The sequence below is a fragment of the Macaca nemestrina genome, chromosome 2 (assembly GCF_043159975.1).
Source record: "Macaca nemestrina isolate mMacNem1 chromosome 2, mMacNem.hap1, whole genome shotgun sequence".
Classification (NCBI taxonomy): Eukaryota; Metazoa; Chordata; class Mammalia; order Primates; family Cercopithecidae; genus Macaca; species Macaca nemestrina.
In genome coordinates this window covers 14,851,166-14,956,197 of record NC_092126.1, presented here as the reverse complement: position 1 = coordinate 14,956,197, position 105,032 = coordinate 14,851,166, and the positions used below count along the sequence as shown (strand labels likewise).

Below are 105,032 nucleotides of genomic sequence, written 5' to 3'. Positions count from 1 at the left end.
GATTCACAAGGTGTGCACATCTTCAACCTGACTAGCTATACAGTTTACAAAGTGCCACTGACGTCCTTATTAATTTTATTTTTGCACTGTCTTTTTCTCTCACTAAAATTTAAGGTTGGGCAGTGCTATTAAAAGTGCAGCCCGTGAGCCCGCAGCATTAGCCTCACCAGGGTGCTGGTTAAACATACAAATCCTCAGACCTCCACCCCACACTTTCTGAATCAGAAACTCTGGGGGCACAGCCCGGGAATCTTCGTTTTCACAAACCTTCAAGCGACTATAAAGATTGTAGATTATATAGATCGTAGGGCCGCGTCGGCCTTGCAGGCGAGTCTCCAAGTGCATGAGCGGCGGAGCCCCATCACACACATCAGCCTTCGTGAACCAGTGCGCAGCGCGCCTTACACGCGCACCCTCTCGGCGCTGGCAGCTGGCGCCCAGATCCCCCGCCTGGGTGGGGAGGGGCGGCCGGACGGGGCGGGCCGGCAGCTGGCGTCCCCGCCCCGAAAGCATTCGGCCCGCCGCGTCGAGCCGTCCTCTTTCCTTTCCTTCTCCCTCCCCTTTTCCCTTCCTTCGTCCCTTCCTTCCTTCCTTTCGCCGGGCGCGATGGAGCCGGGGCGTCGGGGGGTCGCGGCGCTGCTGGCGCTGCTGTGCGTGGCCTGTGCGCTGCGCGCCGGGCGCGCCCAGTACGAACGCTACAGCTTCCGCAGCTTCCCACGGGACGAGCTGATGCCGCTCGAGTCGGCCTACCGGCACGCGCTGGACAAGTATAGTGGCGAGCACTGGGCTGAGAGCGTGGGCTACCTGGAGATCAGCCTGCGGCTGCACCGCCTGCTGCGCGACAGCGAGGCCTTCTGCCACCGCAACTGCAGCGCCGCGCCGCAGCCCGAGCCCGCCTCCGGCCTCGCCAGCTATCCAGAGCTGCGCCTCTTCGGGGGCCTGCTGCGCCGCGCGCACTGCCTTAAGCGCTGCAAGCAAGGCCTGCCAGCCTTCCGCCAGTCCCAGCCCAGCCGCGAGGTGCTGGCTGACTTCCAGCGCCGCGAGCCCTACAAGTTCCTGCAGTTCGCCTACTTCAAGGCAAGTCCGCCTCGCCCCGTCCCAGGCCCCGGCCCCGCCCCTGACCCAGCCCCCAGGCCCTGGCCCCGCCCCTGCGCCCGGGACCGCGTTGCATCGCCAGTTCTAGACCTGGCTCCCTCCCACCCAGCCCTGCCAAAAGTCTCCCTCCAGATCCTGCCTCCTTCTTCATCTCAAGTAAAGATGAAAATGCCTTTCTTGAACGGTAGCTCTAAGGCAGAGCATATGTACACAGAACGCAGCACAGCGCCAGGCACCCAACAAAGTGCCTGATAAATGTTCTCTGTTATTTGAGGGCAGACGCCTCTTTTCTGTATATACCATTAAAGCCAGTCGCCTTTTTTCTGAGCGGTGACTTGCGATAATAAAGCAGAAGACCTGAGGAGCCGACGAGTACCTTTTATTTTTATGTTTAGTTGAGACGGGGTCTCACTGTCGCCCAGGCTGGAGTGCAGAGGCACGATCATGGATGGCGCACTGCAGCCTTCACCTCCTCAGGCTCAGGTCATCCTCAACCTCAGCCTCCTGAGTAGTTGGGATTATAGGCGCATGCAACCCCACCTGGCTAATTTTTTTGGTATTTTTTTGTAGAGACAGAGTTTCGCCACGTTGCCCAGGCTGATCTCGAACTCCCGGACTCGAGTGATCCTCCCACCTCGCCTCCCAGAGTTCTGGGATTACAGGCGTGAGCCATTGCGCCTAGCTGACTAGTTATTTTTAAAGAGAATGAAATTGAGGCCAGGGAAGAGCAGGGACTCCTTGCAAGGACACATCCCTGCTTGAAGGCGAACTCTTGCACCGTGAGTCATCAGGATTGGCCCTCTCCGCTGTTTCTTTCATCTAGAATTTAACACAGTTCACTGCCTCCTTTTAATGGCTGCTTAAGTTCTCTCTGTGATTGCTGACTAAAAATAGCCACAAATTGCAGTTCTCTATCCTATGGGTTCTTACGCTGAGGACCCACAAGTTTTAAGAATGGGTCGAATTCCCTGTCACTAGATAAAGAGGCTCTAGCTTGGTGGGTCTTCACAGAGTTTGGCTAAAAAAGCCCTCTCAAAGCCCAGGTTCTACTTCCTCTGAGAAAGATTTTAAAAGGAATATATTGTGTTTATTTTAATAACTACAAAAATAGATTCATGGCATATCCTAGACTCTTGAGGTAGAAGATTTTTCTTGTTTTTAAACTTTGTTTTCAGTCTCTGGACTGCAAGATCTGTTTTTCATATTTCCACCGAGACAGAGCCACGTGTATTTTGTGTTTATATGAGCAATAAAATAACACAAAACCCCAAAGAGGAGAAAAGCTGGGTTACTTCTATACTTCTATGCTTAGTTACAGTTTTATATAAAATATCAATTTTGTGAATGTTTGTTCTGGCAATTAAAAAATAAGCAGTTTTAAAATAGAAGCAGGGAGTGGGATTAATAATAAAATTCCAGACTGTTGAAAATGAGGGCTGGTTCAAACGAAGCATCATTTTTTAAGCTAAAAATGACTTATCTAATTCTTTTTTTGTATAGCTTTTGGCAAATACGGTCTGAACCAAATTTAGGTCACATAATCAAGAGGAAAACATTTTATTTTTAAACCTAGAGAATACTAGAAGCTCTGATTTCTTTAATATACAGATGAATTTGAACCGGTGATACAGGGAGGAGGGGAAGAACATTTTACTCAATGTGACCATAAGGCATGGGTTTTCTCCTTCATGATGGTGGCCCCAAAAAGTTAGGATGGTCATAGCTTCTCTTCAAAACCCTTTACAGGTCTTGTAACAATCACTTAGTTGAAGGTCTGTAAAATATCTATCCCCCCTTTTTTTTTTTTTTTTTTTGAGACGGAATCTCGCTGTGTCGCCCAGGGTGGAGTGCAGTGGCCGGATCTCAGCTCACTGCAAGCTCTGCCTCCCGGGTTTTTACGCCATTCTCCTGCCTCAGCCTCCCGAGTAGCCGGGACTACAGGCGCCCACCACCTCGCCCGGCTAGTTTTTTGTATTTTTTTTTTAGTAGAGACGGGGTTTCACCGTGTTAGCCAGGATGGTCTCGAACTCCTGACCTCGTGATCCGCCCGTCTCGGCCTCCCAAAGTGCTGGGATTACAGGCTTGAGCCACCGCGCCCGGCCTCTATCCCCTTTTTTTGAGACACAGTTTCACTTTGTCACCCAGACTAGAGTGCAGTGACATGATCTTGGCTTACTGCAACCTCTGCCTCCAGGGTGCAAGTGATTCTTGTATCTCAGCCTCCTGAGTAGCTGGGATTACAGGCATGTGCCACCACGCCCAGCTAATTTTTGTATTTTTAGTAGAGATGGGGTTTCACCATGTTGGCCAGGCTGGTCTCGAACTCTTAACCTCAAGTGATCCACCGGCCACCCAAAATGTTGAGATAAGAGACTGGGATTTGAGCCACTGTGCCTGGCCACCATCTTAACATTTTGAGATCTCTTAGAGGGCAGGAAAAAGCTAAGAATTTTGTTGATAAACATGAATGTTACTTAATTATTTCAGTGGAAGATATAACTGAAAAAGTAATTTTTGGTGGAGATATTGTATGATTTATTTTTTCTCAATGATGTTTATGGCCTGGCATGATGGCTCATGCCTGTAATCCCAGCACTTTGGGAGGCCAAGGTGGGAGGATCTCTTGAGCCCAAGAGTTCAAGACCAGCCTGGGCAATATAAAGAGATCTCATTTCTACAGAAACATTAAAAAATTAGCCGGGTATGGTGGCGTGCCCCTCTAGTTTCAGCTACTCAAGAGGCTGAGGCTGGAGGATCGCTTGAGCCCAGAAGGTCAAGGCTGCAGTGAGCTGAGATCTTACCACTGCACTCCAGCCTGGGTGACAGAACAAGACTCTTGTATTTAAAAAAAAAAAAAAAAAAGTGATGTTTACGTGTTTAAACTCTGTTTATGGATAGAGAGGAAAAGATGGGTGGCAGGCACTTACGTTCCACCTGGCACCTGAAGGCTGGAGATCAATATAGAGGTAGCTAGTGCACTGTGGTAGGACATGGGTAAATGCTACTCTGCTGTTGGAGTTGCAGTTCTCTGTTTCGGTGATTAAGGAGAAATGCCTCAGTTGATAACCGCAATAGCAGTGGTGGGTTCCGACTGCCAGAGGGAGGCGAGGAGGCTTGCATGTGTGCTTTTGTAGAAAAGGGCCGGGCTACTGGTGTGCAGCCTCAAGGGCATCATAGGTTTCTCATCACCAGCCTACTCTAGGTCCATGTCGTTAGCTTTCTTTGGGTTCTCTTCATGACTATCATCTTCCATGAAAAACTAATTTTTTCCATAGGCCAAGTAAAAAGTAGGCCCAAGCACTTCATCAAATCCTTAATGACTGTTGAGCTCTGACCTGGACAGAGAACACTGACTCACAGGCCCTCTTACCCCAGGCCTTGCCTGGCAGTGGCCTCTAATCTCCCCGGAACCACAGGGCCTGCCTCTGTGTCATGGCTGATTTAGGGTGGCTCATGCTGGTGACTGTCTCAGGAATCTAAGGCAGGGTGGTTCCCCACATCTCTACCGCCTTCTCCAAAATCTGCCTGGGGTCTGTCAGAGGTTTAGCAGCCAAGATGTGTCTCCATGTTCCAGCTGCAGAACCTGAGTTGAAGTAAATAAAATCACACTTTTCTCTTCAGGAAGAGTTTCTGTTTTGTAAAACTCACATCCTAAGTTAGAGGCCTTAAAATCCTACTCTGTGCCCGTCTTTCTTTTCTTTCTTTCTTTTTTTTTTTGTGATAAAGTCTTGCTCTGTCGCCCAGGCTGAAGTGCAGTGGCGCGATCTCAGCTCACTGCAGCCTCTGCCCCCCCGGGTTCAAGCGATTCTCCTGCCTCAGCCTCCCGAGTAGCTGGGATTACAAGCACCTGCCATTGCGCCCAGCTAATTTTTGTCTTTTTAGTAGAGACGGGGTTTCACCATCTTGGCCAGGCTGATCTTGAACTCCTGACCTCGCGATCCACCCACCTCGACCTCCTAAAGTGCTGGGATTACAGGCGTGAGCCACTGCTCCCGGCCTCTGTGCCCCCTTTCTAAATGCTCTTCTGAGAATTAGCAACTCTGATTTCATTGGCAAATGCTTTAAAAGGCAGCATTCATACCCTCTCCCTTCCTTCTAGCTGAAATCCAGCCTTTTTCCAGCCAGGAGTATGAAGCTTTCTGTAGGGCTGTTTTAAAGGCAGCCCTGCCACAGACCACTAATTGGCATTCCCAAAACATCAGCATTGACATCTGGGAGTCTGCCCTCATCACCACCCACCACTTCTCTGATGTGGCCACTGCTATTGTCTCAAAATGACGTGGTTCCAATTCTGGGGCAATTCAGTACAGATATATGCCATCCTATGACTCTTAGAAATCTAGGGTATACCAAATATTCCTTTATTTTCTCTGTCTAAACCGAATTCCCTAATTCCTGCCTTGGAGCATCCCTCTGGATTGGCTGAGTCTCTGTGCACATGCACAGGTGCCTGCCCTTCTCCCTACCAGGTTGTGCCAAGAGTCCATCAGTGTGGGGGGCCCTGTGGTTGGTGGTCATGCGTCCCCACAGGGAGACCTCTGCATCCCTATTTGCCTGCCCTCCTGAGGCCCCCCCATAACATACCTGTTCTCCCTGAGGACTTCTGCTCTCTTGGACACTGCCGATAAGTGCCAGCCCTGAAGCTCTGGGGCCCACAGGCCTGCTGCTCCCACAGATCCCAAGGGAAACTTTTTCCCTAGCCTGGGAGATTCCCTTTCTCCCTCTTCTTCCTCCAGGCTAGTCAGCTTCTTCCTGCAGCTCCTCCCTAATTTCTCTCCTCAAACCTGCCAGGTTCTTTCGTGAGGACAGGCTTTTTTCAAATGAATAATTTGCTGGTTCTGACCAGACACCTACCTTCCCTGAGGCAGTGAAACTCAGAATCATTGGCCCCCATTCAATGGAGAGAAGACTGAGGGGAAAAGAGAGGAAAATATAAATTAATTTTATTATATTTTATTGTTGTAATGTCATTATGTTCAAATCACAGACACTCATCGTGTCCTGCCTTGTCCTGAGGACAGTGTGAGGCCCTGGGAATCCAGACAATGAATGACACACAGCTGGGTAGGATCATAGTCTGATGGGGGAGATAGACATACCAGCTGAGATTGCAGGGTGGCGTAAAACGTGGGAAGACAGAACCCAGAACTAATACAATAGAGAGGCTCTTAATTGAGGCCACTAGGAGACAGGGAGAACTTAACAGAATATATGGTCCATGCAGGTGGGGATTTTTCTTTTTCCTGTTTTGCTTATTGTTATAGACCCACATCCTAGAAATGGTGCTCTTGTAATATGACATTTATTTGCTGCATGAATGGATGAATAAGTGAGGAGGTTAGCAGAAGGTCTGTGGGGGATTTGGGAAAACAATGTATTTGTCAAGTTTCCAGTGGGAAAGATTTGGTGCAGTCACACTGGGTAATTGGAGGAAAGTTTAAGAAGGTGGTTATTTACAAAGGCGTGTGCGGTACATGGGGAATCCACAGGGATAGTGTTGTGCCCCAGGGCTGGTAGCAGTGGGATATGACCACCCCTAGGCCAAAAGGGGCAGGGGAGAGAGCAATGATTGAAACCAGGAAGGAGGGAGACTCTATGGAGAGGGTCACCTTGAGAAGAGCTGTGACCTTCAATTAGGGGACTTAGCAGCCCAAGTTGACTGTGCAGCGAGGGAACCAGGAAATGAAATAATATGACCTTACTCTCTTCCCTTCCTCAGTGTCCTGTTGGGGCTCCTCATGGCTGAATCTCTTTGGAAGCCAGAGGGCGAGGGAGTCTGTTGTTAGAGTCCACACAGGCCAGCCTCCTGGGGCATGGACAGGCATAGCCAGCGCAGAGTAGATTGGGAAAGGCAGACCGAGGCCATCTAGACAGTCGCTTTTAGGAAATCAACACTCATCTCGCAATGCCTGGACTTGGTCTTGAGGGTCCCTGGAAGTCACGGAACCTTTAGCTGGAAAAGTTATAGCAACACAAAGTTTCTGAAGGCCTGAGCACATATTCTTGTTTTACAAAAATTACCACTCAGCATCCATGGAGTAGCTTTTATGTTCTTTGTCCTTTTAGGCAAATAATCTCCCCAAAGCCATCGCAGCTGCTCACACCTTTCTACTGAAGCATCCTGATGACGAAATGATGAAGAGGAACATGGCGTATTATAAGAGCCTGCCTGGTGCCGAGGACTACATTAAAGACCTGGAAACCAAGTCGTATGAGGTATATTTGGATTTTTACGTGGCAATTAGTGGCAACCTGGACTGTTAAAGAAATGTCTCTCCATAAGCAGCTACTGATAGCTAAGGACCTCTAGTGATTTTTGGTGACATTTGCTGAATATTATGACAATAGAAATGATTGACTTTTAGCACAAAGTGATCCATTTAACAATGACATTTTGTATTCCGTGATGATTTTAAAAGCCATGTTCCCTTTAAATGCTACATTTTAGAAATATGGTCATTTAATCATTTAGTTTTAAGAGAGTAAAGACATCTTGGAAATCATCTAAAAATGACCAGGAACACAAGAAATAGAAACATAAATCTCCAGTTTTGATGAAGATTGAAATGAGAAGGCATATGTTTTTATATACACATGCACACAAACATGCCCCAAATATATTAAAGTGGAAAATAAAGACGAGTTAGGAAGGCTGATGTGACAAGAGTAGAGGATACTTAAATCTGCGCATCTACGAAGAAGAGTTTTGATGATAATTAGTCATAAGAACAACAATAAGAAAGAAGGATCTTGTCCTTTTGAGCACTCACTATTGTCAAGGTCTTCTGGAACTCAAGCACTGGGGGCCTGGGTAGCAAGCAAGGGCAGGGCATGGTTGAAAATGGGAATTTGGCTGGGCACAGTGGCTCACACCTGTAATCCCAGCACTTTGGGAGTCTAAAGTGGGTGGATCACGAGGTCAGGAATTCAAGACCAGCTTGGGCAAGGTGGTGAAACCCTGTCTCTACTAAAAATACAAAAAAATTAGCCGGGCATGGTGGCAGGCACCTGTAATCCCAGCTACTCGGGAGGCTGAGGCAAAGAGAATTGCTTGAACCCAGGAGGCGGAGGTTGCAGTGAGCTGAGATTGCGCCACTGCACTCCAGCCTGGGCAACACAGTGAGACTCTCTCTCAAAAAAAAAAAAAAAAGAAGAAGAAAAAAATCCACCCTCTTTATCTGAGGCCTTAAGCTTGGTGAAAATTCTAGGTCCAAGGGGGGCCCTCAGATACCCCCATTCAGGAAGAGCTGAGAAGGAACTCCAAATGGAGGGTCTCATGCTTATTCAGGGCCTTTCCTGGCCTCTGCAAGTTAGCAGGTTTTGTGTATATCCAGGATCTCTACTTATTTCTTGGAGACTAAGTTGCTTCCTTGGTCCTATTTATTTCTCTCTCTTTTTTTTTTGAAACGAAGTCTCGCCCTGTTGCCCAGGCTGGAGTGCAATGGCACGATCTCAGCTTACTGCAGCCTCCACCTCTCATGTTCAAATGATTCTCCTGCCTCAGCCTCCCTTTATTTCTCTTCTAATTGAGTCTAATCAACAATTAGCAGAAAGTCCTTGAAGTTTCCACTATCTGGCACATGGTTGCCCTTCCTAGTAACTAGTGCTGAGGTATGGTGGCATTTCTGTTTAGCTACTAATTAATTGTTGGAGGAAGTGGGGTGACAGACAACTGCAGATGTGGTTTGTATCTGTGTCTCCACCTAAATCTCATGTTGAATTGTAATCCCCAGGGTTAGAGATGGGACCTGGTGGGAGGTGATTGGATCATGGGAGTGGATCGTTTATGAATGGTTTAGCACCATCGCCTCTGGGCTGTTCTCATGATGGTGAGTGAGTGAGTTATCATGAGACCTGGTTGTTTAAAAGTGTGTAATACCTCCCCCTCTCTTTCTTCCTTCTTCTCTGGCCATGTGAAGTGCTGGCTGCCCGTTTGCCTTCTGCCATGATTGTAAGTTTCCCGAGGCCTCCCCAGAAGCAGAAGCTGCTATGCTTCCTGTATAGCCTGCAGAACCATGAACCAATTCAACCTCTTTTATTTATAAATTACCCAGTCTCGAGGTCTTTTGTTTTTTTTTTTTGACAGAGTCTCGCCCTGTCACCCAGGCTGGAGTATAGTGGCACGATCTTAGCTTACTGCCACCTCTTCCTCCTGGGTTCAAGTGATTCTTGTGCCTCAGCCTCCGCAGTAGCTGGGACTACAGGTGTGTGACCACACCTGGTAATTTCTGTATTTTTAGTAGAGATGGGGTTTTGCTATATTGGCCAGGCTGGAGGTATTTCTTTATAGCAGTGTGAGAACAGACTAATATACCTGCTCTCAAACTTATATTTTTATTTTCGTTCCATTTTAAAAACCAGTTTTATCGAGGTACAATTTATTTACAATATATTTATCAGTTTTTAAGTGTATAATGCAGTAAGTGTTGACAAATACATCCAGTCCTGTAACTGCCACCATAATCATGACATAGAATATTTTCATCACCCCTGAACAATTTCCTCTTGTCCTTTTGTAGTCAAATTTTTGCTGTAACCCCTGACTCCTGGCAGCCGCTGATCTGATCTCTGTCATAGTTTTCCCATTTTCCTTGATTCAGATTATTATCAAGGGCCTGCTACTTTTTGAATTGAACTAAATAAGAAGTGTATCATAAGCAGAGTAGAAAAATCTAGATATAAAGTAACTCACTGGTTGACTTCTTTAAGGGTCAGTGTGGCTTCAGAGCTAATGAGAGCAAACTTGGTGGTGGTCTTGGTTCCCTTTGAGAGCTCATGACTGTCTCCCTTCACACCAGGAGCGAGCTTCACTAGCTTCTCCGTGCTTTTCAGAGCCTGTTCATCCGAGCAGTACGAGCGTACAACGGTGAGAACTGGAGAACATCCATCACAGACATGGAGCTGGCCCTTCCCGACTTCTTCAAAGCCTTTTACGAGTGTCTCGCGGCCTGTGAGGGTTCCAGGGAGATCAAGGACTTCAAGGATTTCTACCTTTCCATAGCAGGTTGGTGGTAGGTCAATAGGCTCGCTACTCCTATGGAATAGTCTTCCTTAGATGTCTGCTCTTTGCCTGCATGCCTTCTAGATGCCTGGAGTGGCCTCTGAGGAACTTTTGAGCATATTTATTAATGGGTAACTGAGGGTAGTCACCACCTGCATAGATAAACCTTTGACTTGGCAAGGGCTTCTAGTGAAATCACTGAGAGAAGGTTCAAGCACAGGCCTGCCAAGGTAGAATTCTGTGTCTGCCCTACTTACAGATTTCCTACAGGCATTTTGAAAAATAAAAATGGCCCAGGAGCACCTCAGTGACTTACATTACTGAGATAACTTTGACGATGGCAATTTTCCAACACATACAAAGGTAGAATGAACCTTTAAGTGGCCATCACTAAGGTAGCTTTTTGAAATTTTCTTCTCTGGTTATAAAACAATGTGTGCTCACTATAGGAAGTTTGGAAAACACAGAAAGGAAAAATGAAGAAAGGAAGAAAACATAAAACTCTACGCATAGGTAACCCAGATTTCTGTATAGTGCCTAGACATTTCCCAAGTGCCTTTACTGGGCAGCATCACTCCAGAAACTGGGAAATGGCTAAGGGAGCTCTTTCCCAAAGTGGTTTGAGAACACTGATCCTAGAACTGTGCCTCCCTGAAACAACTAGATAAGTAAAATCTGGACTGTACCTTGGATAAAGGCATCATATCTATGCACTTGTTAAATAAGTCTGGGAATGGGCTGAGCACTGTGTCTCCTTCTTGAAGAGTCATTGTGCACTTTAATGGTTAAAGGCCCTTAGAAATCCTGCAGTAGAGAAGCTCGTTTAAAGTTATTGAATCCAGGGTTTTCGGTTTTGTTTTTTTTTCAGTCACTTTTTATTCATTAATCTCTTTCTACAAAGTAGGGTTTTTTTTGTTTTGTTTTGTTTTGTCTTAAGAAAACTTTTTATTATGGCAAATTTCAAACATATACAAAAATCAGAGAGAAGAGTAAATAAACCACTATGTACCCATGACCCAGCTTCATGATTGTCAACTCATGGCCACTTGGGCTTCATCTAATTCCCACCTATTTTTCCTCTCATTTTTTTTTTTTTTTTTTTTGAGACAGTCTTGCTCTGTCGCCAAGGCTCGAGTGCAGTGGCGCCATCTCGGCTCACTGCAAGCTCCGCCTCCCGGGTTCCCGCCATTCTCCTGCCTCAGCCTCCTGAGTAGCTGGGACTACAGGCGCCCACCACCACGCCCGGCTAATTTTTTGTGTTTTTAGTACAGACGGGATTTCACCGTGTTTGCCAGAATGGTCTCGATCTCCTGACCTTGTGATCTGCCCGCCTCGGCCTCCCAAAGTGCTGGGATTACAGGCGTGAGCCACCGCGCCCGGCCTCCTCTCATGTTATTTTGAAGCTAATTCCAGATGCCATATTATTTCATTTGTAATATTTCAGTATATACTTTTAGAAGGTAAGGACTCTCTGTTTTTTAAACATAACACCAAGCTATTACCCCTGTAAGAATTTTAATAATCATTATTTGATCTCATCATTAAATACCTAAACAGTATCCCAGTCGTTTCAGAAATGTCATAAATACATGTGTGTGCCTTTAATTTACCATTTGTTTGAGTCAGGATCCAATTAAGGTCCATCCATTGCAATGGGTTATCTTTTGAAAATTTTTATAGTGGTAAAATATACATAATATGAACTTTATTATTTTAGCCATCATTCAATGTACACTCCATGGCATTGACTACATTCACATGATTGTGCAACCATCAGCACCATCCATCTCTAGAACTTTCTATGTTTCTCCAAATTGAAACTCTGTATGCAATAACTCCCCATTTCCCCTTGCCCCCTGCCACTGGCAACGGCCTTTCTACTTTCTGTCTTCAAGAATTTGACTGTTCTACATACATTACATAAGTGGAGTCATACAGTCTTTGCCTTTTTGTGACTGGCTCATTTCACTTGGCATACTGTCCTCAAGTTTCATCCATATTGTAGCAAGCTGGTTACGTTTTACATCTCGTTTAATCCGTAGGGCCATATCTTTTCCGCCTTGCTGTTGAGGAACCTGCATTTTTGTCCTGTAGAGATTCCCATGGTCTGGGTTTTGCTGACTGTATCCCCATGTTCCTCTGCCTTCTGGATTTCTTGTAAATTGGTGATTGGATGTAGAGGCTTGAACAGGCTCAGTTTGATTTTGTTTTGGGGGTTTTTTTGATGGGAGTCAACTGCTTCATAGCTGATGCTGATGTTTCATCAGGAGGCACATAATGGCTGCGGTCTCTCTCCATCTATCTTTGATATAGCTAAGATATATGTGTATTGTAAATCAAAGACTATCTGAGACAAGTCTCAATCAATTTAGAAAGTTTATTTTTGCCAAGTTAGGAATGTACTTGTGACATAGCCTCAGGAGGTCCTGACAACATATGCCTAAGGTACTCAGGGCACAGTTTGGTTTTAAACATTTTAGGGAGACATGAGACATCAGTCAATATATGTAAGATGTATATTGGTTCAGTCCAGAAAGGCAGAACAACCTGAAGTGGGAGGGGGTTTCCAGGTCATAGGTAGGTAAGAGACAAATGGTTGCATTCTTTTGAATTTCTGATTAGCCTTTCACTGAATATGCAATTTAGAAGAATAGCCATTTATGCTTTAGTCTGGCTTAGTGAAACGACACAGAAAAGGAAACAATTATATGTACATTTGTTCCACATGAGCAGAGGGATGACTGAGTTCTACCTTCCTTTGTCCACAAAACTTCCTTGTGGGCAAATTATAAGAGAGGTTTGTGGCTTTTTTTTTTTTTTTAATCTTTGTAGCTATCTTATTTAGGAATAGGATGGGAAACAGGTTTGTCCTACATGGTTCCCAGCTTGACTTTTCCATTTGGCTTAGTGATTTTGGGGTCCTGAGATTTATTTTCCTCTCACAGTGTAGATATATAGATATTTAGAGTTTCTTTAGTTTTTATTTTTTTGTTTGTTTGTTTTGTTTTTTGAGACGGAGTCTCGCTCTCCCCCAGGCTGGAGTGTAGTGGCTCGATCTCGGCTCCCTGCAAGCTCTGCCTCCTGGGTTCACACCACTCTCCTGCCTCAGCCTCCTGAGTAGCTGGGAGCACAGGCGCCTGCCACCACACCCGGCTAATTTTTTGTATTTTTAGTAGTGATGGGGTTTCACCGTGTTAGCCAGGATGGTCTCGATCTCCTGACCTCGTGATCCGCCCGCCTCAGCCTCCCAAAGTGCTGGGATTATAGGCGTGAGCCATCGCGTCTGGCCTTTAGTTTTTATTTTTAAATAATTTCAAACTTGTAGAGAAGACGGAAGAATCATACAAAGAACTCTCATGTACACCTTACCTAGATTCACCAATTTGTAACATTGATTGTCCCACATTTACTTTATTGCTCTCTCCGTATGTGCTGTGGGTATAATTATTATTGTTATTATTTTATTTATTTATTTATTATTATTTTTTGACATGGGGTTTCCCTCTTGTTGCTAAGACTGGAATGCAGTGGCATGATCTCGGTTCACTGCAACCTCTGCCCCCCAGGTTCAAGCAATTCTCCTGCCTTAGCCTCCTGAGTAGCTGGGATTATAGGCATGCACCAACACGTCTGGCTAATTTTTATGGTTTTAGTAGAGACGGGGTTTCGCCACGTTGGCCAGGCTAGTCTCGAACTCCTGACCTCAGGTGATCCACCCACCTCAGCCTCCCAAAGTGCTAGGATCACAGGCGTGAGCCACCACGTCCGGCCTATTTTATTTTGTTTTCGAGACAGAGTCTCGCTCTATCACCCAGGCTGTGGTGCAGTGGCGCGGTCTTGGCTCACTGCAACCTCCGCCTGCTGGGTTGAAGCAATTCTCTTGCTTCAGCCTCCTGAGTAGCTGGGACTACTGGCAAGTGCCACCACGCCTGGCTAATTTTTTGTATTTTTAGTAGAGATGGAGTTTTGCTGTGTTGGCCAGGCTGGGTTTGAACTCCTGACCTCAAGTGATCCGCCCGCCTTGCCCTCCCAAAGTGCTGGGATTATAGGCTTGTGCCACCGTGCCCGGCTGTGTATAATTATTTTTATTTCAGAACTATTTGGAAGTATGTTGCACATGCATTATTACTCTTTACCCCCCATAATGCTTCAGTTTACTTCCTAAGAACAACAATACTATCTAAATATCCATAGTAATTAATTTCGGGAAACTTAATATACTAGATACAATGCTTGTATTAATCTGTAGTTCATATTCCCCTTTTGTTAATTGTCACAATAATGTTCTTTCTAGCACCATTTTTTTTCCTGGTATAGTTTCCAGTTCAGAATCATGTTTCCTATTTATTTTATTTATTTATTTATTTATTTATTTATTTATTTTGAGACGGAGTCTCGCTCTGTTGCCCAGGCTGGAGTGCAGTGGCCGGATCTCAGCTCACTGCAAGCTCCGCCTCCCAGGTTTACACCATTCTCCTGCCTCAGCCTCCCGAGTAGCCAGGACTACAGGCGCCCGCCACAGCGCTCGGCTAATTTTTTGTATTTTTTAGTAGAGACGGTGTTTCACCATGTTAGCCAGGATGGTCTTGATCTCCTGACCTCGTGATCCGCCCGTCTCGGCCTCCCAAAGTGCAGGGATTACAGGCTTGAGCCACCGCGCCCGGCCAGTTTCCTATTTATTTGTCATCTTCCTTTTGAATTCTTTAATCTGGAACAGTCCTTTGGCCTTTCTTTGTCTTTTTATGCCAATGATATTTTTTAAGAATATAAGCTAATTACTTTGTAAACATTCCTCAATTTGGGTTTCTATGATGTGTCTTCATAGTTACATTCAGGTTATGTCATTTTGGCTGGACCGGTATATAAATGTCCTCCTCAGGATATCACGTCAAGATATGTATGATGTTTGTTTGTACCCTTATTGTTGATGTTAATTTTTTGTTGGTGGTGGTAGTAAGTATGGAGGTGTGTTTTCAAAGTCAACCAAAGTGGAATTAATAGTTCAAAGAGTAAATGTTTCTGTAAATTAATTTTAGTGTTTTAAGGTATCATTTCGTACTTCCTACCAGCAGTGTTTGAAAGTACCTGTTCCTCCACAGTCTTACTTACAAAATGTGTGCAACCCTCCTGGAGTCTTTTGCTTCTAGCTGCATGAAGGGAGAAAAGGGAGGGAGCCAGGGATCATGTGGGAGGTCTTAGGGGTTAAGCCTGGAAGTAGCATTCCTTAATTGTTACTCTCAACATGTCATTGGCCATGACTAGTCATATGGCCCCAACCTAGCTGCATGGGAAATGTAGTCTTTGACTATATTTAGGTTCACCTTACTCTCTTTCAAAGGCTATATAGATTCTATTATTTTTATATACTGTAATTTATTAATCATCCTATTGACTGGCATTTAGGTACTTTCTTTTTTTTTTTTTTTTTTTTAGACGGAGTCTTGCTCTGTCGCCCAGCCCAGGCTGGAGTGCAGTGGCGCGATCTCGGCTCACTGCAAGCTCCGCCTCCCGGGTTCACGCCATTCTCCTGCCTCAGCCTCCCGAGTAGCTGGGACTACAGGCGCCCACAACCGCGCCCGGCTAATTTTTTGTATTTTTAGTAGAGACGGGGTTTCACCGTGGTCTCGATCTCCTGACCTTGTGATCCGCCCGCCTCGGCCTCCCAAAGTTTGTTTGTTTGTTTGTTGTTTTAAACAGTGTTTATGTATGCCTATGTCTAAAGAAAATTTCCTAGAAGTAGACAGCTGGGTTGGAAAATATGTGTATTTTAACCTTTGATAAATTTTACCAAATTGTTCTCCAAAAAGTTTGTTCCTGTTTTGCTTCCATCAACAGAATATGAGAGTGTAAATTTCACTGTTCTCTTCTTAATACTACATTATGAATTTTTAAAAATTTTGCAATTTAGTAGTTTAAATTATTTTGGGGGTAATTGTATTTCTTAATTACAAAAGAGGTGTAGCATCTCTCACAATGTTTTTTAGACATTTTAATAATTTCTGTTAATACCGTTTGGCCATTTATATAGTGGACGTTCATCTTATTGATTTGAAACAACTTTGTATATTAAAGATTTTCAGCTCCTTGTGGGTGTTGCAAATATTCTTCTTTTACCTTTTTCATTTGGGCAGGAGGCAGAAGTAGCATATTAAGAAAATAATGGATGCACTGCTCTGAAAATTTTACGTTTTGTTTCAGATCATTATATAGAAGTTCTGGAATGCAAAATACAGTGTGAAGAGAACCTCACCCCAGTTATAGGAGGCTATCCAGTTGAGAAATTTGTGGCTACCATGTATCATTACTTGCAGTTTGCCTATTATAAGTGTAAGTAATCTTCTGTGTCATCTTGGGTGAGTCCTTCTAAGACTGTAAAATAGAAGTAATAACTCTTAGCTATGGCTGTTGAGAGTTCATCGAGGTCACACTGACAACTCTGGTGCCATGCTTTGTGCAAAAAGGCAGCATGGCTTAGTGATTCAGGGCAGAGCCTGTAACCACACTGCCTGGGTTCGATTTCAGCCTTATCACTTACTAGCTTCTCTGTGCTTTAGTTTCCTCATTGTGAATACAGATTGTAGTACTAACCTTATAGGATTGTCATGAGGACTAAATGAATTCATAGATGTGAAATGTCTGGGGTATTCCCCCCACACTGGCACATAGCAAACTGTGTGTTTGTTTTTGTTACCATTATTTGCCTTCCTCCTCATCACTGGCTTTACTCTTCAGACTGTTTGAGTTTCTTTTCTTTTCTTTTTTTTTTTTCTTTTGAGACTTGCTCTGTTACCCAGCCTGGAGTGCAGTGGTGTGATCTTGACTTACTGCAACCTCCACCTCCAAGGTTCAAGTGATTACCCTTCCTCAGCCTCCCGAGTAGCTGGGATTACAGGTGTGCACCACCACACCCAACTAATTTTTTGTATTTTTAGTAGAGATGTGGTTTCACTGTGTTGGCCAGGCTGGTCTTGAACTCCTGACCTCAAGTAATCCACCCACTTCAGCCTCCCAAAGTGCTGGGATTACAGGTGTGAGCCACTGCACCCATCGCCCTCCCTTGATCTGAAATGGGAGTTTCTCAATCAGAACGTTCTAGTGGACAATGGGAGGCAAACATGGGCGAGAAGGAAGTACAGAGTTAGACTTCAGAGGCTGTGTGTTTCGGCTTTTCCTCCTCTCCCTGTACCTGACTTTGCCAAGTGCCACTTGTTCAAGCAGTGTGTCCCTTGGCAGTTCAGTTCCAAGCATAGAAGAATTATTAGGGACAGTGGCAGCAGGAATGCTTCTGCCCTAATGAAGTGCCAGGGTCTAGTGGTGGCAGCTTTCTGGCTAGAATAGATCCCCCGGGTTGCCCCTTCACTCCCTTTGGGAGTGGCTGGTCTCAGGGTGCCGTGGGAAAAGTGAGAGAGGTGATCTTGGCTTTAGCCCTCCTTTCCCACTGTGATAATTTTGTTTTTTGTTGGGATTCCTCATTATCTCACCTCCCATCCTCTTCAGAACACAGGGTAAGCCTTGCACCCTGAAGGTCAGAAAAAGAAAAAGAATATGTATTATATAAATATAAAAAGCCATAAGGTCTTCTAGCTCACTGAGCAGGGCTTGGTTCTAAATGTATAAAGCTAGAACACTAGGAATTTAGAAGTATTCTGGACACATCTGGGCTCTGGCAGCTCCCTGGCCCTCTGAAATCCTCACATGCCCTGAAAATCGCCCTGCATAACGGAAACTGGCAAACACTTATCAACACTGGTAGACTGAGGCCTCTAGCCATGCTTGCTGCTTCCCAGGAAATCTGCTTTCGGGGATCAACAGTATGAATGAAATGTACTTCCTGAAATGAGATTCCTGAAAATCTGCCCTGTTTTGAATTTTTCCTAGACCGTCTACCACACTACATTGCTTGAGGGCAGGTGCTGGTGTTTATATTTGAAGAGTAAATGCCCCTAAAGGCTGGCTTTAAAGTAGTCATTACAGGAAACAGTCACTGGGTGGCACAATTTATTCATACCCAAGCTTTGGCTACTCTGGCCAACCACAGCTTTAGCAGAGGTACTGTTGTGTAAATTAGAGTGGAATGTGCCGGAATAAATACGAGGGGCTTTGTGTCTCATCACCTCTTCCTCCTTATCCTGTACTCCTAAGACAAATCCCAAGCCCTGCAAAATCCCTCTGCTGAAGGTACTGTCTTAGGTGGGCAACACCAAACAGAGAGGTTGGAGGTGGGAGTTCTATCCTCAAGAGGTGTCAAAACCAGGCGGTTTTCCAAATCCCCTCCAGCCCAGAGGCTCCACCATCCTTTGGGTTTTCCAGGTCTGGTTTAGCCGTAGGGGAGCTAACCTAGATCTGGAGACTGTGGCCCCATCCAAATGGGATCCAGATACTCTAGGCCCCAAATGAGAAACCTGTTTACTGAGCACATCCTCCCTATCTCCCTCAGCCCCAGGACAATCCAGCTTTTTCCAGCTCCTTCCAGGCACCTGAGACCAGCTCGGGTCACCAGAGCTGGAGGTGGAACATAGGCATTTCTCCGTAGGTATGTGCCTAACTAGAACTAAGTTTCAAGCCTGGCTTCTAGGCTACTGTGGAGACCCCATCTGTGGCGTGCCCACCCAGGGCTGCCAGTCGGCCCCAGGCTCTCTGAAGGAAGGACAGTGGAGAAGGGGCTTGTTCATATGACCTTTTGTTTAGAAGCAGAACCAGTGAGAGGAATTATAGGGCGTGGTTTGCTGATGTCTTCATTTGTCTTTTCTTCCCAACCCCAGTGAATGACCTGAAGAATGCAGCACCCTGTGCAGTCAGCTACCTGCTCTTTGATCAGAATGACAAGGTCATGCAGCAGAACCTGGTGTATTACCAGTACCACAGGGACACTTGGGGCCTCTCGGATGAGCACTTCCAGCCCAGACCTGTAAGTCTGGTGCACCACACCTTCCCTTTTCTCTTCATTCTCGCCTTCTGGAGACTACCTTGTACCTTAAGAGAAAGGGTTATTTTGAAAATAAAGGGGCTGGGCACGGCGGGTCACGCCTGTAATCCTGGCACTTTGGGAGGCCGAAGCAGGCAGATCATGATGTCAGGAGTTCAAGACCAGCCTGGCCAACACAGTGAAACCCCGTCTCTACTAATACAAAAATTAGCCAGGCGTGGTGGCACGCGGCTGTAGTCCCAGCTACTTGGGAGGGTGAGGCAGAAGAATCACTTGAACCCGGGAGGCAGAGGTTGCAATGAGCCAAGATTGGGCCCCTGCCCTCTAGCCTGGAGATAGAGCGAGACTCTGTCTGGAAAAAAAAAAAAAAAGGAAATAAAGGAAAAGTCATTTTTTTCTGTAGTTTTGTGCATATGTGTGTTGTAACATTTTACTGCTTCATTCTGATTTCTGAATCTGTAAAAACTCTACAAATTTCGATCATTGCAGAAATATTTTACTTGGAAAGCAAAATTCTCTCATAATCCTACACCTTCTCTCTCTCTCTCTTTTTTTTTTGAGACAGATTCTTGCTCTGTCGCCTAGGCTGGAGTGCAGTGGCGTGATATCGGCTCACTGCGTCCTCCGCCTCCTGAGTTCAAGCGATTCTCCTTCCTTAGCCTCCCGAGTAGCTGGGATTACAGGCGTACACCAACACATCAGGCAAATGTTTCTAGTTTTAGTAGAGACGAGGTTTCGCCATGTTGGCCAGGCTGGTCTCGAACTCCTGACCTCAGGTGATCTACCCACCTCAGCCTTTCAAAGTGCTAGCCACTGCGCCCAACCTGTGCCATCTCTTTATCCCCTGCTTTAAAGGTATATATTTACTCATATATATAGTAAATATTTGTGTATTTTTATAAAAACAAGATCATATTTACATAGTCTTACAACTTTTTGCAACTTTCTTTGTCTTTCTAACAATTAGTCGTGAATATTTCTCCATGTCACATCCATGTAACTTCTTAATTATTATCCTTTAACAGCTCCCTGGTAGTCTCTTTTGTGGATGGACCATCATTTAATTCCCTTGATAGGCAAACTCACCACTTAGCATGTGTTGTTAGCAAACCCCATTCATCATATATTACTTTCAAAAGATTTTTCCTAATTGATCTTTGCTCTTTACTTGTATTTTCATTGGGATTTCTATATGCCATCTTGATTTTCATAAATTTGTCTTCCACTGAGGGCTGGCCACTCTTTTTTTTTAAAAAATCGAGATATAATTTATATAGGATAGAATTCACCATTTTAAAGCATACAGTTCAGTGGTTGTTAGTATATTCAGAGTTGTACAGCCATTACCACTATCTAATTTTAAACATTTTCATCACCTTAGAAAAACCCCATATCCTGTTCCTCCCTCCTCCCAGTTCTAAGATGAAAACGTTGGTCCTATAAACTGTTCTCTGTTGTGTCTGAACAGGAAGCGGTTCAGTTCTTTAACGTGACCACACTCCAGAAGGAGCTGTATGACTTTGCTAAGGAAAATATAATGGATGATGATGAGGTGAGTTTTCATGCTTAGCACATGTCTGGTGGCTAAAAGAAAATATTGCTCACATCTTTGCTAAAAATCACTGGAAGGCCGAGTCCTCCCTGAAGTAAGAAACAGAGGGGACCTTGAGAAGAACAGTTACTGTGGGTGTTTCAATGACAGCCAGAACGCTGGCATGGGAAAGAGCAGCTTTCTAGGAAACCCAGGCAGGAGTGCCACATTTCCTGATAGTGAAACGGGTGTGGGGCGACGCTCCAGGAATTCACAGTGGTCACTCTTCATCTTTGCACTTTATATAAAAACGGTGAATTTTTAATTGCTCAGCACTCTGAAGATACATGGATACTCCCACCCCAATTTTTCTATTAGACTATTGCTATAATTATTTTTTCTAAATTGCATCTTTACTGTAAGCATTTTCTCATTCTCTAGAATTGCTTGAAATTCCTGATTTCACCTTACTCAGCTGACCCGTTTTCTGACCCCGATTCATCTGGTTATGGAGTGGTCATTTTGTGGTGGGGCAGCCTGGTCACAGAAAAGCCATCATTAGCGGTAGTATTTAGAGAGATGTGTTTGGAACAAACAGGAAAATGCTTACTGAGAAAGCTGGGGACGTGTCAGCTATTGGAGCTCTGAGAGAGCTGTGAGCTTGCTCTGGTCTGATCCTTCGTTTTGTAGATGAGGAGCATGGGGCCAGCAAGTTTCCTGAGCCTCCAGGTCTGCTCTTCCTATACCCTGGTTTTAGGTGAAGCACCTCTGAATAAGACATCTTCATGGAATTTGTTTTCTGTCTACAAATATGTGTGGGATGAACTCATCACTGGTATTAAACAACTGAGCCTCAGTTCTTTATCCATAAAATGGGAATAATAATACTGCCCTCCCAGGGTTGGAGAATAAAATACTGTGTTGCATGTGGAAATGCTTTCTAAACTGGAAAGTGATGCACATGCCTGTGTCTTGGGTTGTGTATCCTTGAAGCAGAGCCTGAGACAGGATCCCAAGATGCCACCGGGGCCATTCCCCCACTCCCTAAAGGGAGGAACACCAGCCAGATACCAACAAGATTGGCCACTGTGGTTTGGAAAGTATAGCAGAGGTTGGGTGTACTGGCTCACGCCTGTGATCCCAGCATTTGGGAGGCCAAAGCAGGTGATTGCTTGAGTCCAGGAGTTCAAGACGAGCCTGGGCAACATGGCGAAAACTTGTCTCTACAAAAAATACAAAAAAATTAACTGGGTGTGGTGGAGTGCACCTGTAGTCCCAGCTACTTGGGAGGCTGAAGGAGTCTGGGGAGGTTGAGGCTGATATTGCGCCATTGCACTCCAGACTCGGCAATTGGAGTAAGACCCTGCCTCAAAAAAAAAAAAATAAAAGGAAAGTATAGAAAAATATATTTAGAGGCAGGGCACGGTGGCTCAAGCCTGTAATCCCAGCACTTTGGGAGGCCGAGACGGGCGGATCATGAGGTCAGGAGATCAAGACCATCCTGGCCAACATGGTGAAACCCCATCTCTACCATCTCTACTAAAAAAATACAAAAAAACTAGCCGGGTGAGGTGGCGGGCGCCTGTAGTGCCAGCTACTCGGGAGGCTGAGGCAGGAGAATGGCGTAAACCCGGGAGGCGGAGCTTGCAGTGAGCTGAGATCCGGCCACTGCACTCTGGCCTGGGCGACAGAGTGAGACTCCGTCTCAAAAAAAAAAAAAAAAAAAAAAAAAAAAAAATATATATATATATATATATATATATACACATATTTAGAAAAGGTAGGAGGAGTTGAGTTCCCAGTTATCTAGAGGCAGGCTACTATGAATGTTTTGGTATATATCTTTCCATTGTTTTTTATTATTAAAGAAAAAAATTTTATAGTTTTAAATTTATGTTTTTCTATATATTTATTATAAACTCAGCTATAATTATGTCTCATGACTTTTTCACTTGATATTATAATATGAGCAGTTTCTCTTGTTATATTTTTCTAAACCAGCTTTATTTAGATGTTATTCACATACAGTAAAGTGCTCCTTTTTAAAGTATATAATTCAGTGGTACTTACTGTATCCACAAAATTTTGCATCCATCACTGTTATTTAACTTTAGAACATTTTTATCGCCCCCAAAAGAAACTCCATCGCTAAGTCACTTCCCGTTTCTCCTCCGGGCCAACGTTCCCACTCCTGCCTCCACCTCTAGCCCCTGGAATATCCTAATCTACTTTCAGTTTCTGTTGATTCGCCTGTTGTGGCCATTCCATATAAATGGAATCATAGGGTATGTGGTCTTTTGTGAGTGGCTTCTTTCACTGAGCATATATTTTCAAAGTTCAGCCATGTTGAACATGTTACCTGTAAAATTTCCTTTGTACTACCAAGTAATATTCTTCTGTATGGATATATCACATTCTGTTTATACTTTCTTCAGTTGATGGATGTTTGGGTTGGTTCCACTTTTTGGCTATTTTGAATAATGATGCTATGACCATTTGTGTACAAATTTTTGTTTGAACATAAGCTTTCCAGTTTTTTTTTTATACCTAGGAGTATATACATAGGTATCATGTTAGGCCATTTTTGCATCACTGTAAAGAAATACCTGGCTGGGTGCAGTGGCTCATGCCTGTAATCCCAGCATTTTGGGAGGCCAAGGCAGGAGGATTGCTTGAGCCCAGGACTAGCCTGAGTAACATAGTGAGACTCTGTCTCTACAGAAAATTTAAAAATTAGCTGGGCATGGTGGCACAGGAAGTGTGGCAACGGCATCTGCTCGGCCTCTGGTGATGTCTCAGGAAGCTTATGGTCATGGCAAAGGGGGAGCTGGCATACGTCACATGGCAAGAGCAGTGCCACACTCTTTTAAACAACTAGATCTCGTGTGAACTCAGAGTGAGGACTCACTTATTATCATGAGGAGAGCACCAAGACATTTTTGAGGCATCTGCCCCCTGACCCGAATACCTTCCACCAGGCCCCACTTCCAACACTGGAGATTACATTTCAACTTGAGATTTGGAGGGGACAAATATCCAAACCAAATCAGGTACATACCTAGGAATGGAATTGCTGGGCCATATGGTAACGGTTTAACCTGTTGAGAAACTGCCAAACTGTTTTTCAAAGTGGCTGTACCATTTACATTCCCATCAGCAGTGTATGAGAGTTCCAACTTTGCAATGTCTTCAACAAAACTTAATATTGTCTTTTTTATTAATAGCCATGCCAGTGGATGTAAGTAGTATTTCATTGCGGTTCCAACTTGCACTTTGTTTGTTTGTTTGTTTTGAGACAGAGTTTCACTCTTATTGCCCAGGCTGGAGTGCAATGGTGCGATCTTGGCTCACTGCAACCTCTGCCTCCCAGGTTCAAGCAATTCTCTTGCCTCAGCCACTGTAGCTGGGATTACAGGTGCGCACCACCATGCCCAGCAAATTTTTTGTATTGTTAGTAGAAATGGGGTTTCACTATGTTGGCCAGGCTGGTCTCGAATTCCTGACCTCAGGCGATCCACCCGCCTCAGCCTCCCAAAATGCTGGGATTACAGGTGTGAGCCACTGCGCCCAGCTTGATTTGCACCTTCTTAGTGACTAATTATGTTGAGCATCCTTTCATGATTGGCCATTTGTATATCTTTGAAGAAACGTCTATTCAAATCTTTTGTCCACTTTAAAATTGTTATTTATCTTTTTATTATTGTGTTGTAGAAGTTCTTTAGATATTCTAGTTATAAGTTCCTTATCAGATATATGAATTGTAGATATTTTCTCACAATCTGTGGGTTTTTTCACTTTCTAAATGGTGTCTTGAAGCACAAGTTTTCAAATTTGATGAAATTCAATTTATCTGTTCTTTCTTTTGTTGCTTTTGTTTTGTGTGTTATATCTAAGAAACCATTGCCTAATCCAAGGTCACAAAGATTTACTCCTGATTTTTACTGCTATGATTTTTATAGTTTTATCTTCTGCATTTAAATTTACAACCCATTTGAGTTAATTTTATGTATGATATTAGGAAGAGGTCTAGTTTCATTCTCTTGAACGTGAATAGCCAGTTGTTACAGCACTATTTGTTGAAAAGACTTTTTCACCATTGAATTGTCTTGGTACCCTTGAAATAAATCATTATTTTGTCAAATGCTTTTTCTGCATCTATTGAGATGGTCACATGATTTTTGTTTCCCTTATTAGTTAATATTCATTATAAACATGACTTTTCAGTGACTACTATTATATGATATAGAATTTTTAGAAATATAGCCTTTTTGTAGGCATTTAGTTTGCTTCTAACTTTTTTGCTTTTACAAATAGCATAGCAGGGACTAAATTGTTTACTTCTTCTCTAATCATTTCCTTAGAAAAAATTCCCAGTGGTGAAATTCCTGGTCTAAGGCTGTGAACACTTTGAAGACTTCTGATGTATAAGAACAACATATATAGAAAGCAAATAGTAGATATTAGAACACGAAGAGATTTTTCAAAGGATTCAGTAAAGCTCTCTCATGTCACAGATAAGGAAACAAACTCGGAAAGATAGAGTGCCTTGCTCATAGTCACACAGAGGGTTAGTAATCATCTAATGAACACACCAAGCTTATTGCAGGCTTTAAAATTCCTAGGATTCTTGGATTTGGCACTTTCAAGATAAAAGGACTTTGTTGAAGGTTCTGGAGTAGTTTGCTTATTAATTGAGGCTTTAGAATTGTGAAAGAACTAATCCATCTCTAAAGAATGAACCATTTTCTTACTATATACCAAATTATGGCAAGTAATACTCTGAAATGAAAATATAACCAAAATCATAAAATTCTTAGTTTAATCCTTCCGTTTTCCAAAGGACATACTACTACTTTACCTGCTGATATGTGTGGCATTCTTCCTTATTATCTTTCTGGCATTGAAATGTGTATAAGCACTCCTGAAAGTCTACACACTGGTTCAAAATTTTGCAGAGGTTTATTACAGTTTCAGAAACTTTTTAAAACAGGCTGAAATAGATGCTTCAGGTTTCAAGTTCTGATGGTTGTTTGCTTCAGGAAAGTCCAAAGAAACAGAATATAATTTGTTGGAAGGATTTATTGAGGGAGTGCTCTCAGGTAAGAACAGAATGAGGGTCAGAGGAAGGAGCTCAACAAAGATGTGGTCTCAGCTGGAGTCAAGCTTCGCCTGCTCCCACGGGGGACTCTGGAGCATGAATTGCACCGCAGAGTTGTTCCTGCCTTTTGTAGTCCCCCTTATCAGTCTGTCATTCATTCTTTGTTGTCAGGAGGGGCTGGTGTGTAGCCTCTCTGGCAAGACTGCTGTTGTTTTTTTGTTGTTGTTTTTTGGCCAAAAGCAATTGCCCAGAGATGGGGCAGCTGCCAGCCATTAGCAAACAGCCCTCGCCGGAGTTGGGGATGGGTGCGCTGGGAAGGAGATCTGAGTGAGGCCCCAGCAGTATTCACTACAACAGCCATGCAGGGGATGCAGTTCTTTCCTCTGTGCTGCCTCGGGCACTCGTTACTAGTGAGCTAAAAGCAAATAATACCATCATCCCACAAGTCACAACAGACACACAGCAGGATATAGTAACTCCCTAAGCAGAAGTTGTGGCTATACACATAATCCCTCTACTATGCTGTGTTTTCCTTTTGGGGTCTAGAAAGCAACTGAAAAACACTTTTTCCAAGCCATAGTGTTCTACTGTTACAATTTGAGTTTCTAATCTCAGGCATGACATAGTAGAAGTATTTGATGATAATACTAAGACTCCCATTTGTGTCTCATGTACTTGTTAGGTTTTCCAGTTATTCCCAAATGCTGCAAGATTTGTATAAATTTCTCTGTGTTAAAACATCAAAAGGAGCCAACTCTGGCCTGGGATGGTGAGCTCAGTGAAGGGGTCGAGCTTTAGCAGGGGTGGTGGGGCCGGTCTGTGCTGACTCTTACGGAAGGTGCCTCAGCCTTGGTCATTCACTCATTCTCTGCAGAAAAGAGAAAGGGTGTCATCAGCTGGTGGCCCAGGAGGGTTATAGGAGAGAAGTCAATGCGGAGAAAGAAATTGGGAAGGGTGCTGGGCTGCTTCAAGTTGAAGTGTAAGGCTGATTGCAGGAGGGAGCAGGTGAGCTCCTGCTACCGACACTGGGCAAGTGGATCCCACTGTCCCTGTGTGTCTCTCCTGTAAGAGGGGTGATTGCTTCAGTCATACCAGCAATATGTATGCATGCACTCAGTCATTCATTCTTCAACGTATTTATTGAGCACCTTCTGTGTGCTGGGCTCTGGAGAAGAAGAATCAACCCAGGCCCTGGTCCTTGAGAAGTTTGTGTTCTGGTGGTCAAGGCAGAAAGGGAACAGATAGAAAGTGTTCCTGTGGGAGACCTGCACGTGAGAGGGGAGGAAGAGGAGTAGGCAGAGATGCACACAGGAGGGGCACTTGGTAGAGCTGTTCACAGGCTGGGCCGTCTGCCTCACACAGCATGTTGGCGGATCTCGCAGAGCACTTGATAGCAAGTTCAAATGGAGTGAAAGCCGAGGTCCCCTCCACAGGGAGAAATCAGGTCCTCTGGGCCCCAGACCAGCAGAGGAAACCTGTTTCAGCCAAAGCAGACAGTGGCAATGGCCTCTCGGGATACTCTTTCTGCTCATCAGCACTTTTAAAAGTCCAATGAGCCCATTTAACAAAGTTGTCCTGTTGTCTCTCACAGGGAGAAGTTGTGGAATACGTGGATGACCTCTTAGAACTGGAGGAGATCAGCTAGCCCACAGCAACCAGACTTCCTGTTGACGTTCAGGAAACACAGATTCTTCGTCCTTTTCCCAACAGCCCAGGCTGTTGATACCTCAGAGCCTTCCCTTTACTCTCCGAAGTGAACGGGAAGCCCCCATCTCTCTCACTACATGTCACCAGGGGTGAGCCTGCCTTTCCCGTCTTCACACCTGCCACCTCGTGTTCACACCTATCTTTCTTACCTTCTTTTTGAGATGGAGTCTCGCTGTGTCGCCCAGACTGGAGTCCTTTGGCACGTTCTCGGCTCACTGCAACCTCTGCCTCCTGGGTTCAAGCGATTCTCCTGCCTCAGCCTCCCAAGTACCTGGGATTACGGGCATGTACCACCATGCCTGGCTAATTTTGTATTTTCAGTAGAGACGGGGTTTCGCCATGTTGGCCAGGCTGGTCTTGAACTCTTGACTTCAGGTGATCCGCCTGCCTTGGCCTCCCACAGTGCTGGGATTACAGGTGTGAGCCACCGTGCCCGGCCTCTTTCTCACCTTTACACCTGTCTTCTTATCCTCACATCTGTTTTCACACCTTCACCCCTGTGTTTCTCATGTTCACACTTGTCTTCCCTGTGTTCATGCCTGACTTTCTCACCATTTTGGTTTGAAGGACAGTCTTCTCTGGCTTGTTTTTTTGTTTTGTTTCTTTTTTTTTCCCCCAGAAAATCAGTATTATTTTTTAAATAAGAAAAACCTTCCTAAAAGATGATAATTGTGAAAACCTCCTTTGGCTTGTTTGCTCTTCCAGATTTTAGTCTCCTTTCTCCCCATCCAGGAAAGATGGTGGAAGACGAAGGCTAAATTTCTCCAGCCTCACAGTGGTCTTCACTTGGTCTGACTTGTACCAGTTCTAGCACCCACTGAAAAACAAGTTGAGTAGAGAGTGTAGAGTACAGAAATGTGGCTTTTGCCCCACTTCGCAGCTCCAAAATTACAACGGTTGGCCAATCCCATTTGAGGACAACGCTTAGTTATAAGTCTCCGAGATGGAAAAAGAAGAAAGTCAGAGCTGTCTAGTTTCATTTATTCTTTCAGTAAATGTTTATTGAGTACCTACTGTGTGCTAGGCATTGACCAGGGAACTACAGATACTTCACCGAATAACGGGCAAGTTCCCTGTGCTCATGGAGCTTACATTCTACAGGGAGAAAGAGATAGCCAATACATAGGAATAAATATATACAAGGTATCATATAGTGATAATTGCTATGGAGAAAAATAAAGCAGGGGAGGGAGTAAGAAATCCTAGAGATGAGGCTGCAGTTTTAAATGGGGCCTCACTGGGAAAGTGACATTAGAGCAGAGACGGGAAGTGGATCCTGGCCAAGGCATTCAAGGCAGAGGAGCAGGATGTGCAGTGCCCCTGCTCTGCATGGTCAGGGAAGAGCAGGGAGACCCAGCAGAGTCATGGGCAGGGGAGAATGGAAGGAGAGACGGCTGGGGAGGAGGTCAGGTGGTGGAGGGCCTTGACTTGGCTTCTGCTGAGTGAGATGGGAGCCACTGGAGGGTTTGAACAGAGGAGTGCCTTGATTGATTTATATTTTGCAAGGGTCATTCTAGCTGCCATATTGTGAAAAACTTTAGTGGACAAGGGCAGAAGGAAGAGGGAAGACCTGTTAGGAAGCTGCTGCAAGATTCCAGTCTTGGGCCTGGGCCACAGCAACAGAAGTGGCCAAATCTCTAGATTTATTTTGAAAGCAGAGCCAATAGGATTTGCTGAGAGGTTGAATGTGCAGTGTAAGAGAAGGAAGAGTTAATGATGACATTAAGGTTTTCGGCCTGAATAGCAGGAAAGATGGAGTTACCAGTTACTGAAACGGAAGGATGGGCTGGGTAAGTAAGGAATTTGGTGCAAAGCAGGCTGTCTGTGGTTGGAATGGGAGGTTCTGGCTGCAAATCAAAGTGGAGAGTTTTCTCAGGTCAGGTCTGCAGCAGAGCTCGAGACAGGGATCTTAATGCACTTGGTTTATTGTGGGGGGTGCTCTCGGAACCTGTGAAAGCCTCTATCAGTCATTTATTGGCTGTGAGAAGTTCTCTGGGAGTGCTGGTACATTTGAAGGCAAGTGGCTTCAGTTGAGGGCAAGTCTCTGGAAAAGAGGCTGTAGGCATCTGGCGGCTACCATGCATGGTAGTGTGTTGGTGGGTGTGGGGTCCTGGGAACTGGCTCTGTGAAGGGATCTGGAGGGCACCACAGCGCCCCCTACCGAACCATCAGCATGTCAGTGGCCTTTAAAGCCATGCGGCCGGAGGGGCCACTGAGATTGTCTCTGAGTATCACGGAGAAGCAACAGAAAAGAGCCATGGATGGAGCCCTTGGGCTCTCTGGGAAATCGGAAATCAGCCAAAGAGACTGAGAAGGAGTTACCTTAAGGTCAGAGAAAACCAAGAGAGTGTGGTGTTCTGGAAGCTGAGCTTTCTTTATTCAGGCTCATTCCCTTCCCCAAAGAAGCCACTTGCGTAGTTGGGCCCCTCCAGGGTTGAAGGCAAGAGGAGAAAGGCACAGCATTTGGGAAACAAGACTTTTCCTGCAATAGCCTGGGAAGGAATAAAAGGATAGAGTGTTTGGGTTTTTGTGTAATGGTGGTTAATTGGGGTGGAACACTCACACACTGTGCTTTTTCTGGGCTTTCCTTATCCCTCAGAACACTACCAACCTCGGGGAACTTGGGCGCATCCTTCTGTTTCTCCTTCAGTTCTATCCTGCTTCCCTCATCCCTCTGACACCATGTCCTCACTCACCTGCACAAGAATCCCTGCATCAGGTTCTCTTTTGAGGGTGCCCAACCCAGGACAGTCCCCTACCACTTCTGTCTTGGGCTGAAGTTGCCCATGTCCACAGAGTCTGTACTCCCAGCGGGGCTGTTTGACCCGAAGAGTCAGTGTTATTACTGGTGGATGCACCATGTCCACAGCAGCCCCCCAATCCCAGCGATGCGTCAGATCTTATGTGGCTTCCTGCTGGGGGAGATGGCCTTTGCCCACGGGATGCCGGGTTCTCCTTTATTTCCTCACCCCACCCTCTACTCTACCAGAGAAACTTCCTTTTGAACTCAGTGGGGAAGAGGGTGATGAGACAGGACTAGAAAGTAGTGGAGGACCCAGCGAGTGGACGCCCTGCTCCGGGATTCCTGAGTCTGTAGATAGTGTGCCCAGCAGCTGTGAACTCCCCTTATAGCCCTGGGCTGCAATGTCCTTCCCAGCTGTGTGAGACAATGAAAGCCGATGTCCACAGGGACCCAGGCTGGGTTGGGTGTTGTGACTTACTCCACCTCTGTGCCCTGCAGAGGTCCCGTTGGGTCCTTGTCTTGTGAGCTTGGGGTGAGCTTTCTGTACATGATGTTGTTCCACATATGGGTTGAGTTGGCATGGTAGGGGGTCCTCATTTACTCTCTGAAGTTGGCCTCCTTTCACTGGGGATTGAAAAGCACCTCCACCCCTACCCTAGCGATGTCCCCTGAGGACCCTGGTGATAGTACAGTCAATATTGTCAGTACTTTGCTTTGATTGAAGGCTGTGGAGCTGAGTTACCAAAATTTCTATTTCAAAGGAAACCAAACCTTAAAAAAAAAAAAAAAAAAGTGGGCTGGTTCTTCCAAACCTACCGTGAAACCCTGATGTGCAGGCTGCACTCAATGACCTCAACCCAACACCTCCCTGTGTTTCTTGGAAGAGCCTAGAAGATTCCTGGATTGAGACCCCATTGGTTCAGCCTCAGTCTGGCCTGTCTTGAAAAAAACAAACACATTTGTAAGCTTTGTGGGAGCTTCCAGGCCCGCTGTAAGACGCCTCGCTTGTCCTTTGGCCCATCAGCATGGAGTTCAGTGGTTGCTCTTTGGTTCTGCAGGCTGGTGGGGAGGCCGCCCATCGTGGTGGGGCATCTGTCCAGCCCCATTGCCACTCAGGGCATCCAAGCAGGAGGCACCCGCTGGGAAGGGTCTAAAGATACTCCTTGTGGCCACTGCTACTGTTCACATTTGACTTGCGGAGAAGTGAAGGGCTGAGGGGAGGTTTGTGTACACACATGTAATTAAAAGTGACTAACTGACTGAAGTGAGCACATACCAACATACGCAACATACTAATATCTTCCTGATTTTTGAGACTTTCTAATTACTACAACTAACCTGTTAGTGCTCACCTCTGGAATTCAGAAAGAGAGCCACTGCGAGCACTGACCACAAGGGCTGCCTTAGGAAGGAAATGTGTGCTTTCAGTTCTTATTAGGGGAATTTTAAGAGCACAAAAATTTTATTGAACCCACCTCAGTGGCAAACAGAAAATGATTTGTTAGATTGTCAGTGCGAAGGGGTTTATTATGACTGCTGGTGGAATAAACAGTGACCGGTTTCTGCCAACATTTATGGAAATAACGTTTCTAAGTTTTAAATGTGAGCTGTAAACCGAAGCCACTTCAGTTAAAAAAAAAAAAAATCAATACTTAAACTGTAGGGAAAAGGTGGATCGGTGCCAGAGAAAACATTATTTAATAGTGTCGGAACATGGAACTGCAACACAGTTTGTAGCAAGGCACTGAGAAAAACCCACAACTAATCCTTCATCGCAGCTGTCTGAACTCTTGATCATCTGCCATCCCCCAAACAGGGACTTCTTTTTTTCTGGTGACTCCAGGCCTGAATGACCTAGTGTGGAGAGTTTAAACTATGTACAAGGGAGCAAAGAAAAAACGGAAAGGAACCTTAAGTAAGCCTCAGCCAAAGGTTTTATGCATGGGACTTCCTGTGCCTGCAGCCAGGGGCAAGACCGATCCCCATGCCTGTCCCCATGACATCTCCCTGAAAGAGAAGACACCATGACAGCCCGGCTTTGCCTTGACTGACCCACTCCTACCCCAGAAATAAGAATCAAGAGCAGCCATGGTTATCCTTAGCCAGCCACATATCCTGGCACCTGACACTGTCCCCACACAAATAGCTGACTTTCGTTGCTTGTTGAATGAATGAGTTGGCTGTATATCCTCTTGGAGCTAGCAGGTAAGATATTAGTGCCTCATTTTATAAGAAGAGAATAGGAAGGAAGTAAGCAATTTGGCCAACAGACACAAGATAAAGATTCCAGAGTTTTATCTCCCACTTTAGGGTGGCAGTCAGTAGGCCAAACTCCAAAGGCCACTGCTGATGTCTTTCTCTGCCTCCTCTCTTTGGGTTAGTGTGGTATGTACAAGCTCACTCTTGTTGAAAATTAGAACTCAGAAAATAGTTGAAAACAAAAGCTTTTTGTTTTTTTACATCACATTAAATGTTTTACTTTGCTTATTCTCTATTTTCTGTTCTATCCACTGGACGGGGATGTCTTCACCACATTCTAGAAGCTGTGTTATAATGAGCTCTGTTTTCTCAGGTCTGTGAAATTTCTGACATTCATCTAACAAAGTAGAAACTTCACACCAGGGACTCCTGGATCTCATGCAGGAGGACTGGTCCTTGCTAGCTATGAGCTGGCTGAGGTCCTGTCGGGCAGTAGAGGCTCATGCCTCTCCCCAGGAAGATTGTCTTTCAGAGGAGATCTGGAATCCCACTAGGAAAAACATTTGGAATCTGTTTCAGACAGGGACCCAACGCATCTTCAGGTGTGACTGTCAACAGCAACTATGCTCCATGCATGCCACTAAGGGGCAGGCAGGAGAAAGAATAGTAGAAGGAGGCAGGTGGAAAGAGTGAGGAACCAGCCAGCACAAAAAGAAGTCCACGTTATGGAGAGTTCAAACAGCTGTCTGAAGAAGAGGTGGAGGACATGGAGATGAGCCCAAGAATTCCAGAGGATGTGGTGAAAAAATCTGGACTGAGGAGGAGAGGAGGTGCAGGGAATAACAGTTGAGTTGATGGATGTCTTAGGTCAGAATCCTTTGAAGCAAGGGAAGTGATGCGGTGCTCTCAAGAGAAGGGGTGTGAGGGAAGCAGGAAGGAGCTAGTAAGGATGTGTCTTCAGTTGGAGACTGGCTTCAGCCTGATCTCATGGGAGCTCTGGAGCATGAATCACATTGGAGTTGGTCCCACCTTGAGGCAAGGAGGCCAGCCTTTTGCATTCCCATGACAGCTGGTCATTGGTTATAGGCTGCCCTAGCAGAGTATAAGGTGGTCTAACTTCTTGGGTGAGGGAACTCCCAGTAGGCCAAGGGCATTTCTCTGCACTGGAAGGGTACACTTATGTGCTTATGAGCATTTTAGCAGCCAGCACTCAGGGCAGCTGGAAGATGGGTTCACCTACCTAGCAAAGGGGACCTGGGAGGGGCATCAACAATGTCCACAACATTGGAAGGCTTGGGAGGCATGGATCTGTGGTGGTCATGGACGTGAAAATGGACGTAAGGCAGATGGGATTGGTGCTGATGGTGTCTGAGCTGGATTTGCTAGTTGCCCTTCCACATCTCTTCCAACATGCCCCTCCAACATGCCTGGTGTCCCAGGAGCCTGACCTCTATGGTTCCATTGCCTGGACGACTTCACCCTCTGATTTCCAGTTGCCACTGGGACATGCCAGCAAGAGATGGCAGGGTGAGACAAGGTCTGGGTCCTTAAAATCTTTGCTTCCTCCAGGCCACAGTTGGACACTGGCTGCATTCTCTTTGAGGCCAGAGCCCTTGTCCTGCAGGGCCTTTCCTATTGCTGAGCTCTTGTTGGCTCCCTAACAGGTCCCCACCATCCCTTGATGGTTCCCCTAACTCTCCCCACACCTTTGTGAACAGTCCCTTCAGCTAACCCTCTAATTACTCCTTTGAGTGTCCTGTGAAGAGAAAGGGGATAATCAGTTCTCTCTTAGGCCAGAGCTTCTCAAGCTTTACCATTCATGCCCGCCACCTGGGCATCCTGTTAGATGCAGATCCTGATTCAGCAGTCCTGGGGTGCGGCCTGAGATTGTGTACTTGCTTGCAGTGCCTGGGCTACCGGGGCAGGAGCCACACTTTGAATAGTGAGGTCCTGGGTGTTTCGTTGCAGTGAAGTGAGTGGTCTCTGGTTGGGGCAAGGAAGAGGGAAGTAGGGAGGGAGGAGGGGCAAGAGTGCCACAAACTTCCCTAAAATCCTGCTGCAGGAGGTAACATAGCTGAGAGTTAGGTTTAGAAAGGACAGTCTTAGATCTTAGATATAGTAAGTATTAAGACATTATTTTCAAGATTACTAGAGAATTTTTTTTTTTTTTTTTTTTTTTTTTTTTTAGATGGAGCCTTGCTCTGTCCCCCCAGACTGGAGTGCAGTAGCATGATCTCAGTTCACTGCAACCTCCACCTCCCCGTTCAAGCAGTTCTCCTGCCACAGCCTCCCGAGTAGCTGGTACTACAAGCGTGCACTACCACGCCCAGCTAATTTTTGTATTTTTAGTACAGAAAAGGCTTCACCATGTTGGCCAGGCTGGTCTTGAACTCCTGACCTCAAGTGATCTGCCTGCCTCAGCCTCCCAATGTACTGGGATTACCAGTGTGAGCCACTGTGCCCAGTGAGATTTTTTTTTTTTTTTAAACCATGGTGCAGTAGCCTAGAAATAAAATACATTCAGCAACTGTTGGGGCAATAATTATTTATTTTAAATATCTCAGAAGCTTTGTGTTAATAGAACCCCCTCCCCCAATTTTCATGAGCATTAAACATTCACCATTCTCAAAACATGCATGACATACAATTTAGATTTATAGTATTTTAATCATTCCCTTTCAACATGCAGTTTTAGATTCTATAACATTAATTTAGAGGATACCACACCAATAAGATCTTAAAAACTGATGTGTTGGGTTTATTTCACAGTTCATGTCTACAAATAAAACATTTACATGTATTGATAATTTGTAATAAATTTATTAATACACATGTATTAATATTGCCTATTTATTTGTTGGTATAAATTCAATGTTTTGGGTTATTCCATAATAATAGTTACTAACACAGTCCCAATGCTGGAACAGAGGTTATTTTATATAGTTAAAAATAGAAAAGTTATCTTGCAGTAGATTACGATCTAATTTATAAATATATACAGTCTCTGGCTTTTATTCTATTATGTTTTGCTTTGGCTACATGCAGAAAGCATTTTATTCCTATTGTTCTTGACTTCATCTGATGCATAGGTATTCTAGTTGGTGCCTTCAGGCTTTATTTTACCCAACTATGGGGACTAAGATCTTCGATTATGCTGCTTTTCTTTATGGCTACTTCACCTAGTATTTTTCCAAAGCTTGCTGAAAAGAGGTGGCAGGGTAGAAAGCATGTTGTGAATTCTTTTTTCCTTAGGTAAAACACCACCAACAATTTTTCAATCATAAAAAAGATCAGGATTTCCCTCTACCACACAAAAACACTTAGACTCCTATGGTGTCTCAAAATAAATGTATTGTGTTCACCTTTTACCACTGGTAACTATTTCCAAGAAGGTGATTCATATTAGAAAAATATAACATGTTTCATTTCTGTGCCAACATACAGGAGACTATTGCAGGTAGCATTTGGGCAGCTTCAAATGCCACCTCAGCTGCACACAGCCATGCCTGACTTCCACACAACACACACCACATACTCATCTTCTGTGCCTTTAGGAGTTCAGCTGGCCTTGAAGTTCACATTTGAGCTTACTATAAACCAATAGGCTCTCAAACTTGAGTGCACATCAAAATCACCTGGAGGGCTTGTTAAAAACACAGAGAACTGGGCCCTACTCCCAGGGTTCCTGTTTCCTGAGTCTAGGGTGGGACTAGAGAATTTGCATCTCCAACAAATTCCCAGGTGATGCTGATGCTACTGGTCTGAGGACCACACTTTGAGAACCACTGCCATAAACCATACTGGCTGAGCCACCCTAAGAAATGATTTAGATGCCATGAAATCGGTTGCCCAACAGACAGGATGGATTCTGTTTCCACAGAGCTCCCGGTTTCCACACTAGAGAACAGATCAGCACAGATCATTTCATACTCTTTTACAGATTCTTCTGCTTCTCCATCAAATATGTGCCCATACTTGATATCCTGGTGTTCGGCCCTCTGAAAACATTTCTTTTTTTTTTTTTTTCTCCCGTGTCATTCCCTCTACTGGAGTTCAGAGAAATGGTTAATCCTGAGAGAGGAAACCAAGGACTGAGTTTTGTTAGTCCTGGCAAAAATTCCAAGACATTCCTAGGCACAGACTGGTCAAGGACAACTAGGCCACTGCTTCTGAGAGGAAATGGTACTTACTGGTACAAAGCTAACTTTGTTTTTAAAAAATAATAGCAAATCCTTAACCAGGAAAGATTGAAAATAAAATATAATAAATGATAGGCTGTCCCACAAAATGGAGGGAACAGAGGGGGATGTGTGTTTCTTCATTCCTCACCTCCCCCAATAAAATGTCAGTCTTAAATTCCCTCTAATTTCAAGAAACAATGAAAAAAGAAACCTCAGAGCTTCTGGACTGTGTCCTGGCTCTTGGTTCATCTGCCCTCAGCAACATCACAACATTAAAAGGAAACAACCCATTATTCTTCCATATTCCTCTCCCAATAATTCAATATCCATGTCCTAAATAATACTGCTCTCATACACTTGGTTTATCATGGCTATTTATAAAATTTCAGGGCATGAAGCTGGTGATCTTCTTTCTTCAAAAAGGTAATACTGTCATGTGGCCCACACCTGGAATCCTAGCACTTTGGGAGGCAAAGGAGGGTGGATCACTTGAGGTCAGGAGTTCTTGACCAGTCTGGCCAACACGGTGAAACTCCATTTCTACTAAAAATACAAAAAAAATTAGCCGGGCATGGTGGTGCATGCCTGTAATCCCAACTACTTGGGAGGCTGAGGCAGGAGAATTGCTTGAACTTGGGAGGCAGAGGTTGCAGTGAGCTCACAGATTGTGCCACTGCACTCCAGCCTGGGCAACAGCATGAGACTCCATCTCAAAAAACAAAAACAAAACAATAATAATAATAATACTGTGATGAAAGAAGGGGCGATTTTCAACCTCACACTGGAAACAGGGCCCAAGCACAGGTCTGGGATTAGTGTAGTCAATTCCACGGCAGATGGTGAAGACACTGATGTGAGTGATGATGCCACCAAAGCCTCCCTGCCCTCCCAGGTGCTCCAGAGACACTTCTCAGCCTTTGAAACAAAGGGCTGAGGAAAACATGATGAGCCCCAGTCCACCTGCGTCATGCTCTAGTAAATTATCAGTGTGATGTGTCACAGTTATTTTCCTCCCCAGTGGCTTTGGGAGAACCCACTCCGAAGGTGCCTAGACCTTCTCCATCTCGATCTGCTGGTGGTAGTGCCGAGCCTGCCGCTGGCCAACATTCAGCTTGTACACGGAGCTCTTGTGCTGGTACTTGCGGTAGCCCCACACCATCCCCACACCTGCCAGGAGCAGCAGTAGGCACAGGACGGTGACAATGGTGGCGATCACAGGGCCTCTACTGAGGCCAGGACATCCGCCCCCCACACAGGACTCCAAGGTGGGATGAAGCTCCTCGCTCGTACCCGGCCCGGGGCCTTCCTGTCCGAAGAAGTCTTCAGACAGCAGGTATGGGAAGCTGTCCTGGATCTCAGGAGCAGTGGTTTCTCCTGGAGGCTGGGTGGTTGCCATGATCGTTGAGGGGATGTGGTTAGGTGTCTGCTTGACAGTGGTCGCTGTTAATATCTCCAGGGTGGAGCTGGTAAGCTCATAGGGCAGGGTGGCCATCGGAGACTCCTCTGTGGTGAATCTCCAGGATAGAGTTGACTGGTACTTGGTCAAGTCACCATCCCCATTGCCCTCAGTCTCGGACACACTCACGGGTCTGAGCGCCAAAGCTTCCACATCTAGCATTTGAGATGGAAGAACTGAACTATGGGTCATGCCCTCGCTTGGTGTGAGGGTGCTACTCCAGGGCTTCTTAACTTCCACAAGAATGGGCTGATCAGGAGTAAGTAGGATGTTTTCATCTAGTCCTACTGACCCATCCCCTCTGTCCCCATCTTCTTCCTCTTCTGCCTCTGTCTTCCTCCAAGCCCCATCTGTCACAGGGTAGCCATCTAACCAGGACTCATCACTGCTGCTCACCACTGGATCCCCTGCCTTGCTATCATTCTTGCCCACAAATGGCCCCAAGGGACCATCAGTGTTGTCATAGATCACCTTAGTTTCAGGTTCACCTGGGACCAATTTTACACCACTGTGGTTGTCTCCAGCAGAAAACTGCTTTTTGGTGTCATCATCCACCTCCTTTTCCAACCCAGGCTTGTGGAAAGCCTCAGCAGGAAACCAGAACAAGTGCTTCTGGAGCAGCCGCGATCCTGGCGAGTCTGCAGAGACACTGCTCCCAGCGCCAGGCAAGCCTGTGGTTGGCACAAAGCCTTTATCCTGGGCTATGTTTTCTCTCCCCACAGAAATGGAGACCAGATGGTCCTGTTTTGGAGCCTTCTCAGACGAGTCTCCCTGACTCCTGTCCTCTTCTGCCTCTGTCCGGGAATCCTCCATGAGCTCTCTGAATGACACAGATCTGTCATCAGGGAAGTTATCTTCATAGTCAATGTGTGCCTCAGCCTCATCTGGAAGGAAAGAGGGAAAAACCTCATTAGCTCCAAAGGCACAGAGCCAGTACAGAACACAAGAAAAGGAAATTAAAAGCATAAGGGCTGGGACAGAATAAATAATACTGTTATTATTCACAGATGATATGACTGCGTATCATAGATAAACCCAAAGAATCTACATATGAACATTACAATTAATTACAATTAACATCTGAGCTTAGACCGGGCATGATGGCTCACACCTGTAATCCCAGCACTTTGGGAGGTCCAGGCAGGTGGATCACTTGAAGCCAGGAGTTCGAGACCAGCCTGGTCAACATGGCGAACCCCCATCTCTAATAAAATACCAAAAAAACAGCCAGGCATGGTGGCATATGCCTGTAATCCCAGCTATTCAGGAGGATGAGACATGAGAATTGCTTGAACCGAGAAGGTGGAGGTTGCAGTGAGCCAAGATCACATTACTGCACTCCAGCCTGGGTGACAGAGTGAGACTCAAAAACAAAAACAACAACTCAAAAACAACAACAACAAAAAACATGTGACTTTATTAGGGATACTAGGTCTACAGTAAATATAAACATCAATTGAATTTCTAAATCTTGTCAATAAATAGAAAATTAAAATTTAAAAGGATGCCATTTACAATAACATTAAAAAAAACCAAACACATAGGAATAAATCTAACAAAAGATGTGCAAGACTTCTACATGGAATGATATAAGACATTGCTGAGCAAAATTAAAGAAGACTTAAATGAATGGAGGAATAGATCATGATCATGTAGCAGAAGGCTCAAGATTGCTAAGTTGGCAATTCTGTCCAAATTGATCTATATAGCTCTAATACAATTCTAATAAAAAATCTCAGACATTAACTGAATGCTAAAGTTTATGGAAATGCAATGAACCAAGAATAGACAAGGCAATATTGAAAAACAAGAAAAAGCTGGAAGACATATGCAAAACATTTCAAGATTTACTATAAAACTGAATTACCTTTTAAGGCTGTGGTATTGGCACAAGGACAGATAATTAGATTACATTAAAATTAAGATCTTCTGTTCATTAAAAGCTACCACGAAGAGAGTTACAATGCAAGGCAGAGTTAGAGAAGATATCTGCAACACATATAACTCCAAAGGGCTCATATCCAGAATTTAAAAAGGACTCCCACAAATCTATACTAAGTAGATAGACAAACCATAGAAAAATTGGCAAGATATTTGAATTGGCACATCATCAGAAACATATCAGACTAGTCATTAAACGTGGAAAGAAGCTCAACCTCACTAGTAAGATAGTCATAATGAGATACCATTGCATAGCACCAGAATGGCTAAAATTAAACAGATCGACAATATCACATGTTAACTAGGATATACAGCACTGTTAGTGGGAGTGTGAACTGGAACAACCACGATGGAAAACTGTTTGTGCATCTCTACTAAAATTGAACATATGGATGCTCCATGACACAGCAATTCCACTCCTAAATATACACTTAACAGTAATGTGTGCATATGGGCACCAAAAGACATGCCTAAGAATGTTCATAATTGTAAAAAACTGGAAGCAATTCGAGTGTCCATTAACTGCAGAACCGGTACATCAATTACAGGATACTCAAACAATGCAAATCTGTACATCAATAAACATGAACCAACCACTGCTTCCCACAACAAAACAGATGAATTGCATGGCCATAATGTTAAGCCAGGCACAAAAGAGCACACTCTGTGTTGATTCTATTTATATAAAGCTAAAAAACAGGCAGAATTAATCTATGGATGTCGAAACTCAGGATGGTGGTTACACTTGGGTAAGAGAGAAGGGGTGATGATTGGGTCTGGTACAAACAGGACTTTTAGGGTGCTGGCAATATTTGATTTCTTCACTGTGTCAAGGCCTAAATATCTGTGTTTATGCTTGATAAACACCTGGTTTGTTGCCTTATGATTTGTATGTATTTTATAATTAAGTTAAAAATGCATCTTTTTTTTTTTTTTTTAAGACAGAGTCTCTCTCTGTCTCCTAGGCTGGAGTGCAATGGCGCAATCTAGGCTCACTGCAACCTCCACCTCCCGAGTTCAAGCGATTTTCCTGCCTCAGCCTCCCGAGTAGCTGGGATTACAGGTGCACACCACCACGCCCAGGTAATTTTTGTATTTTTAGTAGAGACAGGGTTTCACTATGTTGGTCAGGCTGGTCTCAAATTCCTGACTTCATGATCCGCCCATCTCGGCCTCCCAAAGTGCTGGGATTACAGTCATGAGTCACCACGCCCAGCCCCCAATGCATCTTTTAAAACACTGATTTGTTCTTTGTAAAACTTCCAAGTCATGGGATGATGCTGTAAAGTATTCTGAATCCAACTGAGTAAGTTTCAATAGAGCCCCACAACTAGGAGCCCAGAATGTAAGGACAGTCCGACGAGAGGGGAATCAACTGGTCAGGAAAGCTCAAGAAGCTGGTGTCCTCAGAAGACAGCAGCAGCCCTTTGAGCTTCCCCTCTCTCAATGGTCTTTGAAAGCCAAGTCCTGCTGGAAGATACACTTAAATTATTAAAACAGACTGGTTCTCCCACTTAACTTTCAACTTTGGAAGAACAAAATGCACAGAGCTCCAGAGTCAAGGTCTAGATGGAATGCTGAGGTGTCATGCGGTGCACTCCTGGGTTCTGAAACTAGATTCGTGGGTATCTGGCTTATTTCTAAAGGCTATTAAGAGAATAAGACTCTGTATCTTGCTTATTTAATGACTGACAGAGTTATACATAAAATTTAACAATCTTTTCTGATCTGCTCCTGAAATGTAAGCCCATTCACTTTACATGTGTCCTCAGTCAGAAAAGGGAAAGAGTGGATGAAGAGCAAACATCACTGATAAATATCAAATGCATGTGTGTTTTATGCTTAGAAAAGGATGGCCAATGATTATACCCCATTGTGTCCTATTCACAAAACCTCACACAAAAAACACATCAGATGGCTGGACCATTCTTATCAGCCTTGTAGAATTCAAATACAGGCTCCCAGTGCTCAACCAGGCGCCTCCCTTCACATTCCCTGTTATATCCTCATTTCAAATTCTGCACTGACCCGCTCCTTCATTCAACAGACCTCACTGAGTGCTGACTATGTGCTAGAGCTTGGGATCACTGGTGAATAGGATAAATACTCCCTTCCCCCTTGGAGCATATGGGACAGAATCTCTCTTGCATCCTATAGGATTGAACTTCAATGATTTTGTGTGCACAAATTTTCACCCAATATTCTGAACGAACATCAGGTTTTGCATTGAAGTACTGTCCTTCCTTCAAAAACAACAAAATGAAATGAATGTCACTATGACAGAACTTTTCTCTACAATTTACCCAAAACATATAGACAAGTCACACTGAGATTTAAGGTCATGACTTGTATCTTTGACCTCAGGATAAGGGGATTAGATTGCTTATGCACATGTGTGTCCTTACTGGCTGTGGAAGACAGATTGCAGTAATGGCCACAAATCTCCACTTTTTCCTGCATCAAGTCCTTTTGCAATGTGCCTTTGCACGACTTCCCATGAAAAGTTTGGGCCTGTTTTTCCATCTCTAGAATCTGGGCTGACCTCGTCCTTTGTTTTGACCTACTGAATGCAATGAAAGTGTTGCATGCCTTTGCTCTCTGCCTTGGAGCCCTGCCAGCTGCCATGTGAACAAACCGGGATGCTGAAAGATAAAAGACCCCATGAAGGAGAGGCAAACGTCCCAACTGAGGCCACCCTAGATCAGTCAGCTCTGGCTGACCACATTCACCTGAGTGAGCCCAGCCCAAACTGCTGACTCAAAGAACTGGAGCAGAATAAATGATTGTTGTTTCATGCCACTAAGCTTTTTGAGGATGGTCTATTATGCAGAAAAAGCTAACTGACACACTAGCAATAGTAATGAGCTGCTTGCGGGGCAGGGCCCAAGGCACTGTGTCCCTAAAGTACAACAGTGCTTATCTACTATAGGTATTCTTATAGGTATTCTTGACTGAGTGAAAAAGTAAATGGTTCCGGGAGGAAAATGGGGAAAATCTGCAACAGCTCAGATCCCAAGCTTCTCTTCATCCCTACCTTAAAACTGTTCCGCACTGAGATCAATTTCCAGGAGCACAGTCTCCCAAAACACAAGAGGACTATAGGCCCACTTCTAAATTACATGGAATGAATTACTTGTACCCATAGTCTCTCATAACACCCCAAAGACCCTCTGAAAAGACGCCATTGTTGAAGGACCAATTGAATACAAAAACACACACGGGTGTGCACCACATACATGCACACAACACACACCCTCACATACTGGTGAGCAAATTGCTGTCACAGCCTAGCTGGTGAGAGCATCTCTTCTCATCCCAGCCCCTCCTTGGTGCCCATATTCTTATCCATTTAAAACGGTGGCCTAGTAGAACTCCCTCCCCACTGCTAGTCAGTTTCAAGCAGAGTGGTGATCCTGCTCCATCAAAGTTTGCTCCTAATGCATAGAAACTTGGCATTCCACACGTCTGACCGGTCATTTTTGCCCCAAATCTGCCCCAACCAATTTGTTTTTAATTAAAGAAAATAATATATTCTGCGGTACTGCAGAAGAAATTATCTTTGCGAAACAATACACATTTGCCAGTTGTCTCCTAGAGGTTCTGCTGTTGAGGATGAATATCCCTGTCCTCAGCCAGAACCCAGCCCCCTTTCATGAGGGGATAAGGTAGGAAGCAGTAACTCTCCAAGATCATTTTTCCTCAAGAAGCTTCCACCCACTTGAAAGCATAGGTCACACTTCATGCACCAGCTGTAATGCCAGGCCTCTTTCCACATGTTATTTTACTATGGAATATTTTTTGTTGCCTCACTGCAGCCCCAAGACATCAAACCGTGAAGGACCCCAGATTCTATTTTATTCCATGGTATTTTTGTCATTTCCCGTTCTTGCTTGCACGAATCTGGACAGTGCATTAATTTTCTTTCAGGTCATCAACTCACTGACTTTCAGTTCACTGACTGTCGGGAGTAAACAAGCTGTTTGTGCTGAACTCAGTCAGCATGATGAAAGGGACCAACATCTGCACAGAGCTTTACCAAAGGCAGTCCCGGCTGATGGGAAAGCCAGCGGCCTGTTGGTGCCAATGTGGGTGCTGAGTCTAAGTGCTTCCTCACTGTCCTCACAGACCGCCATCTTGTCACCTCTGCAGATGCCAAGACTGATACGGTCCATAGGAAGGCAGAATTCTACCCAAATAACCAACAGCTAAAAGAAGTGTGACTGTAGGGATACTCAAAATCTTCCAGCACCTCAGAATATCTGTGGCCCTGATAAGTCTCGCTGTAACCTCTGTTCCGGCTTCTTCCCTGTCTCTTCTGCTCACACCCCACATTTCACTTCCATCCGCCCCAGTGCCCCCTGCTTTTTTGTTCTTGCTTCTGACTGCCCCTCCATCTGCTCTTCTTCCTCCTTCTTCTACCTCATCACTTATGTTCCAGACCACTTGAATATGTATTGGGGACACAGGCCAAAATTGCCTTATGAACAGGGTGCATTACAGGCCATGCTTGAAAATATCTAAGTGTTCCAGTTGAAACTGTATCATATATTTTTCCTCCCCTGTACCTACCAAAATGGGAAAACACCACCAAACACACACACACACACACACACACACAAACACAAAACTAGGCTTACTGAATGTGAATTTCTAAAAATGAGGAAACTATACTAAACATCAGTAAAAACATTTTACCAATAGCAACCTCACGAAAAGGGAATAATATATTGCAATGAATTTCATACACTAGTTACCAAGAGGAGAAACAGAGGGTTCTAAAGAAGAGTAGAAAAGCATGGCCTGCCTTAGCTCCTCACCCACCCTCATCCTTCAGAAATGGTACTGGGAGTCAACAAATCCTAGAGAGAAGCAAAGTGGATGGAGAGAACCAGTAACCAGGAGGGCTGCTTCTTCCTGACAGAATAAAAAATGCCAAGACTTCACATTGTTCAGGGGAAAGAAACTTTGATATAAAACATTTAAAACATTTCTGAGGAAAAAGGAGAACCCAGAGTTTTAAATAAAATTTTTTTATGTTTTGTAGAGACAGTATCTCACTATGTTGCCCAGGCTCGTCTTGAACTTCTGGTCTTGAGCAATCCTCCCACCTCAGCCTCCCAAAGTGCTGAGATTACAGGCATGAGCCACTATGCCCAGTCAAGCCCAGATATTTTAAAGACAAACAAACAAACAAGAGTAAATATCCAAGGCAGGGGGATCATTTGAGGCCAGGAGAACAGCCTCGGCAACAAAACGAGACTCCTTCTCTTAAAAAAAAATTAACTGGGTGTGGTGACACACACCTGTAGTCCTAGCTATTCGGCAGGCTGAGGCAGGAGGATCACTTGAGCCCAGGAGATTGAGGCTGCAGTGGGCCATGACGTGCCCCTGCACTCCAGCCTGGGCAACATACTACTTCAGTTGACTTGTCCCCTTACAGCCACCATTCCCTCTTCTGGATTAAAGGATTGTTTCACAATACAAAACTTAATAAGAAAGTGAGTGCAACAAAACAAAGCTCAAAGGTAATGTGTAAAATAACAGAATGTTATGAAAAGGGTGGTTATAAACTTTAGGCATCAAATTGAGGACCAATGTAGCATCATGACAGAGCTAAAAAATCAGTTAGAAACTTCAAAGAACAGAGCAGACTGAGAATTTTATAAAACAGAAAAAAAAGACAGAAGACATATTCAAGAATCACTACAAACCTCAAGCAGAATAAATTCACATAAATTGCCTATAGCCATACCAAATTAAAACTGCTAAAAACCAAAGACAGAAAAATGTAAAAGCAACCTGTGAAAGCAAATATATAATGTTTGATAAAGCAACAATAAGATTGAGAGGTGACTTTTCAAAAGAAACCATAAAAGCCAGAAGACAATGTGATAAAATCTTCAAAATGTTAGAAGAAAAGAACTGCCAATATGGAATTTCTTACTCTGAAAATGTCATAAATGGAAGCTCAGAGATGCAGGAAGGAAAGAACAATGAAATAGTAAATATGGAGGCAGAGCCAAGTGAATGTTGACTGCATAAAACAACAATATACACACACACACACAATATTCATTCAAAACATTTGACAATAGCACAGAAGCTGGGAGGAGGTAAATGGAGTCAAAGTGTTTGATGGCTTTAAATTAGCCAGGAAATGGTGTAACTATTCATTAATATTAAACTTGTATATGTCAAGGGTGCCTGTTATAATTTCTAGAGTAACCCCTAAAAGGAGAGTAAAAGACGATTAGAAGGTAATAGAAGGGGTAAATACAGTAAGTAAAAAATGCTTAATTGCTTCAAAAGAAGGCAGGAAAGCAGAGAAAAAGGAACAAAGGACAAATAAGAAAGAGAGAAAACAAAAACAACAGTAATTTTAAACCCAAAGCTACTGATGGTTAAATGTAAAATAGATTAATGCTACTATTAAAAGACAAAAGTTGTCAGCTTGGATAAAGAAACAGAACCCATGTACGCGGTACTTATAAGAGACACACTTTAAATATAAGCACACAGATGAGTTGAAAGTCAAAGACTTAAAAAAAAGTCATGAAGAGGCTAACCAGCAAAAAAGACTTTAAGGCAAAAAATACTAGTAGAGATAAAGAAGGTTCTTTCATAAAGATAAATGTTTCAATTCACCTGGAAGATATTAAATTATAAAATTGTATGTACTTAAAAATAAAGCCTCAAAATATAGGAATCTAACAGATATGAACTAAAAGAAGACACTGATAAATCCATGATCATAATGAGATATTTTAAACATCTCTATCATTAATAATTATAACAAATAGAAAAAAGGTAAGAATACAGATTTGAACAACACACTTCATAAATACGACTTCTTTGAAATACATAGATGAAATCCAACAACTATAGAATAAATGTTCTTTTCAAGTGCACATAGAGTAATTTTTACAAAATTGACCATAAAAGAAGTATCAACAAACTTTAAAAGACTGAATCATACATACATTTTCTGGTCATAGTGAGATTAATTTAGACAAAAAATTACTTTAAAATTCCCCCCTATGTATGGAAATTAAACAAAATACATCTAAATAACTCATGGGTCAAGGGAGAAATTACAGTGGAAATCAGAAAACATTCTAACTGAATGATAATGGAAATATGACGTATCAAAACATGTGGGAAACAGCAAAAGCTGAGCTCGGTGGAAGTTCTATCTTTAAATATCTATGTGAGAAAAAAAGAAAGGCTGAAAAATCAAATTGATATCTGGAAGCTGGGTAAATAAAATTAAGTTAAACACAAAGAAATAGAAGAAGGAGATTTTTAAAAGAACAGAAATAAATACAAAAACACACAATAGAGAAAATCAACATAGTCAAAAGTTAATTATTTGAAAAGACTAATAACATTGATAAACTCCTAGCAAGGCTAATTAAGAAGAATTTAAAGAAGATGCAAATGAAAAACATTAGGAATAAAAGGGACATCATCACAGATGTTTCAGGTATTAGAAAAGACAATAGCAGGACCTCATGATAAAAATTTATATCCAGGAAGTTGGCTGGCCAACGTGGTTAAACCCTACCTCTACTAAAAACACAAAATTAGCAGGGCGTGGTGGCACATGCCTGTAATCTGAAACTGGGAGGCAGAGGTTGCGGTGAGCTGAGATCCTGCCATTGTACTTCAGCCTGGGAAATGATAGCAAAACTCCATCTCAAAAAAAAAAAAAAAAAAAAAAAAAAAATTATGTCCAGCAAACTAAACATTCTGATGAAATAGAAAAATTTCTAGAGAAATACAACTTACCAAAAGTGACACAAGAGGAAATAGAAAATTTTTATATACCATTAACAAAACTGAATCTCTCCACACACACAAAACTCTAGGCGCAGGTGGCTTTGCCAATGAATTACATCAAATGTTTAGGAGGATAATTCCAATCTTATACAAACTCCTCCAGACAACAGAGAAAGAGGAAATACTTCCCAATGTATTTTATACATACAGTGTAACCTTGGTAGCAAAACCTGGCAAGGATATGATAAAAAGGAACTATTGCAGACCAATCTCACTGAACATAGATGCAAAAGTCCCATATAAAATGTTGGCAAACTGAATCCAGCAATAAGTTAATGTCAGTAAGCTGGGGTAAGCTTTAATATATTAAGTATATGTTAAAAGTTAATATATTAAAAGAATAATACTTATACCTAGTTAGATTTATCCCAGGAATTCATCATTGGTTTAACGTTTGAAAAAAAGGAGTTTCGGAAAAGCACCTGACAAAAGTCAACAAGATAAAACCCTTAGAAATTAGGAATATGAGGAAACTTCCTTAACCTGATTTTAAAAATATACCTTTTTGTTTCTTTTAAATATATATAGGCTGGGCCAGGTGTGGTGGCTCATGCCTATAATCCCAGCATTTTGGGAGGCCAAGGCGAGTGGATCACTTGAGGTCAGGAGTTCTAGACCACCCTGGTCAACATGGTGAAACCCTATCTCTACTAAAAAAATACAGAAAATTACCCAGGTATGGTTGCACCTGCCTGTAATCCCAGCTACTCAGGAGGCTGAGGAAGGAGAATCACTTGAACCCGGGAGGTGGAGGTTGCAGTGAGCCAAGATCTTCCCACAGCACTCCAGCCTGGGTGACAGAGCAAGACTCTGTCTCAAAGAAAAAAAAGATATAAATATAGATACATAGTTTCCTTTATATAAAGCCAGTCACAAAAATGAACCTAATACAGTGTGATTCCACTTACATGAGGCTTCGATAGTAGTCACATTTATAGAAACAGAAAGTAGAATGGTGATTACCAAGGGCTGAGGGAAAAGAGAAAAAGAAGAGTTTTTGCTTAATGGGTATAAAGTTTCAGACTTACAAGATGAAGAAGTTAGGGAGATCTGTTTCATAACAATGTGAATATACTTAACACTACTGATCTCTACACTTGAAGATGGTTAAGATGGTAAATTTTATGTTATGTGGTTTTTATCACAAGTTTTTTCAAAAAAAGGGAAGGATTAGTAAGTTATACTACATTAAAATTCTATTTATGAAAGATACTATGAAGAACATGAAAAGGCAACTTACCTAACAGAAGACATTTGCAACATAAATAACCTTGAAAGTTCTGGTATCCAGAATAATATAAAGGACTCCTACAAATAAATATAAAATAAACAGATAGCCCAGTAGAAAAATGGGCAAGAGAATTGAATAGGCACTTCACAAATGAGGTATTCTAATAGCCAGAAAACATATGATAAGGTGCTTAACATCGTTAATCAGGGAAACTCAAATTAAGTGATATCACAACATACCCATCAAAATGGCTAAAAATTTACAAGACTGTCAATACCAATTGTTGGTAGGGAGGTAAGGCTCCTAGAACTCTTATACATTGCTCTTCAGAGGGTAAATTGTTACAACCATTTGGGCATTATCTTGTTGAGTATTATCTACTAAAGTTGAACACGCATATGTGCGTGCACACACACACACACATACCCCTGTATGATCCAGCAATTCAACTGTAAATTATTATATAGACAAAATTCTAGAAAACGCAAAACTCTAGAGGAATACGTGTAACATGGTCACCAAAAGACCTGTGCAAGAATGTCCTTATAATAGCTCCAAACATGAAACAATGAAAAATAATCCTAACGGTAGAATGGAATACCCCACAGCAAAGAAAAAGAATGAACAGCTCACAGAGCAACATGTATGTGTCTCACAGATATAACGTTGGGTAAAGGAAGCTGTATACAAGAGTACATAATGTATGCTTCCACTTAAATAAAATTCAAGCGAGGGGGGTGAATGTAATTTATAGTTTAAGTAGTGCGGATAGTGGTTACTCTAAGGGACGCTGGGACTGAAAGGGAGCACCAGGAGTGTTTCTGGGTGGCTGGTGAAGGTCTATTTCTTGACCTGGGTGCTGATTACATGGGTGTGTTTATGGTATGATAATTCACTGAACTCTATAATCTTTAATTTTGAAATGTTCTGTATTTATCTTACTCTTAAGTAAAAATATGAATAGACAATCAAAAGTGGACACCACGTACCAGGAAAAACTGGCCCAGTATTTGGCTGCTGAATGCCAAGGATGAAGAAACAATTTAACTGATATTCAGGAAGAAAAGGCAAATCCCATGCAAGAACAAAATTAAATCAGGCTTGCCTAAAATTTAACCTCATCATGTTCAGTGATAGAAAAGAACAATGACTATAATCTTTGAGGGAAAGAAAATGTAATTCAACAATATTGTACTTTGTTAAGATGTCATTCGATTTTATATTAACAGTAGGCATTCATTCATCTTAAGATGTCTGTGCTATCTCAAGAATAATATACTGTGTGACCAGGTGCAGTGGCTCATGCCTACAATCCTGGCACTTTGGGAGCCCGAGATAGGAGGATCACTTGAATCCAGGAGTTCAAGACTAGCCTGGACAACATAGTGAGACCCACTGCATTGCAGCCTGGGTGAGACAGTGAGACCCCCATCTCCAAAAGAAGAAAAAAAAAAGAAAAAGAAAACACACGGTGTAATATTACTCATGTGTTACTTATGTCACCCTGTAAGCCAGCTGCTGCTGGTATTCCAATTAAGAATTCACTCTGGGATGGACAGTTAGCATTCCCACTAGAAAAATTCATCCTCCATATGTGGCTAATACAAGTACTTCTTTATTTGTACCTTGACCAAAAACATTGCTTTGCTAATTAGTACCCTGAATATCTGAAATGGCTTTCTATTGGTAAAACTAGTGACCTAGGCCGGGCGCGGTGGCTCAAGCCTGTAATCCCAGCACTTTGGGAGGCTAAGACGGGCGGATCACAAGGTCAGGAGATCGAGACCATCCTGGCTAACACGGCGAAACCCCGTCTCTACTAAAAACACAAAAAATTAGCTGGGCGAGGTGGCGGCGCCTGTGGTCCCAGCTACTCGGGAGGCTGAGGCAGGAGAATGGCGGGAACCCGGGAGGCGGAGCTTGCAGTGAGCTGAGATCCGGCCACTGCACTCCAGCCTGGGCGACAGAGTGAGACTCCGTCTCAAAAAAAAAAAAAACAAAAAAAAAACTAGTGACCTATTAACTACCAATGATAAACATTAGAAATGGGTTTTCACTAGTAAAATGAAAGGTATATATGATATGGGGATTGGGTAAAGATACCTTAGAAATACTTCATGCCCTTATACGGACAGGGTAAAACCAATTTAGATCTTGATGGTGCTTGACACTTGAACCCTAAAAGGTCTCATTTTGGGACTAATGTGTTACTCACCAGAACGTGGGGAACAGCATCCATCCAGAACAGAGTTCGCCGCTGTCACCCTGCGCGGATCGCACCACCCTGCCCTCGCTGCACAGCCTGCCCAACTCCCCACTAGCCCAGGCACTTCCTGAGAACAAGGGCATGTCCCCCCGGCCTTTGTATCCCACACACACACAGCATGGTGTATGGCATATAGTAGGCACTCCACAAATGTTTGTTGAATAAATAAATTAGTGAAGAAATGAATTAGTGGATGTGAATTCCAGTTTTTATAAAGCTTGATGCATTCTGGAAGTCCATCAGCCAAGGCATCATTTGATTCGTGAGAGAGGCAAAGAATGATAAATGACTTTTGAGTTCCAGTATTGGGGATAATCAGTGTCCGCTAACTTCCACCTCCTGTGTTACCCATCCCATGAGCTTAAATACTGGTGGCTCATGCCTGTAATCCTGGCACTTTGGGAGGCCAAGGCAGGTGGATCACCTGAGGTCAGGAATGCGAGACCAGCCTGGCCAACATGGCGAAACCCTGTCTCTACTAAAGTACAACAATTAGCTGGGCGTGGTGGTGTGCGCCTGTAATCCCAGGTACTCAGGAGGCTAGGCAGGAGAATAGCTTGAACCCGGGAGGCAGAGGTTGCAGTGAGCCGAGATCACACCACCACACTCCAGCCTGGGCAACAAGAGTGAGACTCCAACTCAAAAAAAAAAAAAAAAAAAGATATATATATATATATATATATATGTATATATAAAAAACATAAAGTTAAAAGGTACCTGGAACATGGGCAGAAGATGAGTATGTTCTCCTCTCTCACCTTTTTTGTGCAGGAAACACTGGCCTAGTGTTTAATGTTAGAGCGAGGATTTGGGAAAGGTCAGCTCACCCTGGCTGTGGCCTTGACCTGGACACTTACAGTCTGAGCTGTGTGTTTGTGTGTGCGCATGCATGTGTGGGTATGTGTGCATGCATGGATTTGCACGTGATTGTGTCTGTATGTGTGTCTAAGGTTCTGCCTCCAGAGCTCCCTCAGGCTACAGCAACCCTGGGCAGAAGCCCAGGGCCCCGAACTAAGTTCTTCCTGTCTCCCCGGGTTCGCAGGTCAAGGTCCTGACTTAAAAACAGGTTGTCAGTATATCACAGTTTCCCCAAAACCTCAAATGAAGACAAGAATGAGTGTTTACAAATAGCCTACTTATGAAGAAGTATCCAAAGCTTATTTTTCTCCCCATGGGGAACAGTAACATTTGTTATTCATCAGAGTTCAACCAACAAGCACATTCTGCCCACAAGATGGAGAAGCCCAGCTCCCTGCCCGTGGAGGTGCTGTATCTCTCACCTCCGCTCTGCTTTCCTGAGTCTCCGCTCTGACTCAGATCATTCAGCTATCCTTCTAGCCCTGCCCTCACCCGACCCTCTCTGTGAAAACCTGTGCTAACACAACACGGGGCTTTCTGATTTAGACAAACAAGTCTAGGAAATGTAAGCTTTGTGGCTTCTCCTGGCAAAACCCAGGTCATTCACTGTGCATTTATATTTAACTGCTACTTTTGGAAAACAGAAGAGCAAAGAAAAGCACACGTCAGGACTGAAAAGCGCAGGCTGGCTTGCGCGCTGCTTGTGTCTCTTATCAAGAGTGGGATGTGGCTGGGGGCTGCAGGAGACAGGCCAGAGCCCAAAATCCAGGGTTCTCCCAGGGCTGCTACTTTCCATCTTTTTTCACTTTGCTGCCTTTCTGGAAGCCCCACACGTACCCTCTTTTTTTTCCCCCTCTGTTCTTGGCTACACAGCCTTTAAAAATAGTAATTTTAAAAAAAGACAACCAGACAAGCCAGAAATAACCACTGGTTCAATGAACCTCTGAACAAATATGGCAATTTTTGTTCCTGACAAGGAAATTCTAAATTCAGTTTCAGTCTCATGCATTCTTCTATGAAGGAAATTAAGTCTAAAAGACAGAGAAAAACAGAAAGAGAAGTTAATTTAAGAAAACAAAATAATACCTGCAGAAATCAGAAAAGAGCAAAGGAACTGACTGAGGGGACAGCTAGTTTGCAAGTGGGCAGGTGTGCTGCCCCGAGGCCTCGCTCTCCTCCCCATCTCAGAGCCCCTGGAGGCAGCACATTGCATGATGCAGATATCAGGATAGGACATGCCTGGTTTTATTTTTTATTTTTGTGGTTTTGAGACAGAATCTCACTCTGTTGCCCAGGCTGGAGTGCAGTGGGGTGATCTTGGTTCACTGCAACCTCCGCCTCCTGAGTTCAAGTGAATTTCATGCCTCAGCTTCCCAAGAAGCTAGGACTACAAGCATGTGCCATCACACCTGGCTAATTTTTGTATTTTTAGTAGAGACAGGGTTTTGCCATGTTGGCCAGGCTGGTCTCAAACTCCTGGCCTCAAGTAATCAGCTTGCTTCAGCCTCCCAAAGTTTACGGGCATGAGCCACTGCGCCCGGCCAGACGTGCCTGGTTTTAAACCCTGGCTCTGCTTCTTTCTGGTGTCTGACACAGGCAAGTCACTGAACTGTCCTGTACCTCAGTGTTCCCATCTGTAAATTAGAACTCGCCATTTCTACTTCCAGACTTGTGAAGATTAAATGAGATGAAGTGTGTAAAACTATGGTAGAAAGGGGCACAAGGAAACTTGGGAATGATGGAAGTGTTCTATATTTTAGTTATAATGGTGGTTTCATGAGTGTATACACTTGCGACAGTTCAGATAAATTTATTTATTTATTTATTTTTTGAGATGGAGTCTTGCTTTGTCGCCCAGGCTGGAGTGCAGTGGCGCGATCTCAGCTCACTGCAAGCTCCGCCTCCCGGGTTCACGCCATTCTCCTGCCTCAGCCTCCCGAGTAGCTGGGACTCCAGGCACCCACCACTATGCCCGGATAATTTTTTTATATTTTTAGTAGAGACAGGGTTTCACTGTGTTAGCCAGGATGGTCTCAATCTCCCGACCTCGTGATCCACCCGCCTCAGCCTCCCAAACTGCTGGGATTACAGGCGTGAGCCACCGCGCCCGGCTGACAGTTCAGATAAATGCATACTTTAAATGAGTACAGTTTACAGTATGCAAATTAAACCCAATAGAGTTGTTAAAAAAGCAGGCCCAAAAAACAACTCCCAGGAAAGAGACAGCATGGAGTGAGTGAGTGGTTTATAACAGCTTTGTTCTCAATGCCTAACTGGGGAATGTGTTTTGTTTCCATGGCTGTGTCAGATCAGGGAAGGGAAAAAGAAAAGTTGTGCATTTGCTACTGGACTCAGAGGTGGCGAGGCTGGTGGAGGGAGGTGCAGCTTAGGGTCAAGCACTTTCCTGATACTGCAGCCCAGAAAGCAATAAACAGAACCAATGGAACTGGGAGTAGGAGTAGGCCTTTCTGAGCCTGTCTTTACACGTGGCGGCAGATAGCCCTGCGGCATCTTTTCTTTTCCTTCCTTCTTTCTGTCTTTCTTTCTTTCTTTCTTTTTTTTTTTTTTGAGACAGAGTCTTGCTCTATCGCCCAGGCTGGAGTGCAGTGGTGTGATCTCGACTTGCTGCAATCTCTGACTCCCGGGTTCAAGCAATACCCCTGCCTTAGCCTCCTGAGTAGCTGGGATTACAGGCACATGCCACCACGCCCAGCTAATTTTTGTATTTTTAGCAGAGATGGGGTTTTGCCATGTTGGCCAGGGTGGTCTTGAACTCCTGACCTCAAGTAATCCTCCCGCCTCAGCTTCCCAAAGCGCTGAGATTACAGGCATGAGCCATCATGTCCGGCCCCAGTGGCATGTTTTCAAGGTGTAACAAGGGGCAAATTATAGAGAAAGTCTATGACTCTCACTTCCTGGGTTCTCTGTGTTGGGCTACTGTTGCCAGCAGCTGTTCTCTCCCACCTCAGTCACAGAAAGAGGATAAATGGCCTCATCTGGAACCAGTAGCAGAGGCCATGGAACCCCTGAGTCCTGAAGTTAGGAGAGAGCAGAGGTGTTGAAGGCAAGGCGAGGCCAGGCTGGGAAAAGGGTCAGCATGTCCAGGGGACCATGAGGGCTTCTTAGGAAGGCCAACACTGGGAGCATGTGGCCAGGGGTGGTAATTTGGAGTGCTGGGAGGTCAGAGACTGTTGTTAGGATGCAATTGTCCAAGGAGAAAACATGGCCTTGAAGATAGATACGGGACTTGGCATAATAAGAAATAAGAGGCCCGAAGGAAAACACACCTAGCATGACAATCTGCTGCATTCATGCTTAAGGAGCAAAGCATGAGGACTTTTCTTTTCTTTTCTTTTTGAGACGGAGTTTTACTCTTGTTGCCTAGGCTGGAGTGCAATGGCACTATCTCAGCTCACCGCAACCTCTGCCTCCCGGGTTCAAGCAATTTTCCTGCCTCAGCCTCCCAAGTAGCTGGGATTACAGGCATGCACCACCACGCCTGGGTAATTTTGTATTTTTAGTAGAGATGGGGTTTCTCCATGTTGGTCAGGCTGGTCTCAAACTTCCAACCTCAGGTGATCCACCGGCCTTGGCCTCCCAAAGTGCTGGGATTACAGGCGTGAGCCACCGCGCCCTGCCGCATCAGGACTTTTCTGTAATTAGGGCAACAACCAATTTTATTCAGATTATGAGTACATTAGAGAGGGCATGACAGACATTTCCTGCTGCCAGACTGGGAATGGAAACCAAGAAGAACATGTGTGGATTTTGACAGGAGTATGGAAGACTAAATGGCCAGAACCAGACCTGAACTCTAGGGACCAGGGCTAGAGAAGTACCAACACACAGAGGGGAGAAAGTGGCAGTTAAATAAGTCCTCATCCATTTCAGTGAATGGTCAAGACGAAAGTCCCTGTGCTTAAGTGAGAGACTGCATCCCCACCACTTAAGCCTGGAATGTTGCTTGTGAACACACAGCCTGGGCGGCGTGTGGCTGAGGGACCCTCCTACACCATCCACTCCCTCACCTTTTGCTACCCACCAGGTATGCACGCCACACACTAGGAAGCTACCAGCTGCGTGGGTCTCTATCAAGTCCGAAAGTCACACTGGCCATGCCTTTCTGGAAAGACCAGCTGAGGCCGGGCGTGGTGGCTCACGCCTGTAATCCCAGCACTTTGGGAGGCTGAGGCAGGCAGATTACGAGGTCAGGAGATTGAGACCATCCTGGCTAACACAGTGAAACCCTGTCTCTACTAAATAATACAAAAAATTAGCCGGGCGTGGTGGCGGGCGCCTGTAGTCCCAGATACTCGGGAGGCTGAGGCAGGAGAATGGCGTGAACCCAGGAGGCGGAGGTTGCAGTGAGCCAAGATTGCGCCACTGCACTCCAGCCTGGGCGACAGAGCGAGACTCCGTCTCAAAAAAAAAAAAAAAAAAAAAGACCAGCTGCCGGTCTCCAGGATCTGAGAAGCCTGCTGGCAGAGATTAACTTCTCACCCAAGTAACAGACGGTTGAAGTCACAGGCTGCTGTTAGTTATTCATGGTAACAGGGGCTAGAGTTAATACACAAGGAAGCGAGCAGCCAGTGTCATGGTGCCATGCACAAATCCCTTCGGATACCTTAGGTGAAAGGGTCTGAATGGTCTCATTGATCAGCATACAGGTGAAAGAGAATGAACATTTACTGACCCCCATACTATATTGTAGGTCCTGTTCTAAATGATGTATTCACAAGAACCTCACCTCTAAGGTAGCTCTGTGATAACTAGTACCTATTTTTAAATCATGGGTACTATGGGCAGTGGCTCACACCTGTAATCCCAGCACTTTGGGAGGCTGAGGCGGATGGACTGCCTAAGCTCAGGAGTTCAAGACCAGCCTGGCCAACATGGTGAAACCCCATCTCTACTAAAAATACAAAATTAGCCAGGCGTGGTGGCGCATGCCTGTAATCCCAGCTACTCGGGAGGCTGAGGCAAGAGAATTGCTTGAACCCGGGAGGCAGAGGTTGCAGTGAGCCGAGATTGTGCCACTGCACTCCAGCCTGGGCAATAGAGACTGTCTTAAAAAAAAAAAAAAAAAAAAGGGAAAAAAAGGGTATTATGGGCAAATTAAGGCTCAGGAGAGTAAAGAAAATAGTTTTCTCTTCTCATCCTTTCTGTCATTGTTTAAATAAGCTCACATCACTTGTTGTAGGAAAATTTTTTTAAAAGTATCTTAAAAGAAATCGCCTTAAAAATAACAACAGCAAGCAAGCAAACAAAACAAACCCCCACAACCTCTTTGGACCTCTGATCTTCTTCCAGCTCTATCCTTTGTGTCTTCCCTATTCCTCTTCATGAGCAGCAGAAATTTGAACCTGAGTTGTCTGTCCTTGGCCTTGTTCCTCCCTGCATCTCATTCCTGTATGCACTGCAGTGTGGCTAAGGTACATTCCCCACCCCCGACATATACACTGAAAACACAAGGCTGCCAGAACCTCCTTCACACAGTGAAGCCAATGCATACATGTGAGCTTTCATTTACTTGTTTTCTATAGCCTCTGGATTTACTGAGCACTTCCTCTATCTGGAAACACACTTCCTCTAAAATGTCACCTTCTGTGACACCTCACTTTCCAATCTCTATCTCATCATCTACTGCTTTTCTGTGTCTTTGAGGAACCTAGTTTACTAGCGTTTCCTTTAGGGTTGAGACAGTATTTACTCAACTTGTATAGACAGCACCTAGGATCCTGCCAAATGCTGGGATGTGGAATGAATGAATGGATCAACGTCCAATCAGCCAGTACAACAAAGAGTGATTATCCAAACCCAGATGGGTCCAATTCCAAAATCCTTGTTTGACCCACTCCCCTAAGTCGACTTTTCTCCAATCTGAAGCAATTCATCTGGTGAAGGTATTCTTGAAATACACACACACACACACACACACACACACACACACACACACACACACACTCTTCTTACAATGACACAGATAGCTTAAATGTTAAATCCACAGACACTGTAACAATCTGTATATCCAGCCCAAGTGTATAAACCAGAATTCCTGCCCAGCAGCTTAAAGCTTTAACAACTGCATTGCAGTGGGAATAATCATTTTAGACCCACAAAACCCGCATTTAGTGCTCATTCGACTAGAGCTAGCAAACAATCCATTTGGCTGTGGGCGTGGCTCATGAGATGGTGCAACTTCAGCACCTCATCGGAACATTAACAACTCAGGGTGGGTATGGGCCTGCTTCAAGGCAAAGCTTGGTGCTTATGCTTGATTTTCTTGGGCAGGTGAATGATCAGAATTGGCAAGTAGCTCCCGCCTGGCACAAAGCAACAGCAACAGCAACAGAAGAAAGATAAGGAAAGTTCTAGAAGATTGCTCGAATTGTGCTTTCAGCACTTGTCCCAGTCTGTAACTTGTTATTAGGTATGCAACAAGGCAAGCAGAAACACCCAGAAAGTTTTTAAACACTTTTGCAACAATTTGACAGGGGAGTGGTATGTCTATTTAATTCAACAAAAATTGCATTTATATTTGGAATCTATTTTATTTTACATTAATTCATTTTTATTGCATTTTACTAAAGTTTAATCAGCTAATGACTAGAAAAAATGGGTAAGAGTCCACAAAATTACAGGCGTCGTGGCTCACACCTGTAATCCCAGCACTTTGGGAGGCCGAGGCAGGCAGATCACGAGGTCAGGAGATCGAGACCATCCTGGCTAACATGGTGAAACCCCATCTCTACTAAAAATCCAAAAAATTAGCCGGGCATGGTGGTGGGCGCCTGTAGTCCCAGCTACTCGGGAGGCTGAGGCAGAATGGCGTGAACCTGGGAGGCGGAGCTTGCAGTGAGCTGAGATTGTGCCACTGCACTCCAGCCTGGGCGACAGAGCGAGACTCCATCTCAAAAAAAAAAAAAAAAAAGAGTCCACAAAGACTTTGAAAAGTAGTGAAATAGAAAACAACAAAACCAACTCATTAAAAGACAGTGCAAGTGTGAAAAGATAAGCCACAGAATGAGAGGAAATGCTTGCAACACATTAATTATGAATATTTCATGTAAAAAATTCTATAATATTTAAATCATCAAACTCAAATCAATTAGAAAAATGGGAAAAGTATCTGGACATTTTACACAAAGACATTCTAATGCCCTATTAACATGTGATAAGTGCTTGACCTCACTATTATTAGAGAAATGAATATTACAACTACAAGTCACCACAGAGCCCTCACCAGACTGGCAGTCCTAAAGCTGATGAGGTGCTGAACGACAAGGACTCTCAGACACAGCTGATGGGAAAGCAGACTGGTCAAATACTTTAGAGAACACTTTGGCAGCATCAGCTGCAGCTGAACACACACATACTCCATGGGCATCAATTCTACTGCTAGGAACCAACTGAAATGTGTTCACATGGGAACCAAAGGAGGCTGAGGACAATTATAGCAGCATAGTTTGTGACAGCCGCAAAATGTCCACCAACAGCTGACTGAATAAATAAATAGTGGCGTATTCACATTGTGGATAGTAAATACCAGTGAAGACTATAGTAGCAGTGAAACCACAGCTTCAGGCAACAACGTGAATGACTCTCACAGTCGTGACAGTGCCCTAGGTCTCATCTGAGTTCCCTCATGGGATCTGCAGGACATTCCAGGGACAAACTGTCCTATCAGTTCGGTAACATCATGGTGTGGAGTTATTTCCCTCCGCAGGACCAGCCTCCGCTTGTTACCTGGATGTCATGGGAGGCCAGGGCGGGGGTTCTTGAAAAAGTCTTGGAGTGAGAGGAGCACTGTGAGATCAGGGAACAATTCAGGGTTTGGCATGAGGTCCAAGGTATAGGAGTCACAAGCCAGGTCAGCCATGGGGCTGTCCCAGCCGCCTGCTGGCTGCTGTGTCCCTGTGGGGGTGGGGAGGCCAGGACTGGGTGTGGCTGGACACAGTGATTTCTGCTGCTGGAAAAATTCCCCAGGGGCTGGGCAGCAGGGGTTAAGGAGGCTGCAGTAAACTAGGACTCCTAGAAATGTGATGTTGATGGAATGGGGACATCTGCGGTAATCAGATCCGGTTTGGGGGACTCTGTCCACTAGGACTCTTTTTAGTTTCAACTAACTATTCAGACTCCACAGGTCACACCTGGCATTCAGAAGGCTCCAGGCCAGGGAGCAGAGCAAGGCCGCCAGGAAACAGCAAGCAAGTTTCATCCGTGGGAAGAGCCCTTGTATCAGTTCCATACAGCTGTCCTGGAGTTCGTCTCCTTGCTCCACCCCTCACCACCCCAGCCTTCCTCCCAAGATTGCTCAGGTGGATCAGAACTCATATGTGTGGTGTGGATCGATGATGCTTGGAAGTCCCATGCCCCATAAGAGTTCAAATGTCTTGCAACAACCCACAGAATAGTTCTCAGGGTCCTCACACAGGCCATGCTCAGATACAAGAATCACCATCCTCAGAGCAGCACAGAGCTGGGCTTCCTAACATGTGCGCATTATAGTCTTCCCAGCCCAGTTTACCAACCGGGGGTCATTTTCCCCAGAAAAATGCTGCTTTGTACCACAGCTGATGTTCCATCTTGACCAGATTTCCAGGGAAATAAACTAGAAAGTTACCTCAAGGTCAACTGTGTACTTAGAGAAGAAGCGGGGATTTTAACTTGTTAACCCTTTACTCCCAGCACGGAAGATGAAGAGCTCAGTTGCACATTTGAAATGCTACAGGAATCCCCAAGTGGAGATGTTGCTAGGTCCAGAGCTCAGCAGAAAGGTCTGAAAGCCTCTTTTCAAAGGCACCTTGGTGGAGAAGAGCCCACGGCATGCAGCCAGCAGCCGCGGAGCCCTCTGCCAGCACTGTGTGGGTACGCGAAGGTGGCCCATCCCTGGGCTGCTTACCTTTCCCGCAGGCCTGCACCAGGCCGTACCACTCCCCACAGCTGTTACATAGCAAGGTGAAGGCGGTCTCCCGGTGGCCCGTGATGTGGCCTGGGGCGCACACGTACAGCAATTCATCCCCCATCTCCAAGCCGGTGCGGCCCTGCAGGATGGTGTGTGGGAACGAAGGCGGGTCTCCACACGGCTTCTCTGAGGAGAAGGAATCACAGTCAGCTTTTCCAAACTGTGCGGAACTTTTTCAGCCTGTGAGAAAACAGACTTAAAACACAGCTCTCCCCTGCCGCCCACCGCACCCTCAACTGTGATCACAGGGGCTGTTTCTTGGTCACCCTGGCAACTCCAAGGCCTGGCAGAATGCCTGGAATAGAAGAGGCACTCAAAAATAATTGTTGCATGAATAAATGCGACAGAAAGTGCTACAACTTTGCATTTTTAAGCTGCCAAACAATGTTACCTTCTGATGTCTCCTTGAAAGGAGTGTCTGGAGATACATACCTAGCAGCAAGCTCCCTTTTGCCATATTTCGATAAGTGAATAGGAACTCTGACAAAGGCTAAATGGTACAGACTACAAAGCACAGCAGAGGGTACCTTCCCCCCACCACCCTGCTCACAACCTCAACACCAACGGCAACAACGTCATCAGTTTGGTAAATATAAAAGTGACATACACGCATGCACACACTCACACACCCTGTATATACAAATATATATATACACACACATATATAAATACATACATATTTCTGTTTGTTAAACATAAATGGGATTTATATCATATGCATTACTGAGTACCCTGCTTTAAAAAAGTTGATAAACTATTTTTTAGGTTCACATCAAAGCTGAGCAGACAATACAGAGAGCTCCCCATACCCCCGACCCTTCCACGCACACAACTTCTCCCACTATTAGCATTCTGCACCAGCGCGGTCCATTTGTGACAACTGATGAAACTCCACTGATACCTCATTATCACCCAAAGTCCATAACGTTGAGTGGTTATGGTAACCTTGGTCTTGTACATTCTATGGGCTTTGACAAATGCACAATGACACGTGTCCACCATTATTGTACCATACAGAATAGTTTCACTGCCCCAAAGTCCTCTGTGCTCTGCTTATTTATACCTTCCTCCTCCCTAAAGATTGCAACAGTTGATCCTTTTGCTGTCTCCGTAGTTTGCCTTTTCCAGAATTCACATAGTTGGCATCATAGTATGTAGCCTTTTCAGATTGGCTTCTACAACTTAGTAACATGCAATGAAAGCTCCCCCATGTCTTCTTATGGCTTGAGAGCTCATTTCTTTTTAGCACTGAATATATTCCATTATCTGGAAGTATCACAGTTTATTTATCTATTCACCTACTGAAGTACATCTTGGTTGCTTCCGAGTTTTGGCAACTATGAATAAAGCTGCTATACACATCCATTTACAGGTTTTTGTGTGAACGTTAGTTTCTGGTTCATTTGGGTAAATACCAAAGAGCATGACTGCTGGATTGTATGGGAAGAGTATGTTTAGTTTTGTAAGAACTGTCAAACTGTCTTCCAAAATGGCTGTACCATTTTGCATTCCCGCCAGCAATGAATGAGTGTTCCTGTTGCTCCACATCCTTGCTAGCATTTGTTGGTTTGTGTTCTGGATTGCAAATATTTTCCCAAGTCTGTGACCCATCTTATTCTCTAGACATTGTCTTTTACAGACCAGAAGTTTTAACTTGTAAAGAATCCCAGCTTATCAACTGTTTCTTTCATGCATCTTGCCTTTAGTCTAAGAAGCCATTGCCATACCCAAGGTCATTTAGGTTTTCTCCTATGATAACTTCTAGCAGTCTTACAGTTTTGGGTTTTACATTTAGGTCTATGGTCCCTCTCGAGTTAATTTTTGTGAAGGGTGTAAGGTCTGTGTCTAGGTAATGGTTTTTGTATGTGGATGTCCAATTGTTCCAGCAGTTATGTAAAAGAGACTATCTTTGCTTCATTATATTGCCTTTTCTCCTTAGTCAAAGATCAATCAATTGTATTTATGTGGGTCTATTTCTGGGCTCTCTACTCTGATCCCTTGATATTTCTCAGCTCTTTTACCAATAACACACTATCTTGATTGCTGTAGCTTTATAGACGTCTTCAAGTCCAACAGGTTCAGCCCTTTGACTTTGTTTTTCTTCTTCAATATTTAGTTGGTTATTCTGGGTCTATTACCTCTCCACATAAACTACAGACTTTGTTTGTTAACCCGTTTATGCCAGAGGTTGCAAATTTTTTTGTGTGAAAAATCAGACCTTGGCAATGACCTGGAGCAGTAGGATATAAATAACTGCCACAAGCTTAGCATTCCAACAATGGAACACGAGGCGTAAATGGGTTAATATCCGTAAAAGTAACTTGCTGGGATTTTTATTGGGATGTGTCAATCTATAGATCAAGTTGGGAAAAACGGACATTTCACAATCCATGAACATAGACTATTTCTCCATTTATTTAGTTCTTCTTTGATATATTTCATCAGCGTTTTACAGTTTTCTTCATCTAGATATATAGATCTTGCACATAATTTGTTAGATTTACACCTAAGAATTTCATTTTTTCTTGGGGTGCTAATATAAATGGTAACGTGGTGTTTTTGACTTTTTTGTTTTTTTGAGATAGGGTCTCACTCTGTCGCCCAGGCTAGAGTGCAGTGGTGCGATCATGGCTCTCTGTGCAGCCTTGACTTCCTGGGTTTAAGTGATCCTCCCACCTTGGCCTCCTAAAGTCTTGGGATTATAGGCATGAGCCACTGCACCCAACCGGTAATGTGTTTTTAATTTAAAATTTCACTATTTAATTGCTGGTCCACAAGAAAGTGATTAACTTTTGTACATTAACCTTGTATCCTGCAATCCTGCTATAATTGCTCCTTTTAAGAAACAATTATACTTTAAGTTCTGGAATACATGTGCAGAATGTGCAGGTTTGTTACTATAACTCCTTATTAGTTCCAGGTTTTTTTTTTGTTGATTCTTTCAGATTTTCTATATAGACAATCATGTTATCTGCAGACAAATACGGTTTCAGTTGTTCCTTTGCAATCTATATTTTCTTTTCTTGTTTTATTGTATGAGCTACGATTCCCAGTGCAATGCCAAAAAGCAGTGGTGAAAAGAGACAGCTTGCCTTGTTTCTGATCTTAGCAAGAAAGCCTCAAATTTCTCACCCTTAATCATGATTTTAGCTGTAGTTTTTTTGTTTTTGTTTTTGTTTTTAGATGTTCTCTATTGAGTTGAAGAAGTTCCCCTCTATTCCTGATTTGTTAGGAGTTTTTATCATGAATGGGTGTTGGATTTTGTCAAATGCTTTTTCTGCATCTATCAATATAATTATGTGATTTTTCTTCCATAGCCTGTTTATGTGATGGACCATATTAATTTTGAAGACTAGCCTTGCACACCTGGGATAAATACCACTTGGTTTTGGTGTACACATCTTTGTGTACATTGTTGAATTTTATTTGCTAATATTTTGTTGAAGATATTTGCATCTATGTTCGTGAGATACATTGGTCTGTAGTTTGTTTTTTTGTTTGTTTGTTTGTTTTTCAGATAGAGTCTCCTCTGTCACCTAGGCTGGAGTGCAGTGGCACGATCTCAACTCACTCCAAGCTCCAGCTCCCGGGTTCATGCCATTTCTCTGCCTCAGCCTCCCAAGTAGCTGGGACTACTGGCGCCTGCCATCACGCCCGGCTAGGTTTTGTATTTTTAGTAGAGACAGGGTTTCACCGTGTTAGCCACGATGGTCTCGATCTCGTGACTTGCCTGCCTCAGCCTCCCAAAGTGCTGGGATTACAGGTGTGAGCCACTATGCCTGGCCCAGTCTGTAGTTTTTTTTTTGTAATGTCTTTGGTTTTGGTGTCAGGGTAATACTAGCCTCATAGAACGGTTTAGAAAGTATTTCTTCTGCTAACTTCTGGAAAAGATTGTAGAGAATTGGCATAATTTCTGCCTTAAATGTTTGGCAGAATCCACTAGTGAACCCTCTGGGCTTGGTGCTTTCTTTGGAAGGTGATTAGTTATTGATTCAATTTATTTATTTAATAGCTATAGGCCTGTTCAGATTGTCCATTTCTTCTCTGTAATGGACGATTTAATCTAGGTTATCAAATTTGTGGGCATAGAGTTGTTCATAATACTCCTTTACTTTCCTCTTAATGTCCATAGGATCTGTAATGATGTCCCCTCTAATTTTTTTTAAAAAGCATAACTAATTGTTTAATCAAAGTTTTATGTGACCTCTGAGCCTTCAGAAATAAATACCCAAAGAACCAGGGAAAACTGATTTTTATGTTTAGATTCAATGAAGAATGGACAGCTGTGTAGAAATGTGATTGGACAAAAGGTGTATGATCAAATGGTAATATACTAAAGGGGGAAACCCAGCCAGGTTTGTTTGTTGGGCTTCTTGTTGGCCTCTCTGCGTAGCATTCTTTTCTCCGAGATACAGGCAGAACTCCTCTGGAAAATAGGTCTTATGACCTATTACCAAAAGGTAGGTCAAGTTATTTCTTTCTGGCTGGGTGCTACACAGAAAGGTGGGAGAAAGTTAGAATAATATTTCTAGGTTTTACAGCTTGCTTTGGGGTTTCATTTTCAATATTAGTAATTTGCATCTTCTCTTATAGTCTGGCTAGAGGCTTATCAGTTTCAAAACGGTTATGCTTTCAAAAAACCAACTTTTTGTTCCATTGATTTTATTGATTTTATGTTTGTAATTTTACTGATTTCTAATTTTTATTACAGTCATGCACCACATAACGACATTTTGGTCAAGGAGGAACTGAATATATGAGGGTAGTCTCGTAAGATTATAATGGAGCCGAAAAATTTTTAACACCTAATGATGTAGCCATTGTAAAACCATAGAGCAATGTATTATTTATGTGTTTGTGGTGATGCCAGTGTAAACAAACCTATTGCACTGCCAACTGTATAAAAGATAGCACATAAAATTATGTACAGTACAAAATAATAATGATACTAAATGACTATGTTACTGGTTTCCATATTTACTATTCTATACTTTAGTCATTATTTTAGAGTGTACTACTACTTATTTCTAAAAAGTTAACTAAAGCAGCCTCAGGCAGGTCCTTCAAGAGATATTCCAGAGAAGGCATTGTTATAATAGGAGATGACAGCTCCATGTGTGTTACTGCCCCTGAAGACTTTCTACTGGGACAAGATGTGAAGGTGTCAAACAGTGATGATGGTGGTCCTAACCCTGTGTAAGCCTAGGCTAATGTGCATGTTTGTGTCTTAGTTTTTAACAATAAAGTTTAAAAAGTTAAAAAAATTTTTTTTGAGACATGGTCTTGCTCTGTCACTCAGGTTGGAGTGCAGTGGCATGATCACGGCTCACTGTAACCTTGAACTCCTGGGCTCAAGTGATCCTCTTGCCCCAGTTTCCTGAGTAGCTGGGACTATAGGCACATGCAACTGTGCCCAGCTAATTAAAAAAATTCTTTTTGGCCAGTCGCAGTGGCTCACACCTGTAATCTCAACACTTTGGGAGGCCAAAGCAGATGGATCACTTAAGGTCAGGAGTCAAAGACCAGCCTGGCCAACATGGTGAAACCCTAAAATAACTTTTTATACTAAAAATACAAAAAAAATTATCCGGGCGTGGTGGTGCATGCCTGTAATCTCACTTACTCAGGAGGCTAAGAATAGCTTGAACCCAGGAGGCAGAGGTTGCAATGAGCTGAGGTTGCCTCAGTGATGGAGCAAGACTTTGCCTCAAAAAAAATTTTTTCTTTTTGTAGACATGGGGTCTTACTCTGTTGCCCAGGTTGTTCTTTAACTCCTGGCCTCAAGAGAGCCTCCTGCCTCAGGCCTCCCAAAGTGCTGGGGTTGCAGGCATGAGCCAGCACACCCAGTAAATAATAAAAATAATAATCATAATAATAATCCTAAATTAAAAAAATAAAAATCTTATAGACTAAGTATATAAAGAAAATATGTTTGTACAATTGTACAATGTGTTTTTGTTTTAAGCTCTGTTATTACAAAAAAGTCAAGTTTTAAAAAATTAAAAATTATAAAGTAAAAAAGTTACAGTAAACTAAAGCTAATTTATTACTGATGAAAAAATATTTTCATAAATTTAGTGTAGTCTAAGTGTGCAGCGTTTATAAAGTCTGCAGTAGTATACAGTAATGTCCTAGGCCTTCACATGCACTGACCATTCATTCACTGACTCACCCATGGCAACATCCAGTGCTGCAAGCACCATGCGTGGTAAGTGCCCCATATAGATGTATCATTTTCATCTTTTGTTTTTTTTCTTGCATTTGTTTGGTTTTTGTTTTGGGGGTGGGGAGATTTGAGATAAAATCTCACTCTGTTGCCCAGGCTGGAATGCAGTGACATGATCGTGTCTTACTGCAGCCCTGAACTCTTGGACTCTCAAGCAATCCTCCTGTGTAGCTGAGACCAAGAGCATATGCCACCCGGCCTAGATATATTTTCCCCCGTTGGAAAGACGGGAGCTCCTTATGTTGCCCAGGCTGGTCTCAAACTCTTGGGCTCAAATGATCCTCCCTCTAGGCTTCCCAAAGTGCTGGGATCACAGGCATGAGTTACTGTGCCTGGCCCATTTTCTTTGTTTGTTTTACCTTTTACACTATATTTTTTACTGTACATTTTCTGTTTAGATACACAAATACCTACTATTGTGTTACAACTGCCTACAGTATTCGGTACAGTAACACACTTACAGGTTTATAGCCAAGGAACAATAGGCTGTACCATTGCCTAGGTGCACAGTAGGCTATACTGTCTAGGTTTGTGTAAGTGCACTCTATGATGTTCACACAATGACAAAATCATCTACAATGCATTTCTCAGAATGTATCCCTGCTGTTAGGCAATGAATACTGTATTTTTTTCTTTTGTTTAATTTAGATATAACTTGCTCTTCTTTTTTGAGTTTTCTAAAGTGGAGGCTAAGATTACTGATTTTAGATTTTTCTTTTTTTCTAATATATGTATTCACTGCTATAAGTTTGCCTCTAAGCACTGCTTCTCACAACTTTTGAAAAGTATTTTCATTCTCATGTGGTTAAAAATATTTTAAAATTCTCTTGAGATATCTTCTTTGACCCACACATTATTTAAAAATGTGTTGTTCAATCTCCAAGGACTTTGGGATTTTCCAGCTATTGTTCGGTTATTGTTTTCTACCTTAATTCCACCGTGGTCTGAGAGCAGATGTCATATTCCTATTCTTTAAAATTTGTTAATTTGTGTTTTATGGCCCAGGATGTGGTCGATCATAGCAAATGTTCCATATGAGCCTGAGAAGAATGTGTAATCAGCTGTCGTTGGATGAAGTGGTCTAAATATGTCAATTATATCTACTTAACTAATGGGGCTGTCAAGTTCAACTATGTGATTGCTGATCTGCCTGCCAGATCTGTCCATTTCTGACAGAAGTGTGTTTAAATCTCCAACTACAACAGTGGATTCATCTATTTCTCCTTGTAGTTCTATCAGTTTTTCCTCATGTATTTTGGTATCCTGTTGTTAGGCACATATACATTAAAGATGGTTATGTCTTCTTAGAATATTGCCCTTTTTACCATTATGTAATTCTTCTCTTTATCCCTGATAACTTTTCTTGATCTAAAGTCTGCTCTGTCTAAAACTAGTATAGCTACTCCCACTTTACTTTGATTAGTGTTAGCATGGTATATCTTTCTCCATCCCTTTCCCTTTTTTTTTTTTTTTTTGAGAAGGAGTCTCGCTCTGTTGCCCAGGCTGGAGTGCAGTGGCATGATCTTGGCTCGCTGCAAGCTCCGCCTCCTGGGTTCACACCATTCTCCTGCCTCAGCCTCCTGAGTAGCTGGGACTACAGGTGCCCGCCACCATGCTTGGCTAAGTTTTTGTACTTTTTTTTTTAGTAGAGATGGGATTTCACCGTGTTAGCCAGAATGGTCTCGATCTCCTGACCTCGTGATCCACCTGCCTTGGCCTCCCAAAGTGCTGGGATTACAGGCGTGAGCCACCATGCCCAACCCCCTTTACTTTTTATCTATATGTGTCTTTATACTTATAGTGGGTTTCTTATAGACAACATATAGTTGGGTCTTGTTTTTTAATGCACTGTTATAATACCTGTCTTTTAATTAGTGTATCTAGACCATTGATGTTTAAAGTCATCATTGATGTAATTGGATAACCACTATAATTGTTATTGTTTTCTATCTGTTACCCTATTTTCTGTTTCTATTTTTGTCTTCCGTTTTTTAAGTCTTTTATGGTTTTAATTGAGCATTTTATATAATTCCATTTTCTTTCCTTTCTTAGCATATCAATTATACCTTTACTTTTTATTTTTTATTTTTTATCTTTTTTAGTTGTTGCCCTGGTGGTTGCAATATACATTTGCAAGTCCAACTTCACTTTCAAATAACACTATACTACACTTCACAGGTAGTGCAAGTACCTTATAATAACAAAATATGCCTAATTCCTCCCACCTGTCCCCGTATCATTGATGTCATTCAGTTCACTACTGAATTGCTGCTATTATCTCTCTGATCATTAAGAATATAAAAAAATAAGTTTTTACTTTACCTTCACTTATTTATTCTCTGATGTTCTTCCTTTATTTACATAGGTCTGAGTTTCTGACCTATATAATTTCCCTGCTTCCTAAAGAACTTCTTTTAACATTTCTTGCAAGACAGGTCTACTGGCAACAAATTCTCTCATTTTTTGTTTGAGAAAGTCTTTATTTCTCTTTCACTTTTGAAGGACGATTTCTTAGGGCATACAATTTTAGGTTGGTGGAGTTTTCTTCCTCTTAACACTTTAAATATTTTACTACCCTTTTTTTTTTTTTTTTTTTTTTTGGAGATGGAGTCTCGCTCTGTCTCCTAGGCTGGAGTGCAGGGGCGTGATCTCAGCTCATTGCAACCTCCACCTCCCGGGTTCAAGCAATTCTCCTGCATCAGTCTCCTGAGTAGCTGGGACTACAGGCATGCGTCACCACACCCAGGTAATTTTTTTGTATTTTTAGTAGAGATGGCATTTCACCATGTTGGCCAGGTTGGTCTCGAACTCTTGCCCCAGGTGATCTGCCCACCTCAGCCTCCCAAAGTGCTAGGATTAAAGGCTTGAGCCACCACGCCTGGCCTTACACTCTCTTCTTTCTTGCATGGTTTCAGAGGTGAAATTGCAAATAATTCTTACTTTCGCTCCTCTGTAGATAAGGTATTTTTTTTTCCCTCTAGATTCTTTCAAGATTTTAAATTTATCTTTAATTGTTTTGTGTTTTTTAATGATATGCCAAGGTATAGTTTTTTGGGTATTTATCCTACTTGGTGTTCTCTGAGTTCCCCGGATATGTGGTTGGTTGTCTGATGTTAATTTGAGGAAGTTCTTAGTCATTATGGTTTCAAATATTGCTTCTGTTCCTTCCTTCTTTCTCCTTCTGATACTTCCATTATGTGTATGTTATAATTTTTTAGTATCCCATAGTTCTTGAATATTCTATTCTCTTTTTTTGTCTTTTATTTCTCTTTGTTTTTCAGTTTTTGGAAGTTTCTATTGCCATATCTTCAACCAGAGATTATCTCCTCAGCTGTGTCCAGTCTACTGATGAGCCCATCAAAGGAAGTCTTCATTTCTGTTATAGTGCTCTTGATTTCTCATATTTCTTTTTGATTCTTTCTTAGAATTGCCACCTCTCTGTTTCTATTACCCATCTGTTCTTGTATGTCATCCAATTCTCCCATTAATGCCCTGAGCATAGTCACCGTAGCATTTTTAAATTCCTGGTCTGATAAATTCAACGTCCCTGCCATATCTGAGTCTAGTTCTTTTTTTTTTTTTTTTTTTTTTTTGAGACGGAGTCTCGCTCTGTCGCCCAGGCTGGAGTGCAGTGGCGCGATCTCGGCTCACTGCAAGCTCCGCCTCCCGGGTTCACGCCATTCTCCTGCCTCAGCCTCCCAAGTAGCTGGGACTACAGGCGCCCACAACCGCGCCCAGCTAATTTTTTGTATTTTTAGTAGAGACGGGGTTTCACCGTGGTCTCGATCTCCTGACCTTGTGATCCGCCCGCCTCGGCCTCCCAAAGTGCTGGGATTACAGGCGTGAGCCACCGCGCCCGGCCTGAGTCTAGTTCTGATGCTTGTTTTCAGTCTCTTCAAACTGTATCTTTTGTCTTTTAGAATGCCTTGTAATTTTTGTTGAAAAGTGGACATGATGTTCTGAGCAAAAGCAACTGTGGTAAACAGGTCTCTGGGAATGTGGTGGGAAGGTGTGGAGGGGAGAGGAAGTGTTCTAGAGTCCTGTGACTAGGTCTTGGTCTTTTGTGAGCCTGTGCCCCAGGACTGTGAACTTCATCAGCGCTTCTCATTTTTTCCCCTCCCATCTAGGTGAGAGAGGATGGCTACAGGGAGCTGGAGTTGGGAATTTCCCTCCCCGCAGTAGGTTAGGCTCTGAAAAAATATTTCGTTCCTGACCACAGGCCTTGTTAAGAACAGAATATTCTGGGGTATTTTAAAATGGTTATTTTTCCTCTCTCTTCGTTGAAAGCACGAGATTTTTCTCTGATATTTTCAGTAAGGACCTCATAGAGCTCCTGGAGGTAAAACTTTCAAAAGCATGGGGGCCCCTTGATGACTGGGTCCCCCTGGAGTTTTTAACTCACAAACTTGTCCACCCTGAGCTTCCAGCAATTCATCAATTAAACAGTTTAAGTTTTCCTACCCTGGCATTGGTTTCTTCCGATTGTTCTGCTTAGGTAACTTGTGATTATCTGTTTTCACCTGTGTCTGCAATTCTAGGGACAGCAGTTTGCCCTGTGACCTCACTTTGCTGATGGATCTAAGAAGAGCTATGGATGTGTCAGTTGTTTAGTTTTTTACTTATTATGATGGAGCAGTAACTTCTAAGCTCTTGACATGCTGGGCCAGAAACCAGAAGTCTTTTTTTTTTTTTTTTTAATACTACACTTCTTTCCACATTAATACTATAATCTACTTCAATCTTTGGTAGCACACATTATTTAATCAATTAGATATTTACGTTGATTCCAATTTTTCACGATTATAAACAATGCTTCAATGAACAGTCTCACATGCACATTTTTGTACCTATCTTATTTCTTTAGAATAAACCTCTAGAAGAAGAACTCTGCATCAAAGTAATGTCACAATTAAAAAAAATTCAAATTCAAATTTCCTCTTCTAATTTTACAGATTGTTTTCCTTTAGTCCATATGCAGTCAAGTTACCTAAGAAGCATATTGCTTAAAAGAAGATAGACTGAGAAATGATGAAAATAAAAAAATACGACTTGTGCTTTAAGCCACCCTGACTGGCCTCACAGCTTGTAGTTTGGTAGCACTTTCTTTTTTTTTTTTTTTTTTTTTTGAGACGGAGTCTCATTCTGTCGCCAGGCTGGATGGAGTGCAGTGGCATGATCTTTGCTCACTGTAACCTCCGCCTTCTGGGTTCAAGTGATTCTCCTGCCACCATGCCCAGCTAATTTTTGTATTTTTAGTAGAGACGGGGTTTCACCATGTTGGCCAGGATGGTCTTGATCTCTTGACCTCATGATCTGTCCGCGTCGGCCTCCCAAAGTCCTGGGATTACAGGTGTGACCCACCGCACCCCGTCAGCACTTTCTTAAAGACACTTATTGCTATACATATCCTTTCAAATGAGAGAGATTTTGAATGAAGTGTGTGGCTGTACTTCAGGAAGACAGCACAGAGTGACATATTTTGACCAAAACTACCTTGGCTCTCTGAGTCAAGGAGCCTAGGAGATCAAGTGCTTATTTCACCTATATGGCCAGTCAGGACAGGCAGTCATCTGAAACCCTTGCCACAAATTCAGATGTACCCTCCACAGGGTGAGTAGAGGAAAATCATGTAGGTGAAGAATGAACCAAAGTCATCCACCTCAGTTATGTCAGGCTGGACCACCTTCCAGCTGGTATCTCAAAGGCAAAAGGCTTGGACTTTCCACCTTCCTCAGCTGCCCATGACTCACGCTGGATGCCCCACTGTTTTCTTACCAGGATCTACTGGAAGGCTTTTCAGCAAACACTATGAAAGGACTGATTAATACTTTCAGTCTCACATAAATCTACCTAAGGAACGCAGGGAAACTGTTTTGGAAGTAGAGAAGGAGGGACTTCAGGCTAAACTCAGATCCCACCAGACTCATGAGATCTTCTCCTTCAGAATTAATGTTCAAAACGATACAGGCTAGAATGTGGCTCAGGAAAACCGCAATAATGCTGCTGAGAGTCTAGGTACATATACCATATGTTTCTGGATTTCCTGCAAACATTCAAGACAGGAAACACACTTCTGAGCTGGTGTGATTCGGAAGCTCCAGCACAACAGTGCTATGCGTTAACACAACCAAGCGCATGCCAGAAACACCACTCATATCCAAGTGCAACTTGAATTAGTTCTTTTCACTAATCTTCCCATTTTGAACCTCACAAGGGAGCTATGGAAAACAGGTGGCTATATACCTGGATCCTCTTCTCCTCTCTAGGGAAACTTACATTTCGTAAGTGTACTAAGTCTTAATGTTGTTTCTCGATTATTCTGTAGATAGAAATTGTGGTTTGTGAACACAGATTTAAGACCTGGGTTTCAACCATTTCAACATCAAGAGATATATCTATTATTTTTCCTTCCAGGAAAAGAAGATTTTATACCAGATTTCATCTATCAAACAAATGTTTATTCATAAGCACATTTATTTCACTCATTTTTCAATTTAAAAGGGCACATTTGCCTGCCAATCAGAGCTTCTGATAACCAGTGTTTCCACAGAGTTTAGAACTCATATGAAAGTTGATGCTTTTCTGAGAAATTGTTGACTTTCATCTTGACCTTTGAAATTTTAAAGAAGAGCCTGCAAAACTCAATTATTACTTTGCAAGCCAAAAATGTAAAAATTCTGAAACAAATGCTTGATCTTTCCTCCTTCCTTTTGGTGTTACCTAAGCTATGTGTCTTTAGGGCCCCCTGCTAGCTCCCTCCCACCCACTCCACAACACACAACCAGCATTGTCCTACCCAAGAATAGTTAGTTTTTACATTCCTCTACATCAGAGGTTCTCAAAGATGAACATGCGTCAGAATCACCTGGAAGGTTTGTAAAAATACATCTGGACTTCGTTTTGAGTTTCCGACTGCAGCTGAGGCCCCAAAATTTGTATTTCTTGAAAGTTCCTAGGTAGTGTTGAGACTGCTGGTACAAGGACCACCCCTGGAGAACGGCTGCTCTAGATCAAAAACCTATCCTCAAAAACAGGCAAAACCTATATATGGTGATAAGAATCAGAATAGAGATGGGCCTCTGGCTCTGCTGGAGTAGGGAGGGGCAGAAGATTATTGGAAAAGGGCTCCAGGGAACTTTCTGGGGTGAAGGAAATGTTCTATATCATGACTGGGTGTTGATTACACAGGTGTATACATTTGTCAAAACTTGTCAGCTTTAGATCTGTGCATTTTGCTGATGTAAATTATGCCTTAATGAACTAAGTTAATTTAAAAAATACCTCCCCTTAGAAAAATCTGTAATTTATTCAGCATGAGGTTTAAGTGGTTGAAAATTATTCACAACCTCTCCCAAGGGATACTTCATAACTTAAGATAGTGATTTCCAACTTGTAGGGATTCTACCAGGGAAGCAATATGGTATTTGCAAGATGTAGGCAAGTTCATATGCAAATAAACCCTGTGTCAATCAATCAATAACTCTAAATCAATTACTAACACATGGAAATCTACATGATACTACTCCTTGAGTTTCTCCTCCTAAAAACTTGTTTAAAAAATCTTCTAGCCGGCTAGGCGCTGTGGCTCACACCTGTAATCTCAGCACTTTGGGAGGCCGAGGTGGGTGGATCACGAGGTCAGGAGTTCAAGACCAGCCTGACCAATATGGTGAAACCCAGTCTCTACTAAAAAAACAAAAATTAGGCAGATGTGGCAGCACATGCCTGTAGTCCCAGCTACTCAGGGACTGAGGTAGGAGAATCACTTGAACCGGGGAGGCGGAGGTTGCAGTGAGCTGAAGTCACGCTACTGCACTCCAGCCTGGGTGACAGAGCGAGACTCCTTCTCAAAAAAAAAAAAAAAAAAAAAAAAAAAAATCTAGAATGAAATGATATAATGCCCTGGATTTGCTTTAAAATATCTCAATGGGAGAAGAAAGCTTTGGGAAAAAAAAATTAAATTTTTCCTTTAGCCTCATCAATGACAACCACTGTTTTTGTTTTGAGAAGTGTTAAATGTTCTTTATTTGATATTACATATAAATCACATTAAAATGCCTTTCGATAAGTAAAAAGAACCATTTTAGATACAGGGAATTCTAATTAGATTGGCATAGTTAAGACCAAAAATATAAAGTATACATTGCTACTTTATCTTCAGCCCTTGCCTTTAAGATGCAAATGAATACAAAACACAAGTGAGTCTTGCTTGGTTCTGAGACAATGAAGGAATTTCCCCAATATTTAAACATATTCACATAACCAGTTATATAAATCTATATGTAAAACCAATCTCCATTAGATTTTAAGATGACATTCACCATCTTTGTGAAAAGTTGACCATTACTAGTGAAGTACAATCATATTTTAAAAGTGGAATAGTGATAGCATTTACTGGATTGGAATTACTATTCAAATTCAAAAAACTGAACATACTCATTTAACCACAGCCAGTCTTAGTTAAATCAGGACTGCCCAACAAAAATATTCGTCAGTCACTCATATTCTGGTATATGAGATTTATTAAATTATGGTACACATAAAAAATTCGTAAGACGTTTCTGTTTTGTAATAAATAAGCAATGGCCAATTAGTACTTGTTAGTAGTTTTTTTGAGATAAGCTATCAAGTCTGCCCTTTCTGCCTTCTTAATGCTGGCGAAGATCATTTTTGTTCCAGGGATATACTTCTAACATGGTTTTTACTCTTTCAGTTTTACACACATACACACAAATACATACACACAGCATTATGCTGTAATACGATATAACCATTTTGGTTTGTAGCTTGTTAATTTAACATTATATTGTGAAATCTTCCCCTTATCAACAAATATTTGTATTTTAAAATTTTATTGTAAATGACTGCCTATTATTCCATTTGTATGGATTTACCATAATGGGTCCCCTATGGTGGGACACTAACTCTGTTTCCATTTCTTCCTTACTAAATAATGAACATTGTAACATACCTTTATACTGAGGGAGTTCAGGAAATGCCACCCAAAAATATGCAACTCTGTTTGGCAAGCTGATTACTTCAAACCGAGGGCACATGGGGGATAGAAGACACAGGCAGAGGCTTTCCCTGGGCTTCCCTTTTCTGCCTAATGACAGATCCTTCAAAAGGAACACAGCTGTCATTAATCCCCTCCCCAGGAATTTCATTAACCAGAGAAGATTTACTCCTATCACAGCAGAGGACCTAGACAGACTTTGTTACACCTACTTTTCTGAGGGCTCATTCATCTCTCCCCAAAATCATTTAATCTCCCCTAAATTGTCTACATTCCCCCACCCCTGGCCCATCAGACTCCACTGTGAATACCCAAAATCCAGTAAGATTTAGGAGCTTATATACCTTCTTCATAGAGCTTATTATGTACCCTCTCCACCCTCTTCATAGAGTGTACATAAGCTCCTAAATCTTACTGGGTTTTGGGTATTCACTTTTCTTTCCTGTGATGCCCTGTGCATATAATAAATCAGTACACCTTTTTTCTTCCTATTGATCTGTCTGTTGTCAATGTTCATAGACTCAGTTACTGAGCCCTCACAGCGTAGGAAAGGCTTCCTTCCCCTACAGTACTAGCCATGCTAATATCCTTAGAATAAAATACTCAAAGTACTATTGATGGATGAAAGGGAATATGTAGTTTTTAAGCTTCTGATAGGTTCTGCCAAGCTGAATATGAGTGTTTAAGAATTTACACTCAGGCTGGCTGGGTGCAGTGGCTCACTCCTGTAATCCCAGCACTTTGGGAGGCTCAGGCAGCAGGATTGCTTCAGGCCAGGAGTTTTGAGAGCAGCTTGGGCAATATAGCGAGATCCCATCTCAACTAAAAAATAAAAAATAGCCAGGCACGGTGGTGTGTGCCTGTAGTCCTAGCTACTGAGGCAGCTGAGGTGGGAGGATCTGTTGAGTCCAGGAGCTGTAGTGAGCTTTGATCAAACCACTGTATTCTATCCTTGGTGACAGAGTAAGATCCTGTCTCTAAAAAACCAAAAGAATTTATATACCTACAAGTGGCATATAAATTTGACCATTTCCTTTCAGAACACTGAGTGCTATCATTCTTTGTAAACTCTGACAATTTTACAGGCTGACAAAGTGATTTCTCATATTAATGTGCATTTTTTTTTTTTTTTGAGACAGAGCCTTGCTCTATTGCCTGGACTGGAGTACAGTGGCCTTATCTCAGCTTACTGCAACCTCCATGTCCCGGGTTCAAGCAATTCTCCTGCCTCAGCCTCCTGAGTACCTAGGACTACAGGCATGCGCCACCACACCCAGCTATTTTTTTTTCTTTTTGTGTGTGTGTGTGTTTTTAGTAGAGATGGGGATTTCACCATGGTGCTCAGGCTGGTTTTGAACTCCTGGCCTCAAATGATCTGCCCACCTTGGCCTCCCAAAGTGCTGGGATTACAGGCGTGAGCCACCCTGCCCGGCCTAATGCACATATCTTTGATTGGCAAGAGAGTTGAATATTTATTGACCAATCGTATTGCTTCAAAATACTTCTCTATTGTGGTCTTTATCTTTTCCTTTCAATCTAGTAAGATATCTACATATATCTATATAATAACCCAGGCTAGGTGCGGTGACTCATGCCTGTAATCCCAGCACTTTGGGAGGCCAAGGCAGGTGGATCACCTGAGGTCAGGAGTTCAAGATCAGCCTGACCAACATGGCGAAACTCCGTCTCTACTAAAAACATAAAAAATTAGCCAGATGTGGTGGTGCATGCCTGTAGTCCCAGCTACTTGGGAGGCTGAGCCATGAGAATCACTTGAACCCAGAAGGTGAAGGTTGTGATGGGCCAAAATTACACCAATGCACTCCAACCTGGGTGACAGAGCGAGACTCTGTCAAAAAGAAAAAAAAGAAAAAAAATATATCTAATAATCCATTGCCTTATTTTCCCATATTCATAACCAATTAGCCTAGTACTATCAAATAATCTGTCCACCCTTTTCCCACTATCTTGAAGTTTCACTATTCTTACCATATACTTATGTATATTGGGTCTATTTTGGTGTTTCCAGTCTTTTGCATTGAAGTACTTGTCTGTCTGTGTCTCAGTGCCAAACAACCTTTTTTGCTATCTGAGCCTCTTACATCATTGAAATAATGGCAATAAGTTGATAAGACTGAAGCAAGCAATGGGGGAGTTGCAAGTGATGAAGCTGCAGGGAGGCAGGCATGAGTTCATGACGGGCCTCACAAGCAAGGTAAAAAGTCTGGAATTCGTCCAGAGGAGAACAAGGAACCATTAAGGAGTTTAACACAGAAAATAACATGATCCCCTTGGCGGTATAGAAACACTATTTGCAGTGTAGAGGATGCACTGAGGAAACATGCCTGGAGACTGGAGGACCAGTGAGGAGGCCATTTGAGCTGTCCAGGATAGCAGCACAGGAGCCAAATGAGGTGCAGAGGGCAGGAACTAGGTGGATCTGGGAGATACTGAGAAGGGAAGTTTTTACAGAACATTTAACTGAAACATGTTAGGGGTGAGACGAGGATCAGGGCATAGGAAGCTGAGGGATATGAGTATAAGTTTGGGACTTGTGGATTTTGATGGGCCACGAGCAATGTCCATAAGTAGCTGCATATATGGAATTCAGGGGGCTGGGGAGGAGATTAGGCTTGAGAAATGATTTGAAATTAATGGGCATTTAGATGAAACTGAAGCCTTTGAAGTGTTGAGCGAGTGAGGGGAGATGAGGGTGAAACCACCTTTGCAAAAATTATGACAATGAGAAAAATCTGCCATAGGAAAATTATGACAGTGAAAGAAATCTGATCTAACCGACTCCATCTTGCTTCTAACCTACAAACTGCCCTTGTTCACTGCTGGGTATAGGCCAAACTAACTGCGAAGGATTTATAGTGTAACGTTGAAACAAAAACGGTAACAGCCCCTCCCTGAAACAACACCCCACCCCCACCCCTGCCACTTGCCTGGGGACCAGACTGCCTTTGCAAAACTAACAAAGTAGCCACAAGATTAGAAATTATGGCCCAGGAGACATGTGGTCAGAGGCCTCAAGGTTCCTATCCTCCCCCATTGCTCCTATGAATAATATCAGTATTGTAAAACCTAAGATTGGTGTTTGAGATATTTCTCAGACTCTGTATTCTGATGGACCAGCTGGTGCCACCCAGACCACTAAACTGGCTCATCTGATCTTGTGGCACCAACCCAAGAACTGACAGAGCAAGAGGACAGCTTCAACTCCCTATGATTCCATCCCTGACCCAATCAACCCACACTTCTCATTCTCTTGCCTGCCCCCTACCCGTCAAATTATCTTTTAAAAATCCTAGCCTCTGAATTTTCGGAGGCTGATTTGAGTAATAATAAAACTCTGGTCTCCCATTTAGCTGGCTCTACGGGTATTAAACTCTTTCTCTATTGCATTTCCTCTGTCTTGACAAATTGGCTTTTTCTGAGCAGCAGGCAAGAGGAACCCACTGGTTGGTTGGTTACAAGGGGAGATGAGGGCCAGGTCAGAGCCCAGAGGAAGTCAGCAGAGAAAGAAGAGTTCACAAAGGACATTATTGTAGCCAGACATATACAAAGAAAACCTGGAGCAAGACAAGGCAGAACATATTTCAAGGAAGTGTGTGGTCAAGTACTTAAAACTTCAGAAACAATAAGCAAAGGGCAGGCTGAGAAACGGCCATGATATTTAGCCACAGAGAAACTACCAGTAGCCTTGGTGACAGTAGTTCCACTTAGGTGATAAGGCGGAAACCAGAAGGCAGTGGATGGAAGAATGAATGATGGAAGGTGAGATAATGGAGACCGTGAGTGCAGAGGATTTTGAGGGCTATGAAAGGGAGGAGAGAGATGGAATGGTAGCTAAAGGGATACGGAAATATGAATTATATATTAATAATTAAATAATTAAATAAAATAAATTTAATTTATTTAATATGATAAAAAATAAATAATATAATAATCTAATAAATTAAATAATTCATATTTGATGAAAATATGGATTATGAATAAATAATCACTTTCTTTGTTTAGCTCAGAGGCAAGAATAAATAGTCACTTTCAGCTGGGCGCGGTGGCTCACGTCTGTAATCCCAGCACTCAGGGAGGCCGAGGTGGGTGGATCACCTGAGGTCACAAATTCAAGACCAGTCTGGCCAACATGGCAAAACCCCATCTCTACTAAAAATTTAAAAATTAGCTGGGCCTGGTGGTGCGCACCTGTAGTCCTAGCTACCCGGGAGGCTAAGGCAGGGGAATCGCTTGAACCCAGGAGGCGGAGGTTGCAGTGACCCAAGACTGTGCCACTGCACTCCAGCCTGGGGGACAGAGTGAGACTCTGTCTCAAAACAAACAAACAAACAAACAAACCAATAAATAATCATTTTCTAAACAGCTGCAAGTGGTTTTATCTGTTCTGAGTCCTTAAAATAATTCCCTCCTTTCTGAAATGCAAACTCCTTTCACTTGTCCTATAATTCTTCTCTGCTTGCTTAGTCCCCAATTGATCAGTGATGTGCTGATAAATATTAAATATTAACAACCAGCTCTCTTGGGGAGGGGAGAAATTGCTTGGGGATGGGGGAGGGAATGGCTGTTTTGCAGGTAATTGACAAGGTCTGAGGCAGTGCACAATAGACAAGGTCTTAATGTAATTGCTGGCTCACAGTTCTAGATAAATTGAAACTAAAAGAAGAGCCTGAAGTAATTGAAGATGAGTAAAAAGATACATGCATGAAGATGTTCAATTGTGGTATTTATTACAGTGAAATCCATGGAATTACCAAAACGTCTAATAACAGGGAATGTTTAATTTATAGTACATTCATATAATGGATTATTATAGCCATTAAGAGTCACCCTTTGAAGCATATTCAATGTCATGGGGAGATATAAATCTATATCTATATAAATGAGAAATAAACAGAATGCAATCTTTTATGTTGTTCATATAATCCCAATTTAGTAAACTAAATAAACCATGTCCGGAAAACAAAAGACTGATGCTAAAATACTTATATTAGGGAAGACTGATTATGAGAGACCTTAATTTTCTTATACTTTCCACTAAAATGACCACATATTCATATTTATAATAGAAAAATCTATTATAACTGTAAAAATGGAGCTAATGACATTTATCTCATAGGGTTGTTACTAGAATTAAATGAACGTATGCCTTTCCCAGTGCCTACCACATGCCTGGAACTTAATAAGGTCCTGAATAAAAACAAGCTCCATTTCCCATATAAATAGTTGGAGACTGATGGTCTTTTGAATGGCCCTGAATAGATCTTCAAGTAATGATGGTAATTGAATACCCATTGTCCTTAAACCAAATAAAGCCAACCACACCATGGCTAAATTGGAATTGAATGCCACCTGGGGCCATGAAAAGGGGAAAAAGAAAATGCTCATAAAAAGATAAAACCAGATATGAACCTGTATTTGCCCACTATTGACAGAGCAATAATGGTCAGTGATGGAGGCTTGGTTCAAGGTGAGAAGAAGCCAGTAGAATTGGGAACACAGAGGATTACTGACGGATTCTCGGGGTTGGGCTCTGGTCCATGAATGCAGCAAAGAATCAGTTTAATTTGCAATGGTGATTTGCTGGAAGGTTCTCCTTTCCCTGACACAGACAAAGGTTCCCCTTGCCCTAACACAGACAATGGCTGCGTCTCTGGATCTGTAAGGATATCTTCGTTGTAACAAAAAAGAACTTCTGCAGAGAGCAGGGGAAAGCACAGATCCACATGTAACTACGCTACCATTCTCACACGCTCTGCTTTTGGTAAGCAGGGCTCCCTGGGAAAGTTTTCTTCTAAGCAACAGGGTAGGCTGACCGTATAGTTTATCACCCATATAAGGACACTTTTGAAAATGAGTAGCACCCTGGTTAATAATTACCAGCACAAGAAAGAACAATGCTGAGCAAATTGGAAGGCAGGGCACCCTAATATGAGCATCGTCCATCCCGGCCCAAACAGCAGTGCCTGTGAAGGTAAGATATTCAAGAGTAAGAAGAAAGGAGCATCTCAGAAAACAAAAAGCCTATAGAGTCTGGGTTTGAGTCCTTGCTCCCCTGCTTACTTTGGATAAATTACTTAACTTTGTTGTGCCTCATCTGTCAAATTTGGATAATAGTAAATTCCTGCAGTGTTGTTGTGAGGATTAAATGAGTGAACACTGGGTACTATAGCAGGTGTTAGCTATTACTATTTTCCTCCTGAGGTTGAGAATCTGAAGCAAAGCCCACAGTTAGAGCTGCAGCCTCAGGGTCAAGAAAAAGTGGTGGAGATGTTTGCATCAGGTTTAGCTGGATCTTGAGACTTGCTGCACAGGATTGGGATGGGTGGGGACAGGAATAGGAAGGTGCGTGGGTGAGAGGTCTCATCTGCATCTCCCAGGAGCTGTGTCACTTGAGACAAAGCACCAAATCTCTCTGTTCTTCAGTTTCCTCATCTGGATAGAGAGAATGATAACACCCTGCCTACAGTATTGCCTCGCTGATTAAATGAGATAACATTTGTGGGAACACTGAAAAAATACAATTTTGGAGTTATGTAACTGTAAAGCTGCTCAATAATTTTTTTCTCGTTTTTTGTGTGTTTTAAGGTATTATTTATATAAATAAAATTCATCAGTTTTAACTGTACAGCTTAGTCAATTTTGCTAAATGTATCCAATTGTATAACCACCACCACCACCACAATCAAGGTATAGAACAATTCTCATAAACCATATTCTACTTGCCTTTGGCCCTAGACACCCTCCCCTACTCCATACTACCCCAAGCAACTATTAAGCTACTTTCTCTCACTGGTAGTTTTACCTTTTCTAGAATTTCATTCAAATGGAATAATATAGTATGTATATTTCGTGTTTGACTTTTTTCATTTAGCTTAATGTTATAGAGCTTCATCCATGTTTTTGCACGTATTAATATTTCATTCTTTTTATTTCCAAATACTAATCCATGCTATAGATATACCACATATTTTGATCCATTCATCAGTTGATGAACATTTGAGTCACTTCCCGTTTTGGGCTTTTATGATAAAATTGCTATGAACATTTGTGTACGCATTTTTGTGTGGTCATACACTTCTCTTGGATCAATACCCAGGCATGGAATTACTTGGTTGTATGCATATTAGCTGTATGCATTATAAATACATGTATGCATATTAAACTTTACTGAATTATTTTGAAAGAAATTATGGGTTGATTTATTGAAAACAGTATAACATCAAGGTGAATAAACTGTACTATTAGTATCACTTTATGTTGTTAGAGTTATGTGGTGCTAGATACTAATCACAGTCATAGCTCGTACTTATTGACGTGTTACTCTGTGCTATGCACTAGGCTAAGTGGCTCACTTGTATTATCCTATTCTGTCCTCTTGACAACTCTATGGCATGGGTTCTAATACTATTCCCAAGGCAAGTAAATGGTAGAGCCAAGATTCAAGCCCAGGTATTCTGGGTATAGAGCCCATGGTTCTAACCTATTGTGTTCCAGGTGTTTCCTTTGAGAACACCTTGGTTTAGCTCTGATTCACTTTCTTGTCATAAACATGGGGCTTGGAGGAATTTGCATAAAGGACAAGTTTGGGAGTTCCTGATCTACTGGACTGTACCACTAGCAGCCACAAGGATTTTCAGAAAATGTTCAAAACGTACATCCTAGCTGAGAACCGGTTCTACAATGGTTTCCTGTTTCTCCTAAAAATTCAATCCAATATTCTCACCCCTGCATATCCAGCTGTTATCCCAACCTGTTCAGCCCGGTCTTGGACCGCTCTCTCTCACCTGAAACCATCTAGGCTCACTGTTTTCTCAAACACACCAAGCTCTTTCCTGCCTGCTGTCTGACATGGCTATGCAGCCTGGTCTCATCTCCTAGACCCACAACAGGGCCAGAGGACTGGAAAATCCACAAGAGATGTGGTGCACTGCAGAGGAAACCTTTTACTTGGGGGAAAGAGAGTTAGGAAGAATCACCCATATTTTACCCACTGCTGGGACACTGGAGTCAGCAGACACAGGAGTGTGAACATGGCACACCCAAAATATTGAAGAAGGCCCTGTTCTAAGCACAGACCCTGGCCTCAAGAACGCCCACGTAAAAGATAAAAGACAGGCTGAGAACAGACACATAGAAGGGAGATATTTTAAAGCTACATAAGAAATGCAATAATGCATGTGCACTATTAAAAAAAATCAAAATATACAAAATATAGAGCATGAACTATAAACATCTCCCTTCAGTCTCACTGCTACTCCCTTTCTAGGGTGTTTCTCCTTCAGATGTCTTTTTTTCTTGGGGGGAAATTTCACATACACACACACACACACGTTTACACATATACATAAAAATAAGTTTTTTAAAGAATAAATTGGATTATACTACACATATTCTGAGATCTGCATAATATGTCTTAGAAGATTTTTCATGTCATAGCTGCCACTCTGCCATAGACTGAATGTCTGTGTCCTCCCAAAATTCATATGTTGAAACCTAATCCCCAGTGTGATGCTATTTGGAAGTGGAACTTTTGGGAGGCGATTAGGCCATGCTATGGTTCGAATGTTTGACTCCTCCAAACTTCATTGTTGAAATTTAATAGCCATTGTAACAGTATGAAGAGGTGGACCTTTAATAGGTGGTTAAGCCAGGAGGGCTCCACCCTCCTAGGTGGAACTGGTACCATTATAAAAGGGTGAGTTCGGTTCCTCTCACCTTCTGCCACGTAAAGAAGGCTCTTGCTAGATGCTGTCACCTTGATATTGGACTCATCAACCTCCAGAACTTTGAGCCAGTAAGTTTCTGTTTATTATAAATCAGCTAGTCTCAGGCATTCTGTTATAGCAGTACAAGACAGACCATGAGGGTAGAAACTTCGTGAATGGGACTAGTGCCCTTATGAAAGAGACCTCAGAGAACTGCCTCACCCCTTCTACCATGTGAAGGCTCCACAAGAAGAGAGTTATCTGTGAATTGGGAAGTGGGTTCTCACAGACACTGAACCTGCCAGTACCTTATCTTGGACTTCCCAGCCTCCAGAACCGTGAGACATATATTTCTGTCATTTGTAGCTACCCCATTTATGTTATTTTTAAATAGCAGCCTAAACAGAAATTGGTAACAAGAAGTGGGGGGTTTGCTGTAACAAATACCTAAAAATGTGGATTCAGCTTTGGAATTAACAGGTAGAAGCTAGAAAAGTTTTGAGGTGCTAGAATGTTTTAGGTGCTTCCTCTGCAGTGCATCACATCTCTTGTGGATTTTCCAGTCCTCCAGCCTTAGTGTTACGGGTCTAGGAGATAAGACCAGGCTGGGTAGCCAAGTCAATGTCAAGCATGCTAGAAGAAGACTACATTGCCATGAATGGACCATTGAGGGCAATTCTGGTGAGGGCCCAGAAGGAAAAGAGAGCTGTAGAGAAAGTCTTCATCTTCTTATACAATACCTAAATAACTCTGGACAGAATGCTGGTAGGAAGATGGACAATAAAGGCCATTTTGCTGAGGTCTCAGATGGAAATGAGGAACATGTTGGTGAATATCAGCAGAAAAGGAATGCTTGTTATAAAATGGCAAAGAACTTGGCTGAGTTGTGTTTGTGTCCTAGGGTTTTACGGAAGGTAGAACTTGCAAGCCACGAAATTGAATATTTGGTTGAGGAAATCTCTAAGCAAAGTTTTGAAGGACTGGCCTGGCTCCTTTACTGTTGCTTACAGTAAAATTTGAGAAGAAATAAATGACTTAAAGATGGAATTGTTAAGCAAAAAGGAACCAGAACTAAAACATTTGGAAAATTCTTAGCTTATCGTTATTGAACACAATGAGAAACCCTGTCTTGGAAAGAACAGCATCAAGGCCCTTTCTAAAAAGGCAAATAACAGACTGTTACTAAGTGGTGCTTGCAGGTCCAGAGGCTGCCGTAGAACAGCATGTAGGCAGATATCTCCAAGTCCATGCTCACAGATCATGTGGACCCTCACTGGATCAGCAGAGGCTTAAGAATAAAGCTGTCCCCGGGCGCATCTAGCCCTGGGCACACATGTATGTGTCTGCAAGGAAGGGCTTTGAACTCCTCACATTTACCACACGCCAGAAAACCAAACCACAAGTCCCTGACCACACCGACAGGTCCAGATGTACAGCCCCAGTTCTTCTGAGTAGCACAGAAGTGGAGAAATCTGTCTGGGTTGCTGGTGCCCACGGCCCCAGGCCACAAAGACACCACCGAGGTATCTGCCTTTGGGGCCAAAAGACCCATTGGCAACATTTCTCTGGCTGCCCAGACACCTGGCATTCATGGAAACTGGCTGTTGGTGCATCAGGACTGGTCTAGCCCACATTTTTGGAGCAGAAGACCTCAGGTCTGAGAAAACAAGACCTGATGCCCACCCAGGCCTGGGTGTGTGGGTGGCAGGAGAGAGGGCATCACTGCTTACTGTGTGGGAATTATTTGGGCTGCCCTCTGCAGCCACCTCAGCCTTGGCCAACAACTACTCAAGCCCCCAAGGATGTGCTGACCCAGCCCACTCTCCCAGAGCTCCAGTACAATGGCTCACCCACAGCTAGTCTCCCAAAGCCATTGGGATCTTTAGACTCCTAGCCCTTGCTACCCCTGTTCTTCCTGTCCTCAATGTCCTGTCCTCTCTTCCCTACCTATTATCCCCTCAACTTATCCATCTCAAATGCCACTGCTTAGGAAGTCTCCCTAATAACCTTTCTCCTTTGTGTCATGGAAAAATATTCCTCTCTTACCTATCCCGACACACTGTTAACTCCTTGAGAGAGGGGAGGAGTTATCTATCTATCTGTCTGTCTGTCTGTCTGTCTGTCTATCTATCTATCTATCTATCTATCTATCTATCTATCTATCTAATCATCTATCTATCATCTATCTGAAGCACCCACAAGTCTCAGCATTGAACTTTGCCTGACCCTGGACAAATAAATGAACACATAAATGACTGACAGCAGGTCCATGGTAATGAGCTCAGAGGCTTTCACACTTCCCTGGGAGACCCTGAACTAAGTGTTCTCTATCAGCTGTACCAACCAATGCAATTAACTGGTTCCAATCTGGTATTACAGCTGGAGAATTTCCCCAAAGTTATTCCTGAGACACCGGGCCTTCTCCAGGCAGTCCCGGAAATTAGCTCCTTTCAAAAATTCCTGATCGCTCACCAAGACAGGGGAGCATCCAGCTGTCTTCTTAATGACATAAAGGACGGGAATAATTTCACTCCTGTTTTCAAGGGCAATAGAGGCAATCATAAAGTATGCAGGGGAGGAGGAATGCAGTACTAAGAAGGTGAAGTGGGCTAGGAAGAGGGAAGCAAGGCCAGACCTGTCTTAGATCAGGAGAAACAGAAGCATATACTCAGTGGAGGCTTATCAGGGCAACAGAGGGTCAGAGGAAAATCAAAGCCTCCAGACCCCAAGCTGCAGACCCCACAGACAAGCTGCCAAGAGCAGCAACGCCAGAAGACCCAAGAGGAGGCAGCTTATTTCATCAGAATCCAGTCGGTTAAAAATAACTTCACTTATTAGTTTAAGTGAGATCACCACAGGGTTGGAAATTCACTGTCAGTGAAACAAAAATACTGAAAGGAAACTGAGAAAAGTCTACATTCACGATGAACTTTATTTCTATAAAGAAACACAGGAGGAAGCTGCCTCAACATTCCACAGGCTCTGTTTTCCTTCTGGGCTCTTTATGAGGCACATGTCTGCCGTTTTTGGAATTAGCACTCTTCATTCTTCCAGTCTTGCCAAAGAGAAGCAGCTTAGCACCACGCAGCATCACGGGGAAAAAGGCAAGCTTTGGAGGAACGCTGCACGGGGGCATCTGCTGAGCTGGACCTCACCTACACTCACACGGGAACCTCAGAGCACAGCCTGTTCTCCTCTGCTTCCGCCAAGGCACTGCACCTTCCTTGGGCAAACAGATTTCCCTTGTTGACTGTGCTGTCAACAAAGGCTCTACTGAGGAAAAGCAGCAACTCTGCTGAGAAGGGCGGAGGGCCCTGCAGGAGCCGTTTACAAGCTCTTTCTAAAGGAGAAAAGGCAGAGGGGCAGGGATAGAACTCTCTCTGAGTAACTGTGGGAATCCATCCTGCTTTTCTGTTAGGCCCCAGGAGAACAGTCCTGTAGTCCTCGTGCCATCTCCGCATGCATTCCTGCGTCCTCTTCATGGCTCACCTGAAGCTTCCTCACCAAGTAGGCCCAGCAGGACCAAGGCTCCTGTCTTCCCTGTAACCCCTGCCCTGTGCAGCTCTTGCCCAGGCTAGGCTAGGGCGAGCTGCTCTGGGATACAGGGCCCTCGAGCACTGTAACAGCGATGAACCACACATAATGCCCGCTCCTTTCAAATGGCATCCAGTCTTCACACACATGCCAACAGGTGTCACGGGAGCCTCAGCACATGCCTCATCTAAAGCCTGCCATTCTGCTAGGCTCATGCATGGCCATGATGAGCTCAGGAAGCCCAAAAGCCGACAGCAACATGGATACTCTGCCTCTGGAACACATCCGGACAGTTCGCTGCCGAGCTTTCTGGCAGCGTGCTCTCGTTGTGCCCGGGTCTCCACACCCTCCCATTCCACTGGCTGTCTCCAACCGGCTCCCCATGACTCAGTGTTATTTTGTGTCTTAGGTTTATTTTTGTCTGCTGCTGTTGTTTTTGCTGTTTTTGGAGGAGTATGTAGACCATTTGTTGTTGTTGTTGTTGTTGTTGTTGTTTGAGAGAGACATAGGGACTCACTCTGTTGCTCAGGCTGGAGTGCAGTGGCATGATCATAGCTCACTGCAGCCTCAAACCCCTGAATTCCAGAGATCCTCTCGTCTCAGCCTCCAGAGTAGCTGGGAATACAGGGCGTGCCACCATGCCCGGCGAATTTTTTTACTTTTCAAAGGGATGGTTTTTAGGGACAAAGGGTATCATATGTACAACTTACTCTCCAATGGTTCAAAAAAAATTATAGATACACACATATATACATATTCACATATGTATATATACGTATCTTGCTATGTTGCCCAGGCTGGTCTCAAACTTGTGGACTCAAGTTATCCTCCAAAGTGTTGGGACTACAAGCATAAGCCACCATGCCGGCCTGAGCTTTTTGCTTTTTTTGTTTGTTTGTTCGGTTTTCTTTTTTTTTTCCTTTTCTTTCTTCAGACAGTCTTGCCCTGTCGCCCAAGATGGAGTGCAGTGATGTGATCTCGGCTCACCGCAACCTCCACCTCCCGGGTTAAAGTGATTTTCATGCCTCAACCTCCTGAGTGGCTCGGATTACAGGCATGCGCCACTACATCTGGCTACAGCCTGAGCTTTTCGAGATTTTAAATTTTTATATAATTTCAAAGTTATATAAACATTATAAAAGCAAGGAACCCACCCTTCTTGCAGGTTCACCAATGTGTTTTCATCTTCCCATTTGCTTTATCATTCTCTTCTCTCTCTTCCTCTCTCCATACCACACACACACACACGCATACATGTGTGTATACATATATATGTGAATATGTATATATGTGTATCTATAATTCTTTTTTGAACCATTGGAGAGTAAGTTGTAGATAGGATGTCCCTTCGTCCCTAAAAACCTTGGTGTGCATTTCTAAAACCAAGGATATTCTCTTATATAACTACAGTACAGTTATCCAAATCAGAAAATTTAAATGTTGATACAATACTATTATTTAATTCATGATCCATATTCAAATTTCATCAATTATAACTATTTTTTCCTAGTTCAGGATACAATCCAGGATCATGAATTGCATTTCATTGACAAGTCTTTTTGGTCTATCTTAATCTAGAACAGTTGCTTAGCCTTTCTTATTCTTGACATTTTTTTTAAAAGAGTAGGATGTTCTTCAATTTGAGTTCGGTTAATGTTTCCTTGTGATTAGATTCAGTTACACATTTTTGGAAGGAATATGCAAAAAATGAATCACTGAATCAATGTGTTCCTCTGAGTGCAATGTATCATATATATTGAGTTACCCATGACTAATCTGGAGTCACTATCATGATGTTGACTTTGGTGTCCTATAGGACATGAATGGATGTTCTCAACCTCTGACTTCATGCACTACAGTTGTGGGCAAAAGGGGCACACACTTGCATACACATAACTTGCTCGATGGTCTGTGAGGTAGAAAGCCCAGGTTGGCCTGTTGGGTGAGGAGAAACACATGGTTCAGTTGCCCTTGTCACCCAAGCCAAAGGCCAGCCAACTCCTAGAAGCAAGGGTACCTAGCTAACAGCAGCTGACCACAGACTTATGAAGAAGTCCCACCAAGACCGGCAGAAAAACAGCCAAATCGGTGGTTCACAAAATTGTAAGCTAAATAAATAGTTGCTGTTTTAAGCCACTACATTTTGGGGTGATATGTTAGCTAGCAAAAGCTAACCAATACATCTTGTTTATTGGAGAAAGAAATAAGACTCAGAAGCCCTACGTATTTCTTTGACATTACTGAAGAAAAAATGTTGTCCTGTTTTTCTTCTGGCTCTGTCCTGTCTCCCTCGGGGATATGACCCTCTGTTTATGTTTAGAATTTAAAAGATTATTTAAATTTACTAATGTGAGCCAGGCGCAGTACTCCCAGCATGTCGGGAAGCCGAGGCGGGCGGATCGCCTGAGGTTAGGAGTTCAAGACCAGCCTGACCAACATGGTGAAACCCCGTCTCTAATAAAAATTCAAAAAAAATTAGCCAGGCATGGTGGTGCATGCACCTGTAATCCCAGCTACTCAGGAGGCTGAGGCAGGAGAATCGCATGAACCTGGAAGGCAGAGGTTGCAGTGTGCTGAGATCACACCATTGCACTACAGCCTGGGTGACAAGAGTAAGACTGCGTCTCAAAATAAATAAATAAATAAAAATAAAAAATTTACTAATGTGTGAGTGTCGTGTGTGTGTGTGTGTGTGTGTGTGGGTGGGTGTTTTAAGAAAAAAAATAAACCACAGATACTGCTCTCCCTGGATTTTTTGAAAACCAAGTCACATCTCTCAGTTGCTTGATTGGATCAATGATGACAGGAGACTCTCCCAACACCCTTCCATAGAAACCAGCAGATGCAGAGCCCTTCCTAGAGAGGGACCCCAGAGCAGAAGGCCCTTAGGGATCACCATGACTCTTACTTTTACCAACTCTTCTGACCCCTTTCCTGGAGATAAGGATTTGGTGCCTCTGGGATGCAGTCAGATGATCTGTATTTTCAACAAGTTCTTCTGGTATTTCACACTATCAGGGGAGTCTGGGAAACACTACATTACAGAAGGAGTTCTCAACCTGGGCTGCACATTAAAATCACAGGGGAGTTTAAAAAAACCCAGAACATTTAAATCAGAATCTTTAGCGTTAGCACTGAGGCATCAGTATTTTTTAACACCCCCCCCAATGAGTCCAGTGTGCAGCCAAGAAGAACCTGTGCTCCTTTCTATGACTGATCAGTAAGAAGCTTGCTTCCCCTTCCCCATTCACACGAATATTCCTTTTTCAACCACACGTTTCTGATAACAGAGGTGTACTTATTTGGTGCATACAAAATGCTGCCCTTGAGGCTTCTTTATGATTTTCTCCTCACCACTCAGCTGATTTCCCAATAGGAATTTGAATTTTCCTTACTGTGAACAGTTTCCTAAATCCTATACATTTCCTTTTTGGGAAAAACATATTGTTTTCTTTTCAGCGTACTGTCCAATACGAAGAGAGACTGGAGGGCAAGCTTTGAACATCGGCCGCTGTATCAGATGCTGCTAGGGCTCTACCCATATTCTCTAGACACCTTTACCATTCCCATGCACAGGGACTCCTGGTAGGCATCTTCGCCTCTTTTTGGAACGTGGCACTCAGGCTACTGGAACCTTTTGCCTGTGCACACGCAAAAAACAGAAGAACCTCGGAATTTATATCTCCTAAAGCAAGCCTTCACTCATGCCTGACAGGTGTGGTATAACTACTGCAGCTCCCTCACCCCAATTGGAAAAACGGGGGTTACATACATACACTATCTCCAGGGGTTTCCTGAGAGATTGAGCCAAAGTTACCCAGTGCCTCACCACCACTGTGAATTTCACTCAATATTGCACCGATGCTTGACCTCCTTCCCTGTCTTGTCCACTTCCCCACCATACTACTGGCTTTTCTTTGGAAGACTTCCTGATAAACCATGTCCAGTAAATCCTCACTTCAAGGTTTTCTTTTAGAGAAACCAACCTAATATAGCAACCCCCAAGAGCACACCCTCCGGCACCTTTAAGAAGACTCTGGCACTGACCTTCATCCTTAATACAAAGGGCACCGTATGTGCCACCAGGAACTGGGTTGCTCTCAATTCTCACATCGACAGCTCTCATGATTTGCTGTTCTCCACTTCCTTTGCTACACACGGTTGTTCTGAAACAGACAAAAAAGGCACTGAATGAGGAGAACTCTGGGTTGAAAATAATAAGGAATAATTCTCTTCTGTTGTCAGCTCCGAATCGTGAGCTCTGAATTCATGAGCTCTGAATTCATGAGCTCTGTCTAAAAGCATAAATCTGGACACATTCTCTGCAAAAAAGTCTAAATTCAGAAATACAGGTGATGCTTCAGTTGAAGTAATACGTATCAATTCAAGTTTCAAAGGCAATATATTGTTGATCTCTTCTAGATTATGTTGGTTTTTATTTCATAAAATTCTGCTCTTTTCTTTTTCTCTTATTTTGCTGTTCTTCAAATTTCTTTAGATCTTTAGTTCATGAACCTTCAGCTTTTTTCCTTTTCTAACAAACATTTAATGTTTTAGATTTCCTTCTATAGTTTTGGCAGCACCCCATGAGTTTGGTTATGTATATTTTTAATATCACTGAGTTCTAAATACATGATAATTTCCATTATAATTTTTTCCCATAATTTATTTAAGAATATTTTTTCTAAACAGCAAATACTTGAATTTTTAAAAGTTCATCTCACAATCTCTGTTTTCTAATTGGAGCCTCTTGTCTATTTATACTTAATTTAATCATCAATTAATTGAAATCTGCTTTTTATTAGTTCTGCCCATTCTCTCTTCCTTTCCTCTTCTTTCTTTTTTCCCACTTTGGATTATCTGAATTCTTCTTCTTCATTTTTGGAGGCAGTATTCTCTTTTTTCTCTGTATTGATTTGGAAGTTAAATATCCTTTCACTATTTTCTTCAGTGGTACCCAGAAGTTACAACTTCTTTTACTTATTGAAATGTAATATTACTTTTATCATTGCCCCTAATAATACAACTTGAATACTTAAAACACTACATATGAATACACTTAAAACACTTCCCACTTATATAAATCATTTTTTAGCATCCAGTGTTACTATTACTGCTTCAGAAAATTACATAATTTCAATTGGTCCACATATTTACTCCTTCCATTTATTCCTTTTTGCCTTTCCAGTCTTCCTCATGCAATATTTTCCTCCTGCCTGAAGAGCACTTGTTTAAGTGCAGATTGGATGCAATGAATTCTCTCACCTTTCATCTGTCTGAAAATTTCTTTATCTCACCTTTATTATTGGGAGATATTTTTCATTGGGGGATAAAATTCTAGGTTAGCAGTAATTTTCTTCCTGTACCTTCAAAATATCAAAAGTCTTTGGGGTTTCATTGTCAGTTTATTGTTCCTCCTTTAAAGACAATCTCAGCATTTTTAATTTTTAAAAATATTCTTTTCTTCATATATGATTCTTCCAGTCTTACCATGATGTGCCTAGCTGTGAACTTCTTTGTATTTGTCTTACTTGAGCTTTGCAGTGATTCTTGAGTCTGTGTCTGGATGTTTTTCTTCAATTGTGGATCATTTTCATATTACTTTTATTCTATTTTCTTTTTTCTTTCTCTTCCCCTTTTATAATTCAAATTATATTGCGTCCTCTTTGTCTTTTACCCTTTGTTGTATAATTTTTCATCCTTTTCCCTCCGTTATTGATTCTGGATATCCTCCTCTAAAATATTTTCCAGTTCACTAATCTTCTCTTTGGCTCTTTTTTTTAAAGTCTTTCTTTCCCTCCCTCCCTCCCTCCCTCCCTTCCTCCCTTCCTCCCTTCCTCTTTCTTTCTTTTTTTCTTTTTCTTTCTTTCTTTTCTTTCTCTTTCTTTCTTCTTCTTCTTTCTCCTTCCTTCCTTCCTTCTTTTCTTTCTCTTTCTCTCTCTTCTTTCTTTGTTTTCTTTTTTTTTCTTTTCTTTTCTTTCTTTTTGAGACAAGGTCTCACTATGTTGTCTAGACTGTATTTAAACTTTGAACTCCTTGGCTCAAGTGATCCTCCTGCCTCAGCCTCCCAAGTGGCTGGGACTACAGGCATGCACCACCATGCCCAGCCCTCTTTGGCTCTTTTTAATCAGCTATTAGGTCTATCCATTAATTTCTTAATTTTAGCTACTGAATTTTTCATGTCTAGAGTTTCCATTTAGTTATTTTTACAGTTTCCACCCTCTGCCAAAATTCTCCTTCTCATCTTTTATATCTTTGAACATGTCAAGGATAGTTATTTTAAAGTCTGCATCTACTAATCCTAATGTCTGGAGTTTCTATTACCATTGTTTCTTCTGAATTTTATTCTACTTGCCTTGTCTCCTCACGCAACTAGTTATTTTATATTGTGAGACAAATCCTACATTGGCTAAATTGTTTGTTAAAATAAATTGAGGTCTAGGATACTATCTCCCTCAAAAGATAATTTTTATTTGATTCTCCTAGATATCTGGAGCACTGGAAATTCAGGGTCATCTCAATCCAAATTCATGGCTATAGAGTATTTGAAGATGTGCTGCTTCTCCCAGGAGGGGCTGCGTCCAGTTCACTGTACAGTGTACTGTGTCCAGCTTACCCTTAGGGCATAGCCCTGCAAGGTCCCAACCCAAAGCAAAACGGCTCACTGGGTCCTCTCCTACACAGAAGGTGAATTCAAATCTCCATCCTCCTAGTCCCATGTGGCTATTAAAACTGCTGTTCAGCTTTTTAGTCACCCTTTAGGGAATCTGCAAAAGTTTCCAGGAGACAAGTGGCCCAAAAGTCTAAATTCATCACTCTAGGCCTTTATCATTCTCTGGATTTACGTGTACACTCAACATAAATTCATAGAGATATAGGGCAGATGTGCTAGATGTCTACTATGCCATCAATTACAAGATGCACCACACATTTAATTATTGCTTTTCAGTGTGTGGTGAGGGAGTGGAGAATTATGCAGGAAAGGCCCACAGTGGAATGGACATACTAATGGTCAGATGCTTGTTTCCAGAAAATTAAAATGAAAGGATATTGAATAGGAATGGTGAAAAGAGAGTAATATATTTTAAAAAATAAAAAAGGGATAGAAAAACGATTTTTGGCCGGGCGCGGTGGCTCAAGCCTGTAATCCCAGCACTTTGGGAGGCCGAGGCGGGCGGATCACAAGGTCAGGAAATCGAGACCACAGTGAAACCCCGTCTCTACTAAAAATACAAAAAAAATTAGCCGGGCGCGGTGGCGGGCGCCTGTAGTCCCAGCTACTCAGGAGGCTGAGGCAGGAGAATGGCGGGAACCCGGGAGGCGGAGCTTGCAGTGAGCCGAGATCGCGCCACTGCACTCCAGCCTGGGCAACAGCGTGAGACTCCGTCTCAAAAAAAAAAAAAAAAAAAAAAAAAGATTTTAAATACATTTTGTAGTAAATATAACAAGTATATTTTCTTTATTTTCTTTCTTTCATTATTTATTTTGAGACGGAGTCTAGCTCTGTTGCACAGGCTGGAGTTCAATGGCGCCATCTCGGCTCACTGCAACCTCTGTCTCCCTGGTTCAAGCGATTCTCCTGCCTCAGCCTCCCGAGTAGCTGGGACTACAGGCACCCGCCACCATGCCCAGCTAAGTTTTGTATTTTTAGTACAGACGGTTTCGCCAAATTGGCCGGGCTGGTCTTGAACGCCTGACCACAACTAATCTGCCTGCCGTGGCCTCCCAAAATGCTAGGATTACAGGCATGAGCTACTGCACCCAGCTGTATGTTTTCTTTGTAAGGTAATATCATTTCAGCCTGCAGAGATCCACTAATATGCCTTAACACCTTATAGTAAACCCACAGAAGATGGACCTTTGTAATTGTCCAGTCCTGGCATACAATGCCTGAGAGACCTAAGCCTAGTTGCAAGCTGTCTCTTCAGAATCTGCGAATACTCTGGTTATCTGATGAAATTTTATAGTAACAGAATTATGAAAAAATATTCCTGCTTGACTACATTATGGAAATGCATGCACAGGGTATATTTTGTCTATTCAAGAGCATGGATATAAAACGTAAGGCAGAGAGGACCACAGTTCCAGATTCACCAAAAGGCTTTGGATGTAGCCTCAGTTGTCCCTTTATTCAGTTGCTGCTTCATACTAGGCACATTTGGAGACATGAGTCAGCATGGCTGTCTATGTTTTCCATGGCCACTTGCCAGCCAGACATCTTAGGATAATCATCTACCAAAGTAGTTCCTGGTGCCTTGTTTGCTTTCACATTTCCTGTGGCACGAAGGAAAAAGTGAAGTGGCTCCTGCCTTCTCTGAGCATGACTAAAGAAGTGTTTGTTTATTTCTGCTTTTGTTGCCTGTGTTTCTGAGATCTTATTAAAATATTTTCCCAGACCAATATCCAGAAGCATTCCTCCTATGTTTTCTTCTAGTAGTTTTACAGTTTTGGGTCTTACATTTCGGTCTATAATCTATTTTGAGTTGATTTTTATATGAGGAGAGAGGTGGGGGTCTAGTTTTATTCTTCTGCATATAGATATGCAGTTTTCCCAGCACCATTTATTGAAGATACTATCCTTTCCCCAATGAGAGTTCTAAGTTCTAGTGTTCTATACGACTGTAGGATGGCTGTAGTTAACAATAACATCATTTCAAACAGTTAGAAGAGGATATTGAATGTTCCCAGCAAAAAAGAAATGCTAAATATTTGAGATGACAGACATGCTAATTACCCTGATCTGATCACTCTCCATTATGTGTGTCAAAACATCACTACGTACTCCATGAATATATACAATTATTATCTGTCAATTTAAAAAATAAAATTAGGCCAAGCATGGTGGCTCACACCGGTAAACCCATCACTTTGGGAGATGAAAGCCAGAGGACTGCTTGAGCCCAGGAGTTTGAGACCAACCTGAGCAATATGGCAAGACTTCGTTTCTACAAAAAAATTAATAAATTAATAAATAAATAAAAATGTAAAACCAAGCAGGTTTCAGCACTATTGGAAAGATTTCTCCTAGCTGGCCATAACAATTACTTCTCTAAAGGATTCCACGGGTCAGGAACTCAGATAGCCACAGTAGGAATGGCTTGTCTTGCATCTAAGGTCTAGGGGCTGAGCTGGCAAGACTCATAGGCTGACAATAACTCAATGGCTGGGGACTAGAATCACCTAGAGGCATCTTCATTCACATTTTTGGCAGTCAATGCTGGCCACGGGCTAGGACATTGGTTACGGCTGTTGGCAAGAGCCCCTAACGGAGATATCTCCATGTGATCTGGCCTTCCTCACAGCACACCCATCTCAGCACAGTCAGACTCCTCATGGCATCTCAAGGCTACAAAAGTGAGTGTCCCCAGAAATCTAGACAGATGCAGCATGGATTTTTCCAGCCTAACTTCAGAAGTCAAGTAATTTCACTTTTGCTGTAGAGGTGAACACACCTGTTGATGCCAGTGGTGTGAAAAAAATTGTGGCCATATTTTAAAACCTCCATGCCATGTTTCTATATATATATATATATATATATGCAGATGAGTGTCCACAGGAAAAAAGGGATAAAGAATGCATACCAAACAGTTAATAGTCATTATCTCTGAGATGGAGAAGAAGAGAGAAACTTACTTTGTACTTTATGTATATATATGCATTATTTGAAATTTTTGCAATAAGCATGTATTATTTTTATTACTTAAAAAAATTCAAGGCTAAGCAGGGTGGCTCATGCTTGTAATCCCAGCACTTTGGGAAGCCAAAGCAGGATTGCTTGAGGTCAGAGTTCGAGACCAGCCTGGGCAACATAGCAAGCATTTTCTATCTCTATAAAAAATAAAAATAAACAATTAGCTAGGTGTGGTGGCACATGCCTGTAGTCTTAGCTACAGAAGGCTGAGGCAGGAGAAACATTAGAGCCCAGGAGGTTGAGGCTGCAGTGAGCTGTAACCATGCCACAGCACTCCAGCCTGGTTGACAGAGTGAGACCCTATGTCTAAAACAAAAAAAGAAAATTCAACATAACAAAGTGAGAGGATAAAAGAATTCTGACAGAACTCCAGAAAAATGCTTTTATAAGCAAACTCAAAACATGAACACACGCCAGGCGCGGTGGCTCACACTTTGGGAGGCCGAGGCAGGTGGATCACCTGAGGTAAGAAGTTTGAGACCAGCCTGGCCAATATGGTAAAACCCCACCTCTACTAAAAACACAAAAATTAGCTGGGCATGGTGGCAGATGCCTGTAATCCCAGCTAGTCGGGAGGCTGAGGCAGGAGAATCACTTGAACCTGGGAGACAGAGGTGGCAGTGAGCCTAGAATTGCACCATTGCACTCCAACCTGGGCAACAGAGCTAGACTCCATCTCACACAAAAGAAAGCAAAACATGAACACACTGGAGGCTACTGCCCACTGTACTCTCCCTGTACTGGTATCTCAACAGAACAATCACTGAGCCCTATATAAGCCTTGGTGGTGCAATTAGGGTGAGTTGGAAAAGGAGCGCTCGCCTGACTTACCCAAGAGTGCCATCTGCTAACCAGCCAGTGGCACACACCGCAAAGGAGCAATCCTGTGCCACTCTCCGCAGCTCGTCTGCAGACACCAGGTGAGCGCCCCTGCTCTTGCAGGAAAGCCGAGCAGCCTCCAGTTCTAGGCCCTGAGAGCCATTCTGAGACTCCAGCACAAAGAGCTTTCCTGTGTGGGGACAAGCACAAACACGTGTGGATTTCAGGATCCACGGGAAGTTAGTCTCAGCAAACTCATCCTCTGGCAGACGCCAGTTAGAACTGCAAGCCTTCCCTGAAGTTCGAAGTGCAGCAGCTACCACATTGCACACCATCCCTGGGATCAGGTGATGACAATTACACTAGCATTTTCACCCTTTTTTTTTTTTTTTTTTTTCCCCCAAAATTAACCATCTGCTCCGGCGTGTCGATCTGGAAAAGCCCTTCACATCTTTCTTTTAAAATGGTGTTTTACAAATATCATGTGTCAAGGCTCAGTGTCCTGGGCTTCCCTAAGGTAGGTCACTTGATGTCTAAGGCACTGATTTAGGCCTCAGCTCTGCTTTCTTCTGCCTCCCTCAGCCCTAGGATGACCCCCTATACAACAGGTTGCTTCCCTTCTCTCTGTCCCTTGCCTTAGTATACTACCAGGCCCCTTTCACAATTCATTCATTTGTGTCTGCTGTACTTCTCTCCTACTGGACAAGAAAACAGGGATGATGTCTGGTACACCTTGGCTTCCTAAGCACAATAATGTATGGACATGTAGTGAGTCTTAAAGAATGTGTGATCAATGGGGGGATGGGAACATGAATTCAGGCAGAGGTGAAAGCCCAGGCTGAAAGCAGATGAGAATTTTAGGCAAGAAAACCATGGTACCGGAGGGAGCGCTGAGGTCCCCAGGAGCCTCCTGGAGGAATGAAGCAATGCCTTGGGTGGCCCTATCAAGTTAAGGTAAAGGCAGGGGGAGAAAACACCTACTTAGAATGAGACCATTTACTTACATCTGTCACCAACTTTTTCATAATACATCAGTTATTAGACTAAGACACAGCTAAGACACAAGTCATCTGCTTGCAAAAGACTAAGACAAGCCATCTACTTGGAAAATTATTATAATAAATATAATAATTCCCAGCTTTGGAACCAAAAGTTATAATAATACAAAAAATTAAACAAACATATCCATAGGTGACTGGTACTCCTACATTTAACTATAAAAAGGTAATATCAACAAAACTACAAGGAAAAACAAAAAAATTCAATCCTTGAGGAAATTTTAAACTACTGTCCCTCTCAGTAATTGTTAAAACAGAAAACAAAATTAGCACTCTTGATGTAAGAACCTACGTGCAGTACTGCATACCAAACTACAGAATACACATTCATTTTAGGCACACACAGAATATTTGTAACACTGATTAAATACTGAGCTATAAAGCAAATCTAAAAAAACCTTGAAAGACAAAAATCATACCAACCATGCCTTTTAGACTACAACAAAGCTAAAATCACTGATTTTATATATGACACACTTACATAGTATTTACTATGAGCCAGATGTTGTTCAAATTGCTTTACAAATACTCATTATATTAATCCTTATGAGAACGCTATGATATATGTGGTATTATCATCCTCATTTTATAGTTAAGGTTTAGTATTAATACTTGTCCAAGATCACACAGCAGAGATACAAAATCAGGCAGTATGGCTCCCTGTTAGTGATTTCAATCACTTGGTTATACTGCCTATCAATAACAAAGCAATAACTAGGAAAATCTCCTTGTGCGAAATTACAAAATATACTTCTAAATAAACTGTGTTCAAAGAAGAAATCACAACTGAAATAAAACATGTCAATTCAAGGGCCAAAAACTTATGGAGAAACTAAAGTAGTTTAAGAGAAATTTATAGCCTCAGAACTCATATTATTAATACAAAAAAAAGTATGGTTGAGAATCAATGATCTAAGTTTCTAGCTCAAAAAACTAACACAAAAGTCCCACAAAATCAAATCTTCTGAAGTAGGAAGAGGAAATAATACAGATAGAGCAGAAATCAATAAAATGGAAAGCAGACATACAATCGAGAAAATAAAATGGATAAACCCCTAGTATGACTGATCAAGACAAAAAAAGAAAACACAAATTACCAATAGCAAAAACACAAATTACCAATATCAAGAATGAAAGGGAACATCACTACAGATCCCGTGGACCCCGAAATGATAATTAGAAATTATTACATTGCATATGCCACATTAGACAATCTAGATGAAGTGGGGAAAAAACTTTAAAAAACAAAACTTAGCAATATTGACACAAAATTAATTTTAAAATCTGAATATTTCTTTATCTACTAAAGAAATTAAATTTATTATTTAAAATCTTCCTACAAGAAAACCTTCAGACACAGATGATCTCACACCGAAACAAACAAACAAAAGCCCTCACGGGCAGAAACCCTTTCAGAGAGTTAAAGAGGGAACAACTTTCCAATGTGGTTTAGGAACCATCATAAGTTTGATATCAACACTTGGCAAAGATATTATAGAAAATGAAAATTATAGGCCAATATATTTCATGAACATAGATTCAATAATCCCAAACCAGCTTCCCTCACTCCAGGCTCAGTTCTATGTCTTCTTGCTGTCAAATTTTTCCTTAGGATTCTGCCCACGCATACAATTTCACAGACCATCCTTATACAGATGACATGTTTTTAGAAATAGTTTCTCTCCAAATCTCTCTCTTCAAATATCTGTAATTCATCATACTTGAGCTGAGCATTTCTTCTTCTTCCTCCCATCACCACAGCACACAAATAACTAAATGTAGGAACTGGTGGTAGTTAAGAATTTAGTACCAAAAAGAATCCTTTGATAATATAGCTTATAACTCTTCCTGGTTTTAGTATAAATGTTGGGGCTCAGAAAATTGAGTTTCTTTAAAGGAAATATACCTATAATTGTCCATTGAGGAAGCGGGGAAAGAAAAGGAAGGAGACAAAGAATCATGTCCTCTGGTGTTGTCCTTACTTTCTCTTTGACCAGTGACATTTCTGCCTTTAATTTTCTATGACCCGTATCAAGCTAGAGAGGCACAAAATATTGATCCTTATCCACATGGCATTCCACTTAAACTGTTATAATGGGGTGAAACTCTAAAACCTTACGGATGACAAAAATATTTACTTAAAAGGAATTAAAATTGGCACAATATATCTTGTTCAAAGGTTAATATGAGCTCCAATTTATTCTACTTGCATTCTTTAAAATCAGCTTAATTTTCATGGTTCAATGTCAGTCAAAAAACACTACAGTGAAGAATTATCAGTAGACTGCTAGTAGGTATGGGATTCTTTTGGGGGTGATGGAAACGTTCCAGAATTAGATGCATGCAAACCATGGTTTTCACAACATAATGAATGTACTAAAACCCACTTAACTGTACATTTTTAAATGACGAATTTTATGTGAAATACATGTCAATTTAAAAAATTAACAGTGGTTACTAACAGCCTTCAAAGTTAACACTGTTTTGTCTCTAACAGTCTCTGAGGATATGGAGAAATAAGACATTCATCCTTAATTAGGAACGAAGAGCTTTTCAAGCCTGCACTTACACCAGAGAGCACTAAAAATTAAGACCTAGAGGGTTTTTTCCTTGGCTTTCCCCTTTCCCTGACAACCATGCTTTTTTTCTTTTCTTTTCTTTTCTTTTCTTTTTCGTGTCTTCTAGTTGCACCCAATATCGTTGGCTAAACAAGAATCACATTTTAAAATACACAACGCATCCTAAATCGACAGAGGGCTTTTCTCTTTTATCAATCTAATTCGTCCTAAGCTAGAACTCCCTCATGGGTGTGTGAACTGCTGGTTTTAAGCTTGCTTCCTTCAGATGCTCCTGTACCATGTCAGCGGGATTTTGTTCCAATAGGAAAACACAGCTGAATTAGCTTTTCAAAACGGAATGGATACAGAGTTCCAATCCTGCTCATTCTAGGGCAGGTATTAAAAGCTAAATTCAGGCTCAAAAAACAAGCGAACAAACAAAAAGTGGATAAATTCTCAGAGAACCTGCCATAATCTGGCCCTTGCCCATTTCTCTACCTCAAGTCTCAAGGCGTCCCCTCTCCTCCAGGTACTTTGCTTTATCATTTGTCCCGTTTTTCCTGTCACAGCCTTTGCACGTGCTATTCCCTCTGCCCAGGCTATTCTTCTCTCTCTCTCTTTGCCTCGTTGATTCCCACTTCTTTCACGTCTTCCTGGACCAAGCCAAAATATCCGAGGGAGTTTTCTAACCATCGGCGGTGTCCTCGGGGGCACATTAAATAGACGTTGAGAAACTGAGGGACTGCGGAAAATCACTCCTTAGCAGAGGAGGTTCCAGGGTACCTTAGAGGTGATTTCATTTGAGCTTTCTTGGAGACCTTAGGAAAGCCAGCGGCGGGACTGCGGGACCTGCGCGCTCCGCACTAAGGGAGGTCCAGGCACCAGGCGGGCGTTTGGGCGCACGGGCACGAGGAGACTTGGTGGGCCAGGAGAGGGATGCCGGGTCCCAGGACCGCCGCTTGCTCGTTCCTCTCAGACTTGCGCTTGCCGCTTGCCAGGCTGGTCAGACGGAGCAGCCCCGGCGAGCTACGCCTTCCCTGCCCGGAACCCACGCTCCACCCCCCGCCCCGCCGCCTCCCGCACACTCACCATCCGCCCGCACCGAAAGGCGCGGCAGACCGAGCAGGAGCAGCGCCGCCGCCCAGAGCCCGGGCAGGCGGCTGTGCCAACGGGCAGGCGGGCTGGGTTCCTCGGCAGTCATGGTCCGGGAGTGCGCGGGCCAGCGGGCTCGGGTGAGGGCTCTGGCTGCGCTTGGGGTTGCCCAGGCCACTGCCCAGCGTGCGCCACTCGGCTCTGCGCTCTGCGCTCGGCTCGCGAATCGCAGGCTTCGCGCCGGGCGCGCCGAGAGGGAGGAGCGCGGAGAGCCGGGGGAGGCTCGGGACGCGGAGCCGGAGCGCCTGGGCCGCCGAACTCCCGGGGGGTCTTCTCTGTGGCGCCGAGGAGGCGGCTGTAACCCGGCTCCGCCTTCGCGCTGGGCACCTGGAAACCTCGGTGCCAAAAGGGGCTGCGCCGGACCGCGCTCTCCGCGGGCACAGCGGGGCGGAGGGTGAGGGCGCAGGGAGGCGGGGAGAGTAGCGAGCCGGCCGCAAGGAGCCCCCGCCCGTCTTGGGGACCCTTGGCGAAAGGGTGACGCAGTCTGAGAGGCCGAGCCCCTCCGGCAGGACCGTTAGAAAACGGGTGTCTAACTCTGTCCTCAGCCTCTACTTTTCAGCTGGCCTTCTCCCCGTCCCCACCATCACTTTTTTTTTTTTTTTTAATGAAGAGAGGAAAATCTTAACTTACCTACCACCCTCACTCTAAGGTATGAAACGCGTGGAAGAGCGAAATTCCTCTTTCGTAAAAGCGTAGTTTGAGAGTCACTGAGGAAAGGACAGCTTCAGGAAGGCTTCCTTCGCCACTTTGCCTGGTACTAGTATTTCTCAAGGAGCAATAAGAGCGCTAATGAGGTTGCCACCATTATCACCCACCTCCCAAATCAGGGCTGTTTGACCTCGAAAGGGTCTGAGATTCGGACTCTTATCGGTCTGCTCTGGGAATCTACATTCTAAGTAAGTGTCCCAGTGGATTCTGCTGCAGGGGTCCCAGTTTGACTTCATTCCTTCTTCCTGCTGCCCCCAGCCTGTCTCCCCACCACCAGCACTTCCAGTGAGAGAAGAACTTGCTTTCTTCATAGGTGGAGTAATAAAGATAAGTATTGTTATAACTGAGGCATGCGTGGTGCTCTACAATTTGCAAATCCCTTTTATATTCATGTATGGGTCAACAAACATCTATTGAGTGTCCACAACATGCCTGCCCCTGTGCTAGACCCTGAATGTGGCTGCAATCTGTCCTAAAAATGTTCACACTTAAGTAAAACATACTTAC

General features: G+C 43.0%; 2 protein-coding genes across 3 annotated transcripts; one reads left to right on the top strand and one right to left on the bottom strand.

Moving 5' to 3' along the window:
• The first annotated feature begins 518 nt into the window (after positions 1–518).
• Positions 519–28,040, top strand: CRTA (cartilage associated protein). The gene is made up of 7 exons (XM_011723283.3): positions 519–1,077; positions 7,162–7,311; positions 9,928–10,099; positions 16,295–16,423; positions 18,859–19,004; positions 20,491–20,574; positions 27,243–28,040. The coding sequence occupies exons 1-7, from the start codon at positions 607–609 to the stop codon at positions 27,294–27,296; spliced, it is 1,206 nt and encodes a 401-aa protein (XP_011721585.2). The 5' UTR covers positions 519–606; the 3' UTR covers positions 27,297–28,040.
• A 6,790-nt stretch (positions 28,041–34,830) lies between these two features.
• Positions 34,831–104,190, bottom strand: LOC105470933 (sushi domain containing 5). Of its 2 annotated transcripts, none has more exons than XM_011723282.3 (5): positions 103,755–104,190; positions 99,062–99,239; positions 92,587–92,705; positions 60,975–61,163; positions 34,831–38,821 (listed from the first exon to the last, which is right to left on the bottom strand). In XM_011723282.3, the coding sequence occupies exons 1-5, from the start codon at positions 103,864–103,866 to the stop codon at positions 37,530–37,532; spliced, it is 1,890 nt and encodes a 629-aa protein (XP_011721584.2). In that variant the 5' UTR covers positions 103,867–104,190; the 3' UTR covers positions 34,831–37,529. The 2 variants fall into 2 exon arrangements, with proteins under 2 accessions (XP_011721584.2, XP_070946856.1); XM_071090755.1 differs by lacking the exon at positions 103,755–104,190 and adding an exon at positions 103,164–103,492.
• Positions 104,191–105,032: the final 842 nt, after the last annotated feature.

Excerpts from the sequence above, each read along its gene's own strand:
- LOC105470933 (XM_011723282.3), bottom strand. The coding sequence starts at position 103,866 with ATGACTGCCGAGGAACCCAGCCCGCCTGCCCGTTGGCACAGCCGCCTG. Across the intron at positions 61,164-92,586 it reads CCTTTGTATTAAGGATGAAG|AGAAGCCGTGTGGAGACCCG; the intron begins GTCAGTGCCAGA and ends CCTTCTCCTCAG. Across the intron at positions 38,822-60,974 it reads GGTGCAGGCCTGCGGGAAAG|ATGAGGCTGAGGCACACATT; the intron begins GTAAGCAGCCCA and ends CTTTCCTTCCAG.
- CRTA (XM_011723283.3), top strand. The coding sequence starts at position 607 with ATGGAGCCGGGGCGTCGGGGGGTCGCGGCGCTGCTGGCGCTGCTGTGC. Across the intron at positions 1,078-7,161 it reads TGCAGTTCGCCTACTTCAAG|GCAAATAATCTCCCCAAAGC; the intron begins GCAAGTCCGCCT and ends TTGTCCTTTTAG. Across the intron at positions 20,575-27,242 it reads ATATAATGGATGATGATGAG|GGAGAAGTTGTGGAATACGT; the intron begins GTGAGTTTTCAT and ends TGTCTCTCACAG.